This window comes from Budorcas taxicolor, chromosome 18 (genome assembly GCF_023091745.1).
Source record: "Budorcas taxicolor isolate Tak-1 chromosome 18, Takin1.1, whole genome shotgun sequence".
Classification (NCBI taxonomy): domain Eukaryota; kingdom Metazoa; phylum Chordata; class Mammalia; order Artiodactyla; family Bovidae; genus Budorcas; species Budorcas taxicolor.
Genome location: NC_068927.1, coordinates 20791200 through 20909729, shown reverse-complemented (window position 1 = coordinate 20909729; position 118530 = coordinate 20791200). Strand labels below are relative to the sequence as shown.

General features: G+C 42.2%; 2 protein-coding genes across 9 annotated transcripts; both read right to left on the bottom strand.

The window, feature by feature from the left end:
* Nucleotides 1-13259: 13259 nt before the first annotated feature.
* CYLD (CYLD lysine 63 deubiquitinase) lies at nucleotides 13260-75795 on the bottom strand. 8 transcript variants are annotated; one of them, XM_052655447.1, is made up of 19 exons: nucleotides 75742-75769; nucleotides 75034-75114; nucleotides 72923-73027; nucleotides 68682-69333; nucleotides 67248-67550; nucleotides 64973-65078; nucleotides 39898-39996; nucleotides 38061-38177; nucleotides 34324-34703; nucleotides 33259-33424; nucleotides 32113-32254; nucleotides 30015-30137; nucleotides 27509-27600; nucleotides 26628-26694; nucleotides 18406-18538; nucleotides 17358-17466; nucleotides 16172-16290; nucleotides 15680-15896; nucleotides 13260-14040 (listed from the first exon to the last, which is right to left on the bottom strand). In XM_052655447.1, exons 4-19 carry the CDS (start codon nucleotides 69183-69185, stop codon nucleotides 13856-13858), a joined length of 2862 nt encoding a protein of 953 aa, XP_052511407.1. In that variant the 5' UTR covers nucleotides 69186-69333; nucleotides 72923-73027; nucleotides 75034-75114; nucleotides 75742-75769; the 3' UTR covers nucleotides 13260-13855. The 8 variants fall into 8 exon arrangements, with proteins under 8 accessions (XP_052511407.1, XP_052511408.1, XP_052511410.1 ...); XM_052655448.1 differs by lacking the exon at nucleotides 75742-75769 and adding an exon at nucleotides 75264-75393; XM_052655450.1 differs by lacking the exons at nucleotides 75034-75114; nucleotides 75742-75769 and adding an exon at nucleotides 75650-75673.
* Nucleotides 75796-87480: 11685 nt separating this feature from the next.
* NOD2 (nucleotide binding oligomerization domain containing 2) lies at nucleotides 87481-115436 on the bottom strand. The gene is made up of 11 exons (XM_052656011.1): nucleotides 114978-115436; nucleotides 112466-112571; nucleotides 107744-109559; nucleotides 102131-102214; nucleotides 101838-101921; nucleotides 98874-98957; nucleotides 96762-96845; nucleotides 95669-95752; nucleotides 93781-93864; nucleotides 90202-90285; nucleotides 87481-88728 (listed from the first exon to the last, which is right to left on the bottom strand). The coding sequence occupies exons 1-11, from the start codon at nucleotides 115434-115436 to the stop codon at nucleotides 88656-88658; spliced, it is 3042 nt and encodes a 1013-aa protein (XP_052511971.1). The 3' UTR covers nucleotides 87481-88655.
* Between the last annotated feature and the right edge of the window lie 3094 nt (nucleotides 115437-118530).

Below are 118530 nucleotides of genomic sequence, written 5' to 3'. Positions count from 1 at the left end.
AAAGCAAGAGAAGTCACTGGGCTGAGGAGAGATTTGTGCACGCCGCAGGCCTAGACATCCTTAGATGTGAGTGTGGGGGTGGGGCTTGGAAAGTGGCAGAGCTCCTGAGTGCCAGAGGACAGCAGAGACTATGTTGAGGAATGGAGAAGCAGGCCAGAGAAAGGCAACCAGGGAGGGGGTGACCCCCGGGTCTGGAATCTTCCCAACACAGCCCTGGGCTTTCTGTGAAGTGACCCCGCTGGGGAACAGCAGGTCCAGGTTGTAGGGCTGCCCCTGAGTGAGGGAGTGTGGACCGGCCTTATCCCACCTGGCAAGCAGAGCTGGGGAGACGGTGGGTGCGAGCTGGGGAGAAGGGACTTGCGGCAGCATGCCGCGAATTGGTCCAGGCCTTTGGGTCTGTGCCCACTAAACCCACAGGACAAACTGAGTAAAGGAAGGAGCCGCAATTTTGCAAGCGATTCCCCCTCTCGCTCACGCAAAAAGCAGTTTATGCAAGACGTCACCTAAATGCAAAGCCTTTCTGGATTTTGCTGGGAAAAAAGGTCTTTTCCACAGAGGCAGGATCTAGGGTGGCGTTTCTCAAACACACACAAAGCGAGTGCAAGACTCATTTAGTGGGGCGGAAGGGGAGGTGTTCAGAGTGCGCTGCCAGGGCTGCCCGCTGAGACGTGATCCTGTAGTTCTGTGCGGGCCCTCTGCACCTGCGTTCTTAAGGCCCCGGATGACTCCGATGCAGTGGTCCACAAACCACTCTTGGGAAACACCGATGAGAGTGTGGTTGATTTTCATGCTGAGACCCTGACAACTTCCACTGTCGCAAAGTTAGTTCAGTAGCTGTGCAGCTCACCCTGAGAGTCTTTCTTCTGCACTCCGGACCCCCAGAGAAGAATGTTTCTAACACAGAGGCGGAGAAGGCAATGGCACCCCACTCCAGTACTCTTGCGGGGGAAATCCCATGCGCGGAGGAGCCTGGTAGGCTGCGGTCCGTGGGGTCGCTAAGAATCGGACACGACCGAGCGACTTCCCTTTCACTTTTCACTTTCATGCATTGGAGAAGGAAATGGCAACCCGCTCCAGTGTTCTTGCCTAGAGAATTCCAGGGACGGGGGAGCCTGGTGGGCTGCCGTCTATGGGGTCGCACAGAGTCGGATACAACTGAAGTGACGCAGCAGCAGCAGCAGCAACAACAAAAAGAGAAACACATACCAATCTAGGGGCTTGACATCAGGACCCTATGATTTACTTACTTTCTTCCCATTAAGCTAGGGATTGATTGGTAGGCTATTTCTTGGCAGGTCCCCTAGAGAAGCGCTCACACCAGACCTTACGTCGTTCCCCCAGCAGATGGCACTAACTCATTTTAAATACCGTTTGTGAAAGGAGACTGAACGCTCAACACAGATGGAGAGGCAGAGTAAAGGAAAGACCGAGACGGAGGACAGTCACAAGAAGAAACATCACAGAGAGCTTAGACCTTCCTGGGTGTAATCTGTAGCCTTGACTAACTGACACATTTGTTTAAACAAACAAACAAAAAATCACCTGCTGCTTCCCAAACCTGGGAGCTGGCTGCGGGGTTCAGTTCAGTTCAGTCGCTCAGTCGTGTCCGACTCTTTGCGACCCCATGAATTGCAGCACGCCGGGCCTCCCTGTCCATCACCAACTCCCGGAGTTCACCCAAACTCTTGTTAGCTGGGAGTTAAGACCTAGGACGGTCACATAACCTACTATGACCACAAGATGGCGGTGCTGCGCCAGGAGGACCAGAGGCATAGGAACAGTTAAATCTTAAAAGGCAGTAAAGAGACTGGAGAATATGTCGTGAAAATAAGATCGTGGAGGGCAAAGAGAGGAAGAGACATGTTGGTTAGATTGCAACTTGTCTCTCAAGTTCTCTATTATGATAATCATCACTACAGCTGCTGCTACCAGCGGCTGCCGTTTACTGAGGGGTTACCGCGTACCACGCTGTGATAGGCAGTCTGAATGTATACAGTTTCGAGTTCATCAAGCCTTATGAGGGAAGTTTCACGATGTCTCCACTTCTGAGAGGAAGCATTATGTGGGGAACCAGAAGCCGAGACCTCTTGTATTTTCTCAAAAGAGACGAAGACACTGATCTGATTCTGGCCACATCAACAATAGTGAATGGCATGGCTTCTATACATAAAAAGCTGTAGAAAGTTCCTTCTTTCATTGAGCAAATAGCTGAGTACCTACTCGTGCCATGCCCTGTTCAAGGTGCTAAGGAAAGAGAACTGAAGGAACTGAAGGAAAAACCCTGCTTCTAGTGCAAAAACAGACCTTGATAAACCACTAGGTCCCAGGAGAGGTGCCTCAGGGGCAAAAAGTGCCTGCAGGGGCATTTTAGAGGATGTTGGTGCTGAGCTGGACCTGGGTCCAACCGGCCTACAGAACCAGTCCTTCAATTTTCAGGAATTCCATGAGTCAATTCTTTCTTTTTTTTAATTTATTTTTTAATTGAAGGATAGTTGATTTACAGAATTTTATTTCCTGTCAAACATCAACATGAATCAGCCATAGAGATATAAATATCCCCTCTCTTGAACTTCCCTCCCATTTCCCTCCCCATACCACCTCTCTAGGTTGATACAGAGCCCCTGTTTGAGTTCCCTGAGTCATACAGCAAATTCCCATTGGCTATGTGTTTTACATATGGTATTGTAAGTTTCCATGTTACTCTCCGCATACATATCACCCTCTCCTAAAACACCCATTATTAGTGTTAAATTATATAAACTTACAATTAAGTTATATTTTAAAGTTACCATTAAGTCTTATTTAAAACTCATTCCTTCCTAATTATTTTACATGTAACAGTTATCTATTGATAAACACACTTCTTCCCTAAAGGACCAGATAGTAAATATTTCAGACTCTACGAGGCATACAGGGCCTATCATAACTACTGAACTCTGCCACTGGAGCATGAACACAGCCATAAGTATGTCATATGAATGGGCATGACTGTCTTGAAATAAAATGTTATCAGAAACAGGCGATGGGAACTTCCCTGGTGGCTCAGCGGTGAGAGTCTGCCTGCCAATGCAGGAGACATGGGTCCGATCCTTCATCCAGGAAGATCCCACCTGCAGCTAACCACCTGAGCCACAACTATTGAGCCTGTTCTCTGGAGCCTGGAAGCCACAACTACTGAGTCCACATGCTGCAACTGCTGACGTCCAAGTACCCTAGAGACCCTGCTCTGCAACAAGAGAAGCCACAGCATTGAAAAGCCAGCACACCGCAGCTAGGGAGCAGCCTCCACTTGCAGCAACTAGAGAACAGCCCGAGCAGCCACAGAGACCTAGCACAGCCAGGAAAAAGTACAGGCAAGGAGCTGGGTTTGGTCGCCCCCGCCATACTCAGCGGTATGAACTGAGGTCTGCGCTCAGCTATTTCTGTCTGCACGGTGGAGGTGCTATGTACTTGTGTGCTAATCCCAGCTGCATCTCTTCGAAGCACCACCTTCAGGGATGTCACTGGCAGCTTGCAGTCAGCCACACTGAGAGTATTTACACCTCAAAATTGGCAAACACTACAGATCCAGGCTTTCTTTCTCCCTAGAGAGCTGGCTGTTAAACACTTACCAGCACACCAGAGGCCAATGTGGTCTGAGAAGGCCTCTCTGGGGACGTGACCTCTTGCACAGGAACCTGAAACGGGACTTAAGTCTTTCCTGCGGCTGCCTATCCCACCCCCCAGGGGTAACATACAGGGCGTAGCTTGGAAGTAGATCTCAGCAAAACAGTCTACATTTCACAGAGGCCAGAAAGAATAAAACACACACTTGTTTAAAATACAGAGATCCCATTACTCAACTATAAAAAAGAACACATTTGAATCAGTTCTGGTGGATGAACCTAGAGCCTATTATATAGACTGAAGTAAGTCAGAAAGAGAATGCAAATACTGTATATTAATACATATACATGGAATCTAGAAAGAAAGTACTGATAATTCTATTTGTGGGGCAGCAAGGAGGCACAGATATAAAGAACAGGTGAGAGAGGGAAAGGGTGGGATAGTTTGAGGGAGTAGTATTGAGCGTATACATTACCATATGTAAAATAGATGGCCAGTGGGAATTTGCTGTATGATGCAGGGAACCCAGAGGTGTTCTCTGTGACGACCTAGAGGGATGGGATGGGGAGGGACGTGGGAAGGAGGTTTGAAGGGGAAATGACATATATACCTATGGCTGCTTCATGTTAGTGTATGGCAGAAACTCCCACACATCGTAAAGTTCAGTTCAGTTCAGCCGCTCAGTCGTGTCTGACTCTTTGCCACCCTATGGACTGCAGCACACCAGGCCTCCCTGTCAATCACCAACTCCTGGAGTTTACTCAAACTCATGTCCATTGAGTTGGTGATGTCATCGAACCATCTCATCCTCTGTTATCCCCTTCTCCTCCCACCTTCAATCCCTACCAGCATCCGGGTCTTTTCAAATGAGTCAGTTCTTTGTATCAGGTGACCAAAGTACTGGAGTTCCAGATTAAGCATCAGTGCTTCCAATGAACACCCAGGGCTGATCTCCTTCAGGATGGACTGGTTGGATCTCCTTGCAGTCCAAGGGACTCTCAAGAGTCTTCTCCAACACCACAGTTCAAAACCATCAATTCTTCAGCGCTCAGCTTTCTTTATAGTCCAACTCTCACATCCATACATGACTACTGGAAAAACCATAGCCTTGACTAGATGGACCTTTGCTGACAAAGTAACATCTCTGCTTTTGAATATGCTATCTAGGTTGGTCATAACTTTCCTTCCAAGGAGTAAGCGTCTTTTAATTTCATGGCTGTAATCACCATCTGCAGTGATTTTGGAGTCCCCAAAAAGAAAGTCTGCCACTGTTTCCACTGTTTCCCCATCTATTTGCCATGAAGTGATGGGACTGGATGCCATGATCTTAGTTTTCTGAATGTTGAGCTTTAAGCCAACTTTTTCACTTTCATCAAGAGGCTCTCTAGTTCCTCTTCACTTTCTGCCATAAGGGTGGTGTCATCTGCATATCTGAGATTATTGATATTTCTCCCAGAAATCTTGATTCTAGCTTGTGCTTCCTCCAGCCCAGTGTTTCTCATGATGTACTCTGCATATAAGTTAAATAAGCAGGGTGACAATATATAGCATTGACGTACTCCTTTTCCTATTTGGAACCAGTCTGTTGTTCCATGTCCAGTTCTACCTGTTGCTTCTTGACCTACACACAGATTTTTCAGGAGGCAGGTCAGCTGGTCTGGTATTCCCATTTCTTTAAGAATTTTCCACAGTTTGTTGTGATCTACACAGAAAAAGGCTTTGGCGTAGTCAATCATGCAGAAGTAGATGTTTTTCTGGAACTCTCTTGCTTTTTCGAAGATCCAGCAGATGTTGGCAATTTGATATCTGGTTCCTCTGCCTTTTCTAAATCCAGCTTGAACATTTGGAAGTTCACAGTTTATGTACTGTTGAAGTGTGGCTTGGAGAATTTTGAGCATTACTTTGCTAGCATGTGCTGCTGCTGCCGCTGCTGCTGCTAAGTCACTTCAATCGTGTCTGACTCTGTGCGACCCCATAGACGGCAGCCCACCAGGCTCTCCCATTCCTGGGATTCTTCAGGCAAGAACACTGGAGTGGGTTGCCATTTCCTTCTCCAATGCATGAAAGGGAAAAGTGAAAGTGAAGTCACTCAGTCACGTCTGACTCTTAGCAACCCCATAAACTGCAGCCTACCAGGTTTCTCCATCCATGGGATTTTCCAGGCAAGAGTACTGGAGTGGGGTGCCATTGCTTTCTCCATGCTAGCATGTGAGATGAGTGCAATTGTGTGGTAGTTTAAGCATTCTTTGGCATTGCCTTTCTTTGGGATTGTAAAGTTATTATCCTCCAATTAAAAATTATATTTAAACAAATGAAATATAGAGATTCCAATATCAATAACCCCATCAAGGCACACTCTATGGAGCAGCCTCGCCTGTCTGTCTTCAAGTGTGTAGGACACACAGCCAAGAAGCCATAAATCATGGCCCAAGGCCTGGCCTCATTTATTCCACAGGCTGGGGAGACTGTGCCTGCCTCAAATGGGACCTGCAAGGTTTGACCTCGGAGGTCACATTCAGTGTCTCACAAGTAGGGTGGATGGCAGAGAGGAACTCGGGAGTCCTCCCTGGGGAAGTCAGTTTCCATCCAACTCTTAAAACCTGAGTTCAACCTCAAATTGCTTTGGAAAATGCAGTATTTGAAACAAACCTGAGACCTATTTCTAAGGGAGTAGTTTGATGCATAGAATTGAGGGTTTTCATAAACTCCTAGGCAAGGGGTAAAGCAGTTGGACCCACCCTGCAAATTTCAGTGGTGCTTTTGAGATGGAGGTCACTGCTGGGTGAATTACTCCATGTTTATGATGTCCAGTTCAATATTCACACACTGAACTACTTCAGTTAGATCTCAGACTACTCCCCCTTCCAATAAAATCCATCCCTTCAAAAGTGGCAACTCACACAGACCTGACTGTCCACAGTGTGAAGGCAGTACCCACCCCAGTTCAGTTCAGTTACTCAGTCGTGTCCGACTCTTGCGACCCCGTGAATCGCAGCATACCAGGCCTCCCTGTCCATCACCAACTCCCGGAGTTCACTCAGACTCACGTCCATCGAGTCAGTGATGCCATCCAGCCATCTCCTCCTCTGTTGTCCCCTTCTCCTCCTGCCCCAATCCCTCCCAGCTTCAGAGTCTTTTCCAATGAGTCAACTCTTCACATGAGGTGGCCAAAGTACTGGAGTTTCAGCTTTAGCATCATTTCTTCCAAAGATATCCCAGGGCTGATCTCCTTCAGAATGGACTGGTTGGATCTTCTTGCAGTCCAAGGGACTCTCAAGAGTCTTCTCCAACACCACAGTTCAAACTCATCAATTCTTTGGCGCTCAGCCTTCTTCACAGTCCAACTCTCACATCCATACATGACTACTGGAAAATAGTACCCACCCCACCCCCCCAAAAAAACTGAATCCCTTTCCAAGAACTCAGCCTCCTACCTAATCAGACTGGTGGGTTTTCTTTTTTATGACATTTACACTTATAGACACCTTGGAATACTTCCTGAGCAGAACGGCATCTTCCTTATGCCTCTTGAAGGATATCTTCGTTCAAGCCCTCTTCAGGTATAGTGAGGTTCACCCTGTTTCCGAATCCTTTCTCTGGCCTCCAGAATATGTCCCACGTAGAGTCCCAAGGCTCTTCCTCAACAGTCTAGGTCAGGAGCTTTGGAACAGATTTCCTCCTTCCTCTTTGGAGCTTTTCCACGTCCATAATCCCCTTTATCAGAGCAGAGGTTTCATCGGAGAATGACAAGTGGGTTATGTTTCCTCAGAAACCTCCACTGGCCCTGACAAGTGGCTGCAGGTCCTAGCGGCATGTTGGACTACCATAAGGAGCTGTAAAAAAGACCATGTGCCTGGTGGTGGTGTCACTGACTAGGACCCTGTGGAAACTTCCTGGGACAGCCCCCTCCCCATTTCCTCTGCTTTAGCTCCTCTATGAAGTACTCAGATAACAGTATCTGATGCAGACTTTGAGTTTTTCAGATGCTAAAACCACTGCCAAGTGAAAAAAATTCACTGCTTGATGCTCATGAGCACATAGCCCCCAGACCTTCTGGTGCCTAAGGACTGATGATGTAATCCTCCCTGTCACCCAATCAGAGAATTGTACATGAACTGATTGCACACCCTGTGACCTGCCCCTACCTTACATGGCTTTTTAAATTGCTTTGCTGAAACACTTCCAGGAGTTTGGGGTTTTGTGGGAGCACAAGCCACCCATTCTCCTTGCATGGCCCTGCAATGAACTTTTTTCTGCTCCAAACTCCTGTGTTTCGGTTTGTTTGGCCTCACTGTGCATCAGGCACAGGAACTTGGGTTCGGGAGCACCATCTGCAGATCCTAGTGGCTTGGGTGGGCACATGCTTGAGGCATCTGAAAAGCCTCAATCCGTGAATGAATTCAGTGTGCAGCCAGAACCGAGAAATGCTGCTGTAGGCCACGCATCCCTTCCTCAGGAAGATGAGGGACAATTGGCCTCAGCAAGTCAGGAGAGGAGCAGGGACCAGGCCCCAGGAGAAGAGGCCTAGAGAGGCAATGGTCCTCTGCCAGCCTGTCAGCCCGCCTCCAACAAGGTCTGGTCTTGATTGCCCACACCCACAGGTGGGCACAAGTATATGAACGATCACTGTGGCACTAACACACCCACAGAGAATTAGAAAGGATGGGATCTATGAAAAAGCATGCCAACCCTTGAGTATGAACAAAGGAAAATCAGAATGATGTTCAAATGGCCAAGTTTCATTATCACCAATACGTCATTTGGCTGTGGGTTTCTAAGTAGGAAAGTTCTTGAATGTATTGTATTAATACAAATATTGCCAGCTCGGACCATTCCAGCTTTCCTACCTTGGCATAACAAGGGACTGAAACTCTACAAGCAGTAATTCCTGAAGAAAACTTATCAGTTACTTAATATAGCATCATGTAATCATCTCTCTGGATTATACAGAAAAGTAGTGTTTTTAATTGTCTCCTTGGCAGCTGTGAGGGATCAAGACACACTATTCTATAGTCAACAGCTTTGGCCCAGTTTAAGAGATGAACAACTCTTGGTTGGATTAGAGACTGGCAGAACTGAGCTTTAATTAGGATCAGAGCTTGGTGGTGCCAAGTTATTTCAAGAAACTACACAAAATCATGATGCCAGGAGGGAACCCAGAGACCACTGGCACATCTCCCAGGAAAAGTCTGTTTTCTAAAACAAGCACAATGATGACAGAGATTTGATGAAGACACAGGTGTGCCTGGTACTGCATTTTCCTAAAGCAATGTTCCTCTATTCCAGTCTTCCCATAACCCAAAACCCTTCCCCAAAGAAATCAAGGAAAAACAACCATAAAAATTTAATTTTAATGATACAGAAATAGTATATAGTACATTTCTTTCCACAGCAGCACTTCAATCATCTCTAAAAAATTTAACAAAATTAAGGCTAAATCAGAGCAATCTGATAATAAAGGGATATTTTATGTGGTTTTACTTTTAAAGAATGTCTTCATAAATATAGAATGTTCATCAGGCAAAAAAAAAAAAAAAAAAAAGAACAAGATACCAAATATGGGAAATGCAATATAAAATGTGCTCCTTTATACCAACTTCCTAACAACCATGACTCCCCCGGGAAGTTCCAAACAGGATTTTTTTCTTTTAATGAATGTTTATGACAGGATACTAATACTTTCTGGAGTACTACAGGCCATTTTAAAAAATGAAACCAAGAACAGTTGAGTCTCCCACACAATCTCTTGAAAAAATAAAAAGCGGAAGTGGACAGGGTTTTAAAGTGCAAGAGAATTACATCTGAGTCTGTGGAGCTCCAAAGGAGGATGCCTCTGGACCTGGCCTTTCCCCGCAACCTGTGTTATAAGAAGACTTTCAAATACAGTAAACAAAAATGGCATCACTGACAAGACAGTCAGGAAAGCAAATGGATTTTTTGAATGACCTGCTCCAAATACTGACATTTATTGTGAGCAGGAAGAAGGAATGTCTTTCTTTTCCCTCTTTTCATTATCCTTGGCCATATGTGCTGGTTAGCTTTTTACCACCACTTTCAAACTCAAGAGAGACCCTTCGGCTGTTTCAGGATTTAGACTAAGATGAAGAGTCTTTTTTTCCCCCTCTTTTTCCTCCAGTAAAGCTTCTGAAAGGACACTAGACAATGCAACGCTGACTTGCTGCAAGAAGCCTGGCTCTATGAAGTCCCAGTCTCTGAGCAGTGACACAGCCTGGGAGGCAGAGGAGAACCCACCTTTACAGCCCCCAGCGGGTACCACACCTGCTCTCAGGATGGCCTTCCATCCTCCACCCTCTCTCTCTTCCATCTTAGTATTCATATGAATATTTCCATCTTAATATGCTCTCCTCCTTCTCCACCCTCACTTGCCTTGGGGAATTCAAGTATTATTTTCATTGAAGAATTGTGGGTGTGTTAACATCACCATCCCCCTAGAAAAGGCAGTCTTATTCTTCACTATGAACCTACAGTCCCCCTACTTGAACAAGGACATTTTACTTTATGACAAAAAAATCTTCCCATATTAGGGTTAAAATTTTCATCATAAAGTAGCAGCTAGTTAAGTCTACTTTTTTTTCTTTAACTTTGCATAACAATTTAATTTTTCCATTTCTTTGGTTTCCAGAGCCTCAATTTCCCCTACAGAAATTAAATGAAGGGTAAATGTCCAGGTAAGTAACATCCTCTTCAGTCTCAAGAGGGTTCCTAAGATGGCTAAAACCTCTAGGAAACAGTGGGCTGAGGCATTGATCCTAAAATGCATTTCTTATATGAATTCACAGTAAAAACAGAGAAACAATATGACAAATATACAATTACCCACATGTATGTGGAGTAATTAATACAACAACATTCTATGACCACACAACCACATAAAGGAAAGGTATTTTCGAGATCTTTCAGTTCAGTGTTTTCCAAATCTGGCTGATGATCACTCTCAGGGTCACCTGTGGTGAGGCGGGTGGGGGGGGATGGACATTTTGGGTCTAGGAAATAGGGTCTACCGTTTGTGAAGTCAGATCCAGCAGGCATGGCCGAGGACCCAGAAATTTGTCTTTCTTTCCTGTAAGCTTCAATAGTCCCACCCCCTTGGCATACAGAGGAAGACACTGAGGCCCAGAGAAGTCAAGACGTTGCCCAAGACTAATAAAGCAAGAAACAGAGAAAGGCCTGGACCAGTTCTTGTCCCCTCGTCCACCACTTCTGTCACATCTCACTGCCTCCCAGAGCCCCCCAACCCGGCGCCCTTACACTTAGGCTAAGAAGCCTTTAGGAGACATTCTGTTGTTGGAAGCAGGTGGTAATCTGCTCGAGGACAGGTGCCACGTCTCATGTTCCTTTTGACACAATCTTAGGTAACAAGCGTCTAAGAAATACTTGTTGGCAGGCAGTCCCCTCAGCTAAGGCTTAATTCTGTCTTCTCTCACACCTCTGTCTATAATCATCGACACAGATGCAAGGTCATCTAGCTGGATATCGAGATCCATCAAAAGACAACAGTAACATCTCTGAATTTATGAAGGTGCCATGTTCACACAACAGGAATTTGAATGACAATGCATAAGATAATTACGTCTTTCCCTTGTTCCTGAATTATGTGAATTAGGTGAAAAGAAAAAAAAAAGTGAATCCATGGGATAGAAAGAAGCTATTTACCTACAACTTTTGGCAAATATGAATTACCAAAATCCTAAACTACTCTAAGGAAATTATCCTTAGCAATTGTAACAATTTTACGTTATTGAGTTTTGTTTCTGTCTCTCTTGGTTTGCAATGTGTACTTCCAGTTTTACAAAACATTCTTTTGTGGTTGGAGTCAAACTCCTTCATAAAGCTGATAGCAATGCGCTGAACACATTATGAAATGGGTGCGCTCCCTCCCCCCCTCCCATATATATAAATTCTCACACACAAACACACACGTGTGTATTCAATGGAGGTGGGGGAACATGACTTGTTTTATAAATAAGATGATTTTACTATATTGCCATCTTGATTGTACATAGGATATGGAAGAAAGGATAACAGAAACATTTAAAAGACCAACAGAAAAATATGAAATAAAATTTAAGGCTAAAAATTAAGTAAGTCGACAGGCACATGAGTCACTGGTGCCACACAGCCCAGCCCTGCCTGTGCCCGCCTGACACACAGGGCTCTGCGGGAGCAGCAACAAGAAAGGACTGCTGATGGGGTGTGGGGGGCGGTGCTGGAGAGGGGACACCAGGGCCTGGAAGGACCCTTACCTCTAGAGGAACCATCATAGTGGGCCCTGCATCCCTTTACTGGGTGCTCCCTCCCCAGCTAATATTAAAAGAACATGAAGCTCTACTTGAAGAAACTGTCCTAGAAATGGTTTATGGAAGAGGTCCCTCCCACTAGAAAGTGCCTCCACACCCTACCCACGGGAAATAAGCGTACAACCCCACAAGTCCTCTTCAAGTCTTCTGCCATGAGGAGCTGAGCAGGACTAACCTTCAACTTGTGTTTTAATTTTTACAGGAAAGGAACTGTCTTCTCTTAATTTTAACTGTTAAATCCAGTCTTACCTAGATATAGAGTCCTAATCATTTCTCTAGAGAGCCTTTTAAAATCACATTGATAAGCTCCTACATCCATGTATTCATCCAACACGTACTGATTAAGGGGTGACTGGACTTGTGGAAAGTCAAGGCTAGAGGGAACCTTAGGCACCTTGCCCCCCAGGCTCCTCATTAACCCCAGGGTGATGGGGTGGGGCTGGTCCCAATCTCTCTGGACCTAGTATTCAGATCACCAGTCACCCAGGTACTGAGCAAAACTTCATGCAAAAGTTATGTACTTTTTTCATTAAAAGTGAAAAAACTATGACAAAACTTTCTGTACATTATGTTTCATAACAATGAATCCTAGCTAATAAATACTAGGAAAATGGAATGACAAAACCAAAGGATAAATGTGACTTTAAAAAGAAATAATTGCAGGGTTTGCAAAGATTCTTTCCCTTCTTTTGGACATTCAGTGTTTTATGAAGTCATATGCTAGACACACATGACAACCTCTGCCTTTCCATGCAATTAGGAAGTCATTCCACAGACACCATTGCCACATAACACATCCCACAGCACTGACACGGACAACCTATGCTGCTAGTGTACAACAGATACACACTACAGGTATTAGCTACGAAAACATCCATTTTCTACTTATTGAATCAGGAGGAAGGCAAAGCTGCTGCTAACATTTCAATAAAATATCTGGTTCGTAACTGTCATTATCTCAAGGGATATCAGACTGAACTTAATGCGGGGACTGATCTAAGTTCTAGATGGTCTTATCTAAGATAGTAGAGGTTGAGACAGCCAATACATCTCTTCAGAGAAATTTCAATGAGTGATTCTATATGACCAATTCATTTTCCTATTAACCTTATATTTGTATAGGAATATATTTATCACCTGAACTCTTTAATAAAATTTACTGTACCCCACTGCATAATAGAGTCTTTAAAAAAGAAAAGAAAGCTGTTAGCTGACAGTTCCTACTATGAATGGAGAGCTTCAATTGCTGTATATGTGAATACCCCAGGAAAACTACATCAAAAATGGACATTTCATGACAAAAATCACTCATTTATCTCAAAACCAGAACAAATAGAAAACACCATTGAGGAAATTTAAATACTTTTGTGACCACTACCACAGAAACACAGAAACTCAGATTGCAGACATGCAGGAATCGGCACTAGAAAGGGAAGAATTAACAAATCAAACTCAAAACAACTTTAATCACTGGATTGAAAGTAGACTCAATAAAACCAAAGTATATCCTCCTCAAGGCAACAATTAGCTACAAAGGAAAAATGATTTCATAATCTTGGTCCATAAAGAAGACACATTTATTTACATTCTCAATGGACTAAAAGAGGTTTTAAACTGTCACAATTAAAATTTTATGCTTCCAAAAATATCTTATGATCAATGCACTTAACTTAAAGCTTCAGGTATTAATAACTTCATTTAGACTTCTTAAAAAACCAACACAAACATACTTTCTAGAGTGCAAAATGCTTATTAAATACTTCAGTAACACAAAAGCAATTTATTTTTAAACGCAGGAATCCTGCGTTGAAGGATCATCACCACAAAGACATCCATTGCCGGCAATGGACGCTGAACAGAACTGCCAGCTCAAGTGAGATGCAACGTGAAAACTGTGTGTCTGATTTCTGCACCCGTCCAGATGACCCTGTTTATTTGTACAGACTCATGGTTGGACTCTGGTACATGCACATATATGCATCACAGAGAAGTCTTCGTGCACAGCCTTGGATTCTTCTGGAGTCCAAGGAATGCAGATCATCGAGAGACATTTTCAAGTACTCTCCTACTTCTGGGCATGGGGTAACTTGAGGAATGTTGAAGCCATTCTGACCACCTATAGAGAAAAGGAAGAGCCGTATTGAGGGCAGTGAAGTTATAAACACTTTCGCTGCCCTGCCCCACCAAAGTAACTTTAAAATTCTGTAATTTAGTTAACACTAATTTCCAGGATCAGAAAAACCTCATTTTACTTCTGATTTCTAGAAGTCCTCTGTTTAATTCTTGACAGTCTCACTTCTTGGTTTCTGAAAGGATTCTGGGACCAACAGTGAATATAATTGGTCAAAAGATATATATCCTGAGAAAAGTACAAAATCTACTTCCCAGGTTTCTCGGTGCATTCAGTCAAGCAATAATGTCACCTACACATGTGCACACACATTCAACTCTTCACATTCCCAAACCCCTTCCTGGACACAAGCACCCCTGTTTGCTTTACCATAAGCCTGGCCAGTTTAGAGCAGATCTAGTAGCTTAAAGTACATCTAGTAAAATGAATACTATTTTATTCCCCTAAGTTTAAAAAACATATTTGTGTAACTCTATCAAGGTTCTGTTTCACGTTTCATTAGACAGCATGAGGATATAAGGCATGGTTTTAGGGACCCCAGGAAAGGTTCTTCTGCTTTAGCCTCCCAATGGCTTTCCTAAAAATATCTGGAACACCTGTGCTTTTGAATTTCATGCTTAAATGCAAATTTTAACTGGGCTAGGGACATATTTACAGATGGAGCTGTGCTATATCAAATGTCTGAATGCTGAGAAAATGTTGAGAACCCATGAGGCAGAGCTTGGGCATCTGATCAAGAGGCGGCCACAAGGGGACGTCCTAGGTCACTAGGGGACCACACCAGAAGACTTGGGTCCTGGAGTGTGAGAGTGGCTAAAGGAAAAACGGGGTATGGAAGAACTGGAGGGATATGGAAGTCATATTCCCACAACTTTGCCTAGGGCTGATCCTAATCTGTAAACTCCATACAGGCAGGAGTACAGCTGTTTTGACAACTGCTTCATTTTTGAAACCTACTAGAGCCCTGGGCACTTCACATGCACTCATTAGGTATTTGTTAAATAATGACTAAACATCCTAGAAAGCAGCCTAGAAGGTGCAGTATATTCCCCAGTTCAGGAAGAAAGACATACATAGAATAAGCTTATTTTTCCAAAGAAGACATTTACTTCTATTCTTAGCTTTGTCATTTAGAAGACACATGGTTTAGTATATAAAAGAACATAAGCACTGAATTTAGAAAGACTGAATTAAATACATGCTCTGAGACCTGAGGCACCTTAAATCTCAGCTTTAGTAAGACAAAAACAGGAACCACTCCCATTTTGCAAGGATTTAGGTAAATGACCTAAAGTCCCTTCCAGAGAGCTTGGCACAGAAGTACTTAAGAAATGATGACTACAGTACAGAAAATGAGAGGAGCTCAAAAGTCAAGGACAACAAAGTAGAAATAAAAACTCTCAGCCTTAAAGGAAAAAAATCTGATTCTTTTTTTTTTTTTAAAGACTCTATGCATGTCAAACTATCACAACAACACTATTTCTTAGTTTCGTAGCAAGGCTGCTAATGCATCACCAAGATAATCCTGAACACTGTTTTGTTACTCAGAACAGGCTAGCCCACTACAACTATCCCACTACAAACTCAAATATAGCCCCATGTGGAAGAAAGGTCTGTAAAGTACCATCCCGATCAGCCATGCTGTCGAAGAATAGCCAGGCAGAGTCGTCTTTCCCGTACTTCACAAAAGCGACATAGTGGCTTGTTTCTATGCAGAGGACAGCAAATAACTCCATCTTCTGGCAGGGGATGCAGCCGTGTCTCCAGTCCCAGTCAGGCAGATCTTTGGGAAGTGACACTGGGTTGTATTTATGATTCAGCCTCTTGGGATGAAGGTGGACCTATAGCAGAACATGAAAAGAAAGCCATTAAGGAGCCAAACTCAATGTTTGAAGGGAATGGACTTCACTTACTCTAATGGAATATGTCCCTATAAACGGCAACTGAGTACCCCATGGAAATCCATCAAATAAAGAGAAGAAGCATACCCCTTAATTACGAATTTTTTTAAGTTAATTATGATTTTGAAAACTTTTCAAAACCTGAAATCTGGTTCAACTACAAATGATTTATTATTTGTTATTTATTAATATCCATTAAGTGAAGTCAAACTTACTTGAGCATTGCAGGTTTTACAAAACTGCTTGATTTTGCCAGCTGAGATGTCAGGGTCATCATAGCATTCTCTACACTCATACATCGCAAGCCCTCCACATATCCGGCACTGCCTGGGGGCTGGAAAGGGTGGGGTGTGGGGGAGTTAAGGGGTCTTTTACAATGCATTCTTTTATTTTAAAAGATTAAAAAGAAAAATTAAGTTTTAAAAAGGATAATGCTCATGGACTCAATAAAGTCTATCCCTCCCCATAAAGTATAAATTGGATTTCCTAGGATTCAGAACATTTTTAAAGACATTTTCTCTGACCAAATGACTTAAAAAAAAAAACACTCTAGAGTGTTCCTCCTGATTATAAAACTTCTACTGATGAATGTGCTAAGACACAAGAGAACATACAGAAGAAAACTGAAAGCATCTACAATTTCAGTTAGCAAGAGATAACCACTCTTGTAATTTCTCTTATAACTTTATATCTGCATACTTAACATAACTCAGTGTGTGTGTGTGTGTGTGTGTAGCTCCTCTTGTAGACAATATCAACATACTTTTTCACTTAACATTACATCATGACCACTTTCATAGAAAACTGGTCTTCAAAAACATGAATTTGAATAGCAGTACTTATGCTGTACAGATACACTGTAATTCACTTAACTACTCTCGTTTAGTTAACATATAGAGTGCTTCTAATTTCTTATTCATAAATATATTTGCATATGAAATCTTGATTTACATGTCTGGTTTTTTTCAGAACAAATTTCTAGTGTAATATTTCCAAGCTCTTCAGACAGCAAACTGTCTTTAAGAAAACTTGTATCCTGTTAGACTCATTCCGGAGAAGACAATGGCACCCCACTCCAGTACTCTTGCCTGGAAAATCCCATGGACGGAGGAGCCTGGTAGGCTGCAGTCCAAGGAGTCGCTAAGAGTCGGACACAGCTAAGTGACTTCACTTTCACTTTTCACCTTCATGCATTGGAAAAGGAAATGGAAACCCACTCCAGTGTTCTTGCCTGGAGAATCCCAGGGACGGGAGAGCCTGGTGAGCTGCCGTCTATGGGGTCGCACAGAGTCGGACACGACTGAAGCAACTTAGCAGCAGTTAGCAGACTCATATTCACAATTAATGTGAATGACCTGATAGACTATTGTTGAAAAACAAACTAAAAAATCTTATACTTACTGTCTTCAAGTAAATCTGTTATATTTAGTTCCAGAGAAGGAAAAATTTTTTTAAATAGTTTAAAGTCTTTTCCAAATCGAGGCATCTGAATAATCAGACATGATGGTGCCTTAAAAAAAAAAAAAAGGATATATATAATTTTAGAATCAAAACACTGATAAATTTCCCTGAAATTCCCCCAAAATAGTCATGGTTGTCAAACCAAGAAGTGGTTCCACCATAACATGGATGGCCTGTAAAATGGGATCTGCATGTGAACACAGCATGAAGGCAGAGCACCAAAGAGCCACAAGCCTCAAGTAGTCCAAGATGTATGGACACGTGGACACACAGGTCCGGCAGTTCAACCACCTGGGGTCTCAAAGAATATGATGACTGTGCAGAGTAACATTCTACTTTGGGTTTATATTTTTCAAAAGGTTTCAGAAAAATTGTTTTTGCAAGTATAATTAAGAAATTCATCACTGAAGGACACTATTCCTTATATTTCAACAAATAAATAATGGTAGCTATTAAGGTTTTATCAGAACAACCCTTTAAAAATGGATACAATGAAAATGAGCCACAGTGTGTGCTACTAAGATCATGAAGATGGTCAGTAAAAGAAAAGTAAATTATATTACTTATTCATTTATAATAAATGAGTTTTGTCTTTCATTGACAGAGGAAAAGTAAACCTTCCTTTGGATGATATGCTTAAGCAAACTATTAAATTGGATAAAATGTGAAATTGGGTGAAATGACAACAGAAACCCTCACAATCTTTTTTGCTCTAAGCTACTTAAATGTTTTCAAGTTACAAATCAGATTGACATTTTCTTTGGCACCAAAAATCTAAAAAGTTCAATCTTAGTATTGTCTACTAAGTTCAATTTAAAGTATTTTCTACAAGGACAAAGTTGAAGCATGGCATAATTTTTAAATTTGTGTTAACAGTTTGTGTTTATAACTGTTCTCAGTGTGTTAAAAGTAATAGTTATTGAAGTAACGGTTTTCTTAAGAAGCCTAAGGACTTGAATATAAAATATAGTAAGTAATTATCACATACCTCAGCAAATTTCAGGTTACTGTTGATAAAAGACCATTCTAATAACTGCTGAATTGTAGGAACTCCAACTTTCTCATTTTTTTCCATAAAAATTTGATAGAAGTAACAATCTTGTACTTTTTGACCTGCTGATCTAAAAATATGCAGGAAAAAGCCAGATAATTTACTTATGAAATGCATCAGAAAGTGAAGTGGTTCTAGGGGCATTTGAGAACACAAAAACTATTGAGAACAGAAATCTGCAACTCTGACAGTCAGAACAACAGGGATAAAGACAATCATTTAGATAAAATAATTAAATGTACTTGTGCATAAGAACTTACAAATTATTTATTTTAGTTTTCATACTGAAAGTTTCCTTAGTGATTAGGAGAAAAATAATGTAATAACATCTGCAATCAAAAAGCACTTGTGAATAATGATAACCAGAAGCTAATATCATTGGTTCAACTTTACTGTTCAAAGCTAGAAAACAGTAAATTGCATTTAATGCCTTTAACAGGAAAGTCAGTTCATACATGGCTGAATGGGACAAACCCTTAGAGACCTTCCAGATGGTCTAAAGACCTTCGAGACCTTTAGAAATTTTTAATTTCTAAAATGAAGGCCCTGAGATCAGGTGAAGGATCATCCTTCCCAGCAAGTCAAAAGCAGAGCCAGGTGTAAAACCCAGGTAAAACAACTGCTCACTATTCTCTGCACTATTAGATGGTCACTCATTTATTCAACAAGCACCAAGTTAGGACCCACTGTATGCAAATCTCAGTGTTACCTTACATATTTTCCCTTCTAAATATTTTTACTAGAATGCATGAAAATTCAAGACTAACTGTACCAAAAGAATCAATAATCTTTAAATTTACTACTTACCCTTTTTAGCAGAATTTCTGGGCATAGAATCAGGCAGTTTATAATCAGATTTATGAGTAGATTTCAAGATTTTTAGGGAAAAATATTAACATACACACTAATCTCAGAAACCCTGTTTCCCAAAGCAACTTATACCCTGAAATAAAGACAACTTATTTGGTAACAAAGTAGAAATTCTTGAGAATCCACGACAAAAAAAAAAAAGATAACCAAAAAATCTGAAGGTTATGCTGTACCAGTATTTTAATCTATTATTGATGACAATAAAATGCCAGCATTTTTCTGTGAGAGTCAAAAAGCATTAAAAAGAATCAACAGGTAACAGAAAAAATAAGACTGGAAACAAAGAAAGCAGAAGTAGTAGAGGTGAGCAGTTACAAAACTCAGAAATATTAATAGTAATAAACGAGAGGGATGGTGGTTGGAGGGAGCACAGAGAGGCAAACATGAGATGGGAATCAAAAATGAGGATGTAATACCAACAGCTTTGTGATATTTGGACAGAAAACGAGAGGAGGAGGGGAGTGGCAACCACGCACACCTCATAACTGAAGTTCTAGAAGATTAATAATATCCTAGGGTGATTAGCTCATCACTGAGAAACACATATATAAGAATTAGAGCAAAATTGATGGTATTGTACAAAACCACACACCTTACATTTCTGTTTATCACCACCCCCCCCCCCAAAAAAAAACTAAGAGCAGAAGGATACAAATGTTGTATTAACTTTAAAAGAAAACAGATGTCTAGGGAGGAGATAAAAGTATTCACAGGTTTGTAGGTCTATCTTTGTAACACAGACCATAGTGGGTAGTTGACTCAAATTTTTTATAGATTCTGGATTATCTAGTAATAAGAATTCCCAGTTCGGAAGTTGCTGTATAATACAGGGAGCTCAACCTGATGTTCTGTGATGACCAAGAGGGGTGGGTGGTGGTGGAGGGAGTGGGAGGGAGGCTCAAGAAGAAGAGGATATATGTATACATATAGCTGATTATATAGGACGATCCCCTGGAGGAGGACATGGCAACCCACTTCAGTATTCTTGCCTGGAGAATCCCATGGACAGAGGAGCCTGGTGGGCTACAGTCCATAGGATCACAAAGAGTCAGACATGACTGAGCAACTTAGGGCACACACGCAGTTGATTCACGCTGTATGGCAGAAACCAACACAACACTGTAAAGCAATTATACTTCAATCAAACATTTAAAAAATAAAAGAAGAATCCCCAGTTCTATGGTTCTATAGTAAGAGTTATTTAATAGTACAACCTGAAGATTCCCTTATATCTGCTTCCTGATGCTGATTTTTTCCATTATTTTTCCTGGAGTGCTTCACCTCTATCCACTAGATTCTCCCCTTGGTGGCTATAACTTCAGTTTCACTCTAGCACCCCCCACACAATTAGTTATTGCTACTGTTTTTAAGTATGAAAGCTTGATATATCTACCTTTACCAATTTCTTGCTTGACTTTCTTGTTTCTTGCATAACATTCCCTTATTCTAAATTTGGTTTTATGTTACTAAAGTATACCTTGTAATAAGTCTCTGACTGGTAATTTAGTCCTGTTTCTTTCTGCTCAGGAATTTTGTGCATCTTTTTTCTTAGAATTTAAGTGTGTCAAAAGTTCTGTAAAATCTTCAGTTATTATCTCTCAAACTGTTGCTGCTTCCCTAATCTCTAGTGATTCCTCTGAGAACTACAATTGGAATTTGTCTTTCATGTCTCTCTTCTTTGTTTTTATCCTTTACTTTTTATAACTCTGTCCCTTTGGGCTACATTCTAGGTAAGTTCTTCAGATCTATCTTCTAAATGAGCAGTTCTCTCTTTAGTTGTGCATACTGCCTTCAGTGAGGCATCCTCTCCCAGCCATATCTATATGGCTATACTATTATTGTATTTAGTTCTTTCTATTCAGTTTCTAATTGTGTACTGGTATCACACTGCTTTAATGTCTGTTGTGCTATCTTTATAGCTTATAATAGAATTGTTTTTAAAAAACACTATAATGTTTTCACATCTTATAGAGATTTCTAAAATTGTTTTACAGCATTCCAAAGCGGGGGGGGGGGGGGGAGTTAAGATCTTGATTATGTACAAATTATTTTATAAAAATTAACATGTTAAACTTATTTAATCTTTCTACTTAAATATAATCTTTCTCACTAATTAAACAAATCACTTTTTAGCTCTGGACAACTTTTTTAAAAATCTATCTCAATAAAATTGATTTCTTAGAATTTTATACTTTCATGAAGCATGGAATTATCCCTTCTTCATATTTGCTAGTGACAAACAAATACAATTGATTTCTCCATGATTTTATTCTACATGGCCAAATTACAAATTTTTGTGTTAATACTACAATTTCTTCAATTCTCTAGGATTTTCTAGGTATACATATGTGCATGCTAAGTCACTTCAGTCATGTCCTACTCCTGTGACCTTATGGACTCTAGTCTGCCAGGCTCCTCTGTCCATGAGATTCTCCAGGCAAGAATACTGGAGTGGGTTGCCATGTCCCCCTCCAGGGAATCTTCCCAACCCAAGGATCAAATCTGCATCTCTTATATCTTCTGCATTGGCAGGCAAGTTCTTTACCACTAGTACCACCTGGGAAGCCCAGGTATACATATAGTTATCACCGTATTTGAAGAGATGATAAATATATTCTGTCTTATTTCATTAGCCAGAACTTCCAAAACATTATCAAATTATAACTGCAGTTATTGTCCATCAACCCTTCCTTCCTTTCTTTTTACTCATTAACTCAACATTGGCATCAAAGAAAATCACTTGAGACACTGAGATGAGTAAGAATCCTTATCTGTGTTAGCTTTTAAGGAAGTGCAACCTCAAAAATGACAGAATGATCTCAGCTGTTTCCAAGGCAAACTATTTAACATCATCATTTTAATCCAAGTCTATGCCCTAAGCAGTAATGCCAAAGAAGCTGAAGTCAAACGGTTCTATGAAGACCTACAAGACCTTCTAGAACTAACGCCAAAAAAAGATGTCCTTTTCATCATAGGCAATTGGAATGCAAAAGGAGAAAGTCAAGAGATAGCTTAGAGTTAACAGGCAAGTTTGGCATTAGGGTACAAGATGAAGCAGGGCAAAGGCTAACAGAGTTTTGTCAAGAGAACACACTAGTTATAGCAAACACCCTCTTCCAACAACACAAGAGACGACTCTACACATGGACATCACCAGATGGTCAATACCGAAATCAGACTGATTAAATTCTTTGCAGCCGAAGATGGAGAAGGTCTATGCTGTCAGCAAAAACAAGACCTGGAGCTGACTATGGTCAGCTCCTTATTGCAAAATTCAGGCTTAAACTGAAGAAAAGTAGGGAAAACCACTAGGCCATTCAAGTATGACCTAAGTCAAATCCATTATGACTATATAGTGGAGGTGATGATTCAAGGGATTAGATCTGGTAAACAGAGTGCCTGAAGACCTGTGGACAGAAGTTCGTAACACTGTACAAGAAGTGGTGACCAAAACCATCCTAAAGAACTATACAAAAAGGTCTTAATGACCTGGACAACCAAGATGGTGTGATGACTCACCTATAGCCAGACATCTGGAGTATGGAATCATGTGGGTCTTAGGTAGTGTTTGTACAATCAAAGCTAATAGAGGTGATGGATTCCAGCTGAGCTATTTCAAATCCCAAAGGATGATGCTGTTAAAGCGCTGCACTCAATATGCCAGCAAATTTGGAAAATTCAGCAGTGGCCACAGGACTGGAAAAGGTCAGTTTTCATTCCGGTCCCTGCCGGGAGCCAGCATGGGAGATCCCACCCATGACAAGGTCATGCGGAAAGGCCTGATGGGCAAGGGGAGTCAGGCTTCAGGGGTTCCCCTGGGTTTTCCTGAGCATCTACCCCAAAACCAAAATCTGTCTGTTAACTGTCTGCTATACTATACTCTTCTGACATTACCACCTTTTCTCTGGAAAGAGTTAATTCAGAGCTGCAGTTAACAGTCTCCTGCATATAAAAAGAATGTCTCGGCTTAAAACCCCTTTGATGGCTTTCTAATCTATCTGACCAGTCTGCTTTAAACTTGTGGATTGTTTACAGCCCCCAACAATGAGAGGCACGAAGCTTAAAACATCTTAAAGATACAGAGCCTTTTGGAGCTAAGAATTAGTTTTGTGAAGAGTTTGTTGAGTTAATGTTTGCCACCAGGCCTCCATATCCTTTATCTTTTAGGCACCTGGGAGGATATTAATCAATGTAAACGGATGCAGAAATAGGAATACAGAAGTTTTGATATTAGCAATACTAGACTTTTGAGTTAATTAATTTTCTCTTTGTTATAAATCACTGTACTCCTTTTACTTGTTATAAATTGTTGTATTCTTGCTATGTAATAATGTAACTTTATTTAGTGCTTTCTGAGAGTGGCACCAGATTTTGGGAAGAACAACAAAAATAAGTCTTCTGGTTGACAAACCCTTATCAGAAAAGGGCCGTAAAATGTTAATTGGCCTTTTGGCCAGAAGATGATGTAAATCACCTAAAACTTGTGTATACAACTAGGTATGCAGAGAGAAAGCCTGGTCTCGATAAGAGTGAGGGCTGCTGATGCTGCATAATTTTATATTATCCATTGATCTCTATGTACAAAAAAAGGTATAAAAGGCCTTTCCAGACAATAGAGGTGGGGCCAGTCATTGGAAAGACTGGTTTACCCCATGTCTTCTTTTCTTACTCTATTTTCTGGCTGAATTCCCATCTGGGGCGTGGAGGCTCGCCATGTCTACTTACTTGCCCCAGCTTCTAAGATCTGTGAGAGAGGGAGCCCAAGGCGGGGCACCCTCCGATATTCAAACGGGCGCCAGTGGCCTAACGTAGATGGTGCAAATCTCTTGTCCTGAGATTTTATTGGTTCTCCATGTAAACCAAATTATTCAGCCTCTTTTCTCCACTAAATTTTCCTACTACACTATTTCTTCCTAATCTCTCTTTATATTTCTAATTAAATAAATAAGTTTTCCTCACCTACGCCATCTTCCCTTCGAATTCCCTGGATCCACCAGTGCAGGACCCCAGCAAGTGCCAAAGAAAGGCAATGCCAAAACACATTCAAACTACCGTACAATTGCACTCATTTCACATCTGGTAAGGTTATACTCAAAATCCTTCAAGCAGTTTCAACAGTATGTGAACCAAGAACTTCAACATGTACAAGCTGGATTTAGAAAAGGCAGAAGAATCAGAGATCAAAATGCCAACATTTGTCGGCTCATAGAGAAAGCAAGGGAATTCCAGAAAAACATTTATGTTTGCTTCATTGACCATGCTAAAGCTTGTGACTATGTGGATCACAACAAACTGAAAAATTCTCAAACAGATGGATATTCCAGACCACTTTACCCATCTCCTGAGAAACTTGTATGCAGGTCAAGAAGCAATAGTTAGAACTGAATATGGAACAACTGACTGGTTCAAAATAGAGAAAGGAGTACGACAAGGCTGTATATTCTCCCCTACTTATTTAACTTATATGCAGAGTACATTATGTGAAATACTGAGCTGGATGAATCACAAGTTGGAATCAAGATTGTCAGGAGAAGTATCAACAACCTCAGTTCAGTTCAGTCGCTCAGTAGTATCCAATTCTGCAACCCCAGGGACTGCAGCATGCCAGGCCTCCCTGTCCATCACCAACTCCTGGAGCTTACTCAAATTCATGTCCATTGAGTAGGTGATGCCATCCAACCATCTCATCCTCTGTTGCCCCCTTTCCCTCCTGCCTCCAATCTTTCCCAGCATCAAGGTATTTTTAAATGAATCAGTTCTCCTCATCAGGTGGCCAAAGTATTGGAGTTTCAGCTTCAGCATCAGTCCTTCCAAAGAACAGTCAAGACTGATTTCCTTTAGGATGGACTGGTTGGATCTCCTTGCAGTCCAAGGGACTCTCAAGAGACTTCTCCAACACCACAGTTCAAAAGCATCAATCAACAACCTCAGATATGCAGGTAATACCAATCTATTGACAGAAAGTAATGAGGAACTAAAGACTCTTTTGATGAAGGTGAAACAGGAGAGTGAAAAAGCTGGCTTAAAACTCAATATTCAAAAAACTAAGATCATGGCATCTAATCCCATCACTTCATAGCAAACCGAGGGGAAAATGTGGAAGCTGTTACAGATTTTCTTTTCTTGGGCTCTAAAACCACTGAAGATGGTGACTGCAACCATGAAATTAAAAAATACTTGTTCCCTGAAGGAAAGCGATGACAAACCTAGACAGTGTAATGAAAAGCAGAGACATCACTTTGCTGACAGTGGTCCAAACAAAGTTATGGTTTTTCCAATAGTCATGTACAGATGTGAAATCTGGACCACAAAGAAAGCTGAGTGCTGAGGAATTGATGCTTTTGAGATGATTTTGAACTGTGGTGCTGAGAAGACTCCTAAAGAGTCCCCTGGACAGCAAAGAGATCAAAACAGTCAATTCTAAAGGAAATCAACCCTGAATATTCACTGGAAGCACTGATGCTGAAGCTGAAACTCCAATATTTCGACCACCTGATGAGAAGAGCCAAGTCACTGGAAAAGATCCTGAGGCTGGGAAAGACTGAGGCAAAAGGAGAAGGGGGCAGCAGAGAGATGGTTAGACAGCACCACCAACTCAAAGGACGTGAATTTGAACATACTCCAGGAGATAGTGGGGGACAGGGAAGCCCAGTGTGCTGCAGTTATGGGGCTGCAGAGTCAGACATGACTTAGCAACTGAACAAGAACAACAAAATAGCATATTAGCAAGATTCTTCAACAAAATAACCCACACTAAAATGTAAAAAGGTCCAGCATTCAACCTGGAAAATTCATCCACTTAGAATATCTCATGAAGAACTTCACTGCATGAAATTCAAGACTTTCATTCAAGATGACAGGGAAAAGACCAAGCTATAAAACTGGAAATAAAAGAGCTAATTTAAAGCTAAATTAATTGAGTGGTGTAGCCAGAAACAGTGCTCCCATCATGTCTGACTGAATTCAAATAAGATTCTCTTTAAAGGATTCATTAATTTAAATTACAAATATATTTATATACAGTATTATAAGAAAATGACTTACAACAGTATTTATTACTGGGGTTAAAATTAAAAGCATAAATTTATATTGGATTTGATCTTCCAGTTAAGTATGATACTATGGAGAAGACTGATTTAAATTAATTTGCAGTGTAGGAACCTAAATATTAGGATCATTAAACAAACGCAATATTAAGTAATCACTAAGAAAATCAATTCTACTGAATGATGGCAGTGGAAATGAGGATTGTCTTTTTTTCCAATGCTTATGTAACAATTTAAAATTACCTGATTTTTAACAGTGGTTCTACTCTTAAAATATGATGAAACAGGATATTCAGGAATTCTTCAGGATCTAGGAGAAGATAAAAAATCAAATAAATCACAGACAAAATTTTTAAACATTCTATTTTTATTTAAAACAGTCATATTCCTATATAGAATTCAATTTCATAATCAATATTATTTCAATGAAAAGAATAGTTCTCAAGTTTTCCTAACAAAAAAAATACAAAGGATATTTAAATGTTATGAGAAAGTATTATGTGCCAAGTTTGTTATAACTTTCTTGCATTTTAAATAATAATTCATATATAGGGAAATAATTTTAATTTGGGGGGGAAGAACTTAACCTTAAGTATGACCTTATTTTTTCTGTTACTTAAATAATTATCAAGACTGTAAATATTAAAGTTGGTTACAATATACTGTTAACACATTCAAAGTCAGGAGTTGAACCTCTGAGGAAATTCATTAGCTAATGAAGAGGTTAAACATTGTCTCTGACCATAATCTTAAATCCTAATCAGTCATTTGTAGCTCACCTAATAACAAGGAAAGCAAAGTGGGAATTGTGGGAAATTCAGCGCAACTCTTCAGCACAGTAAAGAAAACACCTCCAAGTATCATTGCTGGATGGAAATTCTCCTTATGTATTCATAATATACTAAAACCAGTCAGCTTCTTAAAGGGGTTCATTATTTCACATATCACTCATTTTAGAAGAGAGAAAGTATTTATAAAAAGGGAAGAAAATTGTACATCACAAAGGAAAAATTATATTTTAAAATAAAACCCCCAAAACTACACAGATATAACATTTCAGCCAATAATTTAGCATTTATGCCTTGAAGTTATTTTTAAAGCAAATCCTATAAATCAAAAGTCACCTTTTTCTTCAGAGGTAAATCCTGATGCAGCCTCAACTTTTTCAAGTATCTTCCTCAGTTTCATAATCTTTGTTGCACATACATATCCATATCTGTTAGTAAAAAACTATTAATTCTAGCATACATATTAAATTAATATAATATTTTACTGAAGTATATAGTTGGTTTACAATGAGCATAACACATTTTAATAATCATGTTATTTCTTACATAAATCTAGTGTCATAAATCAATATGCTTATAAGTATTTTTTAAAATACAATTATAAGCTGCTTCTTGAGGTTTAAAAATTTTGAAATAACTATTATACAGTAATAAAAGAAAAAATAATTTTAATTTATGATGACTGTTTTCTCTATGTCCTTAAGGAATTAAAACATTTACTTTACAAAATAGAATATACAATTTTGAGAGAAAGTCCTTTTAATACTAAAGGATGAAATAGCTACCAAGGGAAATGGAAAAGGGCAGTCATAAGAAAGTGAAATTCTAAAATCTGCAGTCAAACCAATTATCATAATTACATTTTCTCTCATCTTTGTCTGAATACAGGAAACTCAATCTTTGACAAAATTCTAATTCTAAAAATGGCTTCAGAAGACACCTTAGAGGCCACCATGGGCTTAATAAAGGCAAGTCAGTACCAGATAATCTTATAACCATTTTTCCTATCCGCTATTTACTCACTCATTAGCTCTTTGCAGCCAACATATATTGAACACCTACCACTTACACAGTAATCTAAACTTCTGGTCACCAGGAATACAAATATGAGTAGGGTAAAAAAAACAGGGTATATGCTGAGGTGAGAAGCTTGAAATGGAGAAGGCACAGATTCAGTCCCATGTAAAACTAGTCAGCTATAACCTAGATATGACTGCTGTAGACAAAAAGAATCTTGATCAAAACAGGGCATTTGACAAGTTTCTTGCTGTGGACAGGGTGACAAAGTCTGATTAACCATGATTCTTAATGGGTTGGACAACAATATTCGAAGAATGTTTATTAATGGATTTATGGTGTTTTAGTGAGCGACTGAATTGAACTGAACTGAGAAGGAAATAAGGAAATAAGGAAGTGGTCACATGCCTTAGTTTTGGATTTAATTTGTCTTGTTCTAGTATCAATCACTGGGGGGAGGAATAGATAGTATTTTAAAAATTTGTATTTATACAAATATAATATAAAATAATTGATGTAAAAATCAAGACTCATAATTATCTTAAGTGAAAACTATAGTTTTTTCATCACTAATAGAATTTAAGGTAAAGAAAAGACACAAGTGGAAAAATTATTCACCTATAAATATACTTTCCTAGTCATGTTATATAATAGGTCTTTCTGAATGCTCATTATATTTCAGTGTTCTGCATTTTGCAATCTTATATCAAGATATTTGTTAATTTCCACTGTTAAGAAAAATATGTCACAAAATTTAAGTTTAGTTTAACATGGACTTTACATAGCTTTCTCTCTGTGTTCCTGAAAGAACGGATTTATTTTGTGATCTACAGCCCTGACTCTTCATAGTTTAAATTTTATAATGTGACATCATCCCACATTCCTCCTACCACTTTCAAAAGCTCTTACCAGATGTCTTGTACTTCTACCACTACAAATTGCTCTCTGTGGCCAAAGAAAGACATATTTTAAATTCTTAAACTAGGAAATGACCAAAATCATCACCTTTTTAAGGGAGGTGGAGGGAGACCCAAATATCTTCCTTTAACCAAGAAATATGTCAGTAAAATATATCTCATCTATTTCTAATACAAAACTATTAAATATTCACTACTGCATAAATAAAAAAATTTCCCTTGCTGCTATTCATTCAGATAAAATTAAGTTTTAGAAGCCAGATCATACCAAGTAGGCTAATAAGCATGATTGTGCTCAGTCATTCAGTTGTGTCTGACTCTGTGCAATCCCATGGACTATAGCCCACCAGGCTCCTCTGTCAGTGGAGATTCTCCAGACAAGAATACTGGAGTGGGTTGCCATGCCCTCCTTCAGGGGACCTTCCCAACCCAGAGATCAAACCCATGTCTCCTGCATTGCAGTCGGATTCTTTACCGTCTGAGCCACCAGGAAAGCCCAGGAATGCTGGAGTGGGAAGCCTATCCCTTCAGGGGATCTTCCCAACCCAGGAATTGAACCAGGGTCTCCTACATTGCAGATAGATTCTTCACCAGCTGAGCTATCAGGGAACATTTTAGGAACTGCGTTGGAGAAGGCAGAAGTCCCAAGTACCTTATATCAGCTTTTCTGAGTGTATGCTACCAAATGGTTTCAACATTTCATGGCATGCCCTATGTGCCACACTTTGGTCAGATGTTAAAGTAGTACAAGGGCCAAAAGTTTTTTTAAAAGTTAATACTTCACCAAGAGAAGTAATTCTCTCCCATTTCTCATTAAATGAAAGCAGAGAATAAGTTAATTACTGTACCAAGAAGCAGCCAATAAGACACCATCTAAAGGGAAAAATAATTACATATCTTTTACTTACATTCTCAGAGGATTAACGATTTCTGTCCTCAGGAGTTCTTGAGTTTCACTATAGTATTCTACGTCATTCTTTTCTTTAGGTCTAAGTAACACAGTATCCAGAACGGAACTGAAAGCAAATAAGCTGAAAAATAAAAAAGAATACTTTCCCTCATGCTGGAAGTACACTCGTTTTTGAGAAACACATACTAAAAAGAATATGAAGAGAAAAATCACGAGAGCGAACACATAACATACAAATCAGTGTTTTTCATTAATACAGGGAACCAAAACCCCTGTCAGGTTTCCTATGGCTCACTCATTAGGGCCTAGAAATCCTCCCATGATAAGGAGAATACTAATATCAAGAAGGTAAACTACAGTGCTTCCCTGGTGGTCCAGTAGTTCAGAATCCACCTTGTGGTGCAGGGGATGCTGGTCTGACCCGTGGTCTAGGAGGATCCCATATGCGATGGAATAACTAAGCCACTCTGCTAGAACTCTTGAGCCTGTACTCTAGAGCCCTCAAGCCAATGCTACTGAGCACACACACTGCAACTACAGAAGCCTGTGCATCTAGAGTCTGCACTCCACAACAAGAGAAGCCACCACAATGAGAAACCCATGCACTGCAACGAACCCCTGCTTGTCACAACTAGAGAAAGCCTGCATGCAGCAACAAAGACCCACTACAGCCAAAATACAAAATAAATAAGTAAACCTTTAATAAAGAAATACTGCTGCATAGTTTATTTTAAAAAAAGAGAGAGAGAAGAAGGTAAACTGTTGATTGACAGTGTTAAAGGATAAAAATATACCTATTGGGAAAAAGTTCTTTGCAAAAACTGAAAGAAAGCCTACAGATCTGAGTTAACAAATAGACAACAGAGAAGAAAGTCTGGAAACTAACCTCCCAAGGTAAAAACATTGCCAATATGCAACCCATTCTAGATATTATACTTCTTTCTCATCACACCCTCTTGCAGAGACCTAAATTACTTTAAATGTCAAAATCAATTGGGACTAACAGCAGTTACATGCTAACATCAAAGAAAAAAGAAAATTTGGCTAACACAATTTTATCAGAAAATCTGAAGAATATTACATCAATTCTTGCTTTTGTCAACACTTCAGAGAGACTGAAAATATTCTGCCCCCAAAATGGCCCTCCACTTATTCTTCTTCCTGCCTTTGAAATTTTAACATCTTATTAACTTCCTACTTCTTACAACATGGCTGTACCAAGCTGGCAGGTTATGCTCAATTTAACTAACACTATACTTGGTTCAATCTTCAGAGCATAAAAATTTTTGCCATGTTAAACTGTTCAACTTTGGAATAAACTACATATACAAGGGCAACTGCTTCTACTGAAAATAATTCTTTAAAGCAGATTTATGATTGCCTCTACCTAGTAAAACAAACACCCAAATCAGTCAATGACTTATGGCAAGTCCTGTTATTTGATTTGTGCACAAAGATCCTGTACTTATTCTCTTCAGTCCTTTGCTTTCCCACATACACTCAGAATATCTGTTCCACCTGTGACACCACCATTTCCTCTTATCCATCATTCAGTGCATGACTTCTTGTACTCATTTTTTGGATACAGGCACAGAAGATAATACTCAGTAGTTTCCCAGGAGCATATCAGTTCAGTTCAGTTCAATTCAGTTCAGTTCAGTAGCTCAGTCCTGTCCGACTCTTTGCGACCCCATGAATCGCAGCACGCCAGGCCTCCCTGTCCATTACCATCTCCCGGAGTTCACTCAAACTCACGTCCATCGAGTCGGTGATGCCATCCAGCCATCTCATCCTCTGTCGTCCCCTTTTCCTCCTGCCCCCAATCCCTCCCAGCATCAGGGTCTTTTCCAATGACTCAACTCTTCGCATGAGGTGGCCAAAGTACTGGAGTTTTGGCTTTAGGATCATTCCTTCCAAAGAACACACAGGGCTGATCTCCTTCTCCCTTTCTTTCCTGAACCCGAGCCCCCAGTTTCTCCATTCAGAGCCAGCTGGCAGTTCCTCCATCCCTCTCCCTCCTTCTACCTCCCTCTCTCACACACACACATACCTGCCCCCGTGGCATTATATTCCTAGCGCATTAATTTTAAACTTACCAGAATAAGGTGGAGTCTAAGTAACAAGAATTGTAATGACCCTGGATACCTTTCTTCTTTCCAATCATTATCTCTAAACCTTCTTTTTCCATTTTTGGTGGAGTATTTTCTTCTACTACCTCACTTAAGTACCCTCCAAATGCTGCAAAAATAAAAATGAAGACAACTCTTTTAAGCTAATCTAGTATATATTCCCATACATATTTCCTCACTTAAAAATATCTTTTTGTATTTTGACACACAATTTATTACCCAATTTAAAACTAAGTTAAAGGTAGGTTTTGGTTAATTGTTATTCAGCCTGGCTTATAAAAAATGCTAACATTCATTTTCAACCTTACTTCTTCCACAATTTAAAAAACACTTTAGAGTATCGAGCAATGTAAAAAAGCATCTTTGCCAAGCAAACTATTTTGTTTCCCAAATATTTTGTCTGAAGATGTTTCATTTTTCAAGTTGGAAAAGAAAACAAAAAGTTTTAAAGCACTATTTCTACTGTAAGAAAAACATGTTTTTCATAAAAATAATTTTCCTATTTTTACCTGTTTAACCCTCAAGATGCTTCACCATGACGATACAAAACTGGAAAGGGTCAGTATCAGGAAACTGCCACCTACTGTAAGTGATGAGAGGATCAGCCCTTCATCAAGCAATTAAACTACTTCTTCTAATAATGCTGACTTCTTGATAAGATATGATTATTGAGGTACTTAAGACAATACACTGAGAAGAAAGTCATTCTTGATAAGATATGCTAACGTACTTGAACAATACAAAGAGATGAAAATCAGTGCCATACAAAAAAGGCCACATTTCCATCTCTACCTCCTGAGTTGTTGAAAATTAAATGTTGTTGAAAATTAAATGTCTGTAAGAAACAGAAAGGGAAAAATAAATCCCACTATTTCTCAATTTTTAAGGTCTCAAGCACAGTTTCCTGGCTATTACTTTTTTTTAAATGGCCCCTCTTAGAATAAATGTAACTTTCTTATGGACCAAATAATCATTTTTTTCCCCTGATTTAAAAGCCTGATGAACACTGGCAAGAAAGAAAGAAACACTGTTACTACTATCTACTGCAAAATGACATGAGATTAGAACTAGAGTCATTTCAGATTGGTAAATAAATGAAAGGCAGGCAAATACCTAAAGAATTACAGCGTTCGATCTGATTGGAAACTGGCTGCAGGGACGCAAACCTCGAGTCGGGTCTGCAGCTTTTCAGTTTAACAAACAGCGCCTTCTTAAGGGCACAGGTGAAATAGCGAGTGCCCCTGAATGTTCCATCTGTACAACCCGCACATTCATCTTCCTGAAAAAAAAAAGAAGCTTAGACATGCATTATTCTGCATCTTGCAAAGACATATACAAAGAACTAAGACCTGTTTACCTTAGGGTTAACTAAGTTAATCTTTTCTTAGAACTCCCTTGTCACACCTGTCCTGAGAACTTCATCAGAAACAGGGGGTTGACTAATTATAGTGTTTCAGCCCACGACTAACAATTTGAGAAATTAATGCCTTATTCCAGCATAAAATCCTCAATGTGTTTCCCTTTTGAATACATGCTTAAACCTTCCCTGGTTCACTGACTTTTCTGCACCATTTCCAAAAGCATTAAAACCAGTAGGGAGAGAAGGGCAAACATAGCTATTTACTTTAACCACTCAAAAAGAAAAATTAGCATTTCCTAGCCTGCAAACCAACAAAGTAAAAAATAAGAAACATTTTAAAATAAAACCTAAGTGTACTCAAATTCTCTTTCCTGATTATGAAACGTCAAGCAATATTCTAATTTCCAAAATCTTTCCCACAATGAAAGATTTCAAAATGTCACTTAAAACGGTGATTAATCTTAAAGTCAATGATATAAACATTGGAACTGATTGTAGAAGGAAGGTTAAGAAAAAAAGAAAAAGAAAAACTGATAAAAATTTGCTTTCCTTACCGTATTCTGTTTAATATAATGAGCCTAAACACATTAGCCTAAATATCTATTTTCATTCCTTGAACATACATCAAACTAACATCATGAACAAGAGGATCATATGCTTAACTGGTGGCAAAGGAAGTCAGGCAATTCGTAATAAAATTTTTCTCTAGTGATGGCTTTTTGACAAATAAAATATTTCACCAAAAAAACAGAATAAGGAAAATTCTGTACAAAACCCCAGATGGAAAAGAAATATAATTTTTAGGTCAAATTAATTACCAGTTCCAGTCCAGCTAGTACTTCATTGAGGCCTGGTGGCTGACCAATCCAGCGGATTACCCCATAGAAAGGAGGATTCTCCTTGACCTCAGCCAACGAGCCCACTTCCAGGCCATGTGAGTTACCAGAAGATACGGCCAAGGGTGGACTCTCCTGCACAGGGGCATTGTTCAGCTCGCCCATCACAGATTGAACTGACAGAGAGAGTGGACTGTGGCTAATACTTCCATTGGTGTTGGGCATCTTTGTCAGACTAAACGGTAAAGAATGAAATCTGTTCTCGCTGGAGAGTGAGTTCATGGAAGGAGGTTGCAGTGGTGGTGAAGCGTGTCCAAAGTCTGGAGGAATCTCTGTAAGCGATTTTGCAGGGTCTTCAGCAACTATAAAAAATTATTCTTAATTAGATAAATGTATTCAAGAATAATGTACATACATAAGTCCAACTGCCCACCAGACCTCTTCTAGTATGATTCTCATAAGCACTGCAAACTTACTGTCTCGAAGTCAGCACTCTTGATTCTCCTTCCCCACTTCCAAATTTTTCTGCCTCAGTGAATGGCTCCCAATTACTCAAACCAAAAAAATATAGCATTGATTGGAACTGTATAAGTTACATTCTTTGTCCAAAATACAATCAAGTTACAAAAACTAATATAAAAAAGACAGCAAAAAATTTAAGAAAGACGCTTCTAACTAATGAATCAAAGAAGAAATAATAAAGTAAGTTTTTAAAATAAAGGAAAAAAAGGAAGAGAAAAAATGAACACTGGTGGAATACAACTAAAGTAATACTTATAAATGAAATGTATAAACTTGGTAGTTTATTTCAGCAAAAAGGTAAGGTAATTTTAATAAACTCAGCATAGAACTTAAGAAGTTAGAAAAACAACAGAATAACCTCCCAAAAAGTAGTCAAGGAGAAAGAATAAACACAAAAACAGGAATCAGTGAATTAAAAGACCAAATTCAAAAGCTGCTTCATTAAAACAACTAACATAATTGCCAAGCAGGCACTGCCAATCAGTGTTGAAAGAACAAACGTCTTAATAAACAGTGCTGAGATAATCAATTATCTATATTTTTTTAAATTAATTTGAAACTCCTCTGTCATACTCTACAAAAAAACCATTTCCAAATGGCTTAAAGACATCAAATGCAAAACTACAAATTTTGGAAGAGAATAAAGAAGAATGGTCTTTGTGACTTTAGGGTAGAGAAAAATATCTTAAACGTGAGTATACAAAATCATAAAGGAAAAGTCTGACAAGTATGACCACAATAATATTGAGAGCTACTTGTTCACTAAAAAGCATTGTAGCAAGAATAAAAATAAGAGCCACAAATAAGGAGCAAATATTTGTAATCCTTATTTCTGACAAAGGATTAGTATTTGAAAAGGGTCTATAAATCAAGTTTTTAAGAAAGACCAGAAAAAAGTTTCTCTTTCCAAAAGAAACTCATAAAGGCAACTCATAGAAAAAGAAACATAAATCACCAACAAATCAATGAAAAGATTTTTGTCCTCATTAGGAAACACAATAAAAGAAAGTCAAAACCAACATGAGATATCACATCAAAAGGCAAAGATCTTAGAACATTAACTGTTGGTGAGAATGACAAGTAAATGATACCCTTACACAAAGCTGATGTGAGTGTGAACTGGCATAACTATGCTGGGAAACACTTCGGCACTATTTAGTAAAGGAGAGATGTGCATATTCCATGCACATATAGTAGGAACATGTTCCTACTCCTATGTTCCACTCCTAGGAACATACTCTAGACATGGATAAGAATGTTAACAGCAGAGTTGTCATTAATAGCAAGAAAATAAAATCAATCCAAAAGTCCATCAATGGCTGAATAGATAATTACATTGCGGTATATTTAAATATTTCACAGCAATGAAATGGAATGGAATGATATACAACAATGAAAATTAATAAATCATAATCACATACTACAATTTGGATGACTCTTAAGAACATAATGTTGAGGAAGACAGTAACATGATTCTGATTCCATGCAGTCTGATTCCTTGCATATAAAACTCAAAACCATGCAAAACTAACAGTATGCTATTTAGATAGACAAACTCATAAAGAGATCATGAAAACCAAGAGAATGATAAATACTAAATTAAAGATGATGGTAGCTCAGAGGAGAGTGCAGGGGGTGACACTAGGAAGAGATGCCAAGGGGATTTCAAAGGGAATGATAATGTGTTCTTTTTCTTAAAGTGAGTAGTGACTACAAGGGTATTTACTATACTTAACACTTTAACTCATTTAAGATTCTTTACTCATGATATTTGATCTATTTTAAAGTTATTCTTTTCTTTTCCAAACTCTCAACCCTCCAAGCCCAACACTCAGTTCCATAAAGTAAAGTCTTGTTTCTGTCTCCAAAATATATCCCCAATGTGTCCAACACTCTTACCCTCTACCATCATCTCCATAGTCGAGGCCACCATCATCCCTCACACTGCAGCCAGTGACACCTGGTCTCTCCGCCCTCTACTTGCCAATCTAATTACCACACAACAACTAGTGAGATCTTTTTAAAATTTAAAGATCTTACGTGATCTTGTGTCATTCCCCTGTTTAAAACCTTCAATGGCTTTCCAGTGTTCTTTCAATAAATACTAAGCTTCTCACCAATACTTACTAGGTTCTAGATGATCTGGCTCCTACCTGCCTCTCTAGATTCGTTTCATACACCTCTTCTTGCTTACCCTGCTGCAGTCACTCTGGCCTGCCCCTACTTCCTGTTCCGCAGATATAAAAATTTCTCACTTCAGGTTCTTTGCTATTTCCTCTGCCTAGAATGCTCTTCTCAAGCTCTTTCTCTGGTAGGTTCATTCATACCATCCAGATCTCACATAAGTATCATTTCCTCAAAGAACCTTTTCCAAACCACCCTCTGGGAGCCGGCTTCCTACCAGCTGCTATCACCTTGTGTGTCTCCTTCATGGCACGTGTCACAGTTGATTATCATCTTATGTGTCTATACATTTATTGTCTATCATACCAACTAGAATATAAGCTGCCTATAGCCGGGAACTTTGTTAGTCTTTTCCATGGCTGGATTCACAGCCACTAAGAAAATACTCAGTATTTGGTTTTTGTTTTTTTTTTTTTAAATAAATGAATCAAATGTTGCAGAGAATAGCTTTTAAACTATATAAGCAAAACAATGATAGAAACAATGTTCTTTTACAACTAAATTATTTCTATTTTCTAATTTAAGGATGCATCATATGCTTTTATTATGCTCATCAAGATTGAAATTCTACATCTGTTTCTGGAACACGAAAAGCATTCAATAAATATTTGTTGAACAGATGCACAACAACAACAACAAAAAAAGAATAAACCAGAAGAAAGTGATGTCCTGGAACCAAGGGAAAGTAGGGTTTTTTAAAAGCAGTGTTTAAGGATATCAAGAGAGCAAGAAGTCTTTAAACAATTCAATTGATTTTAGAGATCTTCTACCTTAAACAGATGAATGAAGTGAAAAAAACAAGCTGCTGATACATTTTCTAAATATTGCAATAACCTTTATAGCAGTGTCATTCAAACTGTCTACAATATTTTAATTTAGCACTATCAATAAAGAAAGTTTTATGGTCTACTCATTTTGTTCCCCAAAACTACATATATTGATGAAAAGCTATTTTTTCCTCTGGTAAGTTAAAAGGACAGAATCATTATAAAAAAACTAAAATTACAGATTACCTTCATCAATGTACCATGAATTTTTTGATTTGGATTGTGGTTGTGAGTCAACAGAAGACCCATTTAAGGTATAAAATAATTCAGATCTGTTTCTAGTTCCAGGGTCTGAGGTAGATCCTATGGAACAAGAAAAATTTCTTTTAAAAATAAAGCCAATATGATGTGAAAGTTTTTCCATAAGAGAAATTAATATGCATATGGTGTCACAATTATAGAACCAACAGATGTATGCAAACACAATATATTTTATTTGTGTCTTCAGCTTTGAAAAATTTGGTAACCATTTTTGCAACATCAAAAAGATTGTTCAGTGCAAGAGACAATATAAGAGTAGACAATATAAAAGAAAAGCCTACCTTTAAAAAAAAAGCTACTTAAAAAAAATCACCTCATGTACTATGGCTTTTTTCCAAATGTCAAAAATCATCATTACCCAGTTCCATCTGACAAATCTCTTCGTTCACAAATTTAACCTCTTACTCTAAAACAGCTGCCCTCAAAAGTTCTTCAAATGTATATAAATCAATTTTACTTATTAAGTTTAAAAGATTTAAAGTCTAACTATTTTGGAATTGTTAGTCAACGAATTCCTTGCTGGGTTTCTTCATGTCTCTGGAAAAGTGAAGCAGTATTATTTCTTATGCACTAGACTTATCAAATGCAAGAAAACATTAGCGCAGCTATATTACAGATAGAGCAAGACATTCCCCTGTCCCAGCACTAAGAGGACATGCTATAGTTGAGAGCAGTGGTGTCTTTAGAACCCATATACATCTGATTTCTTTTTCAGTTTAAAGCAGGTAACTCTATACTTCATTCCTATAACTAAAATCTGCTGCAACAAAAGTAGCACACGTGTCTTAAAATCTTTAGGCTATTTATATTTAAGTGAGAGCAGCAAGTTGAACTACCTATCTAGATTCATAGGTTAACATAAAAAATACTACAGCCTATGTATTTTATTTAATTCAAAGTCTCTCAGGGTCCAATGCCACATAAAATATTTCTTAGAGTACAATTTCTTTTTAATGAACTGAAACCAAGGGAAAAATAATCTTTTCCTAATCTATATTTGGGTTTAGAATAGTTCTTGCCACCTTTTAAATGAGCTGTTTGGCTTATATAACTATCACCTAATAAATCTATGACCTATGTGGAAGCAAAACAAAAAACAAACTAAGAACTCTACATGTACTGTGAGGGAGTTTCTGGGAGAAAGACAAAAATTTTGCTTAGCAGTTTGGAATTTAACTTGTGCCACTTCTATTAGCAAAGTTCACATAATCTCTAGTATACTTTATCCTATATAACATTACCCATAAAAGATTATTTTGTACAGTGCAACTATAAACTATATATAGGGGCTTCCCTGGTGGCTCAAACAGTAAAGAACCACCTGCAATGCAGGAGACCGGGGTTTGATCCCTGGGTCAGAAAGATCCCCTGGAGAAGGGAATGTACTCTTGCCTGAAGAATTCCATGCACAGAGAAACCTGGAGGGCTACAGTCCATAAGGGTTGCAAAGAGTCAGACACGACTAAGTGACTAAGTCACACATAAGCTATATATACAAATGTTGCAAGTAGGGGATTCCAAAAATCAGCTTATATGGACCAGAAAAAGACACAGGTCCTCACAGGAAAATTTTCATTAATTAAAAAAGGTTGGGAAGTCTTGGCTTAAGCAACACCATCTATAAACTTGTTTAGTAAACTACTAAAAATATCTGAAAGAAGAAAATATACATATACATTAAGGAGTAATACTTTTCAACATTTTTTAATCTATGGCAAATCAAAAATCATATAAATAAGAACTGTATTTTATTAACCCGTACCTGTAGCCTTTGGTTTATTATGACTGAATGAACCTTTGTCCCCAACACCTCTTGACATAAATGCAAGTTTGGGAGGCCTCCTTTCCTGTGTCACGCTCTCTGAAACAGTAAACATATTTTTTTAAAAAGATAAAAGGAAATTCTTATAAAAGAGAAACAATCAAGCAAATAATGACAGTAATAACAACAATCCCTTTCCAACAAAAAAGTAGCACTTTCATAGTAGTCTTACAAATTCATTAAGGCTATAGAAAGTAGAAAGCCTCTTGATGAAAGTGAAAGAGAAGAGTGAAAAGCTGGCTTAAAACTCAACATTCAAAAAACTAAAATCATGGCATCCGGTCTCATCACTTCATGACAAACAGATGGGGAAACAATGGATACAGTTATTTCCTTGGGCTCCAAAATCACTGCATATGGTGACTGAAGCCATGAAATTCAAAGATACTTGCTCCTTGGAAGAAAAGCTATGACAAACCTAGACAGTGTATTAAAAAGCAGAGACATCACTTTGCCAACAAAGGTCCATATGGTCAAAGCTATAGGTTCTTCTAGTTGTCATGTACGGATGTGAGAGTTTGACCATAAAGAAGGCTGCTGCTGCTGCTGCTAAGTCACTTCAGTCGTGTCCGACTCTGTGCGACCCCATAGACGGCAGCCCATCAGGCTCCCCCATCCCTGGGATTTTCCAGGCAAGAATACTGGAATGGGTTGCCATTTCCTTCTCCAAAAGAAGGCTGAGTGCTGAAGAATTGATGCCTTCGAACTGTGGTGTTGGAGAGGACTCTTGAGAGTCTCTTGGACAGCAAGGAGATCCAACCAGTCCATCCTAAAGGAAATCAACCCTGAATATTCACTGGAAGGTTTGATGCTGAAGCTCCAATACTTAGGCTACCTGATGTGAGGAGCTGACTCACTGAAAAAGACTCTGATGGCTGGAAGAGTGAACACCAGAGGAGAAGGGGGCAACAAGAGGATGAGATGGTTGGATGGCATCACCCACTCAGTGGACGTGAGTCTGAGCAAACTCTGAAGGATAGTGAAGCACAAGGAAGCCTGGCATGGTGCAGTCCACGAGGTCACAAAGAGTCGGACACAACTGAGCAAATGAACAACAAACAACAAATTCTGATTTGTCACATTTATATTAATGATCCAAAATAAAAGCCATTTACTTTAAATAAATTTTAAGAGATTATCATCTCAGGAAAAGGTAAGTATGAAAAGGTAAAGTGAGGAATAAATTTGGCAGACAATTTTGAGATTAATATAATCTTGATTAAAAGATATTAGACGAGATAAAACAATATGTTCACCAAATGGCATGTATAAAATGTTCATAGGAGCCTTATTCATAATGACCTAAAACTGGAACAATGCATTCTGCAGAAGAATAGATAAACTAGTCTGTTCACACAGTGGGATGTTACACAGCAATAAAAAAGAATACACAACAACATGGACATTGCGTTGAGAAAAGAAATGAAGCCAAAAGTACCCATTTTATATATGTATGTATGTGTGTGTGTGTGTGTGTGTGTGTGTGTGTGTATACATGCATGTATACACACATACACACAGCAGGACTGCATTCAGAATGATAAAATTAGTAGCCTGCCTATCACTCTTGTTGATTTATCAGAAAAAGAAAAAATCCCTTGGGGGAAACTTGGGTTGAAAATCATAACAAATAACTAGTGAACAATAACAACCAAAGCACAAGAAATGTCTGCAAATTTGAATGACCCACTAAATTGAGAAAAACTGCTTAACTGATATACTGCTTAACATCAGCAGCCACAAGAGCATAATTTAAACCCAAATGAGAATTTAATATAGACAGAAAAGTCTACTGAAGAAAATTTAAGTTTACTTGGGTAGAATGAAGAACTATAAAACCCAATTACCAAACATATTAACAAACACCAAACACAGCAACTATACAAAAATTTTCTTAAGGTAAGATTACTTATCAAAATAAATATTTTCCTTATACTTTAAATAATTTTTTACAAAAAATGTTCTTGAAATCCTGGAAGGTCCATAAGATAACATCAGAGTTGCATGCTATGATCTAGTGCTTCAAAATAACCTTTCGGGCTCTATTTGTCTCAGAGGAGTCCTGCCTGTGCAGACAATATTCGGGATGATTCAGACTGACAATTTCTACAGAAGGCCACTTAGCAATAACTATCAAATATAAAGTACATATACCCTTGGATCCAGGCAGGTTTACTTCCAGGAAGTTCTCTTTTTTGAAGATTTTATGAATATTTTTATGTAAATCTAAATATAACATATCCCATTTAAATACTCAGATAAGTATATTGGCAGCACACAAGCACTACAGATGACATGATACTGAGAGACAAAACACGAAAGAACAGAATTAGTATCCGAAACAATCTGAAAATGTTGGAAGACTGGATAGCTGGATAGCTCTAATGACATGAAGTCAAACAGGGACAAATGTAAAGTCCTGTCATCTATCCCCCAAAGTAAAAAAACAAGTATAGAATCAGAAGCAGAAGTAAATGTGAAAAAAACTGGGGATTTAAGTTAAGCATAAGTTCAGGAATCATTAACTCTTTAGTTTATAGGACATTCATTCAGTTAAGAAATACTACCAACTCCAGGCAAGGAAGGCACTATGGTTATGTCTGAAAATATAATTCAAACTATGACAGGGCTGTCCCCAAATCTTTCCTGCATAAGTTCTGTTCTATTGCAGCGATTAGTCCACATACAGATGATGATATTTTGTTCACCTCTAGCTGTCCAAGTGTGACGGAGGGTATCTTCAATTTAGGCTGGAGAACAGAAGATGTAGGTGTCAAAGACATTCATCTTTGAATATCTGAGGGTTGTTATAAGAAAAGAGAGCTGGATTTGTCCTAACTTCATCCCCAGTTAGAACTAGAATTCACCAGGGAAATTGTAGGAAGACAGATGTAGCATGTATCATACAAGGAGTGACTTTTTCACACTGAGACCTGTCTAAAATGAAAAACTCTAATTCCCTCCAGGACAAAGTGGCTCTTCTATCAAATGAACACATAGCTTCCTAAGATGATATGGATGACGAGTTGTCTTATAGCTATAGTGGATACATGCAATCTGATACATATATGTGATATACATACGACATTATTCACTGAAGCACTATTTATATAAGCAAAAGACTGAAAACAGCATTCATGCCCATCAGGAGGGGACTGGTTAAAAAATTATGATACATTTATAAAATGAAATACAATGCAATAATTTAAGCAAAATATTAAGCATGCAATTGATACACTAATATGAAATCATCCCTAAATTCTACTGTTAGCTCTTTTTTTTTAAGGTGCAATTTGCTCTTCTGGAAAGATAAGTAGATGGACTTTTTTCTATTTCTCCTGATAAGTACAACTAAAAACTCTGGATGTAACATATAAAACAAAACTGAGAAGACTCTGAAAGGCGAAGAAGAGAAGGCAGATCAGCTAGGCAGCACAGGACCTAAGAAATGACACGAGATTTCCTTGGGTTTTCTTATTGTCTCATACATCTCAGACTTAGAGCTGAAGAAGCCAGCAACCTGGAAATGCCAACAGGCACAGACCAAAAAAAAAAAAAAAAACCAAAAACCAACAAAGATGTACTCCCATTAGTCAAAGAATAAGAAAAGACAAATCCTAGTAAGACAGAAACTTATAGACAGTAATCACTGCACTGCAGCCAAATACAGTGGCCCCACCCACTCCAACAAAGGCCAAGTGAGGAATCTGGACTTCTGCCTCTACCTGACTATAAGAAGACATGTGTAACCTGAAACAGCAAAAACAAAGATTAAATATGATCTGCTACTGCTACTGCTGCCAAGTCACTTCAGTCGTGTCCGACTGTGTGTGACCCCAGAGACGGCAGCCCACCAGGCTCCGCCATCCCTGGGATTCTAGAGACAAGAACACTGGAGTGGGCTGCCATTTCCTTCTCCAATGCATGAAAGTGAAAAGTGAAAGTAAAGTCGCTCAGTCATGCCCAACTCTTAGCGATCCCATGGACTGCAGCCTACCAGGCTCCTCCGTCCATGGGATTTTCCAGGCAAGAGTACTGGAGTGGGGTGCCATTGCCTTCTCCGAAATATGATCTAGGCACTCAGAATATAATACCCAAATGTCCAAGTTTTGACTAAAAATCATTCAATATATCAAGAAACAGGAAGATGCCAAGAAGAATTTGAAAAGAGTGTCGATAAAACCCAATACTGAGATGACAGATGATCATCTGACAAAGATCTGTAAAGCAATCATGATATAAATGCTTCAATAAGAAATTACAAACACACTTGGGGAAAAAGTGAAAAACAGAAACCTCTTTATATAAAGACAAAGAGAAAGGAATATTACCATACCACTAAGCAAAGTCATCAAACCACAGAGGAAGAGAGCAAGAGAAGAAGGGAACAGGGAAGAAATTAAAAAAACAGCCAGAAACATCAGACCTCACAGAAATCAAAATCTTTTGCTTTGTGAAAGACTCTACTAAGAGGATGAAGAGATAAGCTACAGACTGGGGAAAAATATAATTGCAAACCACATATCCAACAAAGAACTAGTATCTAGAATATATAAAGTAGTCTCAAAATTCAACAGTGAAAAAGCAAAAATCCAATGAAAACATGGACAAGAGATGAAAACACAATTCACTAAAGATACATAGATGGCAACTGATACAGGAAAGTAGATAATCAACAATCATAAGCCATTCAATTAAAACCACAGTGAGATATGATTACACACATCTCAGAATAGCTAAAATAAAAATTAGTGACAACACCAAACACTCATGAAAAACTGGATAACTCATAGATTGTTGGATGTGAAATGGTACAGGCACGCTGGAAAAAAAAAAACAAACATGCAAATACCATACGACCAGTAGTTGCACACCTGGACATCATACAAGAGAAATGAAGACTTTATGTTTATTGTGTTCCCTCTACACAAGTATTTATAAGCATTATTTATAACTGCTAATAACTGGAAACAAATCAGATGTTCTTCAATAGGAAAACTGTTAAACAAACAGTGGCATAGCCATAACATGGAATATAATTCAGCAATAAAAAGGAGTAAGTCGGTGATATCCATAACATGGCTGAATCTCTAGAAAATTATGCTGAGTGAAAAAAGCCAATCTCAAAAGGTTAATACTGTACAACTCTATTTATGTAATATTCTTGGAATTGACAGAACTGTAGAAATGAAGAACAAATTAGCGGATGCCAGAATTAAGGAGAGGATGGAGACAAGAGAGACAGAATGACAATAAAAAAGCAACATAAAGGATCCTTGTGGTAATGAGAATGCTCTGTATCTCGACTACATCAGTGTCAACACCCTGGTTGTGATCTCTAATTCTATAAAATGTTACCTTTGGGGAAAACTGTGTAAGGGGTACACAAGATCCTTCTGTATTATGTCTTAAAACTGCATGTAAATCTGTAATAATCTGAAATGCAAATCTATAATAATCTGAAATATTTTCAAATCATATATCTGACAAAGGGCTTATATTCTGATGTATAAGAATTCTCAAAACCCCAAAATTAAATAAACAAGAAATTGGTCAAAGATTTGCACAGGTATTCTACCAAGGAAGATAAATGACAAACAAGTACATGAAAAGAGGTTCAACATCACTTGTCATCAGGAAAATGCAAATTAAAGCTACAATTAGTGCCACTACACGACTATTAGAATAGCTAAAATTTATAAAACTGGCCATACCAAGTGCTGGCAAGGACATACCAAAGCTGGAATTCTCATACACTGCTGCTAGGCATATAAAACAGCACAACCACTTCGGAAAGAAGGTTTGGCAGGTTGCTGTTGTTTCGTTTTATTTTTAAAGTTAAACAATCACCTAGGATAGTATCAGCCATTCCACATCTGGATATTTACCCAAAAAAAATGTATGCCTATGTCCATACAAAGACTTACATGTGAATTTTCATAGCAGCATTATTTACAATAGCCACAAACTATAAACAAGCCAAATATCCATCAACAAGTGAATGAAGAAACAAATTGGTATATCCTTATGCTATTAGGGAAAACATATCTTTCCTTTTGCTCTCACTCTCACAACAATTTTGACACTTTTGGCCACCAAATGTATGAGGAGTTTCCCCACACTAAGGTGTGACACCAGCTGGGTGTTCTACAATTCAATTTGGTTCTGACACGATCTACCTGCTGCTTACTCAGTTGTGTCCAACTCTTTGCGACCCTATGAACTGTAGCCAGCCAGGTTCCTCTGTCCATAGTGATCCTTCAGGCAAGAATACTGGAGTGGGCTGCCATGCCCTCCTCCAGCGTATCTTCCCAGGTCTCCCACATTGCAGGCAGATTCTTTACGTTAGTAGCAAATCCCACAAGTTAAGGACTCAATCTCAGAAGACTGCCCCCAATTCAGACACATTGCAAGTAACACATTGTCCCCAGTAATACTGACCCACCAGCTATAAATCAGGGTTCCCATAACCCCTTCCCTGAGTTCAACAATTTACTAGAATGGGTCACAGAACTCAGGAAAATACATTCACCAGTTTATTAAAAAGAATCTAATGAATGATATGGCTTCCCAGGTAGCTCAGCTGGTAAAGAATCCACCTGCAATGCAGGAGACCCCAGTTCAATTCCTGAGTCAGGAAGATCCCCTGGAGAAGGGATAGGTTATCCACTCCAGTAATCTTGGGCTTCCCTGGTGGCTCAGTCCACCAGGAAAGAATTCACCTACAATGTAGGAGACCTGGATTCAATCCCTGGGTTGGGAAACACATTCATCAGTTTATTATAAAGGGTATAATAAGTGATATAGGTAAACAGCCAGATGAAGATACATACAGACAAAAAATAGGGAAGAGGCAGAAAGCTGCCATGCCCTCTTTAGGCATGCCACCCTCCCAGACCTCTATGGGTTCAGTAACCGACAAGCTCTCAAAACCTCATAGTATGGGGATGCTTGCAGAGACTTCATCAGATAGGCACGCCTGATTGTTTACTCAGTTTCCAGCTCATCTCCCCTCTCCAGAGGATGGGGTTCCAGCTGAAAATTCTAAACACAGCTTCATCTCTGCAGTGACCAGTCCCCCTTCTAGAAGCCCACCAAAAATCACTTCATAAGAACAAAAGACACTTCTATCACCCAGGAAATTCCAAAGGATTTTAGAAGCTCTGTGTCAGACACTCCTACCACTCAGGAAATTACAGGAGCTTTAGGAGCTCTGTGTAAGGAACCTGGGTCAAAGACCAAACATTAGCAAGAATCAGGGGCCCAGAAAAATATATACATACTATTTTACATCATAGAATGGAATACTTCTCAGCAACAAGAAAGACATATGGATGAGTCAATAAATAATTGCACTGAATGAAATAAGTCAGACCAAAAAAAAAAAAAAAGAGAGAGAGAGAGAACATCCTGAATTCTCCATCATATAAAATTCTAGGAAATGTGACAAATGCATACCAACAGAAAACAGATCCTATGATTACATGAATTTTGGAGGAGGGAACAGGCAGAGGAGGGAGGAAGCAAAGGGGTACCTTGGGGTGATGGACATGCTCACTATCTTGATTGTGGTAAAGGTCTCACAGGTCCAGACATAGAAAAAACATATCAAACTATATACTTAAAGTATGTGCACTTTATGTCAATTAAAACTCATTAAATTTGTTAAGATAATAAAAACAAGGTACCCAAAATGCATAAAATATGCAAATACTGAACAAAAAAGAAACAAATTAACCAAGAAGGATACAGAAGAAAAATAGGTAGTTGGGGGCCAATGTTAAGAGGAAAAAGTTTCATACACCCTTTGAAAATTCTGTGCAAATGTGAATGTACTACATAATCTAAAAAATAAAATTAGCCTTACATTCCCAACCCCCAAAACTAAAGAAGACAACACAGACTGGACTAAAAAAAGTGGAAATTTAGGGGAAGCTCTAATTGATATTGATTAGCACTAACTGACTGATACACTTAGAACCAGACATAGAAAAACAGACTGGTTCCAAATAGGGAAAACAGTACATCAAGGCTGTATACTGTCACCCTGCTTATTTAACTTATATGCAGAGTGCATCATGCGAAATGCCGGACTGGATAAGCACAAGCTGGAATCAAGACTGTCAAGGGAAATATCAATAACCTCAGATAGGCAGATGACACCACTGTTATGGCAGAAAGCAAAGAAGAACTAAAGAGCCTCTTGATGAAAGTAAAAGAGGAGAGTGAAAAAGCTGGCTTAAAACTCAACATTTAAAAAACTAAGATCATGGCATCTGATCCCATCACTTCATGGTAAACGATGGGGAAACAATGGGAACAGTGACAGACTTCATTTTGGGGGGCTCCAAAATCACTGCAGATGGTGACTTCAGCCATGAAATTAAAAGACACTTGCTTGTTGGAAAAAAATACTATGACCAACCTAGACAGCATATTAAAAAGCAGTCATTACCTTGCCAACAAAGGTCAATCTATTCAAAACTACTGATTTTCCCAGTAGTCATGTATGGATGTGAGAGTTGGACTATAAAGAAAGCTATAAAGAAAGACTATAAAGAGTACCAAAGAAACTGATGCTTTTGAACTGCAGTGTTGGAGAAGACTCTTGAGAGTCCCTTGGACTGCAAGGAGATCCAACCAGTCCATCCTAAATGAAATCAGTCCTGAATATTCACTGGAAGGACTGGTGTTGAAGCTGAAACTCCAATACTTTGGCCACCTGATGTGAAGAACTAACTCACTGGAAAAGACCCTGATGCTGGGAAAGACTGAAGGCAAGAGGAGAAAGGGGATAACAGAGGATGAGATGGTTGGATGGCAGCACCAACTCTATGGACATGAGTTTGAGCAAGCTCTGGGAGTTGGTGGTGGACAGGGAAGCCTGGCGTGCTGCAGTCCATGGGGTCGCAAAGAGTCGGACATGACTGAGCAGCTAGACTGAACTGAACTAATTGATATGCTTTATCACAACAAATTTAAGAACCTGAACATAAAGTCAAATTAGATATGTTAGAGGTTTTTAACATTTAAAACAATAACAGAGAGAGGAAAAGCTCTACAAGTTGAAGATGCCTGCATTTTTAGTCAAAGATATTTTTTCAGAAGCCTACTGTAACAAGCAATTGAATAGGATGAATTCTTTCCCAATCTCATAAACTGTAAAACTGCTTCCAAAAACTTTTTTTAAGGCTGAAAATAACTTTGTCCTACAACTGAAGGTAATTGGACAAGAAAAAAATAAGGAACTAAATGAGACATTATAACTATAACTATTTTTTTCTCTCTAAAGAAATGGGTGTTAACGATGACATGAAATACAGATGAAGACCTATTTAAATAAATGAAACTAATTCTCATTTAGCCAACTTTGCTTTTTAAAGTCTATTCACAGGCTTTATTTTGTTGGCAAAAAAGTATAATTGGTGTATTATGTAATAAAAGCTGGTATCATTCTTAATTATCTTCTATTCAGGGTTCATGAAAACCAAGCTTTAAAAGGGGAAAAAAGCATTATTTGCCTTGCTTGTCACTGCTCTGAGAGCCAGTAACAATGACAATGATAGCCACTGATCTGTAAGATTAGAGTTTGCCTGACAAGTGATTTCCAAGAGATTTATGTAAGCAATTTTGATTATTTTAATCCTACATCACTAATTAAATAAAATATAATTGTAAATGCTTTTGAAGATAAATACTACTAAAGATTAATTCTTTGTCAGCTTATACATAATTCCATCACATGAAAAATAGAAATGGTAGCTTTTTCTTTTCTTTTCTTCTTAAGTGTTACTATGGAACCCAAGTTCATTTACATTTCAAACCAAATCGAGATATGGAAAAAGTATACAGAAAGAATGCTCTAGAGTTTAAAAAAAAGGGGGTGGGGGCATTTCTAATCTTTATTCTACAGCAAACAGAAAAACACAATCAATTATACATAAGGTAATGTCATATTTCAGGTACTTTTTCTTCCTTAAATTATAATACTAAACTAATGATTTCCCCAGCCTCCCAACTTATTTGATTTACTGGATTTTATTTAGTTGTAAAACGTAAAATTCAAAGAAATTCAATAAAGTAGGTAAAAAGGATGGTTATACTAATATGATTTTGAGCTCTCAAATGTAATCTTTGGAAATTAAAAGAAAAAAAGGAAGAAAGAAAGAAAAAGAAAACCTATGGAGATATTTGATTTGGTAAGACAAGTTTAAATTACATTTATCCATGTGGTTCTGGAACAACAATATTAGCAGAGAACTGGTTATCCCTGTACGAATAAACAATGAAAGAAAATTGATTTTACAAGGGATTCCCCTTAGCTATTCAGAAAGCTAACATTATAAAATTAGCATCATTCAATGAATTTCTTTAGGACAGGGTTTCTCATCCTGAGCAAAGCTGACTTTTTGGACCAGACCTTTTTTGTGAGGATCAGAGGTGCTGCTCTCTGCATCGTAGGATGTTTGGCAGCGTCTCTGTCCCTGCCCCCTAGATTCAAGCAGCATTCCTACTCCAGATGTGACGACCATACATGCCTCCAGACAGAGCAAAATGTCTTCTGGAGGTGAAGGCTCTGTACTAACGCTAAAAGTAAAACAAAAATCTTTAAAAATTACTTAATATACTGGGGGTTGGGGCGGGGGGCGGAAAGGAACCCATGACAGTCTAAAAAGAAAAAAACTGCAATGGATACTAATCCATAGATGATTCTGATGTTGGAACTGGCAGAAAAGAATCTTAAAGAAGCTATTAAAACCATGAAAAATATGCTTACAGTGAAGGAGAAGACAGGACTATCTCATCAGAGAACTAAAACAAGGAACTGGATGGAAAAGCCTTAAAATACTTTTAAAAACTTAAAAATACAAGTGTCTCAATAAATAATGTATTGAATATGCTAGAAAACAATGGGGATAAAAGAAGGGGAACTGAATAAAACTGAAGGTAGAACAGAGGGACTAAAATTTGAAAAAAAAATTAACAGAAACTCAAGCATAAGGGTCAGTATCAAAAATTATGACATATATCTAACTGAAGGTACAGAAAGGAAGAGGAGTGAAAGGAAGAGAAAAAAACATTTGAAGGAAAAATGGCTAGATGTTTTCTACTTTGTTAAAAAATATAAATTTACAAATCTAAGAAGTTTAGCAAATGCCAACCAGATGCTAGGCACATCACAGTTAAATACTGTAAACCAAATATAAAGTCTTCAGAATACCCAGAGAAAAATAAAATGCTATATTACATACAGAGGCACAATGATTCAAGCTATTGATGATTTTCATCAGAAACTGTGGAGGCTAGAAAATCAAATTTCAACCAGAATTCTATATATACCCAAAATATCCTTCAATATGAAGGCAAGATAAACACATTCTCAGACAAAAGAAAATTAAGAAAAATTCATTTCTAGAAAACTTCACTTCAACAAACACCACAAAGAAGTTCCTCAGGATGAATGAAAATGACAAACAGATACACATCTTTAACTCTTTAAAATATAAGTGATTATTTCAACAAAAACTGTTTCCTGAGCATTTTTTAAGTACATAGATATAATGTACATGATGATTAGTAACACAAAGAATAAGAAGTAACTAGATTTACATTGTGGGGGGGTCTACATCTTATCTAAGTATATATAAGTGACACAATATTACCTGTAACTAGACTTAAACATTAAGAATATATATTATAATCCTTGGAGAAACCACTAAAAGCAATATGACAGTGAAGTATAGCTTATAGGCCAATAGATTAAATATCATATAATTCTTAAAATTTTTCAAATAATCTACTAAAAAGGTAGAAAATTACTATAAGAAGAATGAAAAATAGGGGGACAAATAGAAAACAGATAATAAAATATTCCTGGGTTTTGAAACCCATAACAACAATAATTACTTTAAGTGTTAATAGATTAACCACAACAATGAAAAGACAGAGATCATCAGACTGGATTTTTAAAAAAAATGACAGGCATAAATACCAACCAAGTGGGACAGAGTGGGAAAATGAAGTAAAGAAGGTGGGGAGGGGGAAACATCTTGATCCAAAAAAAAAATGTTAGGGATAGGGCAGATAAAGTAGGACCAACACAAAACACACAAGACAGTAGAAATAAATCCAATTGTCATGATGATAAATATTAATAGATTAAACTTCAGTTAAAATATAAAAATGGTCAAACTATATTAAGGAATCAACTATATGTGGTAATAAGAGACATACCAAAAAAAGAAACATATCTGGAAAATACTCACCAAAAGAAAACCTATCTCTATCACACAAAACAGAATTTAAGTAAAAAAAAAAAACTTACTAGAGATGGAAATAGTCACCACATAATGAGAAATAGCTCAAATTACCTGGAAGGTATAAAAATTCTAAATTCTAGGTACCTACAAATCCTCAACTTGTATGCAGCTAATAACAATTTCAAAACTAAAGCAAACACTCAGAATTAAGAGGAAATTAACAAATCCATCATCATATTTAGACGTTTTAACACGCCTTGTTCTGTAACTGTTAGACTTCACAATTAAAAACTCAGTAATGAAACATAAAATTTGAATGGCATAATAAATTAGCTTGACCTAAGGGACACATAAAATATGCATGAAATACATTCAACTACAATTGAAGAAAACACATTCTTTTCAAGTACACAGAGAACATTTCTGAAGCTTGGGATCATGTACCAGTTCATAAAGTCAGCCTCAACAAATGCCGAAGTATTGGTATCATATTCTCTTACCATATGCAATCAAATTGAAAATGAATAACAATGAAAATAAAAAGCAAGACATTTGAAAAATTTTAAAGTACATTTTAAAAGAGTTCATGAATTACATTAAAAAATCATGAAGGAAATTACAAAATACTTCAAATTTAATGGTAACAAGATAACTACATATCAAATTTTATGGAATCAATCGCCTTAGATGCTTTATACTAAAAATTAATAAGCTAAGCATATGAATGTAATGGTTTAAAAAAATTGAAAAAATCCACGAAAAGTCAAAGAAAAAATAATTTTTAAACTACTAAAATGGAAAATTAATATATCTAGAAAGGATTGAAAGTGAAAGTGTCAGTCGCTCAGTCATGTCCAACTCTTCGTGACACCATGTACTGTGTAGCCCACCAGGCTCCTCTGTCCATGGAATTCTTTAGGCAAGAATACTGGAGTGGGTTGCCATTCTCTTCTCCAGAGGATCTTCTCAACCCAGGGATTGAACCCAGGTCTCCTGCATTGCTGGCAGAATATTTACCATGTGAGCCACCAGGGAAGCCCCAAGGAGCCGCGCTTGGCCCCAGTGCAGGGTAGGTACACTCCCTCCTGCCAAGGAGAGGGAGAGGGGGTTCTGCCCATGTGCTGTGGCAGTTGCCACAGTGGCCACTTGGGAGTGGCAGCAGCTGGGGGGTCTGGCAAAACATGGCTTTTTGAGTAAATGCTAGTGAGAATCCTCCATTAAGACTTTTTTCTCTGACTTAATTCACTTAGCATAATGCCCTCAACAGTCCATTCGCATTGTCGTAAATGGCAGGATTTCCTTCCTTCTGACCAAATAATATTTCACCACATCTTCTTCATCCATTTATCTGCTGATGAACATTTAGGTTGTTTCCAAATCTTGGCTACTGTGAATAATGTTGTAATGAATATAGAAGTGTAATTATTGTTTTGAGATTCTGTTTTATTTCCTTCGGCTATACCTCTAGAAGTGGGCTTGCTGGATTGTATGGTAATTCTATTTTTAACTTTTTGAAGAGGATTTCATTTATATATGGAATCTGAAAAGGACAAACTAAGAAAAACAGAGAGTAGAGCGGTAGTTACCACAGAGTGGGAGGGTGGAGTGACCAATCATTAAAAGACAAATGCTGTATGATTCCACTTAAATGAGGGGTACTTAAGAGAAGTCCAAATCATAGGGACAGAAAGAAGAAAAGCAGCTGCCAGAGGCTAAGGGTAGGGGAGAGATGGGGGTCTATTGTTTAATGGGCACAGTTTTACAAGATGAAAAAGGTTAAGGAGACAGATGGTGATAACTGTTACACAAAATTATGAATGCATTTAATACCACTGAACTGTATAGGTAAAAATGGTTAAGATGGTAATTTTATGTTATATGTATTTTATCAAACAAAAAATTATTTTAATTTAAACATGTGCATTTTTAATTTTTTTAAAATTTTACCCCAACACTTTCTAAGGAACAGGTCCTTCTTGGCACAGGCCTATTCCATGGCACTATGTAAAAAAAGTTTTAAACATGCAATGCAAATATTTTAAATATTTTAAAGCATATAAAAATTAGCAAACTGGAAATTAGCTGATTAAAAGAAAAGAAACACAGGACTATCTCAATAGATAAAGAAAAAAGTTTGATAAAATTCACTATCCCCTCATCATAAAACTCTTGGGGAATCATGGGTAACTTCTATAACCTGATAAATGACAGTAACAACAATAAAATCCTGTGATAAGCATCATACTTCACAGTGAAATGCTGGAAGCATTCACTTTAAGATCAAGAGCAAGGTGAAGATGCCATTCAATACTGTATTGATAGGGATACTAGAATAACAAACCACATTTTAAAAATGAAAGATATAAGGATTAAAAGGAAGAGGTAAAACAGTATTTGCAGGTGACTTACTACTAAAAAATTAATTTACAGATAAATTGTGAAAAAAAGATCTTGATAAGATTGTTTATAACAAAACTCTGCAAACAAAAGTCATCTGAGATACTACTTCACAACCAATGGGATGGCTAGAATCAAAAGGTCAAATAATAACAAAGACATGAAGAAATCAGAATCCTCCTGTGTGCTGTGCTTAGTCGCTCAATTGTGTCCGATTCTTTGCAACCCCACGGACTGCAGCCCACCAGGCTCCTCTGTCCATGGGGATTCTCCAGGCAACAATACTGGAGAGGGTTTCATGCCCTCCACAAGGGGATCTTCCCAACACATGGATCAAACCCAGGTCTCCCACATTGCAGGCAAATTCTTTAATGACTGAGCCACCAGGAAAGCCGTCATGCAGAATCTTCATACAACACTGTAAATTGTATAATGGTGTGGCCACTTTGGAAAACAGTCTGGCATGTACATACATGATTAAACATGAGCTACACACGACCCAGCAATTCCATTCCTAGATATATACCTAGGAGAAATAAAAGCATACATCCACACAAAAACCTGTACAGGAATGTGTGTGGCAACATTATACCAATACATTATAGCCAAAATATGGAGGGAACCCAAATGTCCATTGACAGATAAATGGATAAACTGTGATATATTAATATAATGGAATATTACTCGGGCATTAAGAAGAATGAAATACTGATATATGCTATAACACGGATGAACCCTGAAAATATTATGCTAAGTGAACAAAGTCACATCTTATGTTAACATAAGAGCACATCTTAAGTTATTCTGTTTATATGAAATGTCTACAATAGGCAAACATACAAAGATAGAAAGCAGACTGGCAGTTGCTTAGGACAGGGGAGGATGGAGAGATAAGGGAATTATAGCTAAAATGTACAAGGTTTCTTTGTAAGCTGATGAAAATGTTCCCTTATTGATTGCTATGATAACTGCACACATCTGTAAATACACTAAAATATGCTGAGTTGTATGGTTTAAACTAGTGAATTATATCTCAATACAACCATTTTTATAACTAATTTCTATGTATCAGCAAAAAACTATTAGAAAATATGTTTTACTTGATAACGTTTCAGCATACATGCAAGAAATGGAGAAAATTTTTACCAGAAAGATTAAATAAATGAAAGGCTATACAATGTTCATGTATCAAGTTTCAATATAACAGAAATATCAATTTTCCTCAAATTGTTCCACAGTTTAAGTGCAACTCCAATCAAAATCCCAATAGAACTCTCTTATAATATTTGAGAAGCTGATTGTTAAATTTACACTGAAGACTCAAGGACTAAAAAAACGAAGACACTCATTAAGAAAAGAAACAAAAAGAGAAATGTACTCTTACAGCTATTAGATTTCTTCTAAAGCTATGACACAGAAAGATCCATATATATACACGATAAACTTCATTTATACTCAGCAAGCATGGTAGAGAAAATTAGGAATACAAACTTCATATCCTACACAAGATCATATCTAGGTATATTATCAACTGAAATGTGAAAAGAAAAATTATTAAACTTTTAGAAGACAATCTAGAAAACTAAAAAGAGTAATGAAAATATAAAGAATCATTAAAACAATGTGGTGCTGAAGCATTAACAGACAGAATAGAACGTACAGCTCAGTGGTTAGACCAAGAAAAAGCCTCAAAGCACTTTGCAAAGCCAAATTGCACCAAAAAAAAAAAGTCAAGGTCAATGTTTGGTGGTCTGCTATGGGTCTGATCCACTACAGCTTTCTGAATCCCAGCAAAACCATTATATCTGAGAAGTATGCTCAGCAAATCAATGAGATGCACCAAAAAATACAATGTCTGCAGCCAGCACTGGTCAACAGAAAGGGCCCAGTTCTTCTCCACGACAACACCTGACCGCATGTCACACAACCAATGCTTCAAAAGTTGAACCAACTGGGCTACAAAGTTTTGCTTCATCTGCCATATTCACTTCTCGCCAACTGACTACCACTTTTTCAATCATCTCGACAACTTTTTGCAGACAGAATGCTTCCACAACCAGCAAGAGATAGAAAATGCTTTCCAAGAGTTCCTCAAATCCTGAAGCTCAGATTTTTATGCTACAGGAATAAAAAAACTTACTTCTTGTTAGCAAAAATGTGTTTATTGTAAAGGTTCCTACTTTGACTAATAGAGATGAGTTTGAGGCTAGTTATAATGACTTGAAATTCACAGTATGAAACCTCAATTACTTTTGTATCAACCTAACAAATCAGAAAGAAAAAGACACCTATGATATGGTATCACTGATACACAGAATCTAAAATATGACACAAATGAATTTACTTGCAAGACAGAAACAGACCCACAGACATAGAAAACAAACTTATGGTTACCAAAGGGGAAAGGTGGTGAGAAAGGGATAAATTAGGAGTTTGGGACATACTACTACATAAAACAGATAAACAACGAGTTCCCACTGTAGAGCACAGGGAACTATGTTCATTATCCTATAATAATACATAATGAAAAGAATATGAGTGTGTACATACACACACACACACACACACACACACAAACATATGCAAAACTGAATCATTTGCTATACTCCAGAAACACAACACTGTAAATCAACTATTCAGTAAAAAATAAATAAATAAAAAGCAAAATAAAAAATAAATCACCCTTACACTCTGCTGGCAGAAATACACATTGCTACATCGACTACCAAAAGCAATTTAGCAGTATCTAGAACAAAACAGACTGAGCGCCGAAGAACTGATGCTTTTGAACTGTGGTGTTGGAGAAGACTCTTGAGAGTCCCTTGGACTGCAAGGAGATCCCACCAGTCCATTCTGAAGGAGATCAGCCCTGGGATTTCTTTGGAAGGAATGATGCTAAAGCTAAAACTCCAGTACTTTGGCCACCTCATGCGAAGAGTTGACTCATTGGAAAAGACTCTGATGCTGGGAGGGATTGGGAGCAGGAGGAGAAGGGGACGACAGAGGATGAGATGGCTGGATGGCATCACTGACTCGATGGATGTGAGTCTGAGTGAACTCCGGGAGTTGGTGATGGACAGGGAGGCCTGGCGTGCTGTGATTCATGGGGTCGCAAAGAGTCGGATACGACTGAGTGACTGAACTGAGAACAAAACAAATGCATGCAGCTTTTCACCAAACAAACCCACTTCCGGGAATTTATCCTACAGGTAAGGTAGCACATGTAGAAAATATATATGTATGAGGTTAGTGCAGCCTTGTGCATAGTAAAAATTTAGAAACAATACAAATATCTATTAATAAGAATCAATAAATTAGGGAACCACAATACCAATGGAAAATATGTACTATAAATAATGAGAACCTAAGATATAAAAAGACTTCCAAGATAAAAAGTAAAGAGAATAAAGCACGTGCAGAATAAATATTATCCTTCACGCCTATAAAGGGAAGAAAGAATATGTACTTATACTGTATGAAGAAACTCTGAAAAGATATACAAGAAACTAATAGCTAACTCAAGAAACTAATAACTCACCCACTGGTGGGTGGCAAGGAGTGGAGTGAGGGGGCAACTAGAGCAGAGGAGATAGAATGGAAACAAGACATCCTACTATACTGTTTCATTATTTTGATTTGAGATATGCAAATACATTTCTTATTAAAAACTATTTTAGTAACATGATAGTTACTAAACTCAAGGGTTTTTGCATTGGTCAAAATTCCAACAATACAATGTATATTTTATTACCATATGGTCTTTCATCTCAAAAGGAAGAAAACCTTAAATACTTATCTCTAGTTAATTATATGCATACTGAAGTATTTAGGATGAAGTCTACTGAGGTCTGTAACTTATTTTGCAATGCATTACCAAAAAAAAGATGGAGACGTGCATGGATAGAGGGATGGATAAATATGATAAAGCAAGTATTATATAAAAATGTTAATTATAGAAACTAGGTGGTAGGAATAGGGATGTTCAGTATAAAATTCTTCCAACTTTTCTATGTTTGAAATTGCATAATAAAATGTTGAAAAATATTTTATTAAAATTTTAAAATAAAGAATTCACAAATCAATAAATAGACAAATCAACAAAAAACTGAGGAAAGACATAACCAGGTATTTATTAGAGGACATAAATTTTCCATAAACATATGAAAATTATTCAACCCTACTTGTGATGAGGGAACTACGATTAAAACCACCCTGAAATACCATTTCTCAAAGGTATCAGATTGGCAAAAATTTTAATGGGTACCAAGTGTTGACGAGGATATGGAAATACTCAAAACCTGAACAACCAGTGACATTAGAATGAGTTATTAAATCATGAAGTATTCACACAATGAAATATACTATGAAGCAATAAGGTAAACAGCCTACTAATGCCATTATTCACCACAAGGAATCTCAAAATATACTTTAATAATGCAATCATTAGAGAATACAATCACTATGATTTTATTTATTATAAGTTTTAAAACAGGCTAAACTAAACAAGCTATTACACACCAATCCAATCCAAGCCACCATCTTCTGTCTCTCATATGGATAATTGCAACAGTCCCCCTCCTGATTTCCTTGTCTCTGCCTTCAACTTGCAGCCAGGGCCATCATTTTTAAATGGAAGTTACATAAGTTGTCCTTTGTGCAAAATCCACGTTAGCGCCCCAGTTCCCTAGAGTAAAGCCAAGAATCCATACACCAGCCCATTTGGCCCTGCATGGTCTAGCTTCACTACCTCTCCTATCACTGCCCCTCACTCAAGCTACAGTGAACCCCTTGCTATTCCTCAAGCTGGCCAAGCCCTCAAATCACCTTCACGTGAAGAGCTCAAATGTCAACATATTAGAGAAGCTCACTGGGACTTCCCTCAGTTCCGTTCAGTTCAGTTTCTCACTCGTGTCCGACTCTGCGACTCATGGACTAAAACACACCAGGCCTCTTTGTCCATCACCAACTCCCAGAGTTTACCCAAACTCATGTCCATTGTGTCAGTGATGCCATCCAGCCATCTCATCCTCTGTCATCCCCTTCTCCTCCTGCTCCCAATCCCTCCCAGCATCAGGGTCTTTTCCAATGAGTCAGCTCTCTGCATCAGATGGCCAAAGTATTGGAGTTTCAGCTTCAACATCAGTCCCTCCAATGAACACCCAGGACTGATCTCCTTCAGGATGTTCTGGTTGGATCTCTTGCAGTCCAAGGGACTCTCAAGAGTCTTCTCCAACACCACAGTTCAGAAGCATCAATTCTTCGGTGCTCAGCTTTCTTTATAGTCCAACTCTCACATCCATACATGACTACTGGAAAAACCATAGCCTTGACTAGATGGACCTTTGTTGGCAAAGTAACATCTCTGCTTCTTAATATGCTGTCTAGGTTGGTCATAACTTTCCTTCCAAGGAGTAAGCGTCTTTTAATTTCATGGCTGCAGTCACCATCTGCAGTGATTTTGGAGCCCAGAAAAATAAAGTCAGCCACTGTTTCCATTGTTTCCCCATCTATTTGCCATGAAGTGATGGGACCAGATGCCATGATCTTAGTTTTCTGAATGTTGATCTTTAAGCCAGCTTTTTCACTCTCCTCTTTCACTTTCATCAAGAGGCTCTTTAGTTCCTCTTCTCTTTCTGCCATAAGGGTGGTGTCATCTGCATATCTGAGGTTATTGATATTTCTCCTGGCAATCTTGATTCCAGCTTGTGCTTCATCCAGTCCAGCATTTCTCATGATGTACTCTGCATGTAAGTTAAATAAGCAGGGTGATAATATACAGCCTTGACGTACTCCTTTTCCTATTTGGAACCAGTCTGTTTTTCCATGTCCAGTTCTAACTGTTGCTTCCTGACCTGCATAAAGATTTCTCAAGAGGCAGGTGAGGTGGTCTGGTATTCCCATCTCTTTCAGAATTTTCCACAGTTTATTTTGATCCACACAGTCAAAAGCTCTGGCATAGTTTTTCTGGAACTCTCTTGCTTTTTCAATGATCCAGTGGATGTTGGCAATTTGTTCTCTGGTTCCTCTGCCTTTTCTAAAACCAGCTCAAACATCTGCAAGTTCACAGTTCATGTGCTGCTGAAGCCTGGCGTGGAGAATTTTGAGCATTACTTTACTAGTGTGTGAGATGAGTGCAATTGTGTGATAGTTTGAGCATTCTTTGGCATCGCCTTTCTTTGAGATTGGAATGAAAACTGACTTTTTCCAGTCCTGTGCCTACTGCTGAGTTTTCCAAATTTGCTGGCATGTTGAGTGTGGCACTTTCACAACATCATCTTTTAGGATTTGAAATAGCTCAACTGGAATTCTATCACCTCCACTAGCTTTGTTTGTAGTGATGCTTCCTAAAGCCCACTTGACTTCACATTCCAGGATGTCTGGCTCTAGGTGAGTGATCACACGATTGTGATTATCTGAATCATGAATATCTTTTTCGTACAGTTCTTCTGTGTATTTCTGCCACCTCTTCTTAATATCTTCTGCTTCTGCTAGGTCCATACCATTTCTGTCCTTTATTGAGCCCATGTTTGCATGAAATGTTCCTCTGGTATCTCTAATTTTCCTGAAGAGATCTCCAGTCTTTCCCATTCTATTATTTTCCTCTATTTCTTTGCACTGATCACTGAGGAAGGCTTTCTTATCTCTCCTTGCTTTTCTTTGGTCCAAGGTCAGGAGCGAAGGCCATGAGGAGATATCCCACGTCCAAGGTAAGGAGCAGCGGCTGCCCTTTGCTGGAGCAGCCATAAAGAGATACCCCACGTCCAAGGGACTACTCTACATAAAGTAAAAACAAAATCCCACCCTTCACATCCTAGCAGATCCTTTCCCCTTACGTTGCTTACCATTCTCCACTCAATCAGCATCTAATGGACCACTGCAGTTATTTAGTCACTAAGTCATGTCCGAAACTTTGTGACCCCATCGACCGTAGCCACCAGGCTCCTCTGTCCATGGGATTTCCCAGGCAAGGATACTTGAGTGGGTTGCCATTTCCTTCTCCAGGGGATCTTCCTGACCCAGCCATGGAATCCACGTCTCCAGCATTTCCTGCATTTGCAGGTGGATTCTTTACCATTGAGCCACCTGGAAAGCTCCTAATTGACCATATATCTCATTCATTATCTGTCTTCACTCTCTAGAATAAAAGCTCCATTTCTGAACTTTTATCTGTTTTGTTTCCTACTATATCCTCAACACTCCCCCCCACCAAAAAAAAACCCTAAGTAAGGGTTTAATAACATTTGATGAAGGAACAAGCCTTTGGAAAACTGCTTTTTAGACAATAAACATTTATTGTAACATCAAAAGGTATTTCAATTTATAATATCACAAACTATGTTTTTCCACAAGCAGGCATGAAAAGGTAAATTATATTATTACTAGGTAAAATATCAAGCACATGTATGCTCCCCCTTGAATATAAAGCATTCATTTCCAAAGGGAAGCAAACAAATAGCTAAGAACCCAATATGTAAGAAATTAAAACCTGATTTTAAAGAAATCAAGGAAAACAAAGTATGTCAGACTTTTACAAAGCAAAATTGAAACAAATTTATCATTTGAATCTCATTTCTCCAACTGATTAATGTATTCTTGCTGCAAGGCTAAAAGCTAACGCAGAAAGCATTTCCTAACTCAGCAATACAAGCATTTATTACTTGCCAAGTCAACAAGGAATTAGGAACGGCAAAGAATACAGGCTAGAAGGAATCTCAAGAATCATCTAGTATTAATTAACCCTTTCATTTTTACAAAAAAAGAAACTGAGGACCTGAAATGACCTGTGGGGTACTCAAAAGTGTCCTATGTCAAAATCATCAATAACACTGATAGCAAAAAAAACCCAAACCATTTTGTTCAGTTCTGATTCTTGATATAGCAAAAGTCAGCTTTTAAAGACTCAGAGACAAAATACATCTCCATAGAAACAATATTCACAAGTATACATGTGACGCTGACAAGTATGTTCTTCTATACAGGTCTTCATATCCCAAGTAAACACACAGGACTTGGGGTGAGGAGGTACTGAAAAGGGCAGAGCTTTATCATCAGACAAGCCTGGATTTGAATTCTGGCTCTACCAAAATCAAGTAGGATCTTAGTTGATCCTAGCAAATCTTATCCCTATCTAAGCCCCAGTTTTTTTTTTCATCAGCAAAATGGGGATAATTAATACCTACCTTAGGGCTGGCTGGAGGAAGCACAAGCTGGAATCAAGATTGCTGGGAAAAATATCAATAACCTCAGATATGCAGATGACACCACCCTTATGGCAGAAAGAGAAGAGGAACTAAAGAGCCTCTTGATGAAGGTAAAAGTGGAGAGTGAAAAAGTTGGCTTAAAACTCAACATTCAGAAAACTAAGATCATGGCATCTGGTCCCATCACTTCATGGCAAATAGATGGAGAAACAATGGAAACAGTGGCTGACTTTATTTTTCTGGGCTCCAAAATCACTGCAGATGGTGACTGCAGCCATGAAATTAAAAGACGCTTGCTCCTTGGAAGGACAGTTATAACCAACCTAGACAGCATATTAAGAAGCAGAGACTACTTTGCCAACAAAGGTCCATCTAGTCAAGGCTATGGTTTTTCCAGTAGTCACGTATGGATGTGAGTTGGACTATAAAGAAAGCTGAGCGCCAAAGAATTGATGCTTCTGAACTGTGACACTGAAGACGACTCTTGAGAGTCCTTTGGACTGCAAGGAGATCCAACCAGAACATCCTAAAGGAGATCAGTCCTGGGTGTTCATTGGAGGGACTGATGTTGAAGCTGAAACTCCAATACTTTGGCCACCTGATGCAGAGAGCTGACTCACTGGAAAAGACCCTGATGCTGGGAAAGACTGAGGGCAGGAGAAGGGGACGACAGAGGATGAGATGGTTGGATGGCATCGCTGACACAATGGACATGAGTTTGGGTGGACTCCGGGAGTCGCCAAGAGTTGGACACGACTGAGCGACTGAACTAAACTGAAGACCTACCTTAATAACTCTGTCAAGAATGCAGAAGTTATCTAAGAAATTCATAATTCATGGCTATTGAATGCAGGCTTTCTGACAATTCATAGCTGCATAATGTTCAATGAGAATCGCCAACTTTGATTGCCTCTGTATGTTGCATGATTAACATACTACTAGTAGACTAGCTTCTAACTAGAATTACACTAAGAGCAGGGAGAAGGTGATGCTGATGCTGCTAACTATAAGAATTTACTAATTAGTTGACATCAGCCATTAGGTGCTACTTCTTTGAGGTAACTTTATTTTGGGGGGCTCCAAAATCACTGCAGATGGTGACTGCAGCCATGAAATTAAAAGACGCTTACTCCTTGGAAGAAAAGTTATGACCAACCTAGACAGCATATTCAAAAGCAGAGACATTACTTTGCCAACAAAGGTCCGTCTAGTCAAGGCTATGGTTTTTCCAGTGGTCATGTTTGGATGTGAAAGTTGGACTATGAAGAAAGCTGAGCGCCGAAGAATTGATGCTTTTGAACTGTGGTGTTGGAGAAGACTCTTGAGAGTCCCTTGGACTGCAAGGAGATTCAACCAGTCCATTCTGAAGGAGATCAGCCCTGGGATTTCTTTGGAAGGAATGATGCTAAAGCTAAAACTCCAGTACTTGGCCACCTCATGTGAAGAGTTGACTCATTGGAAAAGACTCTGATGCTGGGAGGGATTGGGGGCAGGAGGAGAAGGGGACGACAGAGAATGAGATGGCTGGATGGCATCACCGACTCGATGAGTTTGAGTGAACTCCAGGAGTTGGTGATGGACAGGGAGGCCTGGCATGCTGCGGTTCACGGGGCTGCAAAGAGCTGGACACAAATGAGCGACTGAACTGAACTGAACTGAAGATTATTTTTAAGATGTAAAAGCTGAGTGATCTGTTTCTGATTACAGAGTCACGAAGTCAGATCAATTATACCACCTTGAAACTGGAAGAGATCTCATGAGGTATCCAGCAAGAATCCTCTCCACAATATATCAGATTATACTAAAATGACCAACTTCTACTAAAAGGCTTCTAGATGTAACCAGGCTCTCACTCAAACAGGTAGCAGTTTATTATATTTTCTGACTCTTGCAATTATCAGAAAAGGTTAAAATAGACAAGGTATGAAAAAGTGAATGATAACAAATGAAAGGTACCCCATATTGACATACTTTCAGAAATGAAAATATTTAAGTATTTTTATCTGGGGGTAAGGAAAGATATCCTATGTAATAATAATTCCATAATATAAGGTCAAGTTCCAAAAATGCATCTTGAAGCTTATATTTATATCCTCATAACTGAATATGTCTTAGAAGCTCTGCCTTAACAATATATAAAACACAAAGAAAACATACCTGGGATGATGTCATTGATATGCAAGAGAATTGTACTTTCAACACTTGCAAAACTACAAAGCTGCACTCCATCAAATCTTCCATCCCAGTTGCCAATAGGATTATCCTAGAAATTAACAGAATAAACTTTAAAATCCTCCTCAATAAAACAAATATGAAAGCATATTTTCCACAAGAAGATCCTCTAAAAAATGAGATCCAAGAATAGTCAAGCCACAGAAATCCACCTGGTGAGCAAAGGATCAAAAGTGTTCATCATACTTGACTAGACAATAAATAGTCTATATGACATACATCTACACTGGTAGATGCAGTAATCATACACCGTTTCACCCAGAAAGCTGCCCCTAATTAACCCTAGCTTGCTCTAATCACTCCTTCACATTCCCTGCGCACTTACATAAATGTTCAATTTGATTTCCTATATAGATAGGAATTTTTTTCTGTAGACACAAAGTCTATTTTTTCAATTGTTCTTTGTCATTTTATGAGTTTGCAAGAATTCCCTTCCAAATGGAGATCTTTATATTAATTACTTTATATTCCAGTGTAGCACCAACTTGTCCAGTGCTGTTCATGGAGCTAGATTAGGAAGACAGGCCAGTCAGACAACTGCCCTGAGCACCAATGTGGACAGCATTCTAAATAGCACTGGAAATAGAAGGAGATGAACACTATTGCATTAGCCAGAACTTTCCTTTCAAGGACTGCACTAAGGGGGTTTGGAACGAATGTTTGCACAAGCCAACTGGAAGACAGACAGAGGCAGGGAGAGAAGCTGGTGGTGCAACGGCTCAGCAGACGCCCCAAGTAAACAAGATGCTACCTACACTGCCATCTAAGGAGAGAAAGGCCTAAATGGCTTTTGCCAAGTTTGAGGCCTAAATGACCTAAAGCAAAAGCAAACTAACTCCAATGACCTATGGCCCTCTTTCTCTAACCTTCCCCCTGCTCAGCCCACACTCTCTTTTCTAAACAAGTTCTGAATATTTAAAGATTAATGGTTTAAAATGTGTTATATTTCTAGCTATTCCGAGGGACCTATGTATTTAACTCTGGCTCTAACTTTTCACATAGTAAATGTTCAGTAAGCGTTTATCTAAACGACAGAGTGAGGTTTGTTTAACTAATGGGTATCAAATAGAATTTCCTTGGATTTCCAAACAAAGTGTAAGAGAAACTTACACTAGAGCATTCATATCCTACCCAAAGTTTAACTGAATAGATAAAAATAATCACTAAAAGCACCATGAGTACAAAAGTCTATTACTCACAACCTCTCCCAATTCTTGCTGGTGTTTAATAATTCCGTATGAATTTTCTTCATTATACCTAACAAATTCTTGTCCATATTTTCAATCTATGATAAAAATTGTTCTCAAGCCTTTTTCTTCTCCTTCTCTTAATCCCACATGTACTGTCCAATTTGCCACATTGAGATGTATTCATTATTAACAATTATGACTGTAAGGTAACATTAACAATGAGTGACACAAATGAAAAGACAAATACTGTATGATTCCACTTATATGAGGCAAAGAGAATAAGCAAATACACGAAGACAGAAAGAATTCTAGTTGTCAGAAGAACACTGGCTGAGAGGAGTGAGTAATAGGGTGTTATTGTTTAATAGGTACAGAGTTTCATTTTGGGTGGAAGAAAATGTTCTGGAGATGATGGGTGCACAACAATGTGAATGTACTTAATGTCACTTTAAAATGGCTAAATTGGTAAATTTTATGTTTCATAAATTTTACAATTAAAACAAAAAACTTTTTTGAGTGAAATACACCCTATGAAGGCACTGAATTGTGTTTTCCTCTAAAGCAATGTGCTGTTCCTCTATTCAGGCATTTTCCATAAGTGACTTTTACACTAAATCATTAAAATCAGATCAGTCAATAAAATTCAGCAAAATATTATAAAAAGAGAAACACAGATTACAAAAAAAAAAAAAACCCTTTTCAAAATAAAGAAAACTAAGACATAATGCAATATATTCTGGTGGGGTTTTTTTCTGTTTATTACACAGCAAATTTAAAGACTGAAAACATTATTTCCATTTATTCAGACTGGAAAAATGAGTAACTATAATTCTACAACTAGACTCCTATCCCATATCAACATTCCTTTACTAAAGATAAATGAGAACATGCTCTTTAAATTACTACAAGTTAGTCTATTTCAAGTATTCAAAGTGTTTAAGCTGGACCTAAATTGGTTATAAAACTAACAGATGTATACAACAAAGACCATATAATTCAAAATTTCTTACCATGTCCACACCAACAAAATATCCTAAGCTTTCTTTGCCTGGCAAAACATCACAGAATATAACCGTTCCAGATTCTATAGTTTCTCCAAGCTTCAAAGAAACTCTGGAGTTTATTTCCAGGGGGGGTAGTTCAACTTGCATTGTATCCACTGGACCTGCATAATCACTTTCCAATCCAGTGTCATCATCTTCTATCAGTTCTAGCTTGTCCAACGCAACAAATACTCCACAATCTTCATCACACTGAAAAAGCTGCTTCCCTTGATATACCCCATCAGTGAAACCTTGGCCACGACCTTCTTCCTAGTTTTTAAATGAGAGAGAGAAAAAAAAATGAGTGACTGATGGAGAAAGATGATCCCTAAGAAAAAAGATGCACTCTGTGGACTTCAGAGAAATCACTGAACAAATTCTAAGTGACACATATAAGAAATACAATTATTAGCAGTTGCCATTGAATATAGGGTGTTCAAAAAATAAGGAAGAAACTGTATCGGATGCTGAAATAAAATTACATGATAATTTTAAATAATAACTCTACTGTGAGAGAGCTTGGGCTGGATTTTACATTGTGGTTTTAACAAAAATTTTGTCATAAAAAGAAAAACTTATTTTAACAGTAGTGTTATCTCCATTTATTGAGCACGTACTATGTGCCAGTCACCATGTTAAATCCTGAATCAGTATATCACAAAAACACTGCAAGTTGTGTATTAATATCACTATTTCACAGATGAGGATGCAGATTTAGAAAGCAGTTTGGTTAAATAACCCGGTAACTCAGCTAGTAAATGGCATAGCGGGGATTCAATTCTCCAATTGTTTTCCAATCTCTGCTTAAAAAACTTAAAAAGCAAACGAGGCATGAAATTGTATTTGCAAGAATGTCAAAATGTAACTAACACTTAAATTCTTGAGAATATTAATTTTGGAAACATTATCACAGAGTTCTTGGTTTTCTTTTCAGTGCAAACAAATGTCAACATGATTTTCACATATATTATCAGGGACAAATATAAGCCAGTTGCAATTGCTACAACTTATATATCCAAATTTTGTTACTTAATAGTATACTTTAAGAAAAGCTAAGAAACCTACAGATAATGTCACAGGATAATTAACAATTTTAAGTAATTTGTTTGCAATTGCTAAGAGTTCATTTTTAACATTCAAAGATATGAAAGTCTTCAATAACTACATGATCTATTTGTATGTTTCCTACTATACAGAGCTTTTCAAAGTTTTCAAAGCATCATCTTTGTATCATCTTACTCTACCATTAGAAAGTAAATCCTCAGGATTACGAACATTAAAAAATATAGAATTCTGGGAAAACTTATTTTGTATTCAAAACAGGAAAAGGAAAAATGTATGTGCACACAGACACAGACACACATAAATACACAGCCCACTAAGATGACTTATCAAACTTACCAGTAATTCTACTCCAAAGAATATTCCCGATACTGTCCTCTCTGCTAATAAAGGTCCTCTGAAGCGCACAACTCCAGGAAATTTTTCTTCCCCAGATCTCAGCTGGACTTTCACAGGGCAGCCCACATCTATTTGGAGGCCTTTACTTAGTCTGTTTCTGTTTTTAAACAAGCTGAACCTCTCTTCACAATTGGTAATTGCCAAAAGTAACTCTGTGAATTTCTCATTTATTTCTACAACATCCTTTTCATCAACAAACAGAACTGCATGTGGTTGCTCTAGAATTTTTAATCCAATCTGATTTTTCTTGCCTTTGGCAGAAGGAATCCTCGAAAGCCCCACAGAACGGTCTTGGATATACTGTCCTATACTTCCCTTTGGTACTTTAAGGAGTTTTTGTGTTTGTTTGTCTGTAACACTGCATTCTTGAAGAAGCAAATAAAAAATCCGCTCTTCCCAGTAGGGTGAAGTAACTTTTTCTTGGCTCCATAAGCCCGAACTCATTGTGATATTAACTCCAAAATATTAACTCAAAAAAAAGGGAATTACTAAGTGTGTAGTAAAACCACAAAAGATAAATTCATTGGCAGTCCCAAAGCATGTTTTTAGCAATTTGGTGTCCATGCTGTAAAAAGACAGCAAATCAAAATGCCTGGAGGACAAGCAAAGAGAAACTTTACACTTCACTCTACATGAACTAAAATTAAGGTCAAAGACTTTTTAAATTCTTCATTCAGCTACTAAAAACACACACACATACACATAATGATATACTTTCAAAAATATCTTGAGAGGTTAAAAGACATACTATATTACTTGTATCTACTGTAATCTTGCATATTTAATAAAGGAGATTCAATTGTAAATTATCTCCAAAGACAAGACAATAATATTTGTTTCCAAGGCACTGAAATTTATGAATGCAGATTCTAGTAAAATATAATCTTATATAAATATTCTGACATTTTTAAACTTTAAAAAGTAAAATTAATAGCCTCTGCCTAACTTAAATGAATAAGCTGCTGTATTTGGACAAAACATACAAATCAAAAAGGCTATTATTTCTATACAAGTAGTTTAAGTAAAAAGTTACCCATCACAATTATGTTGAACATTTTTATCAATAAAAATATCATCAAATCACATTCTAAAACTTCAACCACAATTCATTTATCTGTGTGCCATATTTTGATAATGGAACATTCTATCTAACTCAGCTTCATTTTCTTATCTTGCACACTTTGTCCTTAATAAGCAAATGTTAATCATATTAATCATAGCTATCATTTAATCTCTCTCAATCATAAAGATCAGATATTATAAATCTGCTTATATTAACAATGTCTTAAAAAACCAATTTTGTAGTCATCAAAACTTGGACTACTACATAAGGAAGAAATATAACTGCAGTATAGTATCAAGCATAAAATGTTTCTATGTCACAAGTCTAACTATGTAGACAAGGAAGAAAAGATTGTTTTTTTCTCACTTTCAAATTTTCATTTGAAATTTTTACAAGGATACTCATCTTTCACAATTAAAATAGCCTTCTCAACCCTACCTGAATCACAGGTTTAAAACTATACAATTTCATCAATTCAAGTAAAGACTTTAATTCATTATGTTAATTCATTATCTTACTGAAAACGATGGTCCTTAGGTATTCTCTGTCACATGCATGTGGCTATTTGGTTTCTAAATACAGTATTTATTCCATCCTCCTGTGAGGAGGTGATATTCATTTCCATTATTCGGGATAAGAGCAGCAGGTGACAGCAATATCATATTCATCTATTTTATTCTTGGAGTTAAAAAATAAATATTCCTAAAACTAAAGAACCAAATTTTAAGTTTAGCCATTTAACTTAATGATTAAATACAAAACCTGGCAAATCTACACACAGAATAGTATTTCTTTTACAACACATCGGTAGTTAATGAGGTTTTTCTATAATGTAAAGTTTTTATTAACAAAAAGGCCCTCTACAAGCTAGAATGAGGCATGAAGACTGCCCGAGCCAGGGTAAAGGGCTTTGCTGTTCTTCAAATCAACATCACTGAAGTATATGCACAACATTTAGTGAGGGCAGGTAGCGTAAAGTGGTTTTCTCTTTTTCTATAACGTGTTTGTCTTAATTCCACTTGAGGGCACTACTTCAGCAGAAACAGGATCAATTTACATTTGCTACTTATATAAGACACCTGTGGAAACCCTTATCTTGTCACCATATAAACAAAACTCCTGCGATGAGCTACCCAGTGACCCAAACCTTAATTTGGCTCTATTCCTTAAAAGTTTCCAAATATAGTCTTTGTCATTGCAGACTAAAATTCTTCTTAAATGTCAGCATTTTTCAACAAGGAAATAGTCTCAATTTTATCTTGAGCACTGAGTTACTGACATAAATGTAAATCATTGTATGTGGCTGTCACTATGAAAAGATGTTTGTCTTTTAAGAGGTTTTATATTATGGTTTTTCTGAGTTCTTGCATCTTCCTTCTCTAGATTTACTCTACCATTTTCCCTTGCCATCAGCCATTTTCTGTGGTTTCCTGCAACATGCACTTGACTTCTTTTACAGCTTTCCAGCTTACTATTTCTAATCAGTTCTGAGAAGCCAGGTAATGAAATATGGTTGTGTGTTTAAAAAGATAAAACAATAACAAAAAGAGGAATACATAAATTCTGAACAGGTCTTTAGGAGTAAAGCGCATAGGCTTTATTTCACAGGCATTATTTCTGTTGCTCCAGGTAGGATGAGATGGTCAAAAAGCAACTCCTAAAAAAGTGAAGTTGCATTGTTCTTTTTCAAATGTATTTAAATATTTTTGGTCAAAATTATTTTTTAAAGTATGGCAATTCTGTTTTGAAAAGAATTTTTTTTAGTTCCAACAAATTATGCCTTCAAATATTAAAATTAAAAAATAATTTGAATCTTAATAATTAGTATATGCCAACAATTCTTGCTGGATTGATTCTCCAGCTTCATAATCCATGTCACAATTTAAAACAAAAACTACCAGTGCTACTGGAATATTCCAAGACAAAACTAAACTACTATGTGGAAGGCATTAGGACACCCTATTTCAAATCAATTTGATTACAAAAGGTTTTTTGCAAATCATTTCAGAGCCAGTACACAGTTAAACCAACTACTTTGGTTTATAAGAAGGTTGTGGGCAATTTAACAACAGTTATTATGAACCATATTTTAAAGTGAACTACACAAGGAGCAGTAACTTTTTTCTGACTTGTATTAGCATAAGTAAGAGTGAACAAACTCATTAACAGTAGTTGTCATGTTAGACAACCAGACCAGCCAAAGTGAAAGTTACAAAATATTTAAAAAGCATTATCCAAAAATAAAAACCACATTTTGTATAACCACATTACCCAAAAATGTGGTTTTTCCTCTTTTAAAGAATACATGAAAAAAGAATAGGTTTGGAACTATCATATTAAAAACTGATTCTCCTGATTTTAACTGATAAAGTTAAACAGGAAATTTTATGGCTCTACTGGAGATATATAAGACAAATTTAATGATCATTAATATCTCAGTAAACTGGCATTACTGAAGAAGGAAATGGCAACCCACTCCAGAATTCTTTCCTGGGAAATCCCATGGACAGAGGAGTCTGGCAGACTGCGGTCTATGGGATATCACAAAGAGTCAGACACAACTGAGCAGGAGCATGATACTGGCATTACAGCAGAATATGCTAATAGAGACTGTTCTCCCACTGAAGAAATGAATATGATGCCAACATTCTTCTTTCACTGGGACAAGCACAACACTTAAGTCTTAAGAACCCCAAGCAGTAAAAACTGACTCAAGACCACATAAGATTTAAATCACATTGTCAGTGAGTTCTTTATCAATCAAGGTTTGTTAGCTTAGTATTTTTATGCACTCAGCACAGCGGTCGAAACTGAAAAATACAGAAGATATAAGATATGTCAGCTGCCCTCATTTTTGTTCTCTTATTACTTTTCAGGCCTAATTGTTTAAAAATTACCTCTAACAATATACTGTACTTTACTTTGAAACAATTCATCTTAATACCACTGTACTTATTTCAGGCTGGAAAACTGAGTAATACTATAAGTGCTGCATGAACATTCTCAAAGAGTTGTAATACAGTAATATTTTTAACCCTGAAGCCATGCTGAATAGGACTTTCTTTTGACATTTCAGAAGAGGTTCAGGTCACACAGATTTGAAAATATATGCGGTTACCTAAGCTTGTTGATGGGCCAGGATCCTGAGTAGAGGAGAATTTAATTGTATTACAATAAAGTCATTAAACCAAGATGATGGTGGAAAGGCACAAATATCAGTTTCCTATCAAAGGCAATGAAAAGAAGATGATCAAGAAATATGTTTTACATGAAAATACTAAAGGTCCAAATTAGTTCTAAAAGATAATATACAGCACAGATGAACAACATTAACTACATAAAACTGACAACAGCTAATTTATCTAGAAGAAACAATATCATTTTGAGTCTCAAGTTATCAGGTTACTGTTCAAAGAACTCCACTAAAGAAAACGAAAACATACAATTCAATAACATTCTGCATCTCCTGAGATACCTGGTCTTGTTTTAAAAACAAGGGGCTATATACATCAGAATAAAAATTATAATACCAAAAGCTGCCCATAATTATAAATGGCAAAGAAGTATGGAGGTTAGTGTGAATACCCTCCAAAAAAGAAGATATACAGGACTTTTTCCAAATTCTTCTAGATAACTAGAATAATTATCATTTTAAAAGAGAATATTTCTCACTGAAAGAACAAGTTTGTACATTCCTAAACAGCAGAGATTCCAGAAAAGCGACCAGGCCAGAAAAGAGTCAGTTTTCCTCATAATAACTTGTGACCCAAGAACACACATATTCAGTCCCTAAAACAAGTGGGATTTATGAGGTTTAAAACAAAGTCTGGCTCCCACATCTACATATTCATGTCAAAACAACCAGGAACACTCTGGTCTTACCAGAGTTAAACCTGGCCACTGCACTTCGAAACTGTGAATTTCCTAAGTCCTTCATCTTTATATTTCCACTGCCCAAACAAGGGCCTGACAGTATGTTAGACATTCAGTACAGGAGAAATGAATGAATGATTGGTTAACTCAGGTGATAATAGTGAAAGTCAAATTTTCTATTTCCTCATCCTAATCATTTAAGAGATTAAAAGCTTCTTTTAAAAGAAGACTCAGGAGTTGAGTATTTAACAGTTTTTACCTAATCTCCTAGATAAATAATAATTCTAATTCTCTGACTCAACGAATGAATGGTCAGTCTTTATGCCACTTCATTGTTATACACTTAAGTGGAAATAAATAAGGAAAATTTCACAAATAGGAGAACTTGTTTTGAGGTTCATTTGAAATTGGGTTCCTAGATCCTCACACCATATATGGATGTCTATGTGTGGTTGCACAATTCTATAAAACCAAATACCCTGACAAATTTAAGATCACCTAGTGAAAACAAGGAACAAAACACTGAAAGTTTGATGAATAGAATAATTACTCTTGTCTTCTTATGTAGACTTCCTTAAACAAAATCACAGCTCAAGCAGTCCAGATCACAAGAAATCATTCCTGTAGCATGTCTGCTGTTTTACATAACAAGCGCCCTGATCTTACCAGCTCTTCACAAAAGTTACCCTCCAAAGAAAGGCTTCTTCCAAAGAGTACTGTAAAATTTTGTAGCCGAACATCAGAGAATGTTCTGGGTATTATCAACATTCACAGTATATGAATTTCCACAAAAATTTCCAGCAAATCATTTTCACCTAATATTGCGCTAGTTCAAATCCACCCACTACCCAGTAGGGAACTAGCAAGCTAAATTCTTAAACCATTCAGTCTCCTCGGGGCGTGAGGGGGTGTGCAGAAAACCAACGCTTGAATGAACACCCTCTCTCAAGGCCTGGATTTTTCTCCAGGAGCCAATGACTGCAAAAGGGACAATCTTATTAAGATCCCTATTAGCTCTAAATCAAAAGCAAGGCAGGCAATGCTCCTTAGTTAAGCTAACCATATAACTTTCCAGGGAGCATGGGGAGAGGATGGGGGCAGGCGTGATGGGGGCTGAGAGACTGAAAGGCTTGGTGGCTGGAAGACGACAATCATCCTAAAACATGCAAATGCCACGGGGCGGAATAGAAAAGATGCCAAGTACATGAATAAGTGGGCAGCTGACCCGGCTGAGAACCAAACCTAGGAACACCATCTTCCGTCAGGACTTCACGATTTCCCCAGAGATCGTTTAAATGACAATAAAGGGGGGTGGGGCGGTGGGCGGCTGGGGAGGAGGAGGAAAAAAATGAATACCTTGCTTCAACAGAGCGCACCTTTCAACTAAAGAACTCCAGGTTGCTGTGTAAAAGCATTCTCACCCTGGAAAGGGGGAAACTGAAAGAAAAAGCATAACACGCCATTAACGAGGCCAGAACCCCTACTGCTCTTCCTGGACGGGAGCCACAAACACTCCAAAACCGATCGACCGATACACCCCCAAGGCACCGATGGTAAGATTACAACCCCGCGCTCTCGATGCCAACCCGGGCCGTCGGATGCCTCAGTTTCCCGATCTGTAAATGAGGGGCTCAAAAGGAGAGACAGATTCCTGCGTTGCTCCCACACGAAGTCCTCGCTTCTCGAGAGGTCCCGGCGGCGGTGACCACGCTCCCACGACTCAGAGCCCTTTCAGGAAGGCCTGGGGAGGTGGGGAAGCCCCGGGGGTGGGGAAGCCCAGGCTGACGTCAGCTGGCTCAGCACCCCGCAGGCCTGGCTGGCTAAGGGCCGGGGCAGGTAACGGGTCGGCGACCAGGGCCCGACGGCCGCGGTGGCAGCTCGAGGCGCCCAGAGGCCGGCGAGGGACGCCCGAGGGGCCGGGTCACCCGTCGCTCGCCCGCTCGGCTGCTCGCTCATTCGCTCACTCACTCACCTCGCGGGGCGGGGCGTCGCCCCCTCCCCAGTCTCTCTAGCCCGCTTCCCCGGCTGGCCCTGCCGTCCCACACCCACCGCCCTAGTATTTACCTCAGACGCGAGAGCCCCCGCGCAGCCAAACCTGCTACCTGGGCCCGCCCCCACTTGCCCCGCCTCTGAACCGCCCAGGGAGGGAGGGAGTGAGCGGGGGCGGAGGGGCAACAGCCGCTCCAACCAATCGCAGCCCGAACTGCATTCCTGCGCACGCTCTGATTGGGCACCCCTATGAAAGACCTTCCTCCAATGGCTGCCGGCCCGGAGCGGACTGAAGGGACTTTCCGCTCCGTCAAGCTCGGTCGAGCCAAAGGGAAAGTGGAGGGGCGGGGAAGAGAAGAGAGGGGGGATGGGGGCGGGGACCTCTGACTGATTGGACGAAAGGCTGCGGGGGCTGCAGCACCATTGGCTGACACTGGAGCCGGGCGGGGCGCTGGGCATCTCCCGGCTCCACCTCCCAGGTCTGGGTCTTGGCTTTGGCTTAGCTGTCAAAACTCCTATAGGTTGAGAGTTTGTAGCTGGAGTGGGAAGTCGCTTTCAAGATTCCATGAAAAAGCAAAGCTTTATTTCGAGACCTAAGTTTGAATCCTTTGTGCTTTCAGTTAGTAGCCGCTTGATTTGAGGAACTCACAACCACTCTGAGCCTCAATTTCCCCATCTGTAAAATGGAGATAATCGGATTGCCTGTCTTACAGGATGGTTGTGAAAAATCGTATGTAAAGTTCCTGACACAGCAGTAACTCAGTAATGTTAAACCTTTTCCTCTCAGATTCTGCCTGCGGCCCCTGCTGTTTCTGAACCTCCGTTGCCACCTATCCTAGTATGGAAGGAGGTCTCCCTGAGGTGATGGAGAAAGAATTTCCACACGCGGCCTCCTGTGGCTCTGCACCCCTGGCCACCAGCCAGGACTTGGGGTGTAGTTAAAGATCCTTCAATTAAAAGGGAGGTTTCTGAATCCCAAAAGTGCTCAAAATATTTAAGGAAGTGCTTTTTATAATCAGTCCCAGAGCTTTGCAGCATGCCTTACTGTACAGGATACTCCTGTTAATTAATTTCTTCTCCTTTGACATTTTAAGTACCAATTATAGGAGAAGGTGATTAATACTGAGGAAGGAAGACATGTGGGGTGTGTGTTTGTGTGTGTGTGTGTGTTTAATGATGAGAGGGAAAATTTCCTCAATGGAAAGTGACATGTCTGAAGGTCTGTGGAATTTAAACCAGTTAGTCCCTAAAAGAAGTCACATGAGTGATTACTAACAGTACTGGCAAACAGGCCACCCATCTCCCTTGCCATAAACACCCAGAATGAAATGGACATCTTTTGAAAACCTCAATCCACTCTTGTCCCTCCTTGGTCCATTCTTATATGTCCACATGATCACACTGAAGGAGAAAGCAATCAAATGGAAATCAAGAGGTTTAACTCTTAAGTGTGGCTTAAGGCAACACTGTTCCCTAGATCAAGATTCTCAAAAAAAAAAGAAAAGAAAAAGTCAATAGGACTCAGAAATCACAGTCTGGCTGTCTGGAAGAAAAGAACAGCCTGAGGGCTGTTTTTGCTTTATCCATACAGTGAGAAGGAGGCAGTGGAGTGGGGGAGAAAGACTGAATCCTTTTAGACAGGTCGAGCACTCGCACTTTCTCCAGTTTGCCACACTCCTCACCACTCCCTATTTGATCCTGCTGGCACTTACATTGTCTGCCAGCTCCTAAAGGCATTTGGATTTGCTGCTCCTGGCCTAGAACATTTTTGTGTCCTTTTTTAAAAAATTGTATTTATTTTTGGCTGTGCAAATTCTACATTGCTGTGTGGGCTTTCCTCTAGTTGCAAAGAGCAGGGGCTACTCTCTAGTTGCAGTACACAAGTTTCTCACTGTGGTGGCCTCTTTTATTGTGGAGCATGGGCTCTACGGCATGCCAGTCTCAGCAGCTGCAGCTCCTGGACTTTAGAACACAGGCTCAGTAGTTGTGGCACAAGGGTTTAGTTGTTCTTTGACAAGTGGGTATGCCCTACCAGGGATCAAACTCGTGTCTCCTGAATTGGCAGGTGAATTTTTTAACCACTGAGCCATCAGGGAAGCCCTTCACATCCTGATGATGGCAGCTGATGCTGCTGAGCCCTAGGAGGCTTCAGGAAGGCTTTCTTCCCTACCAGCAGTGGTCAGCGCTCCGATCACAGATTCCCTGAATCAGACACTGTCAGAGCTCAAATTCATCCAAGAGACAGTCTTCTAAGCCAGACCAGATAAATAGGGCTTATCCCAGTTACCATTTCCCATCAATTGGTAATGACCCCTAGAATATTGTGTTGAAAATAATTCTTAAGCTGTATTCAGGCTCACAGGGAAGAGAAAGGCCGCCAGGGGATGAAGTGGAGAATAGTGTCATGGTGCTATTATGTGCAGTCCTTGGTAAGCCAGCCTCTCATTTTGCAAATGGGAGAAAACAACATGTCAACAATCACCCATGAGATGAACTGGGACCCTGATCCTCCTAATTGCAAGCCAGGGCTCTTTCTATCTCTATTTAAATGGATTCTCCAGCTGACATGCCCATCCTCTCTGCCTTCCAAACCCTCCTTCATTTAAGGCTTAGTCAGAATCCACCTGCTTCCCAGAGTCTTTGGCAATGGCTCCAGGCCCCACTGATACCCTGTCATCTACCCACCACCCACAGCCTCTTCCACTCAGCCTGGCCCTGGCTTCAGGCAACTGGTGGTTGAGTTACTGAGCCGGTAGCAGGAGACACAGTAGTGTAAGAGAGAGATGCCAGCCTCACTCGCCCCTTGGCAAGGAAGACAGACCTTAAAGGGATAATTACACAATCACTTAATTAGGGAGACTAGAGGAAACCTCAGAAGGAGAACTGCTCTAAGCACACGTCAAAGGTGACTGGGCACTCAGGGAAGACCTGTTTGAGGAAGTCATCTTTAAGACGAGGTGGGGGACTTTCCTGGTGGTGCAGTGGGTGAGACTCTGCCTGCCAATGCAGCGGACACGGATTCTTCTTCCAGGAAGAGTCCACAGACAGCAGGGCAACTAAACTCGTGTGCCACACTACTGAGCCCACATTCTAGAGCCCGAAAGCTGCAACTACTGAAGCCCCCGGGCCTACAGCCTGTGCTCTGCAACAAGAGAAGCCCCCACAATGAGAAGCCCCCACATCGCAACAAAGACCAGTGCAGCCAAAAATAATAAACAATTTTAAAAAGATAAAGTAGGAATGGTGACTGGTAGTCAAGGTGAGGGGAGCACCCCAAGCAAAGGGACCATGGTACATGACATATTAGAGGAACTGGGGAAGGGGAGGCAGAGCACAGAAAGTGTGGACAAGAAAGAGCCAGTCAGGCAGGACCTAGTGAGCCATGACCAAGGGGAAGCTAGTCTTTAACTCAAGGGCATTGGGAGCCCTCTGAAGGGTGTTAAACAGGGTGGTAACTGTAATTGGAAAAGACCCTGATGCTGCAAAAGACTGAAGGCAGAAAAAGGGGACGACAAAGGATAAGATAGTTGGATGGCGTTTGAACAAGCTCCGAGAGATAGTGAAGGACAGGAAAGCCTGGCATGCTGCAATTTATGGGGTCACAAAGAGTCGGACATGACTTAGCAATTGAACAACAACTGTAATTCTACACTATCTTGCACACTTCTCTACTGCACACAGCAGGACCCAACAAAAAGCATTGAATTGAATGGAGCTCTCTCCCCCAGGAGCTGGGACCCTCCTGGTCACCAGGTAGGGACCTGTGACTAAGAGTAACATCCAGTCAGGACTCAACAAAATCTTCTCACGGCACTGGTCATGGTGATCATGAGACCTGCCCCAAATTGCTGCCCACAGGCTACCCTCTACTTCCAGCCTCACCAAGTTCAGAGTCAACTTTACAGCCTATTTGCACAACCCAAGGCGAACTCTTGATATTCTGCACTGCCACAGTAATCCTTCCATCTCCCCCATCTCAGTAAATGGAAACTGCCAGTTTTTTGTCCAGCCTCCCATGGGTCCAGTCATTTCCCCACTACTCCTGTGAACATGTGCAAGAGACATCACTTTGCCAACAAAGGTCCATATAGTCAAAGCTATGGTTTTTCCAGTAGTCATGTATGGATGTAAGAGTTGGACCATAAAGAAAGCTGAACACTGAAGAACTGATGCTTTTGAACTGTGGTGTTGGAAAAGACTCTTGAGAGTCCCTTGGACTGCAAGGAGATCAAAGCAGTCAATCCTAAAGGAAATCAACCTTGAGTATTCATTGGAAGGACTGATGCTGAAGCTGACACTCCAATACTTTGGCCACCTGATGCAAAGAGCCGACTCATTGGAATAAATCCTGATGCTGGGAAAGGTTGAGGGCAAGAGAAGAAGTGGACAACAGAGGATGAGATGGTTGGATGGCATTCCCGACTCAATGGACATGAGTTTGAGCAAACCTCAGGAGATACTGAAGGACAGAAAAGCCTGGCGTGCTGCAGTCCATGGGGTCACAAAGAGTCGGACATGACTAAGTGATGGAACAGCAGCAGCCACAAACCATGAGGCTAAGTGGGATGAGGTGTCCGCACAGGCAAAGACATCCTACCAGTGCTTTTTCCATGATAAACCGGCATGGTGTTGCAATCATGGCTGAGTCGAGAGCCCTCCATCTCAGGGATGTGCTTCTCTCTTAGTGAGGGCAGACTCTAGACACAACTGAGTAGGGGTCCCCAACCCCAGTACAGGCCTGTGGCCTGTTAGGAACTGGGCCGCACAGCAGGAGATGAGCAGTGTGAGAGCAAGCAAAGCTTCATCTGGACATAAGCAACACACTTAGGGTGTCACTGTCTCCCATCACCCTCAGGTGGGACCGTCTAGTTGCAGGAAAACCAAGCCCAGGGTTCCCACTGATTCTTCAGTATGGTGAGGTGTGTCATTATTTCATTATATATCACAATGTAGTAATAATAATAGAAATAAAGTACACAATAAATGTAATGCCCTTGAATCATCCTGAAACCAGCCCCCACCACTCCAGTCTGTGGAAATATCATCTCCCACAAAACTAGTCCCTGGCGCCAAAAAAGGTTGGGGACCGCTGCAACTGAACATTCTGTCTGGGGGCTTTTACTCCCGTTACCTAAAAGCTCTCTCATAAAATAAAAGAGATTAAAATGCTTTAATCATCTTTAAGTGAATCCAACCGAACTATAAATCCATGCTTCCCATCAGAGTTATTTGCTGTTATTGATAACAAATGAGTTCTGTGTGATTTAGAAAGCACACAGAGAGTGAAAGAGTTTCATGCTCCCCACTGAGATCTTTGTGCTGTAACTGGAATCTCATTTTGAGCAGCAGACACATCAGGAATAATCCCAGGTCCCAGGCAGCCTTCCTCCCTCAGGAAGGAGATAGTAGAAGTATCGGAGGGAAAAGTGACTCATTATGATGATCTGCCTTCTATTTCTGCTTCTTTTCAGCAAATGAATTCTCCTCTCATTCAACAAGTATTTGAGGACCTCCCCGGTGGCTGAGTGGTAAAGAATCACCTGCCAATGCAGGAGACGTGGGTTCCATCCCTGGGCCAGGAAGATCCCCACATGCCACAGAGCAGCTAAGCCCATGTGCTACATCTATTGAGCCCATGCCCTAGAGCCCGAGAGTCGCAGCTACAGCCCACATGCCACAGCTGCTGAAGCCTGAGTACCCTAGAGCCCGTGCTCCACGACAAAAGAAGCCACCGCAGTGAGAAACCCTCGCGCTGCAACTAGCGAGTAGGCCACACTCGCTGCAACTAGAGAAAGCCCGAACACAGCAACGAAGACCCAGCACAGCCAGAAATAAATGAAATATCTGAGCACCTGCAATGTGCTAGCCATCATTCTGGATTCTGAGGACGCTGCAGTGAGCATGGCCTGAGTTCTCACGGAGCTGACATCCTAGAGGAAGGAAGAAACCACGGCGATGAGCTGGTCGTGCTGAGAAGACAGGGTTAAGCAGAACAGGGGAGAAGAGGAGGTCGGGGACTGCTATTTTAGGTGAATTGTTCAGGGAACAGCTCCCTTGATGAGGTGGCATGCGAACAAAGACAAGAAGTAAATGAAGCCAGCCATGTTGCTGTCTAGGGAAGAATGTTCCCATGGTGGGGAAAAGGCAAGCGTGAAGGTCTGGGACCCGCAGTGCACTTGGCATTGTCAGCAAACAGTTGACAGGCCATTGTGGCTGGAGTGCAGAGAATAGAGGTGTGAGTAACCGGGGTGAGGCCAGAGAAAGCTCAGGGGTGGTCCAGGCCATCAGAAGACCTTGACTTTCACCCGGCACCCAGTGGGAAGCCCTGAGGAGTTTAGATGAGAGCCCTGGCTCCTCTGACTTATGTTTTAATGGGCTCACTCCAAGGGGACAAGGGTCAAGCAGAGAGACCACTGAGTGATCAGGCAAAGATGGGCCCTGAAGAAGCCCCTTGCTTCCTAGGGGTCGGGGAGAGCACCCCTAGGAGGAAGATGAGGAACTAAAGGTGTCAAGAAAGAAGATCCAGATAAAGAAGAAGCAAAGTGAAGTCACTCAGTCATGTCCAACTCTTCAAGACCCCATGGACTGTAGCCTATCAGGCTCCTCAGTCCATGGGATTTTCCAGACAAGAGTACTGGAGTGGGGTGCTATTTCCTTCTCCAGGGATCTTCCCCACCCAGGGATCAAAACCAGGTCTCCCGCATTGTAGGCAGATGCTTTTACCGTCTGAGCCTCCAAAGAAGAGATGCAGGGAATTCCCTTTCAGTCCAGCGGTCAGGACTCTGCACTTCTACTGCCAGGGGACGGATTGCAACCGTCCAGAGAACGATTTTCAGATGATTGACAGGGGGACAGGCAGCACTTAGGGGTTGGATTTGTGGATTGTTCTGGACGTGATGATAAGTAGGATTAAATTTAGAGAGAAACAGAGGGAAATGTTGGGGAATCCAAAGAGCTTGGATTGCCAGCGTGCCCAACTACAGTCTCCTGCCATGTAATTCTTGGAGGGCAACTGCTCAGGTCAGTCCCTGGTCTTGTTAATGACCTTGCTGCTCGCTGGTAACCTGCCACCCAGGGCCCGAGGCCCCGAGTCCTCTCTGGTGCAGGCTGTACCCAGGTACGTGCCCGACTGCCATGTGCCTCACACACTGGGCTGCACCAATCTCCCAAGCAGAAAGGGAGGCGTGAAGATGTTGGTGCAATAATGATGCTGAATGTAATCTCAACTCAGCCCTCTTGTAATGGGATTCCACCTCCCACATTTCTGTGGGGTGTATTCATTTCAGCATCTGGTTTTGGCACTATAGGTTTTGGGGGAAAAAAAATACTCAGATTGACATTTTTTTTTCTTCTAAGTTGATAGTGAATCTAATTAAAGTCTCAAGCTCTTTAAAAAATTCTGTTGCCCCGGTACCTTTTTTTTTCTGCATGGAAGAATTATATATTCTGAGCTATAAATCTGGAATCTGTCTGCTCAAGGATAAGCCACTGGTCACAAGCACACATCTTTCAGGTAACCTCCCTGTTGGAGAATTTTAAGTCCTAATTTGCAAGTTGTCTGGGCTAGAATGCTTTGGATGGATCTACTGGCCTTTTGCAAGTTAGGAAACATCAACTCTGAGCTTTGATAGTAGTCACACGTCAAGATTTCAGTACCACCCTTACCTGGCTTTCTTGATCTCTTCTCTTCCCATAATCCCTCCCTGGGTTATGTCATCCGAGCCCAATGAGCCGTGTTCATCTTTTGATGGTGAGGCCCCCCATGCTGTTATATCTGGTGGTGATCACTCCCACAGGCTCCAGACCCATGCTCTAACTTGGGGTCTCCATTTGACTTCTCCACTTAGATTCCTCACACTGGAAAATCCAAAACATAAGTCTGTCTCTCTTGCTTCCAAACCTACCTGTCTTCCCCAGGTCCCTAGTTACTCAAGTCAGAAATCTAGGAGTCCTGACAGAGTGGCACTGACATATATACACTACCTTGTGTAACACAGGTAGCTAGTGGCAACCTACTGTAAAGAACAGGAAGCTCAGCGCGGAGCTCTGTGGTGGCCTAGAGGGGTGGGGTGGGGGGAGGGAGGGAGGCTTACGAGGGCGGGGATATATGCGTATATATAGCTGATTCATATTATTGTACAGCAGAAGTTAACACAGCATTGTAAAGCAATTATACTCCAATAAAAAAAATCATTGGGATGCTGGGAAAGACTGAGGGCAGGAGGAGAAGGGGACAACAGAGGATGGAACGGTTGGATGGTATCATCAACTCAATGGACATGAGTTCGAGCAAACTCCGGGCGACGGTGAAGGACTGGGAAGCCTGGCATGCTGCAGTCCACAGAGTCACAAAAACCCAGACCCGGCTGAGCAACTGAACAACACGCAACAACAAAGGCATCTAGGCATCATCCTTCAGTCCTCCCTTTCACTCAGCCCTCTCCTCCAATCCATCTGCAAACCTTTCAGAATCTACCTCTACAACGTCTTGGAATCCATCATTGTCTCTCCACTGATGCCCCTGGTGGCTGCCCAGTGGCCCCTCCCCTGCCATAGCTCCTGGATGGTCTCTCTACTTCCCCTTCCCCTCACCCCTACCCCTGTGCATTCCAGTCCCTTCTCCACCCAGAAACAAGAGACATTCTTTACATGGGTCACTTAGAACTCCTTAGAACTCTCCAATAGCCCACCATAATTCTTGCCCATGGCCAACTAGGCCCTTCATGAACTGGCCCTGCCTATCTCTGCAGACCCACGTGGTGGACTCTCCCCTTAGCTTGCCTCAAACACACTGTATTAGTGTCCTGTGGCTGCTGTAACAAATGATCCCAAACTTGGTGGCTTCAAATGACAAAAACTGGACTTTCCTCAGTCCAGAGGGCTTCTCTGGTGGCTCAGACAGTAAAGAATCTGACTGTAATACAGGAGGTTGGAGTTTGATCCTTGGGTTGGGAAGATCCCCTGGAGAAGGGAATGGCAACCCACTCCAGCATTCTTGCCTGGAGAACTCCATGGACAGAGGAGCCTGGCTAACTACAGTCCATAGGGCTGCAAAGAGTCAGACACGACTGACTGACTAACACACACGTGGTCCAGTGGTTAAGAATTTGCTTTCCAATGCAGGGACACAAGTTCAAACCCTGGTGGAGAATCCCACAGGCCACAGGGCAACTAAACCTGTATACCACAAGTACTGAGCCCGTGCTCCCTAGAGCCCATGCTCTACAAGAGAGACCACCACAATGACAAGCCCACACACTACAACAAAGAGTAACCCCTGCTCACCACAACTAGAGAAAGCCCATATTCAGCAATGAAGACCCAGAACAGGCAAAAAAAAAAAAAAAAAAATCAATCTTTAAAAAGATGACACAAATTAACTCTGTTTAATCCTGGAGGTCACATAGCTCAGTTGGTAAATCATCTGCCTGCAATGCAGGAGACCAGAGTTCGATTCCTGGGTCGGGAAGATGCCCTGGAGAAGGAAATGGCAACCCACTCCAGTATTCTTGCCTGGAGGATCCCATGGAAGGAGGAGACTGACAGGCTACAGTCCACAAGATCCCAAGAGGCGGACAAGACTTAGCGACGAAACCACCACCGCCAGTCCTGGAGGTCAGAAGTTCAAAATGGGGCTAGAACCAAGGTAGCTGCAGGACCACACTCCCTTCAGAGGTGCTGGGGCAAATGTGTGTCCTTGTCTTTTCCTAGGAGCTTCCCTGGGGGCTCAGATGGTAAAGAATCTGCCTGCAAAGCAGGAAACCAGGGTTCGATCCCTGGGTCAGGAAGATCCCCTGGAGAAGGGCGTGGCTACCCACTCCAGCATTCTTGCCTGGGGAATTCCATGGACAGAGGAGCCTGGCAGGCTACCGTCCATGGGGTCCCAAAGAGTTGGACATGACTGAATGACTAACACTTTCACTCACTCACTCTTGTCTTTTCCAGCTTCTCGAGCTGCAATCCTTGGCCCATGAGGCCCTTTCCTCCACCTTCAAAGCCAGCAGTATAGCATCTTCCTTCAGTGGTTACCTTGCCTTCTTCTGGGTCAAGTCTGCCTTTGCGTCTCATATGAAGACCCTTGCGGTTGCATTCAGGGTCTAGCCGGATAATCCAGGACAATCACCCTATCTCAATATCTGTAACTTAATGACATTTTTAAAGTCCCTTTGCCACATAAAGCAACATTTTCAGGTTCTAGGGATTAGGACCTGCCTACTGGGGGGAGGGGCATTATTCAGCCTGCCGCACTACAAGCCCTCTCCCATGACAGGGTCTTTGTACAGCTTGTCCCCTGTGACTGGAATGCTCCCCCTGACCCCTTCCCTCTTTGCATAGTCAGTTTCTTATTTGGGGGCCTGTCACCTTACCTGTCACCTCACAGGACCTGTCTCTGACCAACCCCCAGTCTGAAGGGTTCCCTCTATCCCGAACCTCTTTCCTAGCACTTGCCACAGTAGACCTTGTTTTATATATTTTCCAGCTTATTTGTTTTCTGCCTACTTCTCCCTTTCCCCTCCCCATCAGTACCTAGAGGATAGGCATGGTGTCTTTTTGTTCAGATGAATTTGTAATCCAAGATGGTGACAGGCAAACAGGCTGCTCTGTCTAATCTTCTGAGAAAGCGGACCCCCTCCATCTTCCTCCTGACCTTCTCTATTCAAAAGAATGGTCTGGGCAAAACCTGATGCCGCCAACAAAGAGAACCCGCCTGTATGTTCACAGCAGCACTGTTAACAAAAGCCAAGACGAGGGAACAACCTCAGTGTCCACTGACAGATGAATGGATAAAGAAAACGTGATATATATACACAGTGGAATATTAGCCATAAAAAAGAATGAAATAATGCCATTTGCAGCAACATGGATGGACCTAGAAATTATCATAGTAAGTCAGAAAGAGAAAGACAAATACCACGATATCACTTATTAATGGAATCTAGAATATAACACAAATGAACATATCTACAAAACATAAACAGACAAAGGACGCAGAGACCAGACTTGTGGTTGCCAAGGAGGCAGAGGGTGGGGCAGGGATGGAGTAAGAGATTGACGTTAGCAAATGTATTATGAGGTTAGCAAATGTATTATATATTGAATGGATAAAGTCCTAATGTATAGCACAAGGAACTATGAATAGTTTATCCTGTGACAAACCACAATGGAAAAAGAATATGTACATATATGTATAACGGAATCATTCAGCTGTATAGAAATTAACACAATGCTGTAAATCAACCATACCTCAATAAAATAAATTCAAACAAATGAAGAGAACCCACACACATGCCCTTACTGGGGAGGGGCCCAGGGAGATGTCACAGTATTTAACCAACCAGACACACAGGAAACCATTCAAGGAAGCTGATTCCACCTTGATGAGCAGCCACCTGAGTCCTTGCTAATTAAATTCAGCTAAGAATTATTTCACCAAGGCCTACCCACGAGGCTGCTTGCAGAGGAGAACTGCTCCCCAGTCTTCTCCATCCTTCTCCCCTGGAGACACTTGGAGAGAATGGAGGGAGGCCCAGGGGCCCGCTTGCATATCTCTCATTTGTGTTTCTGCCGGGGACACTGTGAGGTTCCTCTATAACTTAAATTTCCATGCTGGGCTAGACTTCTCTAAACTGAAGCCAAATGTGTTTTTGATTGCAAGGCTATTTCTAAACACTGCCTGTGCCTTAAGCAATCAATTATCTGGTTGAAACATCATGTCTCCTCCCTTCAAGGAGAATATCGTGCTTTAATATGTGATAATGTTCAGAGTATTTTTAAATACTTCATTGTGTTTGGTCACAATGAAGATAGCTTTGGTGACTCAATAGTTTTATCTTCTGTGATTATTTACAGCATAACATTCATGGTCATTTTTTTTTTTTAATAAAATCATGAACTAGGGAGAATAAAACAAAGTAGTTTATAAACATTAACCAGTTTTCCACAAATAACAGTGTTGAGAATAATAACACTTGCCCAGCACCTGACAGTTTACAGAAGCTTCTGAAAAATTCAGAGAAAAACATTTGTTTTATAAGGAAGGGCCTTTGATTTTGTCCTGTAAACTTTTGATCTATAACTTTATATCCTAAAGCAGCCTAGCAAAAACAAAACCAAACCATCTCTTATGAATATATTTTGGAAGTCTGCTGCCAGAGTTCAGTTCACAGGCATCAGAGACCTGGTGGTGTTCAAAATTCTGGCCTAGGTTAATTTTAAAAGTTGCATTTGGATAAGGAGTTGTTCCCAAAGGTTTAACTGAAGAGTAATTGATTTCACTGGAAATAAAAGTCCAGTTGCTGGGCAGTCATATTTTTCTTGAAACTCTAGAATGTCTTGAGGAACACATGTATGTCACCTGTCCCCTTTCAATACTGTCTTAAGTACCAGAAGGAGAGCAGGGTGAGTTGTAGCCCCTCCCACCCTGGATGGAGGGAGGGTTGAGGTGGATGGGAAGGTGGGAGCAGGGCCAGTGTACAAGGGAAAGATCAAAGGTGAGAATGCCTACATTCTGGATCTCAACCACAGAGGAAGTGCCATGTGAAGGGTCCAGGATGAGTGGACAAACCTGATGTAGAGAACAACCTGATGGATGACCACGAGCTAAGACAAAGCAAACAGTTACTTCCCAAGTATCCCTCCTCGTGGGGAGCTCTCTACACCCATAAATACTCAGTGGCATCCGTGGGCCTCCCTGACGCAGGTCACCTTGACTTGAGATCAGCCCCATCCTGTACAGGCAGGCTGCCCCTCTTCAACATCCCAGGATTGAGTCTTGGCAAGAAGTTGATGGCAAAGTTGAGACTCAGTGAAGTCTACTCCACAGGGCACTGATGTGCTTTCCTGTGCTAGAACAAAGGTGACCTATTGGGTTGGCCCTGGGCAGATCCGGGTTCCATCTGAGTGGGCTGTTCTCAGATGTCGTCCCATCCTGGGATCCAAACCCATGGCCTCTTCCCAAACACACTGAGCTGAACGCTGGCCTGGAGACATCAGAGCAAGAGTCTGGTATCCTGGTGGCTGAGTTTCTCAATTTCCTCTGGAGAGAAAGTGTTTCCTCGGAGCCTGAAGGGGATAAAGCATAGAGAGGTTTGAGTGAGGACTGGACCAGAGCTGTGCTTTCGATCAGGAAGCTGCTGCTTTGTAAACCTGTAAACCTGTGCCTGGATGGCCTGCCCCTCCCCACCCCCCAGCCCTGCCACCGCCCAGCTGCAGCTCTCCTGGGAGAGCTGTCTGTGCAGGTTTTACCCTCTGTTAGCCAGGGCAGCTCATGAATCACTGTGCATGATTTAGCAAGCCTCCGTGACTCTGCAGAGTCCACACTGGGCCCAGCCAGCCCTGACTCTTCAAGGCCGGCCATTCTTTTTAAGGCAACAGCAGAAGCTGTCAAGAATGCAATGAGCAAGTCCCAATGTCCTCCCAAGCTCTGCCAGTAACATCAGAACCCTTAAAATATCAACTTGATGTCGATTTGCTCCCCCTGGACACAGAATGTGACATATCTCAGTATTGTGCAATGGTTTAAAAAAAAAACCCACTCTCTACCCAAGATCGAGGCCCTCACAGCCTAGAGGGATTACACAATCACACAGAAAAGAAAATCTCCCTATCGCAGGACAGATTTTTAGAAGCCTTTATTTTTAACTTCATCATTTGATAGCTACAGTTGCTACTGCCTTGATCTGCTTGTTGAGAGAAGGACAAATCTGCATATTTAAAGCAGGGTTCAGGAGCTTTCAGGGACGAGGCATGTAATATACAGCAGCCAAAGGGGACTGGTCCAAGACAGCTCAACGGGGTTGGGCTGAGCCTGAGAAGGTCTACCTGGCTGAATGGGGTCAGTTGGTCTCTACTCTGCTTAATTATTGCCATTCTAAATCGGGGCCCAGAGTTGCCAGCTTTTTTGAGAAACTTCTGAAAGACAGAAAAATTGTAGGGAAATGTCCTCATTTTTAAATATTGATTTCTAGCTCAGTGCCTGAAACAGATATAGCAACATTCACTCATAAAATGTTAAATCAGGGGAAATCTTTCTATTATCTGAGCAATAAATAGATCCCTGGGAAGAAGAAGGAGAAATCTTTGAAGTTGTGACGCAGTACTTTTTTCAAATACATGAAGGAACATGGCTTTTTGTTACAAATAAAGACTTGGAAACACTGTACCATCCACCTAAAACTGTAGAGGGTCTCATACAGCTGCCCAGACCCAAGAAGTCAGACGTAATGGCCGGTGGTGGGGCAGGAACGGAGTTCCTTTCTCTGTTTCCTTTTTCAACCACACCCCAAATCCCACACGATTGCCGAGAACAGAGACGTTTCTGAACAAACACAATTTAAAAACGAGACAGTTGGTCCCTGCTTAGAAACAACAAGATATCTTTCCCAGGGAACCAGATTCATCCCATGCAGAACAGGACTGAAGGTCTGAGTCATAAGGGATCTTAGAAATTCTAAAGTTCCTCTCTCCCTTCACCTCAATTTATATGTTGGAAAACCGAGGCTCAGAGAGGTTAAAGAGGCCTGCCAGGGGTCTTACCAGACTTCCAGAATGGTGTCATTCTTTTCAAGGGCCCACAGGAGGGCCTCTGCCCCAAGGGAGGTGATGTGGTTGTTAGACAGCCTAGAGAGGAAGACAGAATGGGGAACTTTGAGGATGCTTGCTTTTTGGCTAGTCTATTCAATTAAAAGAGGCTTTGGGAGCTGGACTCCTGAAGCCCACCTGCCCTTTCAGCATGTACGTCCCTTTCCTGTCTGGGATTCCCAATGAATTCATCCACAAAGTGAAATGTACCCCTCTCTCCTCCAATCACCAGATGAGTATTAAGTAGCTGCTCCCTTAGGAAGGAGCTAACACAGTAATAAAAATACATGCATTTTAGTGCCAGGGCTCAAATCCACCTTACACTATTTCTTTTTTTCATTTCAAGCAGATGAGTCCCAATTTCCTCATCTGTAGAAGGAGCCTAAAAGAGTACCCACCTCATGAAGTGTAAGAATTAAAGAGACAGCTAAGTGGGAAGCTTCTATAGAGCACAGGGAGCTCAGCTCAGGGCTCTGTGATGACCTAGAGGAGCAGGATGGGGGTGTGGAGGGAGGCTCAAGGGGAGGGGGACTATATGTATGCATATGCTGTGCTCTGGAGCCCCTGGTGGCTCAGATGGTAAAAAGCCTGCCTGCAGTTCCAAAGACCTGGTTCAATCCCTGTGTTGGAAAGATTCCCCTGGAGTAGGAAATGGCAACCCACTCCGGTATTCTTGCCTGGAGAATCCCATGGACAGAGGAGCCTGGTGGGCTGCAGTCCATGGGGTCACAAAGAGTTGGACACGACTGAGCAGCTTCACACGCTGTGCTGTGCTTAGTCGTTCCGTCACGTCTGACTCTCTGTGACCCCATGGACTGCAGCCCACCAGGCTCCTCTGTCCATGGGATTCTCCAGGCAAGAATACAGGAGTGGGTTGCCATGCCCTCCTCCAGGGGATCTTCCCAACCCAGGGATCGAACCCAGGTCTCCTGCATTGCAGGTGGATTCTTTACCCACTGAGCTACCAGGGAAGCCCTGCGTATACATACAGCTGATTCACACTGTTGTACAAAAGAAACTTACACAACATTGTTAAGGCAACTATGGAGTACAAGAACTAGACAGACAGCTAGTGGGATGCTGCTGTATCACACAGGGAGCTCAAGGGTCCCTGCCCCATCTTCTTGCTCACAGCCGTCCTTCCAGATAATCTGTACTACCTGGCTTCCCCCTCGACAATGTCAGGAACTTCTGAGACGCTGACCTAAGGCAGGGCTAATAATAACATCAGCCAATTTCTGTTGAGCTCTTACTATGCACCGCTCATAACCTACATCACCTCTGCGCATGCTCGGAACCCTGTGAGGAGGGTTCAATTATTACCCTGTCTACACTTGAGGCAACTGAGTTACCAGTCCAAGTAGGAACAGTTGGTAATGGTGAAGCTGGGGCCAAACCCCAGCCATTAGGTTCCAGAACCTGTGCTCTTAATCAACGCTTGCCAGAGATTACGCCTAGAAGAAGAATGTAGGCTTTGATTTTCTTTTTTAAGATCGGTGAGAAACTCAATTTTTATGGAGAAACAGTGGAGGAGGATACAGTTCAGCGTTGCTGAATTATAAGACTCCCACCGAGCCAGCGTGGGGCCTGGCGGCTGCCACTGCCTAACACCTGTGGGGGTCAAGCGGGGTAAGCCTGTTACAGTGACGGAGGACAAGCATGCCTCATCCGCACCTGGTCAGTCATCAACCAGGTATTGCCAAGGGCCCCTCACCGTGTGCAAAGCCTGGCATCCCAGCTCAGATAAACCCAGGCTTCACCCGGGCCCCCTGAGCCCCAGCATCACCCACGTGATGAGTGGAAGTGTTTTCCCCAAACATTTGGCAACTTCCTAGCCCCTGTGGAACAACACAAACAAGAGCTGCCAGAGTGGATGGCGGGCTGGCAGCGAAGCAGCCGCCCTCCCAGAGGCAGCTGTCTGCCTGTCTCGGGAGGCAAGTGTTTCCCCGGGCCATGTCTGCCAGGGCAGGGGCCACTCTCCTCTAGAGAAAGGAGCCATCTGTTGGCGCCCTGACGTCCCTGGGAAATGAGACCTTTGGGAGCATGGCTGGTGTGGCGTTCCACGAGCCTGTGGTGACCACTGGCCGGGCTCCTGCTCACATCTGCCATCCCTCTCCCTGTGGCACACGTCCCTGCCCACCGAGTCCACCACCAATGGTCCTGTCATCACTTCCCCGGTCCCCCAAGGGAGCTTCCCAAGCTCCTGTGCCCGGCATCCCTCCCTCACCCTGGCCCAGGCTCCATCTCTGGCCTGGAAGACTGCAGGGGTCTCCTGGCTGGTCTCCCTGCCTCCATCTTACCTTCCCTCCACCTGTTCTGCACAAAGCAACAAGCATGATCTTTGGATGATATGAGTCAGATTACATGACTGCCCTCATTAAAACCAAAGGCTCCTCAACACGCTCAGAATAAACTCCGAGCTCTTTCCCAGGGCTCTAAGGCAGCTATGGCCAGCTCCTCCCACCTCTGCCTCACTCCACCACCCACTACAGTCCAACCTCACAGGTCCTCCTTCTGTTCTCAAAACCACCAAGCCTGTTTCTGCCACAGGGCCTTTGCACTTGCTGTTCTGCCCACCTGGAATGCATACCCCTAAGATCTCAGCATGGCAGGACCCTTCTTATTATTCAGGTTTCAAGTCCTAAGTCACCTTCTTAGAGGCCCTGCCCAGCAGCAGCTACCTTGCCCTCTCCTGTCATCTCTCTCTTGAATTCTCTTGAGAGCACATATTACTAACAGAAATTATCTCATGAATTTGTTGACTTGCTCATTATCTGTGTCTCCTATTCAAATTTAAGAGCTGTGTGAGCAGGGCCTTTTTATCCCTCTATCCTCAGTGCCTCAAACAGAGCTTGGCACAGAGTGGATGTTCCAGAAACATTTCTTGGATCAATATATAAATGGATGCATGCACATATGAGTAAAAGCAAAAATGCCTGTCTATATATTAATCACACACCAAGAGGAACCCCTGGAGATGACCATCAGAAATCTCCTGTCTAAGTAAGGGAAGACTCCTGGAGAGGCAAAAGGGTATGTCCTATAAGCCACAGAGCAGATGCTGTGGGCAACCCACCCATATTCCCTCAGCTCTCACCTCTAACTCTGAGGGCTGCTTGCTGGGGAGACCACCACCCTCTGTAGGAGATCTTTTTCCAGACCCCAGGAGCATGATTAACCGTGGTCAGGGCAAGCCAGAAGCACCGGAAAACAAATATCCCCACAAGTATGCCTCAATACATGAAGGAGAGACAGTTGGTGGATAAATACCTCTGCTGCCTCGTGCCCACAGGATTGCACCCCAGTGGTCCCCAGTGATCACCAGCTTGATGACACCCTTTTCTGGTTACTCTTCCTCCCCAGCCTCACTTCACTACCCCCTGCCTGTATTCGGGAGGACCCCGAAAGACTGTTTTCTAGGGGGCCACCTCGTGTGAATTAGCCAGGCTAGGAAGCCACCCAGATTTCTTATTCAGAAACACCCCCTCACAAGGCCAATCATTACTGTCTAGCTCCTGCTTACAGATTCCTTACTTCAGGACTTTCAAACTTGAGTTTCTTGCAAGTCCTTTGGCGAGGAAACATACACCTTCATCCTGGACGTGGTTCTCCTCCAGGCTGGCAAGAATAAAGGCGAAAACCCAGTTGACTGGCGACGTTTATTATATAAGATGATGCCAATAAAGATGAACCCATGTGCCCCACCCCTGTCAGTTAAGAATATCCAACATCTGAAAACCAATAAAGTAAAAACAGGTCAAGCAAAGTGTAAGGATCCTCAATTTCTAGGACATCTCTGGGAGAGAATTTGCCCCAGGGCTCCTTCACAGAAGTTCCCTATGTCATGGTGACTCAAGATCCATTTTCTGCTTCTTTCTTCTTAATGGAAGCTTAATTTCATTTGGAGCAGCCATGTGCTTGGTGAAAGAATTACATTTCCCACTCTCCACCGCAGCCAGAGTTGGCTAAGGGACATCCACATGGCCATCAACACATAAGGAGAAGTTGACAGACGGGGACTCTGAATGCTCTTTAAAACGGAGAGAGCCAGGCTTTTGCCCTTCCTGGATACAGAGGCTGAAACTGAAATACAGGAGTGCTGCAGGTGCTGCAGCAGCCACCTTGTAACCACGAGGCAACTAACCATGAGAACAAAGCCACATGCTGAGGATGTAACAGATCAAAATGAGAGAGAGTCCAGATTCCTGCTGGTCATATGTAGCTGCCATAGCAGCCGTATGCTGCCTACCTCCAAACTGCATGTACTTTTTTTTAAAAGTCAATTCTTTACTGATTTAAGTTACTTTAGATGGAGGTTTTCCATCTCATACAGCCTAATGTAGTCATAACCAATACATTCACAGTGGGGCAATTCTCTAACAAGGATTTCCAAGCTGTGGAGCCTAATCAGGATATACTCAATGGTACATTGGCTGAGCTAGTGAACCCTACTGACAGTCAAGAACCATCAGCAATATCCATTTTGTGGCAATGCTCAATAGGTTTCAGTATCTTTATGCTTCCTGGAAAAAAAATCAAACATTCAGCATTTTATCTCCTTGATACAATTTGGAACTGCCCAGAATATGTCATAAGAAGGCTAGACTAGTGGCATCTAAAGGATGGAAAGCTTGGAATCAGGATAAATATGATTCATGGTTCATCTTTTAACCTCCCCCAAACTATTCCACCTTGCCCATGACCCTGACTCTCATATCCGGGGTTCTTAGGCACTCACATTCGCCTTGAAACAGCAAAACACTAGGAGCAGTAGCAACAGCAATCATTGTAGTAGTAGCAGCAAGAGTCGTAGAAATATTTGCTGTTGTTCAGTTGCTAAGTTGGGTCTGACTCTCTACGACCCCATGGACTACAGCATGTCAGGCTTCCCTGTCCTTCACTATCTCCTGGGGTTTGCTCAAGTTCATGTCCATTGAGACACTATCCTATTAGAATTTCACATTTATGGAGCACTTACACATATGCCAGACACTATACAAAGCTACTTACAGCTGTTATCTCATTAAATTCTCACAAAAGTATGTAATAGTTGAAAACATCCATACTCTTATTTTACAGGTAAGAAACCTGAGATTCAGATATTGTTACTTAGCTTGCTTAAGATCACAGCAGGACTTGAAGCTCAGCCTGCTGGACTCCAGATTCTGTGCTCTGAACTATTATATGCCATGGAGGAAGCTCACAAACCAACAGACCAATCATACTGGCTTGAAAAATTCAATGAAAAGAATCAGCCAGGCTCTATAAACTTCATGCCACTTAGGACAAAGACAAACACAATCACCCAATCACTCAGTCATCCATCTTTGTCTTATACACACATCAGCTTCCACAGATGAGGCCAGAGAATGAAAAAAGGCTGGTGTCTGCTTCCCTAGTGAAATGAATCCCCTAAACTCACCAGAGTTCTTCCAGGGCCATATTCTTTTCCAACATCAATGCTAAGGCTTGAGCACCCACGCTGCCAATGTTGTTCCCCACCAGGCTGGATGTAGTCAAAAAACAAAAATATGTCAGAGCAGTGAGGGACCTCAAAGATAACTCAAGGAGGGCAAAATGCACGGCACACATTGCCACAAGTCCTGGTCTGCTCCATTTCAGACTAATCCTTTGCAGTGCTCTTTTTCATTAAGTCCAGAAGCAGTTTTTTAGAATCCTTCCCAACATGGTTTGCTGAGCAGCTCCCACTAACATACTGGAATTGACTCTTGAGATAAAGTGTAGCTGATCCAGGGCTTCCCTGGCGGCTGAGTGGTGAAGACTCCACCGGCCAGTGCAGGAGACACGGGTCCAATGCCTGGCCTAGGAAGATCCCATATGCCCTTATGACACTATTGAGGCTGTGCTCTAGAGCCCACGTGCAGCAACCACTGAGCCCACGTGCCCTAGAGCCCATGCTCCACGACAAGAGAAGCCCCCGCACTGCAACCAGAGAGCAGCCCCCGCCTGTTACAACTAGAAAACGCAACAAAGACGCAGGACAGCCTAAAAGAAACAATGATTTTTAAAAAGTGTATCTGGTCCAGAGCTTCCCCAGTGGCTCAGTGGATAAAGAATCCGCCTGCAATGCAGGAGACACAGAAGATGTGGAAGACCCAGGTTCAGTCCCTGGGTTGGGAAGATCCCCTGGAGGAGGAAATGGCAACCCATTCCAGTATTCTTGCCTGGAGAACCCCATGGTCAGAGGAGCCTGGCGGGCTACAGTCTATGGGATCTCAAAGAGTCGGAGACGACTGAGCAACTAAACTATCTGATCCAGCCCAAGATCTTCTGAGTACAGACAGGGAATCAAGACCCCTGAGAGGAAAAAGGATCCAACATCACCCAGCAAGACTCCGGTGTCCTGACTTCAACTCCAGTGCTCTTCCCTTCTCATCCCATTGTCTAACACAGCGGGGTGAAAATAAAGTTCACAGACCTTCAAAACTGGCCCAAGCTCCTCCCTCCTCACACTGGCTTCCCCCACCAACTGCGGGACGAACTCTGAGGCTTACCTGAGCCACCTCAAGCTCTGGTGATCACCCAAGGCTGCAGCCAAGGCCTGGGCCCCCTCGTCACCCACCTGGTTGCCCCAGAACCTGAAAGGTTCAACAGAATAAACAGTGTCAGTGAAAACCTGCTTTGTGTTCAAGACACGTGCCCCTCCTCTCTGCAGCCCCAGGCAGAGGGGCAGGACTCCCCAGGCCCAGAAAGGTCTCAGGGGGACTCAGGTCCCAGCAAAGTGAGCCTGCCTCCATCTTTTTGGAGGGATGGAAAAACTTCAATTAGACTTTTTAGTTTCTTTAAATCAGACTTTCAAAATAGTTAGAAGCCCACCCAGTGCATATTCTCAGGGATGGGAAACTCATTCTCAATGCCAAGTCACAGTTGTGACATTTTCCCTGACATTGGGTTAGACCTGCTTCTGCTCTCTGCCACCCAGGAGTCCCTCGCTACCTCTAGGACCACCCAGAACGAGGCGGACTCTTCTTCCATACACTAGTTCTTCATCTCTTGCTCCTCTGTTACATCCCCAGTTCCTTCAGAGCCTCCAGTTCCTTCGGAGCCTCCAGCTCCTTCACCTTCTGGCTTCTCCTCCTCAGACCCACCCTAATTGGGAAACATCCCCTTCAAAGATGGAGCCCAGCTCATACTTTGGCACCTGGCCATTTCCCATGTGGGAAGTGAGGATGGACCCGGAGGTGCCCACATGGGCAGAGAGGGCTCACTGCACTTTCACTCATAAGGTGAACACTTACTGAGCTCTGGCCCCATGCCAGCACCGCTCTACACTCCAGGGTGTGACACTGTAATAGCAAAAACCTGCCCACAACCTAAAGTGTGCATGACACTAACCAAAGACATCACGACATCAAACCACTGGAATACTGAGCAGCTATTCTTTTTAAAAGTGAGGTCATGTGATATGAACAAAATAATACAGTGTTATAATACAGTATAATAATACAGTGTTAAGAAAAAAAGCAAGTTACATAACAGTTTGTATCACGTGATAGTACTTGAGGGTTTTAGCACAAGACCAAGCCCAGACAGGTACCTTCATAAACAGGTGTTGAAAGCTAAACACCCCAGATGTGATCTCAAGAAGGAAGGAGCTCAGTCGGGGCCGAGGCCACCCTCTCCTGGACTCTGTGATGCTACTAATGCGTTTTGGACAGGTCTTATCTCTCCAGCAACACAGTCCCACTTGGGGCTCAAACAGAGCCCGTGGGCAACTTGCCTGCCTATAAAATGAGTTGGAACACCTAGGCTCTAAAGTCATTCTTCCTACAGTCTTGGGTTCTAAAATCCCCATATTTTTTTTTTGTTTGTTTTGTTTTGTTTTCAAATAGACCCTAGTTTACACCAGGGCAAGACAGGACAGGAAAGAAGCTCCAGGGGACTGGACAGGTACAAGCCTGTCTGCCCAGCAAACAGAGAAAGCCCCACTTGGGGCCCTGAGGTCTGCGGTCTGCCCCTCCTGCCTGTGCCCGACCCCTCTCCCCTGCCTGGCATGACCCCACAGGAAGCCAGGGCTCTGTAGGACCTGGTGCAGCCTCCTCCCATCCAAGGTCTAGGGTCCAAAGTTCCCCACTTCCTTCTCTCCTTGGCTCTCACCCCAGGCTGCACATCATCTGGTAAGCTTTTTTACATTACTGATTCCAGACCTTGCATGTAGATAATTCATTTAATTAGCCTGGGGCAGACAGTGGCCTTCTTCAGGAGCTCCCCAGTGGTTCCCACATACAGACCAAGGTAAGAAACACGGCTCCAGCGCTTTGGAGGACCAGAGGGCTTCCTGCCACTGCTCTGGGCTCTGCCCTCCCCCAACCCTGACATCCTGAGCTTCCTGTTTATTGAGCAAAAAGCAAGGCAGAGGCAACAAGGGCCGCCCACGCTCTCCCTCCCCATTGCAGCCTGGGCAGGGGGTGGAGGCGGGAGTTGGGGGTGGAGGGGAGAGGTGGGGTGGAGGCGGGAGGGAGGGTGGAGAGGGGGGTGGGGGTGGGGGGGGTGAGGGGGGGTTGTCTCGGAGATCTTGGGGCTGAAGAGTTGGTTTCACAGGCTCCTAAATCCTCACAAGCCCTCAACCCCTGCGCGCTGCCCCTCTACCCCAGAATCCCACCTACCCCAAAAACTGCAAGGAGTTGTTAGTTCTGAGACCCTGGGCGAGCACCTCGGCTCCCGCGGCCGTGATGTGGTTGTTTCCTAGCCTGGAAGGGAAGACAGAAGAGAGACTGAGACGGAGAACAGGGCAGGAGGACCCTTACTGGCCCCCAAGACCAGGGCCTGGGGAGGGGGGTGCACAGGGAGTGTGGCCCAGACAGAGAAACAGGGACCAGTCCTCCAGCTCCAGCTGGAGACGCGGCGTGTGCTGCTGCAGCTCGGGGGCTCACTGAACGCTCCTGCAACTTCATTTTCCACCAGGAAGGGGAGAAGCATGCAAGGGCCTGTTCTGCAAAGCGCTGTGACAGGCAGGAGCAGGAACCACGACAGTCCAGGGAGGTGGCTTCCCCAGGGAGGGAGAGTGACTCACTCCTCCACCCTCTCCTCTGACTGCGGGCGGGCGCTGGACCCTGCTTTCCTCCCGCAGCCTGCCCCATCCACAGTGGCTGCAGGCGGCATCTACCTCTTTTGAAAGTGCCTGGAGGGTGGCGCTCTGGTGGCTGAAAGAAAGAAAGGGATCCTGCTAAGGCTTCAGGCAGGGGTGGAGGAGGGGGTTTCAGCAAAATTCGGGCACCTCACAGAGTTTCAGGGAGGTCCCCGGAACTCTCACCCACAGCTCCAGGCTTCCTGGAATAATACTGCCGGTTTCATCCTTCAAAGAAATTTCATTCACTTTAAGCTGACAGACCTCTGACCTTCCTGGGCCCCAGCTGCTGTGCTGGCAAGTCCAGTGCTCCCTCTGCCCCAAGGCCTGCTTCCCACGGGCTGCTCCCAGCCCAGGACTGGGAGACCTGCGCCTCCTCTGTCGGGCACACTGGCTGGAGGACTCCCCAGCAGCCTCTGTCTTCTCTCCAAACTGCACTGGGGTCCAAGATGCTTCCACCTGACAACCCTTCCTTCCCTCTCTCTCTCCCTCAGGGTCAGACCTGCGGCTCTCCCAGCCTCCCCCTCCAGCTCCCTTTCCCAATTTCCCCCCATAGGGATTTCCCCCAGCAAATCCTTCCTTGGAGGACTGGACAAACAGGATCAACATGCTGAGAACTTATGTGATTTATCCACCATCTCTAGGGCACTAAGTCCACTATGGAAAGAACCTGGGATACTATGCCAGCTTTCTATGTGTATTAACTTGTTTAATCGTCACAGGGCTTCCGTGGCAGCTCAGCTGGTAAAGAATCTGCCTACAATGCAGGAGACTCTGGTTCGATTCCTGGGTCAGGAAGATCCCCTGCAGAAGGGATAGGCTACCCACTCCAGTATTCTTGGGCTTCCCTGGTAGCTCAGCTGGTAAAGAATTCGCCTGCAATGCAGGAGACCCTGGTTCGATCCCTGGGTTGGGAAGATCATCTGGAGAAAGGAAAGGCTACCCACTCCAGTATTCTGGCCTGGAGGATTTCATGAACTACAGTCCATGGCATCAGAAAGAGCTGGACATGACTGAGCGACTTTCACTTTCTAATCATCACAACTACCTATGAGCTATGAGCTGTAATTACTTTCTCCATTTTATAGAAGGGAAAACAGAGACACAGAAAACAGAAGTCACTGTGTGACCCAAGGCTAATGAGGATTCAAGTCTCAGGGATGCTGGATCCAAACCTTGGTCAGTCTGGCTCCAGAGCCCTGCTCTCAACTGAGATGCTATATTAACCCAAAACACAGACCTCTCAAGTTCTGGGAGCAGCACCTTTTGTTACCCTACAGCCCTCCCTGGAGGTTGCACCAGCCCAGCTCTGGCCACAGCCGCTCTTGGCTTCCTGAGCTGAGGGTGGCAGGTGGTGGAGGCAGAAGAGAGTCCTCAGTACAGAATGGTTCCTCTGGTGTTGGCCTCAGTGGCCCTGCCCGAGACGGAGTCAACAATTTTAAAACGGCAGCTCACCCCCAAATGCATGGAAGCAATTCTTCACTTTGAAGCTGAAACTCCAATACTTTGGCCACATGATGTGAAGAGCTGACTCATTGGAAAAGACCCTGATGCTGGGAAAAATTGAGGGCAGGAGGAGAAGGGGGTGACAGAGGATGAAATGGTTGGACGGCATCACAGATTCAACGGACATGAGTTTGAGCAAACTCCGAGAGATGGTGAAGGTCAGGGAAGCCTGGCGTGCTGCAGGCCATGGGGTCACAAAGAGTTGGACACAGCTTAGCGAATGAACCACCACCACCCTGCCTCATAAACCCAGGAGGCAAGAACATCTCAAAGAGAAAAAGAAGCCAGGCCAACCCATGGACCAGCTTGGGGGATGATGCAGTGGTGTCAGATGGGAAAGAGATTCCCCTTGAGGCTGAGAGGGTGGGGAGCAGCAGAAACTCAGCCTTTCCAGACTAGAAAGTGAAGTGTTAGTTGCTCAGTCCTGTCCAACTCTTTGCGATCCCATAGACTGTAGCAGACTCCTCTGTCCACGGAATTTTCCAGGCAAGAATTCTGGAGTAGATAGCAATTTCCTACTCCAGGAAATATTCCCAACACAGGGACTGGAGCCATGTCTCCTGCATTGCAGGCATGTTCTTTACTGTGTCAGCCACCAGGGACGCTCAACATTGGGCCCACCTTTTTTGGCAACTAGCTGCCTCTGTGGTGGCAAGTGACTGCTGCATTCCTACCCCGACCCAATGCATGCTGAGTGTACCATCAAGGAATGGATCACCCCAGAGAGCCAGTGACACTCTGAGACACAAGGAAGAAAAAAGGTCCTGGAAACCCTCTTCAGTCCTGGGGGCTAAAGGTCAAATGGCAGGAAGCCTCAGCAGCGATGGTCCAGAGTTTGCTGGGGAGGTCATAGCATCAGTGAAGCCCTGTTCAGAACGAGACACTGTCCTTGTTTTCAGCGAGGTAAGGTCATATGCCCATTACGGGGCGAGACCAGACCAAACTGACTCAGCTGTGGGGACGAAAGTCTCCAGGAGCAGGGAAGCCCCAGGCTCACCTCAAAGCCAAGAAGTTCTGCTTGCACGCAAGGAGCCTGGCCATGGAGTGTGTACAGCCATCGGTCAACTTGTTGTTGAATAGACTGGAAAGTTCCGAGGGAGAAGAGACATGGAGATAAAGCATAGTGGACAGTGACCACCCCAACCCCGGTCACTGGCTCCCTCAGGAGTCCCCTGTGCTCTCTGGCCATGCCAACATCCCAGCCCATCACTCGCTCACAGTTGCTGCCCAGGCGGCATGGCTTGGGCTGAGTCTGGGGACACGGGGCCCAACGTCCACAGCCTGACTTACGCTAACTTCTGCAACTGCTCACAGCGAAGAGCATGTTCAACCAGCTTGCAGATGCCTCGGTCTGAGATGTTGTTATCTCGCAAGCTAAACAAAAACAAAATAAAGAAATCTGAACACAGAGCCAATGAGAGAGGGAAAAAAATGGACAAAACCCCCTAAGAGACTTTTACTTAACCCCGAAGTGCCAGCCTCTGAGCTTCTGGGAAATGCCACAAGGACAGAGCACCCCAGAAAAGTGGACACTCCCCCGTGCCCGGCCAGGGTGCTAATGTCACGCACTTGGTGGGGTGGAGGGCTTTGGAAGTGGGGATCGAGAGTCTCTACTAAAGAACACTGGAGTCCTTAAGAAGGCCCTACCTAACTGCAGGCGCTGTTTTCAGCTCTGTAAAAGAGAAAGCAGCATTGCGAAAGTTCCGAGGTGAGAAGGAGCATGGGGAAGGCACAGGGACCTAGACAGGCCACCGCTGGGGGTCATGGTGGTTACCACCATCCAGGCGACCAGATGGAAAATCAGACAAAAGTGGCTAAGACTTTGGAAATGAACACGCACCCTATGTCAATACTCCTGCAAGCCAGCCTCTGCCTGGCAGGTCCCTTCCAACATTTCTCTTTGGGAATGGTGTTCCCCAAAGCTCACCTGATCACAAGATCAGTCATATAGTGCTCCTAAAATAAGACTCTCTGGCCCCTTCCCCAGAGCTGGTGAGTCTGCAAGTGTGGGGTGGGGCTCAGGGATCCATGTATTTTATTCACTGTGCCCGTGATTCTGTATCTTTTGGTCAGCTTGGGGCCTGACTTAAAGGTTAACACCTCAGGCTCTCCGGAGTTCCTCAAAGAAAGTTCTGATCCTGGACAGTCACTTGACTAGCTATTTGCTGGTCCCTTCACCGGTGAAAAAGGAAGGAAGGTAAAGCGAGCCTCACTGGGCTCTGCTGGGGATTTAAAGAGACAATGCACATAGAGGCCTGGGAGCACTTGGCACAGAGTGAAAGCTACCTGTAATCTGATCGCTCAGACGTATGGAGTACTGCCCAATAGTACTGATGGTCAATGCTCTTTAATCTGATGAAGTAGGTACTATTATGATGCTCATGACAGAGAAGGCAACTTGCTGAGGCCCAGCAAGCGAAGTGACTTCACCAAGGTGGCACAGGGGCTAAAAGATTGGAGCCTATGTGTTCCAGTCCCGTGTGTGTGTGTGTGTGTGAGTGTGTGTGTGTGTGTGTGTGTTGTGTTCAGTCGCTCTGGCTCCATAGTCTCCAGTAAACCACAACGTCAGGCGGCCTCTCCCTTACAGCCTGCTCAGGGCTCTTAGGTCAGATTCATGCGTGGGTGGGTCATGAAATCAACTCTGAAGGTCTGGAGCAGCCTTCTTAAACTGGAAACAGAACAGGAAGGAAAAAGAGAGCAAAGTGTGCCAGGGTTAGTAAGAGAAAGTCATTTTGTGAAATTTCGGTTTGACCTGTCTGGGTGCTCGCTTACACTCTCCCTCACCGTGGGGTCATGGTCCGAAAACTTTGAAAACCATGGCCCTAGAGTCAGAACCAGGGTCTCAAGAAATCTGCACGCATGGGGCACCTTGTGTAGGGGCTTCTTGGAGCCTGAGGGTTTCGGTTGGCATGGAAACAACTTAGAGTGGGAGAGACACAGTGTGGTGCCGTGGGAGAGAAACCTCCCTCTCTTGCCCTTTCTCTCTCTTCCCCACTTCCTTCCCTCCTGTCTCTGTCTCCTTTTCCCTCTCTGCCCGCCTCCCTCACTCCTTCTCTCTCTGTCTGTCCCTCTACACACAGGAAATGCCCACTCAGCAGGCTCACGGTTGCTACCCGCTTCTCCCCCATAGTGATGGCGGTTTCAGTACTTAAGTGTGTGCAGGGCAAAGTGTGGTGGAACTTGGTCAGGGACTTTCACTGCTAATGGAAATTCAAGCTGGTTCCCACAGACCTGCAGTCTTCACAGTGTGGCCTCTGTCGCAGAATCACTTTATTAAAAACTTAAATTCCAGGACCCCCACCTCAGACCTACAGAATAGGAGTTCTGGGAACAGGCCCAAGAACCTGCATTGCCACAAGCCCCCTTTGCACACTCTGGTCTGAACACTAGAACCAGCCCACTCTCACATTCTCTGAAAATAGAGGCAGGCCCCCAGTCTCGACCCAACCCTTCCAGGCCATGTGGGAGTCACGTTTCCCAGCCAAGGAGAAGGGGTCCACTCATTCTAGGGATCCGTCTACTGAGGATCATCCAGACCAGAGGTTCTTGACCTCTTGGGGTCCAAGGACCCCTTCGAGAACTATGGGTCCACTATCCAAACGCTCGTTCATATTTCTATCAGGAAAACAGCTCCCACAGACAGGTCTCGAAATTCCTGAGTGAAAAAAATATGATGATTCCTCCTTCCTGGGGAACTAGAGAATTGTGCTGTCATGATCCATATACCCAGCCAGACCCACTCTCCCCTTCTCCACCTGGCTGTCAGTCCTGGGGGGCTGATTCCTATAGACACCCTGCTTGGGGGTTCCCTGTGGGTTAAAGCAAGAGTGAGGAGGAGAGGAAGGGCCAGGGTTTACCTCCAGCCCTTGCCCTTCCAGGCTGCTCCGGCCTCCATCCTTCCAGGCAGCCCTCTCCACACCCACCTCTCAGCCAATAACCACTAGCCCACCCCTACCCCTTCAGGCCTTGTTGCTGGTGTTCAATCACTTAGTCCTGTCCGACTCTTTGCAACCCCATGGACTGAAGCACACCAGGCTTCCCTGTCCATCACCAACTCCCGGAGCTTGCTCAAACTCATGTCCATCAAATCGGTTATGCCATCCAACCATCTCATCCTCTGTTGTCCCCTTCTCCTCCTGCCCTCAATCTTTCCCAGCATCAGGGTCTTCTCCAATGAGTCGGCTCTTTGCATTCAGGCCTAAGGAGGCTAACAGCCCTATCCCTACTCCACCCTCAGCCCCAGGAGCCTGCATCATCCCTCTCTGCTCTTCCTAACTCCTGCCCAAGCTTTTGTAAGCTTCCCTTTATTAGTTCAGTTCAGTTCAGTCGCTCAGTCGTGTCCGACTCTTTGCAACCCCATGAATCGCAGCACGCCAGGCCTCCCTGTCCATCACCAACTCCCGGAGTTCACTCAGACTCGCGTCCATCGAGTCAGTGATGCCATCCAGCCATCTCATCCTCTGTCGTCCCCTTCTCCTCCTGCCCCCAATCCCTCCCAGCATCAGAATCTTTTTCAATGAGTCAACTCTTCGCATGAGGCGGCCAAAGTACTGGAGTTTCAGCTTTAGCATCATTCCTTCCAAAGAAATCCCAGAGAAATCCAAAGAAATCCCTTTATTAAACTCTCCTTGAATCTCCCAGCAGCTTCCTCCCTATATATTCATATTTATCACATATGTTAACTGTATCACATACATATTAGGGGCTTCCCAGGTGGCGCTAGTGATTAAAAAAAAAAAAACCTGCTTGCCCAATGAAGGAGACTTAAGAGACGTGGCTTCAATCCCTGGGTTGGGAAGATCCCCTGGAGGAGGGCATGACAACCCATTTCAGTATTCTTGCCTGGAGAATCTCATGGACAGAGGAGCCTGGTGGGCTACAAAGAGCCAAAAAGAGTCAGACACGGCTGAACCAATTGAGGACCGCACAGCACATACTCATATCAACTCTCTGTGATATGTTACATGCAACATTATTATTATATTATGTTTAGAAATATGTCCTGATAACAAAAGCCACCACACAGTTTCTAACAGATATCCAGGTACTTGCTCCACAGAGAAAAAAGTCTCCCTGCTTTAGTCCAGGGAAAGGTATGCCACCCTAATATAGTCAAGGAGAGGTTTGTTCCTTGCTCAGGGTAAATATAAGGTCCCCCAGAGTAGACATAAAGCCCTGGAGAGGCTGCGAGTCGATTTTAAGTTACAACTTCTGCTTTCTCAGAGGTTTAATACAGGGAGCAGAAATCCCCTTTCAAGGCTGGAAGGGAACTTGGGAGCCTGCAGTATGCTGGCCACCTGACCTGGCCACCTCTCTGCCCTCGTCTGGCCCGTGGATGGAGAGAGGCCCACGGGGGCAGGGCACAGATGTTTCTAAGTGGGAAAGCTCACAACTTCAGACAGGGGCTGAGAGCAGTAGGGCCAGGTTAAAAATCTCTGCACTACATAAAGAAGTAAAAAGCAGGTGGAACTCTGTGGCCATTGTCTACCTCTTGGGTCTCCAAACTTCCGTCTCATTGGGATTTGGAAGACTCTCAAGGGAGTACGGGATTAACAGGTGTGCCGCGCTGTGTGCTGTGCTTAGCCGCTCAGTCGTGCCCAATTCTTTGCACCTCCATGGACCATAGCCCACCAGGCTCTTCTGTCCATGGGATTCTCCAGGCACGAAAACTAGAGTGGGTTGCCATGCCCTCCTCCAGGGGATCTTCCCAACCCAGGGATTGAACCTGGGTTTCCTGCATTCTAGGCAGATTCTTTACCATCTGAGCCACCAGGGAAGTACCCTACCAAATATAAAATAAACAATAAGGATTTACTGTATGCCACAGAGAACTATATTCAATATCTTGTAACAAACTAGAACGGAAAAGAATAGGAAAATATATAGACATATATATGTGTGTACATAACTAATTACTTTGTTGTATACCTAAAACAAATACAATATTGTAAATCAACTATACTTCAATTAAGAATAAATTAATAAATAAATTTTTAAAAATCAAAATGAATCTCTCATGGGGTGTAGTCACCTCTGATTTAAGGGTAGTTCCTAATACAGACACATATTACACCGAACTTTGCCTGTGACTTCAAGGCTGCCATGGTGCCTCTGAAGCCCATCCATAACACAGGTTGCTTGTGGGGAGCAGAGACTGGTAACGAGAAAGCTATCAGTTGTGAATCTCAGTTCTGCCATTTCCTGTGTGATCCTGGACAAGTTACCTTGCTTCTCAGAGCCTCAAATCAAGGATGCTGGGGATAATAAGGGCTTCCCAGGTGGCATCAGTGCCAATGCAGGAGACATAAGACATGGGTTCAACCCCTGAGTCGGGAAGACCCCCTGGAGGAGGGCATGGCAACCCACTCCAGTATTCTTCCCTGGAGAATCCCATGGACAGAGGAGTCTGGCCCGCTACAGTTCATGGGGTCACAGAATCAAACACAACTGAACCAACTAAGGATGCATAGCACGGGGATAATAACATCCTTTCCTACAGCCCAGGGTGGTTGCTGCGATTAAAAGATAATTCTGGAACTTCCCTGGTGGTCCCATGGTTAAGACCCCATGCTTTTTATGCAGGGGATATGGGTTCAATCCCTCATCAGGGAACTAAGATCCCACCTGCCTCACAGAGCAAAAAATATTTAAAAATAAATTAAAGCAGGCAATTCTGGGGAAAGTGTAATACAGTGCCTGGCACATGGGCCATTCCATAAATTTCGACTATCCTTATCATAAGTTGAATCTAAGGTGCAGACGGGGGAGGGAGCTCTGCTAGGTCTTTGCACAAAAGAGACTGGGCCTGGACTCCTGGCGCCCAGCATAAAGGGGGCTCCCCTACCTGCACCAGGATGGCAGCATTCCCACAGTGCCCAGCCAGCATCACCCAACATCACTCACTAAAGAGCTTTGCAGACGCCCAGGCAAGGCAGCAGCTGCTCCACGCCGATGTCACCCACAGAGTTGTGGTCCAGCTGCAGGGCCACAGGCCGCCGGAGGTGGCGCAGCACGAAGGCCAGGGCGGCACACTCGGCCGGGCCCACACTGCAGAAGGTCAGCTTGAGGTGCCCGACGTTCAGCCTGCGCACGGCCTCCCGCGCCAGCCGCTCCTCCTGCATCTCGTACAGGCTCCGGATGAGCCAGAGGAAGCCGGGCAGGGCGTGCATGCTCTTGGCCTCACCCGGCACGGCAGGTGGGATGAAGCGGAAGTGCTCGCAGAGGCTGCGGGTCAGACACCGCCGGACACAGTCCCAGCGCCGGAGCAGGGCCGTCTCAGAGGCCTGGCACTCGGTCAGCAAGCTCCGGTGCTCCTGGGACAACAGCCCTGCCAGGAAGGCCCCTGTGATCTGGAGGTTGTGCGGCTCGGCCCCCTGCAGCAAAGCAGCCACACTGCCCTCTTTGCATCGGGAGCCCCGCAGGAACCATTTGGGCAGCACCCTGGCCAGCGGCGAGCTTCCAGGCCTGTGACCTTGGAAGAGATGTCTGAGGGAGGATGGCAGGGTGTCGGCACTAAGGGCGAGGTAGAATGCAGCAAAAAAGCACTGGAAAGTGATATGCAGAAATTCCAGGGGGGCTGTACTCCCGGGTACAACCCTCTTGGCATGCACCAGGAAGCCAAGAGAAAGGTCCTCACTATCGACGTGTGCCACCTGCAGCTGTTTGGCTGAGAACACGTAGCAGCACGTGCCCAGGCCCCAGAGAGCCAGGTGGCCAAGGTGCAGGAGTGTGGGGAGCCTGCCCTGAATCAGGCTGGGTCCTGGGCCATGGGTGGCTAAGGGTGGGGGGGAAGCGTGCAGCAGAAAGTGCCGCAAGATCAGCAGGTACATATCCGTGGTGGTCTTTGGGGTCCCCCGGCCCTGCAGCAACAGCTCCTCGTGGCATTTGGACACCATCCAGGAGAAGACGGGCAGGTGGCACAGACCGTGCAGGGCTGAGGTGGCTCTGAGCAGGCAGAGGAGGCGGTCAGCCACCCCAGGCTCGCGATGCCGCTTCCTCAGGTACAGTTCGATGCCCTCTTCCGAGAAGCCCTTGAGGCTGAGTTCTATGCGCACGTGCTTTCGGAGGCTCGCTGATACCGCGCCTGGACGGCTGGTCAACACCTTGCAGGCGTTCTTTAGCAGGTTGCCCTGCAGAAGGTTGAAGAGCAGACTCTGGACTGACGTGGGGGCAGTCGGACAGCAGTGACGCTCCTGATCCGTGAACCTGAACCTGAACTCATCAAAGCCGTCGAAGGTTAAGAGGATGCGCTCAGGGTGGTCAAGGAGGACCTGGAAGATATCCTGGGGGCCAAGGTCGGGCCAACAGCAGTGTTCGAAGAGCAGCGTCTGCACGGACAGCGGTTTCACCAGGCACTGCAGCTGCCGGCAGCTGAACGGGAAGACGAAGAGAAATTCCTGGAAGGCCTGCCCTGAAGCCCAGAGCAGGTGCAGCTGCTGCAAGAGCGTGCTCTTGCCGCTGCCTGCCTCGCCCACCACCAGCACAGTGTCTGCCTCTTTGTTAAAATGGTCACGGGTGCTGAAGAGCTCCTCCAGGCCTAGGGTGGTAGGGCTCTGCTGCGAAGGTCCAGCCATGCCCACCTCCATCTGGATTTCCAGAACATTCTCTGTATACACTTCTTCCAGGCAAAGATTCTCTGCTCCATCATAGGTGCTCAGGAAACGAGACTGAGCTGATATAACGGTCCTCAGTTTGGACATGTACTTCTTACAGGCAGCATCTGGAAGACAGAAGAAGAAACAGAGGAGCTGGGACCATGGTGAAAATGGGACCTGATGAGGGGCGGGCTGCCTCAAGGAAATGAGACGTGACGCATGGGCAGTGCCCGTCCTGGCTCTCCACTCACAAGCCATGGACTTTGAGGTTGGTCATGTAACCTTCCTGAGACTCAGTTTTCTCCTCTGTGGGACAGAAAAAGTGGTGGTCCCTACGTTTTGCAGGTAGGGACCCATGTAAAAACTCGTGGATCAATGAAGATAATGTTCTTTGTTCAATGTCCAACACGAAGTGCTCAAAAGACATTGCCTAGCACCATTATCGTTACTGACATTGCAAAGAGCTGTAGAGAAGATCAGGAGCACCGGGCTGGGATCAGAAGACCTGCATTTTGATGTCTGTCCCGCCATGTTGGTTCAGTAGACTTAGACAAGTCCCCTCACCACTCAGCCTCAGCTGTTCTTTCTAAAGGGAAACAGAAGGCTTAAGGACACAGGAGCTCAGTTTCTGAAGTCAGATATACCTGAGTTTGAAATCTAGGTCTACCATCAACTTGAGCAAGCATCTCATCCTTTCTGGCTTTAGCATTCTTATCTTTAAAACTGGGAACAAAGCACACCTTGAAGGATTGTTTTAGGAAGAAATGAGAAAAAAAAAAAGAGTTTAGAAGAACGGTAACTCTCACAGAATGGTGTTTATTATCATTATGATTACTGGAAGCAGCAGGCACATCAGTGGCCCCTCTAAGGCACCCACGTTCTAATTCACAGCATGTGTGACTATGTTAACTTACTTGCAAAAGGGATTAGACAGATGTGATTAAACTAAAGAACTTGAGACGGGAAGCTTATCCTAGTTTATGTGAGTGGAGCCAGCAGTGAATGATATCTGGGCCACTGGGGCGCCCAGATCAAGGACCTGGACAATATTCCCTAATCAAGATCTACTTCCCCATCCTCTTCATACAACCGTCTGCAATACAAGTTCTCATGTCCAGGATGTGTCCGCAGGGGTGCTGTTTTTCCTTTTGTTGTTGGTGTTCAGCCGCTAAGTTTTATCTGTCTTTTGGGGGCCCCATGCACTGCAACACGCCAGGCTTCCCTGTCCTTCACCATCTCCCAGAGTTTGTTTATAGTCATGTCCATTGAGTTGGTGATGCGTTTCATCTTCTGCTGGCCTCTTCACCTTTTGCCTTCATCATTCTCATATTATACCAACATGAGCAAACCACTCCCAGGGTCAGGGGTTAGTTCTTTTTATAGGAAACTGAGAAATGATGGTCCAGAGCCCCAGGCGGTAGGACCACAGAGTATCACAGCCTCACTGCCCCCAACCAGGTACTGACCCATTTGTTCTCAACTCAAAGGCTAAAAGGTAATTCTCACAGAGCGCTCTGAGCACACTGAAGCTGTATTTATGGCCATTCAAAGGACAGGCCCTGTGATTGTTGTTTCCTCTCTGTTCCCAAAGCTGATGACTGTCTTTGCCCTTAATGCCACCTGGATAAACTAGGAGCGTTGAATGGAGACTGCAAAATATATATTTTTTCCTAATACTCTGATTTTGCATGCAGGATTTCCAGCTGCCAACAATCATATCAAAATTCTCCAGGGGAAGAAATTTTCTCATTTTAAAAACAAACACATATCAATTGTCACCTTTGGAATTGTCACCTTTAGGAATCTTGCGCCATTGCACAATGTTAACCATGCGTGAACAGCCAGCTGAGGTTGATGATACCAATAGCAAATATTAACTAAGGGCTAAGCAGGGTACCATGCTCGGAGCTGTGCATCCCCTATCGTGTACTGATGTCTGCGTTCTGTTCTCAGGTGAGAGGGTGAAGAGCCAGATGCCAAGCACACGCTTCCAGGCATCCTTCCTTCAGGGGGCAGAGCCCAGGGTGATAAATCCATCTCTCAGCACCAGGCACAAGTCAAGGGGCCTTGATGGTAACGAGCTTTCCTGACGGTGATACGAGAATAAGACACAGGAGGCCTGCATCCTCTCTTTAAAACCAATGAGCTCTTCTCCCAAGAAAAGAGGAAGCACGGGTGCAGATGGTCTAAAACCAGATCCATCCTCCCCTACCTTGTCATTCAACCTCCCTGCCCCAGTTTCCATATCTGCGAAGTGGAGGAAATAATACCTGCTTCTCAGGGTTGTTGCCAAGGACAGACATCATAAATAAAGCACTTGGCAGGATGCCTGGGATGTTCGAGCTGTGCTGTCTGAGCCTCTCCCATTCCTGAGTTGGGTCGGTGACCATGTGAGATGAGAGATATCACATTATCTAAATCCATTTGGCTCCTAAGTTTCTGATGATGCGTAGCTAAACTGCAGAGATCAAGAGATACCAGCCATCAAAAAGTGTTTCAAGTAACGAGAGAAGCGCCAGTAAGAAAGGCCAGTATTAGCTCTCAAGACAAGATTGCTCAAGTGATCACTCTGCAGGGTAAAAGGAAATAAAAGCAAACCCTAATAGTACACACATTAATCCTCCCAACATCCCATTGAGACAGTGTTGGTGTTGCTGTTGTTGTTTAGTCACTAAGTCATGTCTAACTCTTTTGCAACCCCATAGACTGAAGCCCACCAGGCTCCTCTGTCCATGGGATCGCCCAGGCAAGAATACGAGAGTGGGTAGCCATTTCTTTGAGATCTTCCCATCCCAGGGATCAAACCTCCATCTCCTGCATTGGCAGGTGGATTCTTTACCACTGGGCCACCAAGGAAGCCCCAGACAGTGGTGATGTTACCCTTAAAAGGAGACACTGAGTTTTAGGGAGGTTTGCACAGCCAGTAAGTGAGATTTTAGCTGACAAGTCTTATGCTGATGTTTTTGCTCTTCACCATGAACCTGAAAGTCTTCCTTTCCTTTTCTGATAACTGAAAAGAACACATATATACCTTCAAAAGGCAGGGCCAATGGGACCGGTAATTCCTGAATACACTGTAGAAGAAAGGCAGCCAACCCATTCGCCTTCACTGTGGCGAGATCAAGGAGCCTTCTTGCCTGTGAGGAAAGCAAAAGTCATTATTTATCCAGAAAGGCAATGGAGAGGTGTGAGAAGGTCTCTACCAACTATGGCAATGCCATGAGCCCCTCTCTTCCACCACAGTGAAAGGCCAGAAAAACATCTGCACTGTAGGATGCATTTAAATAAGTCAATGCAGTATCAGGTGGTGAAGTGAACACTTAAACACACATCCAATGTGGTTTCCTCTTAAGACTCACTGAAAGAGTGAACAACTTAAAAAAAAGAAAAAGACATAAATCTATAAACCTACAAGAATGGGAAAAATAATTCTGGGAAGATGGAAATCACTTGAATGAGTAGCGATTTCTTCCAGTCTCTGTAATCGCCACAGGGACTAGAGCACAAGGTACAAAGGTATGTTTCAGGTGCGCTCGTGATAGAGCTGCCCTAAGACACCTGAACATAAATACTATGAACACTTTAAAGCAGCCTTGAGCAGGCTTGCTCCATGAGTCTCAATCAGCTTTACCTAAACTCACTTGAACACCAAACACATACTTCAAAAACAGACAAAAATCAAAACTAGAAAGTCCCCTTGACATTTTGAGACCATACACATTCCTTTACTTAGAGCAGTCTTATGGCTCCTCAAAACATTGCTCAAACATCATCAATGATTTTGCTCTTCAAAGATGCTATCAATAAATCACACACAAGAGCTTCCCAAAAGAAGCGAAAATTGATGTGAACTAATTTTTCAAGCAAATGTTTAAAATTCAAATGAGAAAGCAGACAACATTGTAAATGAACTATACTCCAATAAATCTTTTAAAATAACATTATTACAAAATAAAAAATGAAGTAAACCCACTCCATCCTAACACTGCAGTGTATTCCAGTTCATTCATTCATTTAATAATTCATTATTTCATCAACAAATATTTCTTGAGTGCCTACTATGTACAAGGTTCTCAGCACAAAAAGCTTTAAGACACAAACTGGTACATAGTAGGCATCAAAATAGAGTCATATGATTTTAATTAATTAATTAAATTATAATTAATTAATTCAATTAATTAGTCAAAACCCTGGGTTTAGCACTGGCCCTCTCATTAACTACTGTGAGCTTTTTCTCACTTTTCTGAGACTTAATTTCCCAATCCATAAAGTGGGCTGTTAGTGACTATTCCATCTGCACTACAGGAGACCTGAGGGTCACTCTTTGGGAGAAAACAAAACAAAGAGCTTCAGAAATACCCCAAAGACATTTTTCTGTTCTTGTGGAATGGCATCTTCAGAGGCAGCTATCATAACCCTGAATGTTTATGAGCTAACGCAACTTCATATAGAAGTCCTATGTGGGCATTTAAACTACGTAAGTACATAGTGTTTTGAATTAATTATTAAACACAGATTTAACTTAATAAATGTTTGTGGTCTGTTGAGCTGTTAATTTGAAGCAGACGGCACTGAAAGTGAACAAGTACAGAGCATCACCAGTTACAGAACTGACAGGAGTAAACAGTGAGCAGATGAGCACTGGGTGGTGGCTCAGTCGTGTCCGACTCTGTGACCCCATGGCCTGTAGCCCACCAGGCTGCTCTGTCCATGGGATTTCCCAGGCAAGAGGACTGGAGTGGGTTGCCATTTCCTTCTCCACAATGCGTACTTACATGTGCTAGGTACTAGTCTAAGAGTTATGTAGCTCACCTCATCAAATTCTCCCAAGACCTTACTGATGTTTCCCAGATGAGGAATCTGAGACAGGAGAGATTAAGGAATGAGAGCTTCCACAGAGAAATCTGAAGTCACAGGCCTTGAGCCTGCACCATCCTGACTTCAGAATCCAAGATGCTCGCCACCACATAACAGCATCTCGCATCAGAAGTGGCATGATACCAAAAGGCCACAGCAACTTTTACCTTCCCAGCTACCTTATTTATTTTTATTGATTAATTTTTGCCACACCACGCAACATGTGGGATCTTGGTTCTCTGACCAGGGATCAAATTTGTGCACCCTGCAGTGGAAACGTGGAGTCTTAACCACTGGACGGCCAGGAAAGACCGCTGGCTCCCAGGTGACACAGAGGTAAAGAATCCCTATGTTAGTGCAGAGACAAAGGAGACTTGGGTTCGATTCTTGGGTTGGGAAGATCCCCTAGAGAAGGAAATGGCAACCCGCTCCAGTATTCCCACCTGAAAAATCCCACGGACAGAAGAGCATGGTGGGCTATAGTCCATAGGGTCACAAAGAGTCTGACAAGACTGAGCACGCACACACACACGCATGCACACAGACACGCATGCACACACACACGCACCTTTAAAGGAGGAGGACTATGACCCACAAGTCCCCACAGGCCTGATTTCACGAACTAGTCTCAATAGCTAAGCACACTTTTCCTCTGAAATCTGACGAGCCAAGAGGGAAGTGCTTACCCGCTGGGATGACGTGAAGATGGGCCGCCTGATTTCATCAGTTTCATACTGGCTGATGAAACCCCGCTGCTGTGTCAGGTCCAGCACACCCTCCACGTGGCCGTAGAGTCTCCTGACAATGGCTGGCCGATGACTCTGCAGGTCACGGGCTGGGTGGGGTGAGTGGGGGTCCCAGGAGCTGGGAAGCTCGGGGCGCTGGCTGTCGGCCTGGGCCTCCTGCACAGCTGCAGTCAGTTGTTCACAGCCCCAAGCACCCTTATTCCAGATGGTGTCCAGGAGGCGCCTGGCCAAGTGGGAGATGGGCTGGCCCACGAGGCTAAGCCCCTCATAGTCCTCCCAGGAGAGGACTTCCCGGGAAAGCAGCCGGTCCACAATACTCTCAAAGCCCTCCAGGGACCCTGAGACCAGCAACTCCACCAGCTGGCTTCTCTGTGTCTGAAAAGCATCTTGTGCGCACATTTCACAATCTGGGAGGAGAAAGAGGTCAGCGCAGGGCTTCTCAGAAAGCAGGCGGAGGGTAGTGGAGAGGGCAAGTCGGCCCCACCCTGAGGCCAAGGCAGCCACAGCTGTACCCTCAGACACTACCAAAGCAAGCTCCCCATTGTACAGATGTACAAACTGAGGCTCAGAGAAGGCAAACTGGCTTGTGGTCTCACAGAGGATCTGAAGCAGCCAGGAGTTAAATTGAGGCCCCTAGCTGCGACATCTACGCATCATCCCTGGTTTAACAAGTTTATGACTTCCCTGGTGGTTGAGTGGTGAAGAATCCGCCTGCCAGTGCAAGGGACACGGTTCGAACCCTGGTGCGGGAAGATTCCAAATGCTGCAGGGCAACTAAGCCTGACACAATTACTGCGCCCGCACCAAAGAGCCTGCAGGCCGCAACTGCTGAAGACCGTATGCCCTAAATAAAGAAGCCACTGCACCGGGAAGGCCACAGGCCGCCACTACTGTGGCCCCCACTCACTACAACCAGAGAAACCCCACGGGCAGTAGTGAAGAACTTTTGGTCCTCTGCCAAAAATAAATAAAATTTTTTTAAAAAATTTTAAAAGGATTCCGTTAATATTAGGAGCAATGTCTCCCGAGGAATCCGGGAATCATTTCTCAACGAGAGGTCCCTTCTATGCTGGTTGGATTCACGGTACCATAGCTCTCTCTTCAATAATAGCTAATGTTTATTAATTAACCACATATACCGTGTCAGGCACCATCCTAAGTGCTTTCGATAAACCCCGCCAACCACTCTGAATTTGGTACTAGATCAGCCCTACTTTACGTATGAAGAAACTGAGTCACAGAGAAGCTTGGTGACCCACACAAGGGTTGAGGTACAGCCAGGATCTGAACCCCAGCAGAGCAACTCCAGAACGCATGCCTTTCATTCCCTTGTATTTGGGTTCCCTACAGAGGCCCGAGCCCGGACCTGTGTACATGACCCACGGCGACCCCCCAGGACAGACCCAGAACACTGCTGTAAAGATGCCAACCCAGGTGAAGCGAAACTCGTGGTGCATTTCAAAGCCTATGGATGCACTGACTCCCGTCTACTCTTCCCCTCCCCAAATGCCCAGGCCCTCCCCTGCCCCCACCACACACCGTGCGCTGTCACCTCTGCCAATGGCTTACTCTGGGCTCAGCCCTCAGACTCTGGGTCCTGGGAGTCCGTGGGAAGCGATCTCACAGAGCTCCAAGCCCTGGCAGGGTCCCCACGCAGCAGAGAAAATCTCACAGCAGGTTCCCTTCTGTGATGGTCACGCAGTCCAGGGATGTGGGCTGGTGCAGTGCCCACAGAGAGTGAAAGTGAAAGGACGTAGGCATGGGAACCGAAGAGGAACTCCAGCGTCTGTCTACAAAACAGGGACATTCCAGGAGACTCAAGGGAGCAGACGCCAAGGGGCTTGGAAAGTCTGCCTTTTCCCTATTGGTTCTTTCTGTGCCTAACTCCCTTCTTGGCCCAAGTGGAAGCCTGGGTTTTACTCATCCTGGCATCTCTAAGCCTGGCATGGAGCTGGGCCATGGGGAAGTACAATGGGGATGTTCATGAATCAAAAATCCACTAAAAAGGGGTGGGGCTGGAACATTCTGTACCCGTCCTCACATGCCAGCCAAAGGAAGGGAAAGGAGAGATCGCAGCTCAGAATCCTGCCAACATGTAGGCTGGAATTCCTGTGCTGGCTAGATGAGGAAACTGAGGCAGCCAGGTGGCCCACGTGTCTGGCAGCTTCGGGGGCTGTGAATCCCCAATGCGGAGGCCACTGTAAACCAGAAAGGAACCCAGTTCTCTCTGGCCAAGCAGGCCTCCTCCCTGTGCCCAGTGCCAAGCAGAGGAGTCCAGAGGATAGAAGTGGGGAGAGAGGAGAGGAGAGAACAAGATGGGGTAGGACAGGCTCTGGGCTTGACACTGGAGTGGTTCTCGGCTATGAAAACACCAGCTCCATCACCACGCCTGCCCAGGTCCTCCAGAAACAGCCCATGAATGGGGTCTGCACTTCACCTCGAACACAATGCCTAGAAGACACATGTGCAGCCAGGAATTAAAGAAGCTGAAGAGTTCAGATGAGATAGGACATTGCCTACCCCTCTCAACCAGAGGAAGCCTAAGGACAAACAGCAGCTCTCTCCTCTACACTGGGAGAATCTGGATCACTCAACCCCCGACCCCCAAAGATCATTAGGTTCAGAGTGCATGCTCAGTTGTTTTAGTCGTGTCCCACTCTTTGTGACCCTACAGACTGTAGCCCTCCAGGCTCCTCAGTCCATGGCTTAGAGTAGGCATGGCCAAGCCATCTGCAGGCGGGCCTTACGTGGCATAGGACTGGCAGGTCTCGATTTGCCCACAGACTCTATGTGTTTCCTGGGGAAATCCCCTACAAGATGGGCAGAGGCCAGAGTTGGCCAAGCATATGTGAAGAATTACGTAATTCTCAGTAGTTCTGGCACAAAGCTTTCAGCCTCCACCATGACCTACACAGAGAAACCCCACCAAGCCTAATGATCTTTGACACACCTACAAATACGCTCACCCACAAGGGGACGAGCTACAGCTAAGCCGGGGCCCTCCACAAGCCCGCCAAGTCTGGGTCAGCCGACAGATGCTTGAGGCACGCCTATTAGACTTGTGATGTCAGGGTACACGGAGAAGGAGGCAGGCCCTAGCCAGAAGGTTTGGCAGTCTATCCTCCCACCAAGAGCTGGAAAGTCCCATCTCTGTCCTAGCCTTCTTCCAGAAACCTCAGAGCTGGGAGAACCTCCAAGGATCAATCTTGCCAGCACTCTGTGTCTAAGAAGGCATTGTCCTTTCTCATCCTAAACATCCAGGGCAAAAGACCTGGCCTGTTGCTGTCCTCACTAACCAGTACAGGAAGTTCCTCATCATGTCTAACAAAAGTTTTTCCTGCTTCAGTTTAAATTGCAAACAATAGAAAACAGATGTCCACTCAACACCTATTTCATAAAAACTGTCCCTAAAATCCTACCTCTTGCCCCTTTATTCCCTGCCCAGACTGCCCCTCTTCAGACTAAATCAATCAGCCTCTCTCCATTACCTTTT

Coding starts and splice junctions, on each gene's coding strand:
- CYLD (XM_052655452.1), bottom strand. CDS start 69,185: ATGAGTTCGGGCTTATGGAGCCAAGAAAAAGTTACTTCACCCTACTGG. Junction 65,079..67,247: donor ATTTTGTTGGTGTGGACATG/GTAAGAAATTTT, acceptor GTTAATTTCTAG/GATAATCCTATTGGCAACTG. Junction 30,138..32,112: donor TTAGACTCCACCTTATTCTG/GTAAGTTTAAAA, acceptor TTTATTTTTCAG/CTTATTTGCTTTCAGTTCCG.
- NOD2 (XM_052656011.1), bottom strand. CDS start 115,436: ATGTGCGCACAAGATGCTTTTCAGACACAGAGAAGCCAGCTGGTGGAG. Junction 95,753..96,761: donor CAGAGCTTGAGGTGGCTCAG/GTAAGCCTCAGA, acceptor GACTACATCCAG/CCTGGTGGGGAACAACATTG. Junction 93,865..95,668: donor ATGGCCCTGGAAGAACTCTG/GTGAGTTTAGGG, acceptor TATTCTTGCCAG/CCTGGAGGAGAACCACGTCC.